Source organism: Sabethes cyaneus, chromosome 1 (assembly GCF_943734655.1).
Source record: "Sabethes cyaneus chromosome 1, idSabCyanKW18_F2, whole genome shotgun sequence".
Lineage (NCBI taxonomy): Eukaryota > Metazoa > Arthropoda > Insecta > Diptera > Culicidae > Sabethes > Sabethes cyaneus.
In genome coordinates, this window is record NC_071353.1 from 51673728 (window position 1) to 51817906 (window position 144179).

Below are 144179 nucleotides of genomic sequence, written 5' to 3' on the forward strand. Positions count from 1 at the left end.
CGCGAACAGCTATAGCAGATAATACACGAGTACGGTTTTTCGGACAAACTGATGCGGTTGATTGAAGCTACCTTGAAGTGAGTGATGTGTTACGTGCGTGTTCCGGGGGCACTCTCGAGTTCGTTCGAATCGCGCAGAGGATGGCATCGGAACGAGAGGTAGCCAACTCCTAGCCTTCGCAGATTACCATGGCATCATTACTACAAACCTAGCAATGGCCGAGGCAATCTACGGCTGACTAAAACCGGACCCGATCAGCCAAACATAGCAAAATTATAACAAATCCTGATATTCTGTTATGACGGTATTTCTAACATGATTTGCTATAATTTTGGTCTCGTTAGTAGTTAAAATATCAAAAATTCTATCAGAACTTCTTAGCAGCAGTAGCAAAAATGTAACAAAATTTGTTATGTTTTGAACAAAATTATATCAAACTTTGTTATGATATTTGTAACAGGTTTTGTTATAATTTTGTTAAAATATAACAAAAACTTCTTTGCCTTCATCTGCTATATCGACATTTTATTTCGGCTAAATTGCCAAAAATAGTACAACTATTATCAGGAACATTCACAAATAGCACAGAAAAAAACTTTCATACATTTACAAAAATCGTTGTTCCGGCCTCGACCGGGATTGAACTCACGACACATCGCACAGAATGCAACACTCTTGACCTCTGTGCCAGAACTACTCTTGAATGAAGGAAGATTAAATGCTTATATGATTTAGCCGATAGCTCATTCGGAGTTGTCAGTTTTTGTTTCGAGCTGTCTATAAATAGAAAATAAGCGTTCAATCCAAAGCCGATATCAAGAAGACGAAGAACTCGAATCCGTTTTATCAGTGTTGCGCCACTTTAAGAATGCTGCACGAATTGCCATCAAATATGGTCGGTATTAAATCAGACTGGACCAAATCGCAAATTCAAAAAAATGAGTTAATGACAGCTAGCGATCCACAATTTTCTAAGCTGCCTTTTACTTTAATCAGACTATCATAAATGTTGCAAACAGCCATAGTTATCAGATGATTTCAAACGATTGATAGGTATTAACTTAAATAGGTTTGACTTAAAAACGACCATATATGATAAATGTCTGACTCAACAGGCAGAACCAACTGACAAAACTCTGATTTCGAGAAAAACGCGTTCAAATTTTGCTGCTGCTATGTAGTTTAAAGCTATTAATCATTCGAAATCATTTAATATCTTTGGCTGTTTGCCACATTTATGTAATCTGATTAGAGTAAAATGTAGTTTAGGAAATTCTCAATTGTTTGCTGTCATTAACGTACTTTTTTAAATTTTGCGACTTGGTCCGGTCTGATTTAACACCGACCATATAAGAAAATAATGCCATTGAGATTTTTTGCAATGACTCCTATGTTGCAGTTTTCGAGTCTGTAGACTTTTCTGCTCATTTTAGCAGGATTCAACCACAGAAAAGATTAAAAAACAACCATGAACTTACTAATTTAAATGATGAGTACGGTTGAAAGCTCCGTTGAAAAGCAAATGAATAAATAAATAAATGATGTGTAGAAGAAACTATTTCTCAGTAATTAGACAATTTTTTTCTTTTGTTGGTAAAGGTTTGGAAAATTATTTAACTACTTTTGAACTTTGTAAACATACATAAACCGAGAATATAAAAGATAAGATTTTATTTTATCGTCCACCGTTTTCCTCAGTTATGTTCAGTTCCAAGCAGCTAGCAATAAAATATAAGTGTGAGAAAAAGAGACATTCTCCAACTACATGCCATTTACTTAAAAAACTGGTTCTTTCATATATATGAAATTCTACAATGACATTCAAAAATAACTCTTTAGATTTTTTAAACAAAGACTTCTGTCAATACGTTCTTTGATTTCTAGTAATAAACTGTATGAGGTTCCCCAAGCGTGACTTGACAGGAGCGGCGTGTTACTGCATCGAGTATGTTTCTTAAGGTGCATATAGATTAGACAATTTTTAGCAACATGTAGAATGCAACATGTAGAATGCGACATGTTGCTAGTTGTTGCTCGCATTAATCGTGGGGAGGACCAACCAGCACCAAATTTCAAATCCGTGAAGGTCGATTAGATTTCAGACACTGCGCGTAGAATTACCCTAATGCGTAATTTTTAGATTTTAAATTTGCAATTGAGAACGACCTAAGAAAAAAGTTTATATGACATAATTTGTTCAATATTATGCGTAGAATTTGATTTTATTTTAGTATTATAAAAAAAATTCAAATATTATGAAAAATCCGAGCTCTTTACCAGAGTTTAGAGCATTATTTGCGCTTAAAAATTTTTTTAAAAAAGACATGTTTTGAGATAATTTTCAATTGATGATTTTTATCACGTATTTGCAAAGCTTTTTCTTTCAGCGTAATTGTTTACTGAAAATACACTTAATTTACTACAATTTTTCTTTTGACGTCATTTTCATAAAATAAATACCTAGTTTTCGACACAGAATTTTTTGAAAAAAAATTTCATTTCTAAATACGCTCTTTTTAAAAGTTACTCTTGACGAAAACATATATTTCATGGAAAATGATTCGGTGCGTGATTGTAATGTGTTAGCAATCAAAAATAGTCGAGACAAACCGTTTGCAAGCTGGAGCAAGCCGAAATTGCTCTGTAACAAAATTATAACAAATTTTGATATAAGAACAAAACTTGTAATAATTCTGTTAGCCCCATTATTTTGTCTGATCAAAAATATAACAAATTCTGTTATTTCTATCTAATTGAGATACTTTTTTGTTACATGTTTGTTATAATCATTTACTCGGGGAGACTAGCAGGATTGGGTTACAAACCAATGAGTACGTATATTTGGGATCTCTGGTCACCGCCGACAATACGAGTAAGGAGATTCAACGACGCATTCAAGCTGGAAGTCGAGCCTACTTTTCCGTCCGCAAAACCCGTCGATCAAGGCACATGCCCCGCCGCACAAAGCTAATCGGACCGGTAATCCTTCACGGAGATATCCGTGCAGTTGCCATATTTGAACGACCGGTCACGTCGCAAGGGTGTCGGACGACTGAACAGTTAAACCCTTTCCATTCAAGCACCCCACCCACCGGCACCGTCACGCTCAACGAATTACTGGCGAGTAGGCCAGTCGTCGTATATTCGAATCTAGGCTGGGAGTATCTGTTGGAGTTAATACGATCGTAGCACTAGCGTGCTTCACAAGCAATTGCGGTCTACAAGTATAAAACGTGGACAATGCTCGAGGAGGACCTGCGAGTGTTCGGAGTTTTCGAAAGACGAGTGCTAAGAAAGACCTTCGGCGGCGTACAGGAAAACGGAGTATAAAGACGGAAGATTAACCATGAACTCGCACAGCTCTATGGCGAACCTTGTATCCAGCTGGACGGAACACATCCCTGTCACAAACATCATTCTCATACATTTTTCTTGAAGCCGTTTAAGCCAGGCTGGCTGGTTCAATTTTGCATCAAATTTGACAGAACCTGTAAGCATTACGCAATTATACGGTTGCATACTTGAGAAAATTTGTTGCATGTGGGATGTAAATAGTGAAAGAGGTTCGTTTTTCTGTTATCCGGAACGAAAGATAGGAAAAACTCTGACTATTGAAACTCCTATTTTTTTACGATAAACGAGAAAGGGAAAACAACTCGACGCATTCGTCGCATTGCGCAGCATCGAATTCATGCGGAGTCCCGTATAAACATTGCTTCAAAACTTGTTGTCAATCTCTATTACCACTACTACCGGAGGCGGCTTCAGCTGACAGCTGTCGTGGCAGGGATCAGGGACGGATACGATGGGCATGACTACAGAGACTGTAGATTACAGAGGCGCCGAGACACTCAAAATCCGCTAAATTTTGAACGAAAGCGGAGAGTTACCTTTATTTATTATGGTACTCTCCGTTTTGTTTCAAAATTTAGCGGATTTTGAGTGTCTCGGTGCCTCTATAATTTATAGTCTCAGTAGGCATGACAAGTTGCAAGAATGCCGGACAACTACCCTGCAAAGATGGTGTTTGCCTTAAATCCAGTAGTAACAAGATGACCAGGGGGCAGTGAGCAACATGGTCAGACCAGGTGGAGCGAGATCAGGCGGAGAGTACTCGATGTCCGAGGAATTGGAGCTACCGCACAACAGAGCATATTGGAGAAGCTTTGTTCAATAGGCTATGTATTAAAACGGCAAGCCATCTAAACAAGTAAATAAGCACTAACCTCGCAATTGTCCTGTACTCTAACAGTCGGCAACGAAGTCTGTCGTACAGAAGGTTAAGTTTCGATAGCGGAATGTAGCACTTAGATTTTGCTTTGCTTTTTTAGCCCAGGATCGAGTACAGTGGAGAGGTATTCTTGATACCACAAGAGCCACCCAGGCTCTCTGCTGGTAGAAGTAAGAAGTAAGTATCTTTGCCAGCCTAATTATTCGTGAACAGCTTGAATAAGGCTAATAAGGGGGACATCGCAGCGGAGCTTATCATGCTGGGTCCGACAAGATTTAATACCAGTCTGCACCCCGTAATATCTTTGATTTGAAAAACTGAACAGCTACCGAAAGAATGAAAGTTTGGTGTAATATGCACAATGTTCAAAAAGGACGACCAGTTGGAATGTGAGGACTACCAGGCGATCACTGAGGTCAACGCAATCTATAAAATGATCTCTCAGGTTCTCAACTACTATCTATCGCCGCTAGCAAGTAAGGTTTGAGCTAAACGAAAGTGTCGACAACGAAATAAATCTAGGTTTGTTTACACTTAGCTTTATGGCCCCTTTTCTAATGTTATATTGGTCGGAAATATTTTGTGTTACGGCAAATCCTTCAAAAGTGTCTCGAATGCCAAGTCCCTACGTGCCATTTAAATAATCGATCCTAAGCTATGAAACATAGTGTACAAGAACAGCTTTCCCGGCAGGCTGACATCTGTCAAGACTGATTCACGCCGTGATGGATCTTGTACAATGTGTTGTGTAAATCAAGCTGGTAAATCAATACACGCAAGAAATTTCGACAAGGCGATGGAAATCGCTGCACGCACAACCCGAGTGAAGGTTCGTTTTCCTATGCTAGTCCAGCAAGAAATAACTCTCACTCGATTCGTTTACATTTTGGACTAGGGCCCTTTTCAATTGTTGGTCTTCATTTAATTATTTTTTTATAGCGGCAGTTTTTTCAATCGACGGAGGGAACGGTAGAAGAAAGTAATGAAACAAAGGTGTTTATAATATCTCAAGGTGTTTAAAGGATCTTAAAGTATCGTTGAGAGATAAACTACAATTATCCACAAATACACAGCGAAGACTGCTTTGTAAAGCAATTAGTTTTTTTTACAATTCCGATGTAACTTTTAATGAAAATTTGTGCATTCCCACATAACTTGTCAGGGTCATCTGCTAGTATCAAAATATCATTATTTTAATACTCAGGATGATAAAAGCGTCAATTACATTCTTTTCTTTTGATTTGACCCGGAAATTATCAACATGATATAATTTGTTATTATTTTGTAATTGTTTTGTGTATTATAAAAATATTATACAATCAGAAAAAATTAAATAATTCATGGTTACATTCCGTTATCCTGAAGCTTTAACACATATCCTAAATCTAGAGTAATTTGTTACGATTTTTTCCAGTTTTAGTTCTGCCAATGTAAAATACATTGATTATTCATTGCAATACAAAATAGGGAAAATAACTCTTAGTATCAGTACCAGTTCAGCATTATAGTTCACATTAATAAGCTTCTGATTTTTACGCTTCAAACATAGCAACATATATCGCATTACGGCACGCTATCCGATTGCACCATTAAATAAACCTGCACTGCCTTTAATGGTTGAATCCATTGTGTAACACACTGCACAGGAGCTTTTCCGATTTTCACTTTCCACGGAAAACCTACACGCGACATACTTTTCAACATGCCCAACATGACATGACCCCTTTTCACACCACTAACTACTAACACACTTATTGCTTCCTTTTCGCTACAATGGCAATCGACGCTTAACTAGTCGCACTGTTTCTATGTTCTTTTTTTTCATTCTTTCATACGAATTATGCCAAACACAAAGCGTGTTGAGCTATCCCCCATATCGGGTAGCATAACAAAGTCGTGTGTGAACAACGCACTGCAAACAAAGTTTCTGCCTTTAAAAACATACTACCTGCCAGAGAAAGTGGGTGAAGAAGGCAGTGGAGCAGGACTTTCACATTGTGACTCTCACAGTACTCTCGGATCCTTAAACATCTCTCTCGCAGAATTTGATAAAACTCTCTTTCGTTCTCGCGATAGGTCCCAACATTTCTTCTGCTCTTTTCTAGGCTCTTCAAGGGTCCGATTACCACCTTCTCCTATCGTCGCGAGCTGGCAGGGCCATAGATGACACAACTTTTCATCCGTTAATCGAAGAAAAAGAATAAGAACACCAGTAGGGCAAAAAGAGTAAGAAGAAGTGAAAAATCCAATTTTCTGCGATTTTGACGAATTTGATGAAAATGTTCACACTTTCGATGCGAATAACTCTAACCTAGCCTAAATGGCATCAGGAAACGATGGAGTTATATCAAAAATCGAACTGCAAATAACCGAAAATGACCAGTGAAAATTTCACACACACACAATTTTCCCATTTGGAGTACCACCCGAGCAGCCGTGAAGGAGCTTACGGAAAATTGTACCTTTTCGGACGAGATCACACACTATTCTGAAGAGCTCGAGTCGATAGCGCTTTTCCTTCTTGGTTTGATGGGAAAATAGCAGCGAATGAGCGAATGCGTAACGATAGGACGACGCTATAGAACGTTGCTGCGCGCTAAGTAGGGTTGGGGGCAGGCTATTTTTGAATTTTCGTCATCCGTTGACATGCAGCGTTTCGTTTGCTGCCGAACAGTAACGTTAACTATGAACGTACCATGGGGCGCCAGATTATGGAAAGGTCACTCTAATGTATGGTTTACATTTCACTTCTTGGTTCTCTTTTGGAATAAACCAAATTCCATACATTATTTGTAATATAATAGTTCTTTTCGGTTTCTAGGTTCTAGGTTTTTTTTCGTGCCGGAAAAAAGCTCCGGTCGGACTCGATTATCCGCGTAAAAACGTTTTTTTAATGTTTAACACGTTTTGAACGTAAACGTTCTGGCTTTTCAAAGTGGCCTGGGGACAAATTGATATTAAGGTCAGACAAAGGGTTAATAAGCTTAGTCTTTATCTAAGAAACAAAAGTACCTACTCATCTTTCCCAGACAGATCGACTTTAAACGAGATTAAATGACTGTGTGGCGTACCACCGATCACCACAAATTTTTGAATTGAAATTTTCGGGTATAGTTAATTTTGTTCAAGCGCCAGCACTACAGCGGTGCAGTCTAGAGGTAGACGTGAAATTGCTTAGAGAATTGTACAAAATTTACATTTAATTGTTTTTGACCGCGTGAAATTTTTTTTTTAAATAGGCTTTTGAAATGAGCTTACGTTCAAAACGTGTTATAAAAAAACTTATTTTCACCCGGATTCGACCGGTCCGACCTGCATTCCTGTGCTCAGTTAAAAAAACAAAGCCTTGGTGCTACATTCCGTTACCGAAACTTCGCAGCTATCTGTTAGAGTACAGGACAATTGCAGGGCCAGTTGCTACGATTCTATTTACTCTAACAGCCTCTCTCAGTCGAGATTCGAGCATACGATGACAGGCTTATTATGCCAGCATCATTCCTCGAGGACAACTGTAGTCAGTTCAGTTATACCTAATTCGCGGGAATACCAAGAAAGTTCCAGAGTGATAGATGACGAACTACTGTGTCCTTATACAGAGCAGCCTCCACCATCACTAATACCTCCTATCGAATCGGTGTACACTACGAACGCCTGGACCTAGATACCAGGCTCGGCTCTCGAGAAAGTTGGTCTAATTTACTACCCGCCCATAGATGTTCGGATCGATCCGATCATCATTTTTGAACCAGTGCCTCATTAAGTAAATCATTACATTTCGCAATCAGTAAGAGATAGTTATTTACTATGTGCAGCAAAGTTGTTTATTTTACTATGTTCTACAACTTTTGTGCACACATTATATGTTTTTGTGCGCATTTAAAAAGACCAGAATTGTTACAATCCTAATAAGTGGATTAACAGTCACCCTAATAGTGAAAAAAGATGTACTGTATTTTATTAATAAACTTTCAAAGACACACCTGTTGAAAAATTACGCATATTTTTCGTTCTAGCAATTGACCGCCGTTTGCGGCTTGATCCCGCTGTGCTTTCTATTTAATTCGTATCAAATCAATCAAGTTTTCTCAAATAATTTCATCGATTTTTTTAAATAACTGTTGACCGGTAAGACCATTTCTTATCAAATAGCATATGGATACATGTTAAGGCCTCTCGTTTGATACTAAAATATTTAAAATCGGATGAAATGTGTGGTAAAAATCGCTATAAATATGTGTTATGTGTTGCCATATAATTGCTCATAACTTTCAAATTAAAAGTCAAGTCAAAAAACAAATCAATAGTGATCCATCTGGCTAAATTACCTTTCGAATAGGACTAGCAGCGCATTAATCGGTTTGGCCATCTCTGAGAAACAGGCAATAATTATTACCTTGTTAAAACAGGTTTGAACCTGAATCAGCCCAGAATGACCACGTAAAATCAGTCCAATTTTCAACTTTGAGATGCTATTGCATCAATATACGAAGCTCAAATACTTAATGTGATATTTTCCGTCAATCTGACAGTTCTAACGCATTTGCTTGTTAACATAACCATTCGTATTCAATGCCGTTTTAAAGAAAGGACGTTTTTACATATTCTTTAGTTAAGTTTAATCCATTATATCATTGTTTACCTTGTTTTTATACGATTGGAGAGTAATTTCACTCTCAGAGTACGAGTTGACATGAAATTATTTTTTGTCGTTTGGTTCCTGTGCACAATTAGTGCATCATATAAGCTAACAAATAGCAACTTTGAGCTTTGTTTATATTTTGAACTTGGAGAAGGAACGATGAATTCGTGTTGTTACTTCCAATATGGCGTGGCTTGCAGCACTTGTAAAATAGATTATTATCGTATTAGCCAGTATGTACAAAGGAAATTTGCATCTATACGATGTTATTTTGTCTACTGCCATCTCCAGAAAAACTAAAATTGTGAACAATTCCACGTGCCTTGAAACGGGAGTTTCGAGTTCGCCGGCATGATGCATTTTCACCGAATATCTTTAAAAAACGATAAACGAAATTGGGAAACAAAACATGCCTCTAGTATCTCTTGTTTTACTACAAATACACTCAAAATATCTAAAAATAGATATTCGCGGTTTGAAATCAAATTTAAAATCATTAGAAACGCAAAATCAGAAAAGTGTTGCAAGTAACCCCGTTTACTGGGCAACTTGCAACACCCCTATTTACGGTTCATTCTACAGATTCTTTTAGTTGATATTTTTTTTCATAATCATAAATCAAAAGTACTGACCACTATCCATGTTTTGGCTACTTACGCTTAGACCTAAACAATACACTTCGAAAGTTACACCAAGTCAAAGTTCAAAAGTGTTGCAAGTATCCCCGGATGACGGTACCTGTTGGTTTTCCATAGAACTTCCTGAAAATTTTTATGATAGCAAGAGCTTCCATTGGGACTAAGATCATTGAAATTGGTTGTGTGGTTCCGGAGAAAATCGTGTCATGTAGTTTACACATTTTTTCTTATAACTTTTAAACGAAACACGGGCCACGAAGCAATTCAATGGTGATATACTAGGCAATAATACCTTTCAAACAAAAGCAATAGCGGACGAATCGGTTAAGCCACCTCCGAGAAACAGGTGATAGAAAATAGCTGCACACATACACATACACACGCACACACAACCGCCATTTCTATCGCTCTATCGATTGGTTTATGTGACTTGGCCCTTCGGGATTCGGATCAACTTCGAGTTTTTCGACCAACAAAGGTCCAACAACAAAGGTCGAAATTATTGTCGAAATGTCTTACAATTAAATTTTAGACCCATTTTGATCTGGGAAAGTTTAGATGCCTCACAAATGCAATTATTATCACTATCAACGATTTTTTAACTTAACCTTGTATGACATAACAGCGCGAAAAACAATGCTAAAATCATCTTTTTAAAACCATTATCTTTTGTCCATGAACATAATAAATCCAAGAACATTATTGTAATTCAAAACATGTAGTTTAAGTACTGTTAATATTTTGTAGAATTTTCAGAACTGTTTGCGTTGCAGTGTTGCCAAAAACGAGTACTTATTCCTGCAAAAAGTGAAGTTAAAAGCTTATACTTATTCCTGTTTCAAAATCAAAAATCTTTACCAGTCGCTGGTTGGCCGAATTGTACTGCTTTGCATAAAAGTATCAAAAGATATGTGAAAAGAAAACGAGCAGCAGCGAGTAATGGCGATCGGGATGTTTCTGATCGGAACGGGCCCGATCGGAATTTAGAATCGGGGCGATAGTTTTTCGCAAAATGATTTTCTGCAAACAGGTAGCACAAAATCGGGAAACATTTGTTATACACTGAAGTCGCTTTTTACGCGGTTTTTTACGCGACTATTTTTACGCGGTTTTCGGAATTTACGCGTTTTTTTACGCGGTTTTCGGAATTTACGCGGTTTTTTATACGCGGTTTTGATTTACGCGGGACGTATCCTGCGCGTAAAAAGCGACTTGAGTGTATTACAAACTTAATGTCCTTGTTACATAACCTTCAGGTAACATTTTAAGGGGGCATAGTACTTTTTACACCATATTTTTTGCCTAATTTCAAATATTTTATTCTCGATAATGCGAAAAGCGAATCGATTCGGGTTTTTTGCATTCCAAACATTGCACTTTATACTAATATTTACAATTTTGTTTGCATATGTGAACCTCTTCCCCTCTCCCCTACGGCTCCTTGAACATGATTGTTCGAAAAAAACATGATTTGTGGTACCATGGATTGGCGCTGGGGGTCTTATCCGAATTGCAAAATTCCAAAACGACATGAAAGTATATTAAATTATCTCGTGTTTGACCCATCCTTTTTTTAAAATTCGAACGCATAACAAAATGGCGGACATTCAAACATAAAAGTAAGGTTTTTAGTCGAAAAAATTGACTTTAAACATTTCTAAAAAATACAAAAATAGTAATATCAAAAAAAGGATGGGTCAAACACTAGATAATTTTGTTGCCTTTAAAACAAAAAAAGAATCATGAGAATTGCTTGAGCCGTTCTTGAGATATTTATGGTACCGACTTTCAAAACCTGGTTTCGAGAAAAACGACGTTGAACTTTTTATTCGCCGTGTAATCGCTCCAGACATGCGCGGTACAAATAGCTGTAACTTTGTCAATTTTTGGAATTCATTGAAATGACTTGAAACACATATGGTCAAAATGTTAATCTTTCGAAATAATCATTAAAAAAAATTTCGATTTTTTTAAATTGAAAAAGTACTATGCCCCCTTAATGTAACAATGCTACCATTTTTTATATAAATGTTACGACAAATTTTGATAACTTTGTAACATTATAATATTACTTCTGTGTTACTTAACAGCAACATTGTGTTACTTTCAGTGTTGAACACCGTGTGTTCGCCACAGAGGCGCTGGACAAAATGAGACAGCAAACCCCCATTATTAAGCTAGCGACATGGGTTGGGTTATTTTTAGACGCAAATTATGCCTCTTCCTTCGTCTACTGTAGAACTACCGACCGAGAAGTTTAATCTAACTTTGTTTTTACTGGCGGGACGACGACACTATGCAGGCCCTTGCGACTTACAAGGCAGAAGGTACTGCGTGTAACGTTGATACATACCAAATGAAACTGGTACTGGTAGTTCGATACTTGTCAAACTGTATCAAAATCTGCAAAAATAACGAAATATTTAAAGTTTCCACCACTACAGGTACAGGTACTACCACAAGTACTGGAACATCTACCCTACATGAATTAAAAGGAATCGAATAATAAATGATTTGGAATCTAAATGTACTTTTTATTTGTCGATCACTTAAAGAACAAAGATTGGTGACGGAGGCCTGAATGTATGTAAAGTCTCGAAAATACTAGGCGAATTGACTATGTAGCTGCTAACAAATGCGCTTGCAAGCTGATCGTAAACTGCGTGAGTTTATGATCAGCTTTTAAGTGCACTTGCTAGCAGTTAGTCAATTCGCATAGTATTTTCGAGGCTGTACATACATTCTGGGGGCTTCAAATGGTGAGTTGACAACCTGGAAGGAGCGTCAAACACAGATCTGGTCCTCACAAGCAGAGCTGCCATAAATACAGATATTTGTGCATGCATAAATTTGGGACCCTACCATTTTCTCCGGATTATTTTGTTTTCTCGATCTAATCTTTTAAATAACATAAATAGTTTATGAAGTACTTTAAAATTCAGGAACATTAGTAGAGCCAGAAATCACAGCAAGTGAAATAATTGATGGGTCCCAAATTTATGCATGCACAAATATCTGTATTTGTGGCAGCTCTGCTCACAAGGTCCCGCCTCACGCCTCCACGAGTCACGGCGTAGCCTGGGCAATGTTGTCAATCTGACAATAGCGAAGTGAGGAGGTGCGATGCGAATACTGGAGCGGTAACCATAGCATGGCGGTAGAGGAAATGCTTCGTCATACACGAGCGTCTGTTCACCAAGGAGGTGCGGCTCAAACAGCGTTTGTCCTCCATGTTAGGGGCGGCTGATTATTATACTCGTCTTTATGCCAGCAGGGACTCTAAACAGTGCTGTGCACGATGGTCCTCCGGCGAGACAGGGGGTTAGGGGCAGGCCCAACAAGCCGCCCTGGAAAACTAAAAGTTACCAACAACGAAGAAGAAAATAGGGATCGGAACAATCGGCGTCGACTTACGCGACGAAATAAGGACTACGATTGGAAACTCGGGACATGGAATTGCAAATCGCTCGGCTTCCCGGGTTGCGATAGGATAATATATGATGAACTACATCCCCGAAACTTCGGAGTCGTAGCACTGCAGGAACTTTGCTGGACAGGACAGAAGGTATGGAAAAGCGGGCATCGAGCGGCTACTTTCTACCAAAGCTGTGGCACCACCAACGAGCTGGGAACCGGCTTTATAGTACTAGGAAATATGCGCCAGCGTATGATTGGTTGGCAACCGATCAACGCAAGGATGTGCAAGTGCATTGTGCATTGCCCACACGAAGAGAGACCCGATGACGAGAAGGAGGCGTTCTACGCGCAGCTGGAGCAGGTGTATGATGACTGTTCGCGACGGGACGTGAAAATCGTTATCGGTGACATGAACGCGCAGGTAGGACGGGAAGCTATATATAGACCGGTAATCGGGCCAAACAGCCTGCACGCCGCAACGAACGACAACGGCCAACGATGCGTAAATTTTGCAGCTTCCCGCGGTATGGTAGTCCGAAGTACCTTCTTCCCCCGCAAAGATATCCACAAAGCCACCTGGAGATCACCAGACCAACGAATAGAAAACCAAATTGACCATATTCTAATCGACGGTAAATTCTTCTCTGATGTTATAAACGTTCGCACCTACCGCAGTGCGAATATAGATTCGGATTATTTCCTAGTTGCAGTCTGCATGCGCTCAAAACTCTCGACGGTGCATAACACGCGTCGAAGTCGTACGCCGCGACCCAAAATCGAGCAGCTACGAGTCACCGGAGTTGCCCAGGAATACGCGCGGCAGCTGGAAGCAGCGCTACCAACGGAAGAGCAACTTGGCGCAGCAACTCTTGAAGATGGTTGGAAAGGCATTAAGACCGCCATCGGTAGCACGCTCTAGCGGCACTAGGTACAATAAATCCAAACCAAAGAAACGATTGGTTCGACGGCGAATGCGAGCAATTAGTGCAGGAGAAGAATGCAGCACGTGCGAGAATGCTGCAACACCGTACGAGGGCGAATGTGGATCGATATAAACAAGCACGGAACAGGCAAAACTCGGTCTTCCAGAGGAAAAAGCGCCAACAGGAAGATCGAGATCGCGAGGCGACGGAAGAACTGTACCGTGCTAAACGGTGATAAACGGAGGTTCTACGAGAAGTTAAACCGTTCGCGCAAAGGCTATGTGCCGCAGGCCGATATGTGTCGAGACTCAGACGGTAATCTTCTCACGAACGAACGTGAGGTGATCGAGAGGTGGAAGCAGTATTATGACGAGCACCTTAACAGCGATGTAGCTGAACATGGAGGTGACGATATAGCAATAGATCTTGGAGCACGTGCAGAAGACGACAGAATACCAGCCCCTGACCTCCAGGAGGTAGCAGAAGAGATCGGTCGGCTGAAGAACAATAAAGCGGCTGGGGCTGATCAGCTACCCGGCGAGCTGCTGAAATACGGTGGTGACGCACTGGCTAGAGCGCTGCACTGGGTCATTGTCAAGATTTGGGAGGATGAGCTACTACCGGAGGAGTGAACGGAAGGCATCGTGTGTCCGATCTACAAAAAGGGCGACAAGTTGGATTGTTGCAATTACCGCGCAATCACACTGTTGAACGCCGCCTACAAGGTACTCTCCCAACTTTTATGTCGTCGACTATCACCATTTGCAAAGGAGTTCGTGGGGCAATATCAAGCGGATTTCATGGGTGCCCGTGCCACCACGGATCAGTATTGCAGAAATGTCGCTAATACAACGTGCCCACGTATCATTTATTCATCGACTTCAAATCGGCGTATGACACGATCGATCGAGATCAGCTATGGCAGATTACGCACTACTACGGATTTCCGGATAAACTAACGCGATTGGTCAAGGCGACGATGGATCGAGTAATGTGTGTCCAGGGAGTATCAGGGGCAGTCTCGAATCCCTTTGAATCTCGAAGAGGGTTACGGCAAGGTGATGGGCTTTCATGTTTGCTGTTCAACATCGCTTTGGAGGGTGTGATAAGAAGAGCGGGGATAGACATGAGTGGCACGATATTCACGAAGTTCATCCAGTTTCTTGGTTTCGTTGACGACATTGACACCATTACACGTACCTTTGAGAGGATGGCGGAAACGTACATCGGACTGAAAGCTGAAGCCGGATTGGACTTGTCATTAATGTATCTGTAGAGCTGAGATGTGAAATAATAAATTCATTACATAAAAAAAAATATAACACTTTCCTTTTACTTGAATTAATCTATATGTACATGTTATTGGTTGGAGGGTAATTCCTGTGTTTGAAACTTCTATCATTTTTTATTCTTCGATTGACTAATCCTGCGAAAGATTATATTGCACATCCAACGAGTCATAGCGAGGATTTCTTTCTTAATTCGAATACATATAGATTAATTCAAGTAAAAGGAAAGTGTTATATTTTTTTTTTATGTAATGAATTTATTATTTCACATCTCAGCTCTACAGTATCGAAAACAAAATACATGAAAGGAAAAGGTTCTAGAGAAGTGTATGCTGACCTCCCTCACCGGATTCATTTAGACGGTGATGAAATCGAGGTGGTAGAAGAGTTCGTGTATCTGGGGACACTGGTTACCGCAGACAACGACACCTGCAGAGAAATACAAAGACGCATTATGGCAGGAAATCGTGTATACTTTGGACCCCGTAGGACGCTGCGATCGAACAAAATTCGCAACTGCACGAAGTTAACAATATACAAGACGCTGATTAGACCGGTAGTGCTTTACGGCCATGAGACATGGACTATTCTCGTGGAAGACCAACGCGCCCTTAGTGTTTTCGAACGGAAGGTGTTGCGCACCATCTACGGCGGAGTGCAGATGGAAGACGGAAAGTGGAGGAGGCGAACGAACCATGAATTGCATCAGCTGCTTAGGGAACCACCCATCGCTCACACCGCAAAACTCGGTCGCCTGCGATGGGCTGGGCATGTCGTGAGGATGTCGGACGACAGCCCGGTTAAAAAAGTTCTCAATAACGATCCAACTGGAACGAGACGGAGGGGCGCGCAGCGAGCAAGATGGATCGATCAAGTGGAAGGCGACCTGCGGACCCTACGTAGACTACGTGGCTGGCGAATTGCGGCCATGGACCGAGTGGAATGGAGACGACTTCTTCGCACAGCAGAGGAAACAACGGCCTGGAGCTGATTACGCAAGCAAGCAACGCATAAAATTTAATAAGCATATCGCTCACGCAATAGCGATTATAGCAAAAAGAAATGCAGTGCAGGTCATATAGCAAACACCCGGGAGATATCACAATATATCAACTATACTGGTCGCAGTGATGAGTCCGGACATGGAAAAAAAGATCAAGAAACGTTATATGCTATATACATTCATTGGAGAAATTTTAAAATCGGTAGGTTACGGAAAAGCGGCCACGAATACTGCATGATAGTACAGCGAAAACTGTTCTCTTTAATGACCCTACTGACACGAGGAATATAGGTATCCAATGTTGCGAATGTCGAGACGCTTAACGAACTGACGATGAGTATTCCAGAACCGAGTGTAGTGGAGACGAATTCTTGATACGGCACGAGCTGTAAAGCTAAAGAATAAAAGGAAAAATGCGTTTACCATCTATGCATCGAAAACATTTGAATCTGGGACATGATATTAAGAGAGGACCTAACTTGTATAAGGATAAAGGAAGGATTATGATTCTTCGGATACGAACCAATTTTCTGTAGCAACCGATTATTTTTCGGTAATGCTCAAACTGTAACGTATTTTTGCGTTAGATTAAATACAGAAAATGTATACATTCGACTTACAAGAAGTGGTTTCACTGTTTATCGTTTACACCTTCTTCCTATCCTACGCCGATCGCAGTATACCTATTAATATCTAATTTCGTTTATTTTATTTTGCCTTAATATTTACTACAACTTACGGTTTGGTAAGTGCGTTTCTGCTTAGGGTCAACTTGGGGCGCTACCCTACTTTACTTTCGCGGTTGTAAATACTATGAACGGATTGAATCTGGTAAGTATACAATATTACACATTTTGTTTTAGGCTACTTACAACGGATTTACGATTGGTTACGGTAATTATTCTGTACAGGTAAGTATCCCGAGCTACTGGTGGATTTCAACGGTTGCTGTATCTGGAGGTAAGTACAAACAGGTGTTGTTTAGATTTTGCTATTATATTATTTCACTGAATAACTGCTTTCTTACCACTTCAATCACTTTCTTCTACCACTTATCAGGCGCTATTTCGCTAACCCTGTACTATTTCGCACGTTAAAATGGTAACTGATTGAAATGATTTTCCTCGAAACACTTTCTATTTAGCTTTTCAGAACACTTTGCGATGGAGTTTTTATTTCTCTTCACTCTTCATTTCCCCTCTACTGTTTTATCTGACTCACTGCGAATATGCGTATTATTGAAATAAAACGTAACCATACGTTTTATTCGTTTATAACGCATATGCAGTTAATATCGATAACAAACTATTTTTTATAAGTTGTGCTTTTGTTATTGCATTTAATTTGTAAAAAGTTACATAAATAACAATTCAGTTTCACAATACAATTACAGCAAAGTTTCGTTAATTGGTGGTTCGTTAATTGGGCGGTTCGTTAATTGGGCGTTCGCTAATTGGGCTATGTGACAACTTGAATGTCAAAATTGTATGGAATTTTCGAGTTTAGAATTTTCTAACAACTGTCAGTCGGCCCAATTAGCGAATCAGCTGGAGTGCAGTCGTGGCCCAATTAACGAATTCAGGCTGTATTGCGTACTACTGGCACTTGAAATATAACGTTTAAGTACGTTAATTTTAGTGATCAAAATTAACGATATTTTCGATACAAGGGCGATATTTTTCGAAACCTTTCGAACCAACACGATCCCGCGAACACAACGCATATTCGCAGTGAGTCAGGTAACACTATAGTTACTATATATATAGTTCGGCGGATAGAAAACCAGGCGAATTGGCATCCCTGATTTATGAAATTAAATTTGAAATTATGGTGAAATGTGCAGGTTTTTACGAAAAATAATCACTGGCGGGTGTTGAAAATGACTAGTTCTATGAAAATAAAGTGTATTTTTTTAACATTACTCCTGCATTATGGATTTTGAAAAGCTTTTGGCTCCGCTTTTGACGTTTATTTGGCTCCCGATTTTCTATCCGCCGAACTATATATATAGTAACTATAGGTAACACAGTAGCCAACATAAACGTCATCTGCGATGTTGGGCAGTGTTGCCGTATATGCGGTATCGTAACAATGATCACAAACGAGCCTAGTTATTATAAAAATAGTTACGTCCCATCATCTGGTCTCCAAAAAGTAAAATGAGAATTCGGGTTGCTGAAGACCAACAGAACCGCTGGTAAGGATCACCTACCAGCAGACCTTTATAAACATAGCCGATAACACGCAACGGCAATGGCTCTATACTGGATTAGTCCAAGACTTGGGAGAAGGAGAAGCTACCGGAGAAACGGACGGGAGTAGTGGTTTGTTCCATCTACAAAAAGGGTGATCGGCTCAACTGCTACAACTATCGCGGCATAACGTTGTTTAACGCCACCTACACGATACTATCCCAGATCCTGTTACGCTGGTTGTAACCGATAGCAGTGTAGGGGCCTTAAGGGCCCCCTCGATACTACAACTCCCGTGGAGGGGGGGGGGGGAATAAATGAAAATAATAAAAATCGCTGTTTACCATTCCACCGACCTTACTGTTTTATCTGACTTACTGCGAATATGCGTATTATTGAGATAAAACGTAACCATACGTTTATAACGCATATGCAGTTAATATCGATAACAAACGATTTTTTTATAAGTTGTGTTTTTGTTATTGCATTTAATTTGTAAAAAGTTGCATAAATTACAATTCAGTTTCACAATGCAATTATTGCGTACTACTGGCACATGGAATATAACGTTTAGTACGTTATTTTTGGTGATCAAAATTAACGATATTTTCGATACAAGGGCGATATTTTTCGAAACTTTTCGAACCAACACGATCCCGCGAATACAACGCATATTCGCAGTGAGTCAGGTAACACAGTAGCCGGCCGGTGGTCAAGTCAAGGACGTGGCTGGTGGGGCGTTGCTTGCTAGGGGTGCCATCTTAGGAATTGAAAATTCATCAGACCGATGGTTTCCGATACTGTTAGGATACTTGCCATGGAGGGCAACTTGGAAAACCCCTTCGCCAGCACTAGACTCAGGGCCGGGACGACTTGGATTGGATGGCAGGAACGAGACAATTGCGATTGCGATTCGGAGACTACGGTGGGCTCGACTGAGCTAGGCGGATCAGGGGTTTCCATAATGCATTGTGATAGGCGTCCCGGACCGGATGACGATAAGCTTAACTGACTTGAAGTATGACGCAGAGGCGAGGTGCGGGAAACAGGTAAAGGTGCCGATGTAGGTGAAGAGCAGCCCTAAGATACAGCAAATGAATCAGCGCTGGAAGCGGGAGAGCGATGAGGAAGTGGAAGTTCGCGATAACGTGACTACTTGCCTGTCAGAGCAGATTGGAGGACCTCTACCTCTACTTGACAACAGGACCGCGACGACTGAGATGAGCGCTGGCAGCAAACGGCCGGACTGTGCCGATCTGAGAAAAGGCCTCCATAGGACTTTCTGCTGTGCGTCGCGGTGATCCTAGTCCGGCATTTCGACTTCTTCCGTTACCAAAGGGGCGCCGGACATCGGGTTTATTGCCGCCATGCCATTCCTTTCGGCCAGGTCGATGGAGACAGTGCCTGGGCTTTTAGATTAACATTTATTCCAATTTTGAAGGAGATAAAGGTCAGGGTGCTGATATCACGGCTTATCCCAACAAGTCTAACAACATCAACGTTATCAGTACGTAAACGACGGGAAACCAAGGAACGCATCTGCTCAACAGTAACATCACGGGAGATACGGGATAGATACAGCCAAAATTTTTCAGCTGGAGCCGTAGCGGCGAAGTTTCCGAATGACGGCGATAGTGAATCGGATGTGCCAAGCATGAGTGGATGTGATTGCGGCCTGTTATTACTAGGCTTTGATTTCTTTCAGAGTAATATAGAGCAACGTGATGCCACGCCAGTTACCGCATTCAGTTAGGTCTCCTTTCTTAGGGACTTTGACCAATATGCCCTGCATACAGTCTACCGGAAAAGTTGCGGTTCTGTACGGTCAGTTAGTAGCTGATCAGCTCTGTTCTTTAGCGGCATTCTTGTATTTATCCTGGCACCACTAAGGCGGCGAGAAATATCGTACAACAAACGGATATCACCATTGGCGGCGGCGGTTTCTTCTTATTCAGCTAGGGAGTTAGTTCAGGCTCTCTTGTCCCGCCTACAAACTCGTTCCAGTTCGGCGTATCGTTAATGGGCAGCTCAATCCCGGCTTTTACCTTTCTCCGCTCGTTGATCATTCTCTAAGTTACCTCCGATCATTTTGTGTACCCCCTGTAATTCAATTATAGAAGGAACGTGCACAAGTACGTGCAACATGTGATATCTGGACATTATTTTTTTATATGGTATGAAGCAGAACACTATTTTTGAAAACGACAACAAAAACTTGTTTATTTACAACGTTTCGATAAATCATCAACGCACACCCTAGCAGAAAGTATCACATCATTGACTCCGACGCCGTCGTAAGAAGCCCCACATATACCCAAAGGCAGTTTGTGTGCTTGAATGTAATGTTTGATCGCTTCGATTCTTTTTTGATGTCCTATAATGTATTGTGGAATGCACTTTCTCAAGTGGTTCACTTTGCATGAGTCAGGTTGCTCATGAATGTCCAGAATGTTCTCTACATATTTCAAAGCTGTAGTCAGAAGTTTTTCTTCGCTAGGATCAGAACCAAACCATTTGCAAAACCATGCCCCTCCCATCATCACCGTCAGAACAGTGTTATTTTCCATGTTGAAACAGCAACTATCAAAAATTACTCCAAGAATTGGTAAATTTTCTTTCGGTGGAACCAAGAAACCAAATGCATTGTGCTTTTGTAAGTTCGGGATTTTGTACCGAATATTAACCACAGCTACATCAACATAAGGTACTGCAGCAAGTAGATTTGATAGTGTTGGATGTTGTTTAGACACTAGCTTAGCGAGTTCGTAACTTGGTATGCTGCTGATCAATTGATCCACCGTATGTGACTGCCCATTCACCGTCAGCGTCGCTTTATTGTTGTCAAATATTATCTCTTCGCATTTGGCACCCGTACAAATATTGACTTGATTTTCTTTCAAAACTTCTCCGATTATATCTGGCAAAGTTTGTAAACCTCCACAAATAGAATAAATGCTCCAATTTTCTGATTTGGCTTTTTTGACCAATCCTGTAGCAGGTGTTTGTGGAGATTTTTCTTGATTTCGTTTACCAATTGCCTCCAACAATAAACCTTTAATAACACCTCCATGTTTTTGTTCCATTTCAAACAAACTCTTCATAAGAAAATTAACACTGATTTGCTTCGCATCTCCCGCGCAGATACCGCAAATCATCGCACTTACTGCATAATCTGCAATCTCCTGCCCGAAACGTCTTTCAACGAAGTTGTACATCGAATCATCATCCAGAAACTTTTTGGGACGTCCACTAAACAAATCTTTGAAGCCTGCCAAAAATAGCGGCTTTGTAAATGGGTCAACCGTTCGCAGTATTCCAGATAAATCGGACGGTAGCATGTTCAGCTTCCCTTTAGCATATATCATGCGATTTCTAGCCGCCGCGTGGTTAGAATAAATTGGGTACATGTGCTCGGCAAGACCCAATTCATCAATTAGTTCTAGTGTATTGCCGGTTGCAGTACCTTTAGGTCGAATTGTTCGGGGACCGAATTCAAACACGTAGCCATCAGCGTCAAACCGCTCGGTACGTATCCAGCCGCCAATGCGATTAGTGGTTTCGTAAATCACGACAGGTGATAAAAGACCTTTTTTCAACGCGTAATAACCGGCTGATAAGCCACTGATGCCTGCCCCTATGATTGCAGTCATTACTGGACTAAAATTTCTACCATAAGTCACACCATAAGATATCGTCAATCGAAAAGAGGCACAGCGCTGAAAAAGTGTAAATGGAAGGAAGATTATAATTTTTAATTCCAAATTATCAAATACCTTAAATTTAAATTTGAATTTTTTGTCGAAATGCTTCCAATTTACCGACGACGTTTGTGATTGTGACTTTTCTCAATGTTTAATCAGAATCTAGGAGGACCAAAATAAACAAACAAAATCAACACAACATACACGCTTATAAAGTTTAACACACGAATAAGTATGATTAACGTAAAAACGGGAGATTCTGATGGAGATTCTTAATGAGATTCAACGCCGGGATGACCACAGACCACTAAGGCTGATGGTTAGTTTTGACCAAGGTTTTGACAGTTCGATGGTTCGCTTCAGAGCCAATGAGATATGCACAGGTGAGGAAGAGAGCTTCGACGTGTTTCACTGATTTTTCGTTGGATTTTTTTTACATTGGTATATGGATGCTTATCGCATAATAAATTTGTTCAAACAATTTGGGTTGAAATGAGATGAATTGTAGCTATCAAATAAAAGCAAATGAACATCAAAAATTCATCCAATTCTAACTCGGACAGAATAAACAATATTTTCATCCTCACCTTATATGCTCTCATTGAGCAAAAATAACTATCAATGCGTCAAATATGAAATGGTTGGCATTCTGAACTGATTTTAACTATAGTTACTATATATATAGTTCGGCGGATAGAAAATCGGGAGCCAAATAAACGTCAAAAGCGGAGCCAAAAGCTTTTCAAAATCCATAATGCAGGAGTAATGTTAAAAAAATACACTTTATTTTCATAGAACTAGTCATTTTCAACACCCGCCAGTGATTATTTTTCGTAAAAACCTGCACATTTCACCATAATTTCAAATTTAATTTCATAAATCAGGGATGCCAATTCGCCTGGTTTTCTATCCGCCGAACTATATATATAGTAACTATAATTTTAACCACTCGAGGAGAAATAACCATCGAACTGTCAAATCCGGAGTGATTCGCGATAAGGGCGCAACTAACAAAGTGTGAACAATGAGAAATATCCCTGTGATAATTTGCCAGTACATTTTCAAATCTTAATTTAAATAAAAGTTACAAAAATCAAGTTTAAAGACATAAATTGGTGTAAAATAAATCAATCTTATAATTTCACAACAATACTGCATAAAATTTGTGCATTCAAGCTCAAAATCTAAGTTTTATAGTTGAACCCCTTGGAATGAGCCTCAAAGCATTTTGACAATGAGATTCGCCCAGCCCTGTTTCGCCTTGTTTTGATTTTTTTATTTAGTTTCGCCTGTTTACAATGCGCCTGTGTTTTGAAAACAACGCAGTTTAGCTCTTTACTATCGCCTGTTTACAAAACAATTTGCAAATAAGCCTGTCACTTCATAACAATGCGAGGGGCTAAACTGCAAACTGTCTTTTGTTTTGATTAAACACTTCTATCGCCCATTACTAAAAACTTGTTTTAAATCATTCTAACGATTAAAACAGAGGAAAGGATTCTTGCCAAGGATATTATCAGTCTTTTTAAGGCTGATGGTGTGATAAAACGATTTGTTTACAATTTGTAGTTGAGCCCCAATCGCGAATCACTCCGGAAATTTTAACCAAAAAGTTAAAAATTTCGCGAAATGGTTCACAGCCTAAGCACTAAAGCCCTATCCAGCTTTTTACGCGCTATTCGCTATGTGCGCGAAACGGTGCTGCCACCTTCCCAAGTTTGTTCTATTTGTGAAGTCTGTGCACAGGTTTGTTAAAGAGTGAAAAGGATAGACAAAACTTTGCACCAAATCTTCATAAACTTTCCATATGGCAGTTCCATGAGAGTACAAGAGATCGATTTGTGCTTACATAGCGAATAGCGCGTAAAAAGCAAGAGCATGGTGTGTTGCTATCTCTTTCTCATGTAGGAGTGAAGAGAGTAACTTTCAAATGGTTCTCGGTAAAGGGGAAATCCCATCAAATTTTTTGGTACCTGTCAAAATTAACTGCTTGGTATACCTATGCGTGAGACATCGAAAATGTATGAATTTGACAGCAACTTCACCCCGTAGGTAAAAAGCTGGATAAGTCACAAAATAATCCAAACGTCCTTTCCACATGAAAAAGACGTACATTTCTCTACAGAGAGTTACGTGACTTCCAGTTGAATATTATTAGAAAATACATTAACATCTACCTGATTTACACTACACGTAAATGCACGCATACTAATGCAAACTACGTTAAATTCACGTAAATAGTACGGAAAAAGTTTGATGAAAAATATTCACATAACTTTTCGCGTAATTTCGACGTGGAAATTATTTTGAGTGTATAGGTTTAAATAATTGGCCTTGCCAGCGTTGCTGATATTGTTCAGGGTTTTGCGTGAGAAAAAAAGAAAGGGAAGTATTTTTGCTTTTGTCAACACTCACGCGTTGACAGTTCGGCACGAGATTTCCTGTAAGTGCGAGCAGCCTACGAAATCTCTTTCAACGCTGGCAAGGCCAATATCTTCATGACAAGATTTAACAAATTCATGGTCCAAAATGCTTAAGAGTGTTTCTTCACTCTCTCCCAAACGTGTTATGTAATTTATGAGAAGCCCCTGTTTGTTCCGTTTCTTCTTGTGATGCTTGTTTTGTTGTGGTCACCAATGATGAGAGAATAAACAAATCGTGATAAAACATAAAAGTTGCAAAAGTGCTAACTGGAAAAAAGTTTTATTTTCTATAACATTTGAGCAAAAATGCATCACTTGTTGTTATTTCTTGATTAGTAGAAAGTTATGACGACCCATCGTGAGTTTTTACGATCAATGAGTCAGGAGTGCGGTGGCATGAACGATGAAGACGACGATGAGTCGGATACATTAACGGAGCTATCTTTCTCCAGGTCTACCAGCAGTTTAGGTAGGAGTAGTACGGGATCGATTCCGTGGGCTGAAGATGCTGTTAAACAAAATCAGTTGGAATGGGAACGTATCGAACGGATATTTTATGGGGAAGAAAAACTTCCAAACGATAGTAAAATTCGGGAGGAGTTTTTGGAATGGATGACGGCTTTTCCTCACTTAAGGGTGCTTGGCAAATCACTCACAGTGCTCGAAAATCTATCAGCAAAGAGTAGTGATCCCTTCTATGAAGAAATATTTGCTATTGATCCCCCATCCATCAATCGCATAAGATCGTCAAAAAGTGGCAAAATTGCTAAGCAAATGAGAGATTCTGAACTGCAGCTTGTTCCTAGTGATATCGAAAGATATCTCCATATAAGTTCTGGTAAAGTTATGTGTAACAATCATAGAAACGCCAAAGATTTAGTTAAAAATTCTAGCGATCCCATAATTTCGTTCATAGATACCGTTGAAAGACCGCCAAGGGCGAAAAATGCGAGCAACTTAATCATGCAGACGAGCAATCACCCTTTTGGAATTCTAGTCAGTAATAATTACAATTACTTGACCAGCATGGATGTATCTAACAGCAGAAATAGCAGTGCACAATCAATAAAACGCTTTAATAATAGTATTATGCATAAGAAACTAGCACCTCTGGGTCAAAGACCGCAGCCAAGACCTACACAACTGGAAAAGCCAATCCTATCTTCATCAGCATCAGCCACAAACAGTCGCATTCCTCCGCTAAACTCGAACGTAAAGTTTATTGTTCGTAATTCTAATGCTGTCTCGTCGCTAGCAACGGAGCTAGACCAGCGACATACAAAATTCAGTATGGTTAAATCTGCTACCTCCTCTCGATACCCGCTGTCTCCGACAAAGAATATTGTTACTCTCCCGTCACTTTCTGCGTTAGACACGCCGGAACATAGCGGAATTGTTACTCGCGGGTCGCGAAAACCATCTTTTAGTACGGAAATCGTTGGTCGATCTATCTCTGCTGCCGTTACACAGAAGAATTATTCTAAAAGCAACAATGCACCGAAATGGAATGTTCTTCACTACCCTTGAAGAAGCATGGGTATGCCTTTTGCTGTGCTTGTAGCATCCGTCCAGAGCTGCCTCTGCATCGAGGATAAGGTCGCGCGCTTTACATAATATGGTTTATTAACTGCAGCATATGATGTAAAATTCGTAGGATAGATATATGTTGAAAGTTCCACAATAAAGCAAAATTTGTTCAATCAAATAGTGTTTCGTTAATCATGTTCCCTATTTTACATAAATATGTAGCCTTTACAGACACAGTGAGTATGTTATATTATCGAAGGATGTATCGAATTGTAAGTTCTAGATTCTACACAGATGAACCCCTCGGAATTGTATAATTCATTTAAAATAAGGTTCTCGTCTCTCCGCCAGTATTTTGATCAATCGTGATATTATCCAAGAGCTTTTTTAAATGTATTTCGCTCTTCATAGTTTCTTTCATGCACGTAATGTACTTAACCAAAATGTACTACAAATGCATTTTATTAATGTATGCTTGATCAAATGCTAAAGGATCCATAATCACGGTGTGACATAAAAAATTTTTTTTGATATACTTTTCAAGTGACCTAGTGTACGTTATTAGTCGCACCTAGTACATCATTATACAGTTATTGCTTTCTGGATATATACACATTCACGATGGTTCTACAGAGGCCAAACGAGATTTTTTTAATTCAATAGGTATGAAATTCAACTAAAAAACGAAATTTTTCTCACTTTTTAGGGGTCCAAAGTGACCTTAACAATGACCCACATTCATTAGCTCAACATCACTTGTTTTATATTTATTTTTCAGCCAAATATTAAGATTGATTGATGTACGATTGAGCGGGCAATATTAGAAAGTATATACAGTATCCTGAAAATCCGCCTTTTGATCCGAGGGTCCTAGGGCCGAGTCTCATATACCATTCGACTTAGCTCGACAATCTGACAACGGTTCTAGGTCCATACGTCTGTAAACCCAAAACCACATGACATGACTCGTGACATGGGTAAATTCAACGTTTTTGTAGTAAAATGTATCCAACAATTTTGTCGACAACCGGAAAATCGTTCTAGTTGACAGTATAAAGTTAAACTCTATGGCAAAAAAAGAGACCTTGTCAAAATTCATAAATTAAAGTTGTGGATGGCCAATTGCATAATTGCCAATTACATATTGCATATGCATATTGCACCTTGTTCATTTCATTCTCTAAAAATGTGGGATTATTTTTGTGAATATTGACACAATTTTCTTTTTGCCATATTATTTGAAGCGCGACCGGGACCCTCGGCGTCCTCCAACAGCTGTTTATCTGCTACGAAGCGCAGCTTGGACTTATAAAGTCCTTTAACAGCCGGTTCTCGCACCACCGGTACTCTCGTCGTTCTTGAGCAATCTTTCCCAACAAACATTTTTGTTGAATAACAGCTTATCAAGCGCTTGTTACCCGGTAATTAGCTGTACAATGGTTGAATAAACTACTATTAAAAAATGTTTGTTGGGTTTCTACAGCTGGGGCGCCGCCGCGATCCTCAACGTTCTCGAGCGATCGCTGGTGAAGTAGAGGCCGCAGCTGGAACCCACAATGATCTCCAGCAGTCATTGTCGAAGTAGGGGCGCCACCGGTTTTCTCGATCTCCTACAGTGGTCGTTGTCGAAGTAGGGAAACCGCTGAGACTCTCGTTGTCATCCATCCAGTGGTCGTTCATATGCTGCGAAGCGCTACCGGGACTCTCAAAGTCTATTTGCGGTCGGTCGATGCTGTTGGGAGCACCAAAAAGACTCTCGCCGTTCTTAACCAGACGTCGTTGAAGTAGTGGTCGCCTCTGAGACCCTCGACCTCCTCCAGCGAACGTCCAGCGAAGCAGGTTGTTCCGCCGAGACTCTCAACGTCCTCCAGCAACTGTTGCTACGAAGGACTACTGGGACTCTCAAAGTCTCTTACTGTCGGTCGTTACAGTCAGGGTTGCCACATGCACAGATTATTCTGTGTTTAACAGATATTTGAAAGAAACCGCCTGTACAGAATCTGTATGCATAGAATTAGGGTTCTCAAGTCTGAAAATTACAAAAACCGGCCGCTCGGTCCTGCCTTCAAAAACTGCGGGGGGTTGATGGCAGCATATTAGAGAATTTGCCTGTAATGTGTAAAAAAAAGCGAGAGTCGATTAACTCTTAATTATTGAAAATAGCTAGTTTTTGAGTGACAACTATTTGCTTCTGGCGCTAGTGGACAATTTAATGTATATTACCGCCCGAAGCAACGTATTATCACTGCAAAACTAACTATCTAACTAACTAACTAACTAACAGAAAATTTAACAGACCAGGCAAAAAGTACAAATCCGGCTTCATGCGTCGGAAAACCGGCCTTTTTGCCGCATTGACCGGCCACCGGCTTTGCAAGTGAAAAACCGGTCGGGACGGCCAAAAACCGGCCACTTGGCAACCCTACATAGAATACAGATTTTCGCCAAATTACACAGATTAAACAGATTTTTGAGCTTTTACATGAGAGTGAAAGAGACGGAAATAGTCAGCAAAATGACTCTCTATCTCTTTCACTCTCATTGTTTTGCATTGGACAGATTTTTGCACAGATATTTTACCTCGCCGTACAGATTGTCAGATTTTTCCAACAAAAAACACAGAATTATATGTGGCATCCCTGGTTACAGTTGGGATGGGGACCATCACCGGTACTCTCGCGGGTCGTTGATAACGAAGGAATTGCCGCCGGGGCCCTTAGCGTCATACAGCGGTCGTTTTCGAATCAGCGGGTTTCGTTGAGACTGTTGTTGTCATCCAACGATCGTTGTCGAAGCAAGAGATGCCGTTGGGACCTACGTCGGCTTCCAGCGGTCGATGTCGAAGCATATGGTATATGAGACTCGGCCCTAGGACCCGAAAGGATCGAAAGGTGGATTTTCAGGATACTGTATATACTTTCTAATATCGCCCGCTAAATCTTACAACTAGGTATCTAGATAGAAATCGTGCTCAGTGTGGGAGATAAGGATAACATAATAAATAATTATAAATAAATATACATGAATTCCATTAACAAGCATAGGATAATAATAATCCTGTTCCATTGGTATGTTCTGACAATGCTGCCCATGCATGCCAATGCAAAATATAGTCCAGTACGGCAACTGCTCGTCAATTGAAAAATATGCTGCCGAGTGATACTGTATAAGCAGAAGCCCGCCGAACAGATGCTCATTCTTGTGACGGATTTCGGAGAGGAAGGATCTCACCCTCATGGACCAGCAGCAGAAGCAGCAGCAGGCAGCGAAACCAGTGGCCCCTTTGAGGGTAAGACCACTGCTCAACCGAAGGAGGCAGAACCACACCGGCGGGCCGGTACTCTGCTGTTCACCCCCGAACAGCTGAAGGAGTGCACTAGCACTAGCACGAGCACTAGCAAAAAAGGCTGGCTGAAGGACAGCAGCAAATCTGTCTCGGAGCACGAAACTCAGTTTAGAGATGGTCGGGTAGCGGAAAGTTTGCCCGAAACCCGCCGGGTTCGGGTCGGGTTCGGGTATTGAAAAAAAATAATTTGCGGGTTCGGGTCGGGTACGGGTTCTTAATGTTTGTTTTTGAAACCGGGTACGGGTCGGGTCGGGTATCTCTATTGACCACATTTAACACTAAAGATGGTCGGGTACCCGGGCCCGTCCCGTACCCGACGGGTTGCGGTCGGGTTCGGGTATCAAAAATAATAAACTTGCGGGTTCGGGTCGGGTACGGGTTTCTGATTTTTTTTCTTAATCGGGTACGGATCGGGTTCGGGTATTCAAATTTTCATACCCGACCATCTCTAGACTCAGTTGTAAGATTAGGCGGGGAATGGTCTCAAATTCGCAAATGTTAACCGATTTGGCTGAAATTTTGACCAAAGGCTTAGGATTGAACACAAAACAAGTGGTGTTGATCTGAGGAATGTGGGTCATTTTAAGGCCACTTTAAGGACCCCTAGAGCGAGAAAATTTTTATTTTTTTTAGTTAAATTTTATATTTAACTAGCTGACCCGACAAACTTCGTATTGCCAAAAATTAACCTGTGTTGTACATAAATCATGAATCTCGGATGATCTTTGTCACTATCTCGAGTTTTGCAAGCCCCCCAGTGGGCGGCGCTTCCGACGGCGGGTCACCGGCAACACTCGCGACCGGCTCGTCCTGAATGATCTAGTGTTACTATAGATAGTTTTTGTGGTCTTGTTATTGATTAATGTTTTATGGAAGAGTCTCGAATTTCTCGAGTTGGATTAGTTTTTGAGTTTCGCAAAAATTTCTGTTTTATTTGTATGAGAGTCCATATCCCCCTACCACAGGGGTGAGAGGTCTCTAACTATCATAAAATAAATTCAAGACTCAAAAATCTCCTACATGCTAAATTTGGTTTCATTTGCTTGATTAGTACTCAAATTATAAGGAAATTTGTATTTCATTTGTATGGGAGCCCACCCTCTTAAAGTGGGGAGGGGTCCTAATTCACCATAGAAAATTTTCTTGCTCTCGAAAACCTTCACATGCCAAATTTGGTTGCATTTGCTTGATTAGTTCTCGAGTTATGAGGAAATTTGTATGGAAGCCCCCCCTCTTAAAGGGGAGAGGAGTTATAATTCCTCTTATAAAGAGGGGAGGGGTCTCAATTCACCATAGAATAAATTCTTGTCACCAAAAAAAACACCCACATGCCAAATGTTGTTCTATTTGCTTGATTAGTTCTCGAGTTAGGAGGAAATTTGTATTTCATTTGTACAGGAGCCCCCCCTCTTAGAGTGGGGAGGGGTCCTAATTCACCGTAGAAAATTTTCTTGCCCTCGAAAACCTTCACATGCCAAATTTGGTTCCATTTGCTTGATTAGTTCTCGAGTTATGAGGAAATTTGTATGGAAATCCCCCCTCTTAAAGGGGAGAGGAGTTATAATTCCCCTTATAAAGAGGGGAGGGGTCTCAAATTACCCTAGAATAAATTCTTGTCACCGAAAACACCCACATGCCAAATTTGGTTCTATTTGCTTGATTAGTTCTCGAGTTATGCAGAAATTTGTGTTTCATTTGTATGGGAGCTCCCCCTCTTAGTTTGGGGAGGGGTCTCTAACCATCACTAAAACCTTTCCTGGCCCCAAAAACCTCTACATGCAAATTTTCACGCCGATTGGTTCAGTAGTTTTTGATTCTATAAGGAACACAGGACAGACAGACAGACAGACAGACAGACAGACAGACAGACAGACAGACAGACAGACAGACAGACAGACAGACAGACAGACAGACAGACAGACAGACAGACAGACAGACAGACAGACAGACAGACAGACAGACAGACAGACAGACAGACAGACAGACAGACAGACAGACAGACAGACAGACAGACAGACAGACAGACAGACAGACAGACAGACAGACAGACAGACAGACAGACAGACAGACAGACAGACAGACAGACAGACAGACAGACAGACAGACAGACAGACAGACAGACAGACAGACAGACAGACAGACAGACAGACAGACAGACAGACAGACAGACAGACAGACAGACAGACAGACAGACAGACAGACAGACAGACAGACAGACAGACAGACAGACAGACAGACAGACAGACAGACAGACAGACAGACAGACAGACAGACAGACAGACAGACAGACAGACAGACAGACAGACAGACAGACAGACAGACAGACAGACAGACAGACAGACAGACAGACAGACAGACAGACAGACAGACAGACAGACAGACAGACAGACAGACAGACAGACAGACAGACAGACAGACAGACAGACAGACAGACAGACAGACAGACAGACAGACAGACAGACAGACAGACAGACAGACAGACAGACAGACAGACAGACAGACAGACAGACAGACAGACAGACAGACAGACAGACAGACAGACAGACAGACAGACAGACAGACAGACAGACAGACAGACAGACAGACAGACAGACAGACAGACAGACAGACAGACAGACAGACAGACAGACAGACAGACAGACAGACAGACAGACAGACAGACAGACAGACAGACAGACAGACAGACAGACAGACAGACAGACAGACAGACAGACAGACAGACAGACAGACAGACAGACAGACAGACAGACAGACAGACAGACAGACAGACAGACAGACAGACAGACAGACAGACAGACAGACAGACAGACAGACAGACAGACAGACAGACAGACAGACAGACAGACAGACAGACAGACAGACAGACAGACAGACAGACAGACAGACAGACAGACAGACAGACAGACAGACAGACAGACAGACAGACAGACAGACAGACAGACAGACAGACAGACAGACAGACAGACAGACAGACAGACAGACAGACAGACAGACAGACAGACAGACAGACAGACAGACAGACAGACAGACAGACAGACAGACAGACAGACAGACAGACAGACAGACAGACAGACAGACAGACAGACAGACAGACAGACAGACAGACAGACAGACAGACAGACAGACAGACAGACAGACAGACAGACAGACAGACAGACAGACAGACAGACAGACAGACAGACAGACAGACAGACAGACAGACAGACAGACAGACAGACAGACAGACAGACAGACAGACAGACAGACAGACAGACAGACAGAAATCCTTCTTTATAGGTATAGATTAAAAAAGTCTCGTCTAACTTTTGTAGTGAAAGTCGTGAATATATCCTTGTCCTATAAGCTTTCCAAAAATATATAAAAAATCTTATAATTGCTTGAAAAATGATTGAGTTATTGTGGACACCTACTGTTTTACCTGACTCACTGCGAATACGCGTGTTATTGAAATAAAACGTCACTATGCGTTTTATTCGTTTATAACGCATATGCAGCTAATATCGATAACAAACGATCTTTTATAAGTTGTGCTTTTGTTATTGCATTTAACTTGTAAAAAGTTGCATAATAAACAATTCAGTTTCACAATACAATTATTGCGTACTACTAGCACTTGCAATATAACGTTTAAGTACGTTATTTTTAGTGATCAAAATCAACGATATTTTCGATACAAGGGCGATATTTTTCGAAACCTTTCGAACCAACACGATACCGCGAATACAACGCTATGCGCAGTGAGTCAGGTAACACAGTAGCCAAAAACCGTTTTTTTTTTGCAATAACTTGAAATTTTGGGGGTGTTAGGAAGATTTAAAATGTGTTTTTATTATGTATTGCGCTCTTCACACTCAATTGGACTGCACAGTTATTAAGTGCAACCTTCAAAACTGTGATGAAAAGTGTGCTACTGATAATATCGCTAGTAATCTTATATCGATAATACCATCAAACTTTATCGTCATGGAAGAATATCGAAAATTGGAGGGTTTAAAGTGAAATCTTCTTCTTGATTTGTTATTATTTTAACATTTTTGTTCTATTTCTTACGTATTTTTGCTTATATTGCCATATTATCGTTATTAATTATTAACGATAACAAAACTTTATCAATAATCGTTATAGATTTTGACCGACATTTCCCATCATCCCATCATTACAACTCTCCCATCTGAGCTGACATTTGATTTAGCAGTGGCGCCAGTACCAGTTGTAGGGAAAGCAAATAGTATTTAATTTTTCATTTATTTCATATATGCTGCATATTTATTCAAGTTATGAATTATGCGTGGAATTATGTATTTAGAAACTATTTTTATATTATTCTTTGCGTCGATAACAACTCTACGTAAGCATTAGAATTTAAATAGAAATCAACCAAGATTCATCGTTTTTTCCCACGAAATTTTGGCAACTTTTCTCACCTACAAAATGTGTGACTGGACAAGTGTGTTCAAAATCCAACTTTCAATGCAAAGAGCAATACTAGGTGTGACTAACAGCGTACACTTAGTCATTTGACAAGTATTTTTTCCGTGTAACACCGTTATAATACGTTATAACGTGTCTCAAAATGATCCCGACAAAATAATGTGGGCCATTACAGGCACTAGGATCTAAGTAGTGTGAAAGATAAATTTTATGCCTCTTTGTGACACAAAGAGGCATAAAATTTAAAAATAAGCGTTGTAGTACTTCATACTACCGGAACTCCATATTTGTAAGAGGCATTATATTATGGAATTCGTTTCCCAATGATTTACAAAATAAAATGTCAAATATAGGATTTAAGAGAGGGTGTGTAGAGTATTTTAACAATTTGGTGTAAATGATTGATCAATGTACTTTATTCTTTGTTTCCTGTTTTTGTAAATGCTTCTTCCTGCTAAGATTTAGTAACGAGAACACAAAAGACTAAAGTTTTAAGTTCAATTGTAATTATAATAAATAAATAAATAAATAAATAAATAAATAAATAAATAAATAAATAAATAAATAAATAAATAAATAAATAAATAAATAAATAAATAAATAAATAAATAAATAAAGATACTAGACAAACGATTGATTATGTAATTATAATTGCGTAAAGAACTAGAAATATATTAACTTTTACGAAAATGTTGTTTCTGTTTCACGCATAGATAAGTGGTTGGTCTTAAACAAAAACTAACTGATTAGGACTTCTGCTTCCGTTTTGTCAAGTTCTGGTAGGTTAGAGATTTGTGGTTTCTTCAACAATTAACAAATGATCACAATTATATTTAAAGAGCGAACTGTCTGATATTGTTGAATTGCTGTACATCGTAGTCTCATTCCGTTAGGTAAGACCTCGTTGCCGCATTGCTAGCAGTTTCAGCCTGTGAACGTGATTGAATAAGATGCAAGTAAATTGGGTGATTGATATTTAGTTTTTTTCCCAACGCTCGTAGATAGGTACAAACGAAAGGAACTGTCGATAGCGACAAGTTAATTGAGAATCTCAATTTGAAATAGATGCGAAATGTTTCTATGCGCGATAAAAATAAGACTTCAGATGTTGCTGAGAAAACCACTCGAAACTTTATATAAAAGATTTTTTGATAAAAAATTATGAATCACGAAATATATAAACCTTTGGTGTAGTTAATGAAATAGTTTCGTTCATAATTAACATATTTTGGTGCCTAATACAGCAAAAACATTAGATTTTCACCTAAAAATTGTGTGCCTCTTGGAAAAATAGAAAATAAAGACCAGGGGGTGGATATTTCATGTGTTAAAAAGTGCACCAAAAGTGCAGTCGAAAACGGAACCGTTGTGCGACGTCGCAATAATTGTAGAGCCGTATCGAGTTCCATCCGGTAACGGTAAGTGGGCAGCCGATAGAGTAATCCCACGAAACCAAACGGCAGTACTTAAACAAGCAGGTGTTGAATAATAGTTTTGTGGTAGCATTCGGTGCTGAATTAGCAAATTTGATGAATTGCCTGTTGCTCAAACGGCATATCCAATATTTTTTCTAGCTTCTAATCAACATCTATACGTTGTTTTGTAAGTGCGGAGTAAGAGTCGAATAAACGTTGTGCAAACGTATCAGCAGCACAACCAAGAGCAGGTATGGAATACCGGTCGCTTAAAGGCTGCCAGGAAAATGCATGTCGGATAGACGTTGTGCAAACGTGTCAGCAGCATTGCTGAGAGCAAGTGTAGGATAAGATTGGAATAATAGTGGAATAAATGTTGCGCAAACGTATCAGCAGCGTTGCTACGAGAAAGTGTGGAAGAAAAGTGGAATAAGTGTGGAATGAGCGTTGCGTAAACGTATCAGTAGCATTGCTGAGAGCAAGTGTGGTGAAAGAGTGGAATAAGAGTGGAATGAATGTTGCGCAAACGTTGCTAAGAGGAAATGTGGAATAAGAGTCGAATAATCGTCGTACGCACGTATCAGCAGCAACGATAAGAGCAGGTGTGGGATAAGAGCCGCTTAAAGGCAACCAATACTACCAATATCTCAAATAACACATGAAATTATTTTTAGATCCCTTTATTTCACATCATGACACAGAAATGCCTAAACAACATTATTTTTACGATTGGTTTTAAGTTTGCATCAAAACTGGATTATGAATTAGCAAGTTACAGTCCATTTAGAGCCACCTAAAATGTTTCTGCTAGTCAGCTAGTGCACTAGACAACTGAAATTGCACGATCGATAGCTCGGCGAATGGAACCTCTGTTGTTTCGAAACGATTCATATAATCAAGCTCCGAAAAACACAAATATGTACAAGGCGAAATACGTATAGTACATGGTCTTTGACCTCAAAGACCCGTGACTTGACAATAATCATGGCAAAATGAGCGGGCACCTCCACCTCATCACTATCGATCATAAACTATACATCGAACTGCACGCAGAACTGGCTATTTTGGAATAACTTTCTAAATTCATCTTGCAGCGTACATTTTGGATGTATAAAACACGTAAGCGTACAGGTACAAACATCAATCAAGATAAACCATTGTGTTACCATATCGGCTGCTCACTTTTCTTCCTCCTTTTCCATGGAAGCAGATCAGTTAGAAATTAAATTCAATAATATTATTAGAATTTAAATTCAGTCGAATTGTCCACATATCGTTCAGCCGAGCATTTCTATAGTGCCACACATAGCATAGTGCCACAATTTCGCTAACTAAAGACGACGTTCTGCTGACAAATTTCCACTCTGTCTACTGACTGTAGTGTAAGTCATACTCAAACAACATTTCTAAACAAATGTGGAATAAGAGGGAAATGAACGCTGCGCAAACGTATCAACAGCATTACTGAGTGCATGTGTGGATAAAGGCAACCAAGGAAACGCACGTCGAATAAATATTGTACAAACGTATCAATAGCATTGCTGTGGAATAAGAGTGGAATAAAAGCCGACTAAGCATTGTTCAAACATATTATCAGCACCACTAAGAGCAGATATGGAATTACATCTGCTTGAAGGTATCCAATTTATCAATCATGTAATAAATGATGTAAGAAGCACTTAAATGTGTTTTAGGCGAGTTTTGTTCCACACTAAGATAAACTTAAACTTGTAAAACTACATAGGCTAAAAACTCGGTGCCTGTCACATTTCAGATTATCTCAGATGCGTTCGACGACGGCTTCCGATCAGTCTGATGCCAGTTCGAATCCGAGTGAGTGAAAATAGTATGTGACGTCGAGTACCCCTCGGCAACCAGCATGCGATGATTCCGGGCTCATTTCACGAGAGGCGATTACGAAGAAAACAAAAAGAAAACGTCACTGATAGTGACAAAGCAAAATTAAATTTCATGCGGTGCAAGAAGAAATTTCCCGTTCTCGTTTTTATACTTAATCTAACTCAGTAAATTAGTTAAAAGTCTAGAGGTAAAAGGTGGATAATATTAAAATCTTTTTGGATCTACCGTAGGTAAATTTATTGTTAAAAATTACTAAAATCTATAAACTAAAAATAAATAAAATTATTACAGAACCTATCTAACCTAAAATTGTAAAATTGTATTGCCTAAAGAATTACGAAGGAAAAACTGTAAAATTGTAAGTTACTTATACCTAAAACAATTATTAATACTAAAAGATGATTAAAATTACAGCTAAAGCTGATCCTACTCACATACCGTGTTTAATTTGGGTCTGCTAAAAGAAAACAGTTTAACATAGTATAATGGTGGATTGGGTGAATTTTGAGCCAACCTATGATTTCCCGCTATCTTTCATCAAAGTCTGATATATTTATAAATACGACAACTGATGGTCAGAAATAATAAAACACGCAAATATTATTATTAAACTTTTTTGCTTTTTTTTTAATTTTGCTTGTCTAAACGTTGAACTGCTGTGGATTAAATGTAGCTTCAGTATCATCGGCAAAAGTTTAATAAGCGTACCAATACGTACTGAATAAACGTTTTACTGTACGTTGCATAACAGTCATACAAAAGCATCTTCCACGCACATAATCAGCATTGTGCTGTTTAAATTCTCCAACACCAACTGAACAAGCATTGAGCAGAGGCGTTCAGGCACACTTTAAAAGCAGTTTTGCAGCATGTGCTGAATTAAAGCTGCCGGTTAAACGTTTAATAAGCAAAAATTGTTCCTTGGGATGGCTGCGATACAGGTAATAGGGAAGTTCACCATTGAGGAAGTGTTTTTCGTTTCGTCATTGTCAACATCAACGGGAGCTTCGTTTGCAGCTGTCCCCCGAGATGGACAATGGAGTAGTTCCATTGCTGGACGCGCTGATCGAGAAACTCATCGGGCGAACACCGATCATCGTTGTGGGTGACTTCAACGCTTAGGTTGTGGAGTGGGGTAGCAGTCTGTTAGAAGCTCTGGCTAAGCTGGAAGTTGTATTGTTCAACGAAGATACCGTTATCACTTTGCGTAAAGACAGTCGCGAATCCATCATTGAGTTCACTATTGGCAGTCCATCGCTGATGCCCAACATAAATTGGAGGATCTGTGAAGGGGATACCCATAGTGATAATACAGAGAGCTACTGTTTTACCTGACTCACTGCGAATATGCGTGTTATTGAAATAAAACGTAACCATACGTTTTATTCGTTTATAACGCATATGCAGTTAATATCGATAACAAACGATCTTTTATAAGTTGTGCTTTTGTTATTGCATTTAACTTGTAAAAAGTTGCATAATTAACAATTCAGTTTCACAATACAATTATTGCGTACTACTAGCACTTGCAATATAACGTTTAAGTACGTTATTTTTAGTGATCAAAATCAACGATATTTTCGATACAAGGGCGATATTTTTCGAAACCTTTCGAACCAACACGATACCGCGAATACAACGCTATGCGCAGTGAGTCAGGTAACACAGTAGTGGCAGAAGTGGAAGACGACGGCCTTTGACAGGGATTTTTTCGTCGAGGCACTCCGAGTGGAAGATCGATCTTGAATGAGAACGAGTTGACAGATATATTGGTCAGGGCATGTGATGCTACCAGGCCCAGAAAACAGGAACCGAGAAAAGAGCGGCGGCCGGCTTATTGGTGGAATGCAACAATTAGCAACCATCGAGTTAGTTATCTCAGAGCCAGAAGACGCGTCCAAAGAGCCAGAACTGTAGCAGATCGGGAAGAGCGTAGCGCGGCGTTTAGAGTGGCCAGGGCTGCATTGAAACGGGAGATAAAACAAAGTAAACCCAACTGCTTCAAGGAGTTGTGCCGAGAAGCTGACGCCAACCTCTGGGGTGACGCGTACCGAATCATTATGGCGAAAGTAAAAGATCCTGTGACAATTAGGGAGTTGTGTCCAAATAAGCTGAAGGCTAACGTGGAGGGACTTTTTCCGACGCACGCCCTTACGACGTGGCCAGCCAGTCCGTACGGTCCAGAAGAGAGGGCTAGCGCTGACGGTCTGCAAGTCTCCATCGATGAAATAGTGGCACTGGCAAGACAGCTAAAAATGAAGAAGGCCTCTGATCCTGATGGGATTCCTAACGTGGCTCTTAAGGCAGTGTACCCGGATTTGTTCAGGACCTTGCTGCAGAAATGCTTAGAAGATGGTAGCTTCCCGGACCGATGGAAGATCCAGAAGCTAGCGCTGTTGCGAAGCCAGGAAAGCCTGCGGGGAATCTAGCGTCATACAGGCCGATATGTCTGCTAGTTACATGCGGAAAACTCCTGGAGAGGATAATCCTGAATAGGCTTACGAGGCATACAGAAGGTGAACACGGTCTGTCAAACATACAGTTTGGGTTCCGGAAAGGGAAGTCCATGGTGGATGCAATTCGGACTGTGATCGAGCGAACCGAGAAGTCATTTTTGCGCCGTTGTAACGATCGACGTAAAAAACGCCTTTAACAGTGCCAGCTGGGAGGCCATTGCCGAGTTACTGCATAGAATGCATGCCCCGGGATATCTATGTATGCAGAATACTGAGGAGTTACTTCAGAAATCGGACGCTTGTTTACGAGACCGCTGATGGGCGCAAGACGATGAACATTACGTCTAGAGTCCCACAAGGCCCCATCCTTGGCCCAACGCTCTGAAACGGGATGTACAACGGTGTACTGCCTACTGTCCGAGAACTGGATGCATGATGGAAAGCTACAAATCGCCCATCATAAAACGGAGGTTCTGCTGGTTAGCAACTGTAAAGCCATACAACATACAGTCGTCACCGTTGGAGAGCACATTATTACTTCGACGCGCGCGGTCAAGCATCTGGGAGTAATGATAGACGACCGGTTGAACTTCAACTGCCACGTCGACTACGCTTGCGAGAAGGCGGCGAAGGCTATCAACGCGATAGCCAGAATCATGCCGAATTGTTACGGTCCGAGTAGTAGCAAGCGAAGAGTACTGGCGAGTGTGCCATCGTCGATACTGCGGTATGGAGGTCCAGCCTGGATCGCAGCACTACGATCGAAGCGAAATCGCGTGACGCTGAATAGTACCTTCCGACCCATGGCTGTAAGAGTTGCCAGTGCGTATAGAACAATATCGTCGGAGGCAGTATGTGTTATCGTTGGAATGATGCCCATCAGCATCATGCTCGTAGAAGATAATGACTGCTACGGACAAAGAAACATCAGAGCAGCTTCCGGCGAGAGAAGAGTCGCTGAGTAAATGGCATCAAGAGTGGAATAGGAATAGGAATAGGAGAATGGTAGATGGACGTACCGACTCATACTGGTTCTGTCAACCTGGTTGAACAGGAAACATGGAGAAGTCGGGTTCTACTTGACGCAGTTTCTCTCGAGTCACTGTTGCTTCAGACAATACCTGCACCGGTTCGGGCACGCTGCGACACCAGTCTGCCCGGAGTGCAGAGAGACTGTAGAAATACCACAGCATGTGGCTTTTGAATGTCTTCGATTTGCCGCGATACGAAGGGAGATGCCGTTTTAGACGGTGGAGAACACAGTGGGCGAAATGTGTCGGGAGGAGAGCGTGTGGAATGCCGTCACCGACGCTGTAGCGCAGATTATGTTGCAACTGCAACGACAGTGGAGAAACGTCCAGTGAATTACCAATCCCGATTAGCAGACACATCGGTGGAGTGACGAGCGTGACGGAGCAAACCAAGCTTGGACACAAACACTACGAGGGCGGCCGTGAGAGAATGGATGTTATGTTGTTCGCTATCCCTGGATCGGTTGCGTCTCGACAGGTGAAGTGGAAGTGCAGTGGCGAACTCGACGGAGCAGTGTTGAGCCTAACAAGAAACCCTGCGAGGGAGGCCGTGAGGAGCTGAAAGTCATGACGGTCGCTATCTCTGGATCGGTACATGTCTCGACAGGTGCAAGAAAAGTGGACGGTGAAGGAGCATGTAGTAGCATCAAGAATGGCAGAACTCTGCGAGAGTGAATATGAAGGAGTGGACGTTATGACGGTCGTCATCTCCGGATCGGGGTGTACAGACACAGCCACCCTCCGAAGTAATACTTAACAGTAGTTCCCGTGAGGTTTTTAGTGGGTTACAGTCCCAGACTGCGCCACGTGATGTAGCAATACATCATTAGTGTGCCTGGCATTCAGCGTTTCCTCACGTAAAAAAAAACACACACACACTCAGGTCGTCGAACGTTATCGATTGGTATATGTGGCTCGGCCCTCCGGATCTATTGGATCAACTTCATGTTTTTCGACCAATTTCTAAACCTTTGTTATAGTCTAACTAAGGTAAAAACGCGGCCAAAATTTGTAACATTTTGCTGGCAAAATTTAACATTTTTTGTTGCCAAAAGCAACAAACATAAGTTTATTAAGACACTAAATACATAAAGTGCAGTAGTGCGAAGGACCAGAAAGGTTCCAGTACTTTGAATAAAAAACCATTTGATATAATATTGCACTAAGCAGAGTAAAAAAATTGAGCAGTTACATTGTTCGAATGGGATAAAAAGTAGTTTTATAGCTTTGTGTGAAGACTACTGAGACCATCGAGCAGCTTTTGACGACAAATAATAATGTGTACTTACTGTCTATAGTTTCGAACTTTAAAACGTTGAGGTTTTCTAAAACGTAACCATACTCAAACTCGCCTAATTGTTCGACTAAACCGGCGTAATTCTACTGGCGGACGTGTTTATTCGTACTTACACTTTCCCTAACAATATAAAAAATGCCAGCCGGACAATATCCGTTTAGCCAAATATCTACATAGCGCGATTCAATGGCGATGCGGACGTAGGTACTTGGGCATATGATCATGGCAACGCTTGCATCTATTGGCAATCTACCACATCAAAGCGATCGTAGTCGAAGCGTGAGTGAATTTAATCACACCAACTTGTCAACCTAGCGGTTCATTGTACGCGTTTTCACTAACTACCTGCCTTTGCTGGAGTTTGTGTTTTTCGTTTCTTTTGCGCTACTGCGAGGCACATAAAACTATTTTTATTACGAATGTCGTGTGGCCACTATGTTGGCTGCATCCGTCCGTAACCGTGAAGCGGTTGTGGTAAGATGCGGTCAAAATAATTTGCTGTGCAATTCTTTATTCTCAATGTGTTCGCAAAAGAAGTAAATCGTTAAGGACGGCTTTTTTATTAAAGATTAAAGAAGTTATGTGTAACTGAAATGAATTTATGTCTGAATCAGCATTCAATAGTTTAGTAAAAAAAAAACTGCAGAGCATTGAAACGTAAATATTATTATCAAAAAAATGTATGAACGGTAAATGTAAAATAAATTAAATAATCTGGAACACAAAAAAAAATCATAAAGGAATTACTATTTTTTTGCCGTTTGCATTTCCGTGCAAACGAGAAGTAATTTAGTAGTTAATGATGTGTTTATTAGTTTGAAATGAGAGCACTTCGTATGGCATATGTAAAAAAAAATTATTATGAGTTTTACCAGCTTTTTATTCTTCGCAGTCCATTGTGTGTTTGGTTGCGCTACGCCGATTGCAGTATTACATACTATCGAGTCGTTCAGCTGTTTTGAAATATTTTTTTATGTATCGTATCAATCGCGATACCAAAAGATGCCAACAACACGATAGTTATTGTTATCGTGTTCGATGTCTGATGCTAATTTTGCTGGGTTTTGTACCCATTGAATTGAAAGTAAGATTAAATGCTGTTCTAGTGGCAATTGCAATGGTTGCAATTCGTTAATTGAAAATTTACACATTTTCATTTTGAACAATATAAAATTATTGAAACTTTAATGTTGAAACCTGATCACAACATTGCTGGGTTTTAGGTAAGAGAACCTCTGTCAACTTTGCGAAAGTTTTACTAGAGCTCATGGAAAGTGATAGACTGCAATGTATTTTTAAAACAACCAAACATTATCATGTAGTCGTTAATCACAACTGTTCGTGAGGCTAGAAAAATTTCAAACTCTTGTGCGGAAAGTTTTAAGGTCAAACCGATAATGTTCATTGACCTTGATCGACGCTCGATAACGCAAACCTCCAACAGTTATATCAATCGGCTGAATGCTTGTATTACAACATAGTTACATCAGTAACAACTGAAACAACTAAATATCCGATTCGCGATTACAAACTGCCACTTCCAGTCTGGTTGTTCACGGTAGTGCCCATTGAAGAATGACGGCGAGGGCCTGCTTGACAGCTTTCCTTTTGCTCGGATTTTACTATTACTGCCATCAATTTATAAGTGCATGCTTACCACTTGGACACGCCATTAAATTGCAGCATATAAAGTGATCTTTTCCCGTCCGTACTTACTGCCTCCCACAAATCATGACGCTGAAGCGATATTTTCACTTTCCACTCGTTTAAACTGACGCAAATATTTAGAAAATGCTTAAAACTTGCTTATACACGTGAGCAGGCTACTGTGTGTGATTCAACGAGGATCACAGATCGTAACGAATGGTCGCTGGGTTCGTCTGGTACAGTTGATCCTATATAGCGTTGGACAACTATACTATTCCTAATCATCATACGGGAAAATAATAATAAATGATGCACATCAATTGCCGCAGTCAGCCTATACTCCACAGCAGGTACATTTACGAGACACCTGTTTTCTCGTTTCAGAAAGAGGATTGTGCGCGCCTACGGAGCATAAGCGTGTTTCCTAGTGCGAATAGCGTGCAGAATTGCTGCTAGAAAAAATCATGTGGAGCTGGCATCTATCGACTCCGTTGGAGCAGCTAGTAACTATACATATCACCGCGGATGGCGAAAAGTAGGGCGCTGCATTTAGCAAAACAAGGAATGTTTAGTGCATTCCACCTTCTCCAGTTGGTAGTTGCCACAGACCGCACCTTGCGCTTATGTGTAAGTTAAGATGACAGGGTTTGTACCTATAAGAAACCGTTGAAGATGAAAAACAAAAATAGAAAATATGAATAGTTATTTCCTTAAAACATTAAAACGATTAGTGGGTGTGCATTATTGTGATCAGAGATTGCACTATGCGAAAATCGTAAAACAACCCTGGTCTCTACTTTGAAAAGTATCTTGTAAACCATGTGTTTGTTGCAAATTGGTTTGAAAATAAACTAAAGTTTTTATGAGCGCCTTAATGGAATGACGATATCTAAATGAAAGAAAACTTTTTTCACGATTAAATTCCATTATTTTAATTGGTTGGGCTTCTCCGAAAATTAACCAAGCGTCAATTTTTCAAGTATTGAGTTATTCACACTATTGAATGCAAAAAATAATAATCTATCCACCAAAAAATGACAGTGTCATGTTTGAATGATAGGTAGTTAGTTACAGTTCCAGAACATAAATCTAGATTTTGCAGGCGGCAGGAAAAAACAAATTTGCATTTAATCAAAACGAGCTGTAGATCAACTACTAGGCATCGGACGACAGGAATAGTTTTATCCTGAAACCTAAAAGTTATTATTATTATTCGTTTATTAAATTTTGTAACGTAAGGCTACTGCCTTTAAATTTGCTGCAATTGGAGACTGATAAGTTGGAATACTTCTTATAATTACATATTACTTACAATCTACGAAAATACTTTTTCTCGATTAATGCGTAATCAATTCGTGCGGTTGAGCACTATTTTTATTATTTAAGATATTAGGCCATATGAAAAAATGTTTACGCGGGAAAAGCAAAGCAAACTGTTTTATTCATACGACTTATTCACCCCTATTCTGTATTTCGAACGAATCTTTATTTCGTTCGATTTGTTTCGAACGAGATGTTTTGCCCATAATGATTTTGCTGGCGGAAATTTCGTTCGAGAAAACTTTCGTTCGAAGCACCAATCCGTTGGAAATATAGAATAGCGGTGATTTTCCACCATTTTCCGGAGAACACCAAAAATGGATCATGTGTGATGTATGAAATTATTCAATAGCCGTTATGAAATACCAATGCATGGTATTGCTGTTGCAGTTGAAAACCGTATTAATCGACTTGCGACACTCGGTTTTATCCTTGTTCTTTGTGTCGCCGTAACTACGTCGCACGTGGTGCACTGTGACCGCAAATTGATGCGCTATACAGCGCGCTCCGTGCGACGTAGTTGCGGCACACAGAATAAGAATAAAACCCTATATCGCACGTCGATTATTACGGTTTTCAATTGCAACAGCAATACAATGCACAGTGGTCAAATTTAAGAAAAAAACGGACATTAGCAATTGGGTAAAAATGGGTAATTTTTCAAGGTGGTGTCGGAGAAGTTACTGCTTTCGAGTGTTCTACAAAGTTATTCAGTATACTGAAATACACATTTTCACTAAAGATTATTTGTCGCTAGGACGCATATTTAATAAGTTATAAAATAAATGAAAAAAATTTGCAATATTCAAAAACAATTTTTTTTCAATTTCGGGCCACTTCGCACAAACCAAACAACCATTAGGTGAAAGTACTATATTTTATTTAAAAAAAAAATATTTCCATCAGGAGATCTCCAAAAGAATCTCAGAAAAATCAATTGAAAAATGTGTTATTTATTGATAAAATTTTTTATAACTCATTAAATATGCATCTTAGTGAAAAACAGTCTTCAGAGAAAATGTGTATTTTGGCATACTGAATAACTTTGTAGAGCATTTAAAAGCAATGAAAAAATTGTGTGCAAAGTTGTTGAGCATAATTGATTTTTAAGCGCTCCTTTTTAACACATCGTTATATTTCGCAACCGGTAAGGGATAGATAGTTAATATATTCAGCAGAGTTGCTTATTTTAGTATGTTCTGCAACTTTCTCAAGAAATTTTTTTTTGAAATTATTTAATCCATATGTTCCTTCTAGAATCGAAAACTACTGAACCGATCAAAAGTCACAATCACTTTCGACGTGATCGTGCCATCTTGCACATTGAGCCCCTGTTCCTGATGCCAGTAAGGTTGTTGAAGACAACTGTTTCCGTCGCACTATCGTCCGACATTCTCACGACGCATCTGGCCCACCGTAGTCTACTGACTTTCGCCAAATGTACGATGGGATTCTCTCCAAACAATGCCTGTAGCTCGTGATTAATACGTCTCCACCACTCTTCGCTTTCAGTTTGAACTCCGCCAAGTATCCGCAGTACCCTTTCGTTCGGACACGGCAAGGGCGCGTATATCCTCTGCTGTGAGCGACCTTACGAGTCCATAAAGAACTACTGGCCTAATAAAAGATTTGTGCATTATCAGCTTCGTACGGTAGCATATGCTTCTTGATCGTAGCGTATAGCGAAGGGCAAAGTAAGCTCGATTTCCCGCTTGACTGCGCCGCTGGGTTGCCTTACTAATGTTGTCCACGGTCACCAGCAATCCAAAATAAACGAGTTCATCTACCACTTCTAGTTCGTCGCCGTCGAGGGTTACCATCCGTGAGAGGCACGCGTTTGGTTCCTTAGAGCCTCTTTCTTTCATGTATGTGATCTTTGACGTATTTATTATTAATCTGATCTTCCTAGACTACTGCCTTCAACCTGGCGTAGGTTGCCTCCACCATCGCAAGGTTCATAGCTATGATATCAGTCATCTTGTCACCTTGTCTCAATCCTCGCCGTGTCTCGACGGGTGTGTCCTTGAGATGTGCACAAAACACACCACTCGATCCAATAGCTCTGATCAGTAGCGTCAGTTTATCTTGGAAACCGTGTTCATCCAGTAAATGCAACTGCTGGTCTTGATCGACTGATTCATGTCATGCGCAGGTATGATGTGCTCCCAACATATTTGCTGGGTGGTAAAAATCTGGTTCGTAGTTGTGCGAGCCTCCATAAAACCAGCTTGGTAAATTACAAAGTAAACTTACAATGAAGAACGCAGTTATAATATTACAATTTTCCATTTTTTACTTCAATGCCCTGATGAGTAAAATTACTGATATTTACTGATAGTTATCAGTAACGTACTGAAATTACTGATAGTTATCAGTAGCGATTTTTGCCTCCAAAAACACCCTCATGCCAAATATGGTTCCATTTGATTAATTAGTTTTCGAGTTATGAGGAAATTTGTATTTCATTTGTATGGAAACCCCCCCCCCCCTCTTAAAAGGAAGTGGGGTCATAATTCCCCTTCTAAAGAGGGGAGGGGTCTCAATTCACAATAGAAAAAAATTTGCCTGCAAAAACACCCACTTGCTAAATTTGGTTCCATTTGCTTGATTAGTTCTGGAGTTATGAGGAAATTTGTATTTCATTTGTATGGGAGCCTCCCCCCTCCGAAAGTGGAGAGGGGTCTCAATTCACCATAGAAAAAATTCTTGTCTCCAAAAACACCCACGTGTAAAATTTTATTCCATTTGTTTTATTAGTTCTCGAATTATGCAGAAATTTGTGTTTCATTTGTACGGGAGCCCCCCTCTTAGTGGGGGGAGGGGTTTCTAACCATCATAAGAACATTCCTTGGTCCCAAGAACCCCTATATGCAAATTTTCACACCGATGTTGAGACGACTGGAAAATTGGCGACGAGTGGTCAAAGTTCGAGTTAAATGGAGGCGACTGCTTGAATCAGCGCGAGCTACCCCTAGTTTAATCCAATTAATTTTTCTAACGGGACAACGTGTAACTATATCAGTAAATATCAATAATAGTGAAACCTTACTGATACTTAGTGATATTATTGCATACTGATAACTATCAGTAGTTAATGATAGTTTTCTCATCCCTACTTTCTATGAAAAAATTTTCCGTGAAATGGTACATCCCGCGTAAGGTTTTTCGCGAAATGGTATTCTGCGAACCTCTATATTCCGCGTTATGGTCAACCGAAAATTGGTGTTCCGCAAAATGGTATTCGGCGAAATGGTTTGTAATGATGGCGAATATTTAAATGCTATCCGTTTTATTTGATCAGGCTAAGCAATGGGAGGAGTTGTTTTCTACTTTACTGTGAGGAAAATTTGTATATTAAAACACCCATCAACTCCCCAGAAACTTGCAAAACTCAAGATTGTTACAAAGGTCATCCTAGATTCACGATTTATGTACAGCACAGTTTAATTTGTGGCAATACGAAGTTTGTCGGGTCGGCTAGTTGACTATATAAATGCCCCATACATAACATTTTCGAATTTTGCTTGGTGCAGGTGTTACAGTTAAATAAGTAAAATAGGTGCACTGAGTGCAGGACAGCCCTGCTTGAGAATCATGAAATGAAAAAAGTTTGAAAGTTGAAAAAAGGAAGGACAAGGAGGGAAGGTCAAAATAAATAAAAATGCTTGTTGACCAATTGCAGTAGTGCAAGTGATTGGGAGAAAAGGTGGGGGTTCCACCGAGGAGGGATAAATGAAATAAAACCTTAGTTTCGATTTTCATACAGCACACCGATGCATAATTAGCTATGTGATTGCAGGGGGGACTAGGCATGCGAGTAAGAATGTATGTTCCGCCATAACTCCGGAACGTGTGGACGGTTTTTTACAAAACGTAAAAGAAGCAGCGCAGGAGGGTTAGAAAAAGAGGGAGACGGTGGGTGCGTTTCTCTTCCATTTGAAACGATTTCTGAAAGACGGAATAGGGTGATCATTAACAACGGGGAAATTCAAAAACGTAAAAAAGGCTTTGTAGTCTCGCTTTATAGAAATTACCGAAAAGAAGACAGATTTACAAGCTGAGGGACAACGTAAGGGGAACTGACAAAGGGAGCAGACACATTCAAATGAAGAAAAAGGATTTAGTCTTTTGCATTATCAGAATTTTCGTTACAATAACAGAAGTACAAGTGGTTGAGAGACAAAGGACCTCCGAGTATGATCAGGAAATCAGCTAGTAAATAAATAAAATACCACCTGGGTTGGTGAATGGCTGGATATGGCGCAATATAGACCTCATAGTGATCCTTAGCCTCTTAATCAGCAACCCTCTTACTCTACCACCTGGTGGTACCAGCCGAAATACTAGCAACCTTAGCGAGGATCGGGTAACCAAACCCGGTGGAAACTAAGGTCGTATACTGACAGGAAAGGTCGCACTGTTTTTTGTCTCGACATTATAAGATGGCAGTTCCATCACGAGACTCGGTAGCGTGGCCCTAGTAAGCCAACCTACCTAAATCTGAAACATTACGAACAATCAAGGAAATTCGACTCAAAACATTCGGCATGGACACTGGCGGCGAAATAAGGACATGGAATGGATACTTAGTACCTGTAACTGCAGGTCTCTTAATTGCGTAAGTTTCCCGAGGCCAGGGGCACGAGGGAGAATTTGACCAAGTATCGTTAAGCGGGGAATGAGTTGACCACGATTCTGAAGAAGAAAAAGAAGAATGAGAAGATGAATCAATCTCATAAGGGATACACACCGAAGCCCGATATGAGTATGGATGAGAAGAGAAAGCTGGTCACAAACGATCGCGAGGTGGTCGACAGGTGGAAGCAGTTCTTCGATGAGCATCTCAACGGTACATAAAGGTGCGTTTAGACTGGACAAATTTTTAGCAATATGTGGGATAGGACAGGTTGCTAGTTGTCGCTCAATGTTGCTTCTGTCGCCTGCTGAACATTTCTCGGGTACTTTTTCAAATCGAGGTATGTGATAATGAGAGACTCTCTTCGTGTATCGTGTCTCCTCTTTTCCGTTGGAAAGATTTACATCGTACACCGGCCGCGAAAGTCGGAAGGTTGCGGTGGACAGGCCACGCCGTGAGGATGCCGCTCGACAGTACGGCGAAATCTGCTCTCTTCAAGCCTATGAATGCAACTAAGGAAACAAGTGACTTCTATTCATTGCGACATTTCATGTAAAAATAATTCCGATTGGTAAAACCAAAATAAATAAATAAAATTTAGACGTATTTACTCGAAAAATTATAAAATTTGTGTCCGGGACGATTATAAACTGGGCGTTAAAAATTCGTTACCTTAGTACAATGTGTAACTAGCCACTCTCATCTGTTGAATACTTCCATAATTGCAGCACCTGTTCCAGTCTAATGATCTATTCGTGTGCTTTGCATGAAAAGTACCGCCAGCTATGACAGTGTTTTAGTTGACCACCATTAAATCAGTTCAAGTTCATGTACAGCCAGGATGTGTGCTAACTAACTGTAGTTCTTTACATAGTTCCTGTCTTACCAGTCTTGTTTGCCTTTCTGTCAGTCTCCGCACACCACATCTTTCGCATGATTATTCCCAACATGATCAATGCAATAACATGGTCTTCGTGCCTTCACGTGGCAGCTCGATAATTTGCCCGGAGCAGCAGCGCAAAGAGTCAAACCTTTTGCGTTTAATAGCCGACCCCTGCTGCAGTGTTGGGCGCTGTGCGGTGATCAATCTTCCGCTATAGATTTTCCCTTCTTGAGAGTGATTCGCTACACTGCGTACCTTTGAGAAGAAATGCATTTCTACACCGAAAGGCGGTCTCGCGTTGAACGGATTTTAAATTCCACTTATTTCATTCTCGGAGATCGATTATTTGCCCAAGAGGAAAATTACCCAACAATCTTACCGCTGTTATGACACAATGAGATTACTCTCGATCAAAAATTGAGTTTGCCGATGCATAACTTCCTGATTGCAAGTTCGTTCGGCTTGGTTCAGGGAATCGTTGCCATCGAAAGTTAACTTGTATACTCACTGCAACCGGCTCAAGTGCCTAGCTGGATGCGTTCGCTTGAGATTTTCTCGCTCAGTTTACAATTTCCAGTGGATACTTTTCTTTGCAAATAGCGTCGCACGGCGTCGGTGGATTGCAGTGAGTGTTATTGTGAGCAAATCGCAGTCTCATACCACGGAACGGGAGAAAGATTTCAAGTTCAGCCATGCTGGCCAGCTGGTGGCGGTGCCACTATGCGCCAGTCGTCTAGGCTGGCCATTTAGTCAGTATTCGAGCGCGTCGTTATACGGTTGATAATAAAAAATCGTCCGAATCGAGTGAAGAGTCGGTTGGAAGTACTACGGTGCAAGTGCCAATAGTTGAAAATGGTTGGAACAGATACGTGACAGGAATATATTAGTTGATAAAGGAAAACGTTGTTGATTGGCACAGTTTGGACTGCTTCCGGGTTACAATTAGTGATGTGATTAGTGAAATTGTTGGCGGAGAATAGTGAAAACGAAAGAGAATAACCGAATTTGGATACAAGCAGTTTCCTTGAAAATTTGTGAAAAATTTAATTAAATGAAGAATAATATCTGACACAGTAGGAAATATCAGAAAACTGAAAATTTAAAACTAGATAAGCAAAATGAAGGTAATAAATCTAGTTTCCGTTAAAAGTCAATTTTTTCGAACGCCTATTGTTATAATTTATGGAATCGGCTTAATACACTCAAAAAAAATGGCGCTTATTACATACATGAATGTTTGCTATGTGATCATAAATGATATCTGCGTCCCGAACACTTATTTTATATAAAAAAAAAACTTATGTGTGACTGTCCATTTGTTCCTAAATGTCAATTCAATTTTGTAGCTGTGATGATTTTTTTTCATATTTTGCTGGGATTACAATAAATAATAGTAATTACATACTTACTATTATTCTTGATTAATTTGGCTAGTGTAAAATTCCACTATCAGTTAAATATCGACAAAAATCGTGAAAATACGACACTGCAGGAGAAAGTACTACGCTTATGCGCTATCAAGGTTCACATGTTTTCCAAACTGGGAAAGGAAAACCAGATTATATTCAAACCGAACATCAATGATTCATTGGCTTTTAAATGCTAGGTGCGCGTGTGTGTTTGCATGTAGGGAGAATTTGCGGGCCTGGAAGTGTGAATGGATATCTTGTCCACTGAACTTAACCCTCTAACGGGTAATACAGTCGCTTGACGGTCTTCGTATCTGAATGAAAATTTGTTTTAAATGAAAAATATGAAAAATGTGTTCAGGACAGAGTTCTTGACACTTTGATATTAATATCACAACATTCTGACCATGCGTTCAAAAGTTAACATCTTTCAAAATCTAGAATTCAGGAAAATTCCGAAATGAAATTATTGCGCGAATATTCCTTTTTTTCCTTTGAAGAAAAAGGACATTTAGAACAAAATGATTGACCCCAATTTTTTCTGTCAGTAACTTACAGGCTTTACTTCAATTCTGTAATACAGTAATACCTCGATAACTTCGGTACAAGACAACTTTTACCTCGACATAAAGTAATTTTTCAAAATTAATAAAAACAACTGTATTAACTTTCATTGTAGTGTGACCTCACATTTCTGCTGTGCGAAAATTATTTCTGTTTCTTAGATGTTGTAAGTTATGATACAGTTTCGTTATTTAGATTTTCAAATTTCATTTACCAAAATCTTTACATACTTTTCACTTTTTTGAATTTCTCAATGAATCTTTCAAACTACAACCCAAGCAGCACTTGCAACATCTTCCATGTTGCTATTAAATCTTATTGCAAAGAACTTCGCCGGTTACAGTATTGAAATACATAACAAATGAGCAACCTTATGTTATTAATACGTTGTATTCAGGTTATCCAATACTTATACTGGCTGCCACTAATATATCAGTGTATATCTAGTAACAGGAAACTTCATCGCAACATCGTGTTATTATAACGTCATGGGTAAACAATAATGTCACATGATGTTGCATCATGTTGATTCAGGCATATTTTTAAATTAAATGTAACCAAATAAAAACAATAAATGTAACATCCCATTCCGCCATATTTTATATGAAAAACCCGAATTAATCCACCTAGTGGTGTAACCTAGCCTTTCTACTGCAACAATAATTAGTTTTTATATTTTCTGGAGCATTTATAATTATGACTATATTTTTAAACTTTTTTTTCATATTTCTGTATGTAACTTTCAAACCACAAGCCTGGGGAGCCTTTTAAAACCTTAACTTCCAATCTTCATGACGAATGGGCTTGTGGATTGAAAGTTAAATTAAGAAATATGAAAAAAATATTTCAAACATATTTTTGTTGCATATAAGCATTAATCCAATAAGAAACATCCTACAGTTTATTATTATTTGAAAATTACTGTTGAGATCTATCAAACGAAGCCGAGTTGTTGAAAATCGGACGATTTGTTCAAAAGTTATTCAAACTTAATCATTTAAGTATCTTATATTAAACCGTTCAAAACGTGTAAAATCAAAATATATTAATCAAGGATCGATTGTATTCAATGTATGTATGATGTACGTGTGTATGTATATATTTATGCATGTGTCATGTATGTATGTATGTATTTGTGTATGTATGTATATATGTATGTTAGCGTGTATGTGTCTATGATATTTGCATTTACATGAACGTGAAAGCGCTTTCCCAAGAAACCGTGATCGAGTGGAGGGACCTGGACGAGATCACGACAGAACAGGAGTTAAGAAATGCGTTGAAGGTACAGTGCGAATTGGGCGACGTACCGATGACGTAATCCGGCTAAGAAAGGTATATTGCGGGACGCAGACGGCAACGATTCGTCTCTCAGCGGTAGCAGCGCCCAAGCTACTGATGAAGGGTAAAATTAAAATTGGATGGTTAGTGTGTGTTCTGAAAGCCAACCCTTGTGTGACCAAGGAAATGGAACGTTGTTTCAGGTGCTGGGGCTTCGGCCATCGGCCATCAGGCGTGTATGCTCTGCAATAATTCAGAGAGAAATGACCACACGATGGGAGGCTTCCAATGCCCAGCGTATAAAAAGGCGAAGGCGGGTCAGCAGTGATGGAGGTGACCCAGATTAATCTCAATCATTGCGACATAGCGCAACAACTGTTGTGGCAGTCGACAACGGAGGCGTTGTGCGACGTCGCGATAATTGCAGAACCGTACCGAATTCCTTCCGGGTAACGGTAACTGGGCAGCTGATAAAGCAGCAATGGCTGCAATACACGTAATGGGCAAGTTCCCCATTGAGGAGGTGGTTTCCAGTTCGTATAAAGGCTTCGTGATGGAGCAGTTCCACCAGATGCTGGACGCGCTGACCGAAAAACTCATCGGGCGAAGGCCGATCATCGTTGCGGGAGACTTTAGCGCTTGGGCTGCGGAGTGGGGAGCAGATGCACCAACGCCAGAGGATACAGTCTGTTAGAAGCTTTGGCTAAGCTGGAAATTGCATGTTCAACGAAAGTACCGTTAGCACCTTTCGTAAAGACGGTCGCGGATCCATCATTGATGTCACTTTTGGCAGTCCATCGCTGATGCCGAACATAAATTGGAGGGTTGCGAAGGGTATACCCATAGCGATCACCAGGCGATTAAGTTTATTATCGGCCGGCGAAATCTGGCGATAAGACAGAGAGCCAGAACCTACGAGCGGAAAAGGAAGACGATGGCCTTTGACAGGGATCTTTTCGTCGAGGCACTTCGGGTGGACGGTGGAAGATCGATCTTGAATGAGAACGAGTTGACAGATATATTGGTCAGGGCTACCATGCCCAGAAAACAGGAACCGAGAAAAGAGCGGCGACCGGCTTATTGGTCGAATGCAACAATTAGCAACCATCGTGCTAGTTGTCTCAGAGCCAGAAGATGCGTCCAAAGAGCCAGAACTGAAGCAGATCGGCAAGAACGTAGCTCGGCGTTTAGAGTGGCCAGGGCTGCATTGAAACGGGAGATAAAACAAAGTAAACGCAACTGCTTCAAGGAGCTGTGCCGAGAAGCAGACGCCAACCCGCGTACCGTATGTTATGGCGAATGTAAAAAGTCCTGTGACAATTAGGGAGTTGCCGAATAAGCTGAAGGTTATCGTGGAGGGACTTTTTCCGACACACGCCCCTGCAATGTGGCCAACAATACCGTACGGTCCAGAAGAGAGGGCTAGCGCTAATGGTCTGCAAGTCTCAATCGATGAAATAGTGGTAGTGGCAAGACAGCTAAAAATGAAGAAGGCCCCTGGTGCTGATGGGATTCCTAACGTGGCTCTTAAGGCAGCAATACAAGCGTTCCCGGTTTTGTTCAGGACCGTGCTGCAGAAATGCTTAGAAGATGGCAGCTTCCCGGACCGATGGAAGATCCAGAAGCTAGTGCTGTTGCCGAAGGCAGGAAAGCCTGCGGGGGATCCAGCGTCATACAGACCAATATGTCTACTGGATACATGCGGAAAACTCATGGAGAGGATAATCCTGAATAGGCTTACGAGGTATACAGAAGATGAACACGGTCTGTCAAACATGCAGTTTGGGTTCCGGAAAGGGAAGTCCACGGTGGATGCAATTCGGGCAGTGATCGAGCGAGCCGAGAAGTCGTCCAAACAGAGGCGAAAAGATCGTTTTTGCGCCGTTGTAACGATCGACGTAGAAAACGCCTTTAACAGCGCCAGCTGGGAGGCCATTGCCGAATCGCTACATAGAATGCATGCCCCGGGATATCTATGCAGAATACTGAGGAGTTACTCCAGGAATTGGACGCTTGTTTACGAGACCGCCGAGGGGCGCAAGACGATGAACATTATGTCTGGAGTCCCACAGGGCTCCATCCTTGGCCCTTGGGGATGTACAACGGTGTACTGTCTCTGAAGCTGCCTAGAGGCGCGGTGATCGTCGGCTTTGCAGATGACATCGTGCTATCGGTGACAGGCGAGTCACTGGAGGAGGTAGAAATGCTGGTGACAGAGGCGATCGGAACTATCGAGAACTGGATGCATGGACCAAAGCTACAAATCGCCCACCATAACGGAGGTTCTGCTGGTTAGCAACTGTAATGCCGTACAACATGCAGTCGTCACCGTCGGAGAGCACATTATTACTTCAACGCGCGCGGTTAAGCATCTGGGAGAAATGATAGACGACCGGTTGAACTTCAACTGCCACGTCGACTACACTTGCGAGAATAGCCAGAATCATGCCGAATTGTTGTGGGCCGAGTAGTAGCAAGCGGAGACATCCGGCTAGTGTGCCATCATCGATACTGCGGTATGGAGGTCCAGCCTGGATCGCAGCACTACGATCGAAGCAGAATCGCGTGAAGCTGAATAGTACCTTCTGACTCATGGCTGTAAGAGTTGCCAGTGCGTATAGAACAATATCGTCGGAGGCAGTAGGTGTTATCGCTGGAATGATCCCCATCAGCATCATGGTTAACGACTGCTACGGACGAAGAAACACCAGAGGAGCACGGAAGCTGGTGAGAGAAGACTCGCTGAGCAAATGGCATCAAGAGTGGGATAGGGCCGAGAATGGTAGATGGACGCACCGACTCATACCGGTTCTGTCATCCTGGTTGAACAGGAATCATGGAGAAGTCGGGTTCCACTTGACGCAGTTTCTGTCGGGTCACGGTTGCTTCAGGCAATATCTGCACCGGTTCGGGCACGCTGCGACACCGTTCTGCCCGGAATGCAGGTCAAACGCCCGTGAGGTTTTTAGTGGGTTAGAGTCCCACACTGTGCCACGTGATGTAGCAATACATCATTAGTGTGCCTGGCATTGAGCGTTTCCTCTCGTAAAAAAACACACACACATACACACTCACACACATATACATACATACACACACAGACATACACACACAGAAAATGCTCAGTTTAAAAACTGTGTCAAATGGTATATGACATTCGGTTTGCCGGGCCTTCTTTCCATTTTCGGTTTTCCGAATAATTTCTATTTCTTTATACTAAAATGTTAAAAAAATGTTAATGTTAAAATACTAAAAGCAAAAATGTTACTCAACGAAGAAACATTTTCATTTTAACAATAATTACAAGAAAATTATACAATACAAATAATTACAGTATCTATTACTTGTCCTGCATTACAAATAGGCTAGAAAAAGTCGGCATCCCTTAGGTGGAAGAGGGCACGAATAGTGGCCATAGAATAGCAAAATAAGAAGTCAAGTACAAGCCGCTTATCAATACTTACGGTTCGTTTGAATGCAATTGACTAAATGCATTATATTGTTACGTTATGTTCGAATATATTGCTTTCTGTTGGGAGGCGGTTCGCGGGTTGAAATCAGATTTACGATTGGCTTACCCAGACAATTTTTGTATCGCATACTCAATCGATAACTATCACACAACTACTGTGTTACCTGACTCATAACGAATATACGTTATATACGGGGGAGGGTCTCGTAACTCACTAACTTGGTGGTTTTTTGTTTAATTGATCATAAATTCGAATAGAGCACAAATACCAACTAGGGTACGGGAGGGTATTCCCAGCACGCTGCTAAATTCGGCATACATTACGTTTTGTTGCTGCGCTTTCCCAAATAAAAGCTTTGCTACTATATAACAATAGTGAAACGAATGTAGCACTACTATAACTATGTTCATAAAAATGTAAGTAATTTGCTAAATTTTGTTCAATAAACATCAAAACCACTGTTTTTCCACTGGCACGTAATCAGGCTGAAAAAACCAGCAGCAATCGCTTACGCGAAACCGCTCTTGATGATGGTTTGGAAAACACATAATTATGATCACGTTTACTTATTCTAGAAACTTAACAGCTGTGATTATGATATCACAGAACAATTCTTCTTCTTTTTATCACGGAAGAACACAAAAGTTCCCTTCTGATATGAAAATATAAATCAATTTTCATTCACTAGCACTTGCAGCATTTTGTTTTTAATTTCAGCATATGGTGCTCTATTTTCACTACTACCAATGTGTGAGGCAGTTACTCCTGAAATTATTCTATCGTGTTGACATAGCTAGTATTTGAGTGACAACCACTTGCTTTTGGTGCTAATGTATATGCATGATTCAATGATACACTAGCGCCAGCAGCAAGCTGTTGTCTCTGCAAAACTAGTTATCTTCAAAGAGCCGGTATATAAGTAATACCGAAACGTTATCTATCGGTCTCTCTTTTGATCTGTTTTTGAAAAGCATTTAACGAACCAGCCGCAGGCTGAACACCTCTCTAATATAGAATAAAAAAAAAGCATTTAATAGGGCTATTTCGGCCGGTCGGATTAAAAAAACACAGACACTACTATTATAGAAAATGGGCTAAATTTAGCCACAGCGACTTCATCATTTCTCGCGACTATAACTGAAATTCAGTAGCGTTTTGTTAAGACCAAAATACACGCCGATATTCAGTAAATATTATTCTATCAACTGGTATAAAAATCTTGTCTCGAATAAATAGAGTCAACGTGATTCCTGAATATTGTTCAGGCTACCGCTTAATGGGCTGGAAATACCCTCCCGTACCCTACATAACATAAGAAATTACCTATTTACCGTCATCCGGGGATACTTGCAACACTTTTGAACTTTGACTTAGTATAACTTTCGAAGTATACCGTTTAGGTGCAAGTATAAGTAGCCAAAACTTGTATCCACCTTTTCGCGCGCTTAATGGCGGCTAATGGGTACAGTTTTCGAAATGTTTATTTGCTTTTGGGAACTCTGCTCACGTATGCTTGAAAGTTCTACAACAACAATTAAGGCTGGAAATATCAACTGGACGTGAATAAAGTTGTCAAAGGCATGCTAACGTTCTCCGAAAGTTGTACCCACTAGCCGCCATTACGCACGCAAAAAGGTCGATAGTGGTTAGTACTTTTGATTTATGTTTATGAGAAAAAATATAAACTAAATGAATCTGTAGAATGAACCGAAAATAGGGATGTTGCAAGTTACCCCGTAAACGGGGTTACTTACAACACTTTTCTGATTTTGCGTTTCTTATGATTTTATATTCGATTTTAAACCGAGAATGACTATTTTTAGATATTTTGAATGTATTTTTGGTAAAACAAGAGATTCTGGAGGCGTTTTTTGTTACCTAATTTCGTCTATCGCTTTTTTAAAGATATTCGGTGAAAATGCAGCATGTCGGCGAACTCCAAATTGCCGTTTGAAGGCACATGGAATTTTTCACAATTTTAATTTTTCTGGAGATGGTGGTAGATAAAATAACATCGTATCTGTCTAACATCTGTCTATTACGATAATTTTCCTTTTTATAAGAGCTGCAAGCCGCGCCATATTGGAAGTAACAACACGAATTCATCGTTTCTTCTCCAAGTTCAAAATATAAACAAAGCTCAAAGTTGCTATTTTGTTAGCTTATAGATGCACTAATTGTGTATAGGAACCAAAAGATAAAAAATAATTCCATGTCAACGAACTGACGCAACTTTGCACATCTATTTTTCCTACTCTGAAAGTGAAATTACTTTCCAATCGTAAAAAAAACAAGCAAAACAATGATATAATGGATTAAACTGAACTATACAATAGATAAACGTCCCTTCTTTAAAATGGCATTGGGTACGAATGGTTATGTTAACAAACAAATGCGTTAGATTTGTCAAAAGCGCGATGCACTGAAGTGTTGCAAGTAACGCCGGTGTTGCAAGTATCCCCGGATGACGGTACTCTAAAAATAAAAGCATGAGAGATTTTAGAATTTCGGAAATAGGGGTTCGTTATGAGTCAGGTAACACAGTAGCAGCTTCTCTCCTCTAGTCTATCTTTCAATCTCTAACTAGAAATCCGCTATTCCTTTAACGTTGACCAATATCCAATCCTTCCCCGCTGTCCAATATCCAATCTTCTCCGAAATCATTTCTCTACAATTCGGCGTAGTAAATATATGACAGCACTTTTAGTGAACTCTCATATATTTGTTCTATGAAAAAATAACTACGTTTATTTCAGAATATAAAATTGAACACGAGCTTGGGTTTATTCGTTCACTATCGGATGGCTACTGATCAAGTGATCGTTATCTGCTATCGGATTGATTCGTGTATGCAATTAGACCGATCATGAGCTCTTTCTATATTAGTGATAAAAATAGTGGTGTCTCTTTTTTACAAAATTCGATATCGTATACAAATTAGATGTTGGATTAACGTATAAACAGATCAGTTACTTTGAAGCTTATGTAACATCGAACACTTTCTTTAATGCTGATTTACGTTAATGCTTCTATGCATCAACAATGTTAATATACGTTTTATAAGCATTAAGATTGCTAATATACAAAAGTTTGGCACCAGGGATGCAGAATTATTTCTAAAATACGGTTTTGGATTAATGCTTGGGGTATGGGCACCTTATCACGTGTCGCACGCCCTCAAATTAGAACGAGTCCAAAACATTTTATAGGGTAGATGCTCCAGTAGTTGTGGTAGTACCTATAGTGGTGAAAACTCGAAATATATCGTAATTTTGGCGGATTTCGAGATAATTTAAATGTCCTATTGTTAAATATATATTTGTTAACAATTTTATCAAAGATATACAGTTAAAATCTAAGATGTTGGTGCAAAAATTATACATTCCTTTTGAGCAGACCAATAAAGTGCAATTGCTTAAGAAATTCGAAACAATCCATAGCATTTTAACAAGCCTACGCTGTTCTCCACCTGCTGCCATGCTCACTGCAAGCGTTACTAAGGGCGGTAAAAAAATTCCATTATTATAGGCAAATTTTCCACTATTAGAGGAACAATACCACTACTTTAGGAGCACAGACTAATGTCAGGAAAAGCAATATTTTAAATATATCAACCAGCAGAATGGTATAATTTTGGTATGTATTTAAAGCCAACATTATGGTGCACCATATTATCATGTAGTTCAATTGGAAACTGAATTTGTGCGTTCAAATTGTCTTTAAACACTATCCACCGACATAATCCCTCCATTACTGGAGCATCTACCCTACGGTTTGCCCTTCGTCAACTCCCCTGGACTAATCCTACAGAGTAGCTTCCATATACCTCACGCTGTTTACTGGTTGGCTTGGAAACGCTCTCCGCTAGACGCCTAAAATTGCAACTCACAAACCGCAGCGACTGTCCATCATTACTTGCAAGCATAAATATAAATGCTCCAGCTCGCATTCTCCGAACTCATGATGTACTTCTGTTGCCACTCAATAGAACAAACTATGGGTACAGTAACCCATTTAGTGCTTGCATTTGTGCTTTTAACGTTGTCTACGGTCATTTTGACTTAGTAAGAACGATTTTGTAAATAGAATTAAGAATTTAACTTAAGCAACAGTCTGTACGAGAATTTTCGAAGAAGAAAAAAAATATTCGCAGCCAAAGAGTGATCCGCAGTGTTTCGGCACGAATGCACTAGCAGGTGTATAGTGTCGCTAATAAACAACAACAACAAATATTCGCAGCACCAAACGCAAATGATTTTCTCCGGTGAAAGACAAATGTAAGCTACAGCCCAACAAACATTTTTGTGAATAGTAGCTTATTCAACCGTTGTATAACTAATTATCGAGTAGCAAACAAATAGAATGTTTGTTAGGAGTTTAATATCAACCATAATTACAATAAATTTAAGTTTTCCAGTTTTAAGCAGCCGCTATAGTAAACCGCGCTGCTCTAAAGATTATTATCTTTGGAATTCCTAACCCAACAACACCGAAGGAACATTTTTGTTGTATTCAAGCGCTTGTTCCATTAGTTTTAGCTATACAATAGTTCAATAGGTTACTCTTAAACAAAAATATTTATTGGGCAACCTGTTAACATTCCATGACTAGGGTACGGGAGGGTATTTTCTGCCTACTTCTAAATTCAGCTTATTTTCCTTTCTTTTCTTTTCTTTTTCTTTTCTTTTGCCAAATAACTTTACCAATATCGCTTACAAATACCAATTGCTCAATAGGCTGAAAATACCCTCCCATATCCTATTAGTTATTTCCCTTTTTTGTAACATTTGAAAAATTCAATCTGCAATAGCTTTATCGAAGTTACGTTTTGTCATAAAATTTTTCATTGAAGTGTGAGATGCATTCCAAGGTAACCTATAAACATTAACATACGAAATAAATCAGCCACTTATTAGCTTATATGGCATTTCATACTACACGTTGCTGTTTATTAGCTTTTTGACTGCCGCCTAACTGCATTAAATTGGCATCCACAATTCTTTTCAAATCCTTCGTGTCGGTAATCAGCTGCTAATAAGCATTGTCAGTACGATAAGAGAATTAGCAGTAAAGTAGTCATATATGTTGCCAAAGTAGTTTTTAAGTAGCATTTAAGATTATTTAAATGCTTATTGGCTGGCATTCGTAATGCGTGTTGGTTATCAGGGTTATCAAATGCTCCTTCAATGTCTAACAAAGCAGCCAACAATATTTGCCTGGCTTCTAACGTTTTTTTTTTTTTCAATTTTTGTTACGAGTATATAAAGTGCTGCTATTGTTGAATTTTCATGTTGGTGTGCAAATTGGTTTTTGTTTAAATTGACGAGAGGCTAACTGGCCTGAAAGACTTTGGATCTTTTTTCATCTTTTATGTTCACTTTTGGGATAAGAACAACTCGAATTGTTAACAAAGAAGAAAAATTATTGTTATCCTTGAATTCTACTACCATGGTGCAAATCGAATTGGCCGCCAATTTTTAAGAAGATTCTGTGTAATTTTAGCTAAATTTTAGCCATATCCAACCTATTTACAGGTAAACTTATTTAAGAGCGTAGATTTAAAGTAACGCAAATAGGCCATATATGGTTAGAACTATTTTAGAATTGTCGTTTTCAATCGAATTTCCTTAGAATTCTATAAAAACTTCATGGCATTGGGCCACAACGTCCATCTTTGCGAATTGAACTTTAGTAGGGGATTGTTCCCTGTTGTGAAATAGTTTCGGTTGTAAAACACCCATCGTTTTTGACGTGATTATTAAACTAGCACTACCAAATTACTACCAACGTCCCGTATATTGTACTCTACCTTTTGAGCAAACAACAATCAAAATACAGCTTTTAGAATGTTTTGTAGGAAACGTGTTCGAAAAACATGCTAGAAAAAGTTTTTTAGAATGTTTTGGGATTGATTTTTTTTGCCTACCAACCAACCAATAGAAAAAACAATAAAAAAATATATATATAACCTTAGTTTTGGACCTCTGTTTCATCACACAAACAAATTTTAAGTGAAATAATTTACTCAAAAACCTTCCAGTTGGTGTCGAGGTATGATGCTGGCCTAATAAGCCTGCCGTCGTATGTTCGAATCTCGACTGGAAGAGGCTGTTAGAGTCAATAGGATCGTAGCAATTGGCCCTGCAATTGTCCTATACACTAACAGATGGCTCGAAGTCCGTCGTATAAAAACAGAAGGTCAAGCTTCGATAACGGAATGTAGCACCTAGGCTTTGCTTTTTTTTAAATTTACTCAAAAAATATTATATAAATTTTTACAAACTCGTGTTCGCCCCGGTTGTGAAATAGTGAAGTTCTCCGGTTATGAAAAATTCAGAAAAACGATTATTCAATACTTTAATGATCACAAACATTTTCAAAATACTCTTCAAACACATGAGCATTATGCTAATCCGCATATTTGAGATCTCGAACTTCCATGCATTGATTACAATTTAGATTATAATTAAGAAACGGAAAAATTACTTTGAATTTAAGGTGTTTTCCATTAATAAACGAATGTAATATTTTATTTTCATTTTATATTTTTTATTTTGTTCTTTATTTTCATTTTCTACGTCTCCCAATTTCGTTATAACTTTTTTGTTTCAAGCAAAAAATATATGCTCTCTTTTAAATGCTTTAAAAAGATTCGGAATTAAATAATCCGTGACCAAAAAACAAAACCTATTTATTCTAAACTAGCTGACCCGACAAACTTCGTATTGCCACAAATTAACCTGTGTTGTACATAAATCATGAATCTCGGATGATCTTTGTCACTATCTCGAGTTTTGCAAGCCCCCCAGTGGGCGGCGCTTCCGACGGCGGGTCACCGGCAACACTCGCGACCGGCTCGTCCTGAATGATCTACTGTTTTACCTGACTCACTGCGAATATGCGTATTATTGAAATAAAACGTAACCATGCGCTTTATTCGTTTAAAACGCATATGCAGTTAATATCGATAACAAACGATTTTTTGTAAGTTGTGCTTTTGTTATTGCATTTAATTTGTAAAAAGTTGAATAAATAACAATTCAGTTTCACAATACAATTATTGCGTACTACTGGCACATGAAATATAACGTTTAAGTACGTTATTTTTAGTGATCAAAATTAACGATATTTTCGATACAAGGGCGATATTTTTCGAAACCTTTCGAACCAACACGATACCGCGAATACAACGCATTTCGCAGTGAGTCAGGTAACACAGTAGTGTTACTATAGATAGTTTTTGTGGTCTTGTTATTGATTAATGTTTTATGGAAGAGTCACGAATTTCTCGAGTTGGATTAGTTTTTGAGTTTCGCAAAAATTTCTGTTTTATTTGTATGAGAGTCCATATCCCCCTACCACAGGGGTGAGAGGTCTCTAACTATCATAAAATAAGTTCAAGACTCAAAAATCTCCTACATGCTAAATTTGGTTCCATTTGCTTGATTAGTACTCAAATTATAAGGAAATTTGTATTTCATTTGTATGGGAGCCCACCCTCTTGAAGTGTGGAAGGATCCTAATTCACCGTAGAAAATATTTTTGCCTCCAAAAACCTCCACATGCCGAATTTGGTGCTATTTGCTTGATTAGTTCTCGAATTATGGGGAAATTTGTATTTCATTTGTATTGGAGCCCCCCCTCCTAATGTGGGAAGAGGTCCTAATTCATCACAGAAAAAATTCTTGCCTCCAAAAACACCTACACGCCAAATTTGGTTCCATTTGCTTGATTAGTTCTCGAGTTATGAGGAAAATTGTATTTCGTTTGTATAGGACCCCCCCTCCTAAAGTGGGGAGGGGTCCCAATTCATCATTGAAAAAAAAATTGTCTCCAAAAACACACATATGCCAAATTTGGTTCAATTCGCTTGATTAGTTCTCGAGTTATGAGGAAATTTGTATTTCTCCTCTTAAAGTGGGGAGTGGTCCTAATTCACCATAGAAAATTTTCTTGCTCTCGAAAACCTTCACATGCCAAATTTGGTTGCATTTGCTTGATTAGTTCTCGAGTTATGAGGAAATTTGTATGGAAGCCCCCCCTCTTAAAGGGGAGAGGAGTTATAATTCCTCTTATAAAGAGGGGAGGGGTCTCAATTCACCATAGAATAAATTCTTGTCACCAAAAAAAACACCCACATGCCAAATGTTGTTCTATTTGCTTGATTAGTTCTCGAGTTAGGAGGAAATTTGTATTTCATTTGTACAGGAGCCCCCCCTCTTAGAGTGGGGAGGGGTCCTAATTCACCGTAGAAAATTTTCTTGCCCTCGAAAACCTTCACATGCCAAATTTGGTTCCATTTGCTTGATTAGTTCTCGAGTTATGAGGAAATTTGTATGGAAGCCCCCCCTCTTAAAGGGGAGAGGAGTTACAATTCCCCTTATAAAGAGGGAGGGGTCTCAATTTACCATAGAATAAATTCTTGTCACCGAAAACACCCACATGCCAAATATGGTTCTATTTGCTTGATTAGTTCTCGAGTTATGAGGAAATTTGTATTTCATTTGTATAGGAGCCCCCCTCCTAAAGTGGGGAAAGGTTCTTATTCATCATAGAAAAAATTCTTGCCTCCAAAAACACCTACATGCCAAATTTGGTTCCATTTGCTGGATTAGCTCTCGAGTTATAAGGAAATTTGTATTTCGTTTGTATAGGAGCCCCCCCCCACTTAAAGTGGAGTTATAATTCCCCTTATAAAGAGGGGAGGGGTCTCAAATTACCCTAGAATAAATTCTTGTCACCGAAAACACCCACATGCCAAATTTGGTTCTATTTGCTTGATTAGTTCTCGAGTTATGCAGAAATTTGTGTTACATTTGTATGGGAGCTCCCCCTCTTAGTGGGGGGAGGGGTCTCTAACCATCACTAAAACCTTTCCTGGCCCCAAAAACCTCTACATGCAAATTTTCACGCCGATTGGTTCAGTAGTTTTTGATTCTATAAGGAACACAGGACAGACAGACAGACAGACAGACAGACAGACAGACAGACAGACAGACAGACAGACAGACAGACAGACAGACAGACAGACAGACAGACAGACAGACAGACAGACAGACAGACAGACAGACAGACAGACAGACAGACAGACAGACAGACAGACAGACAGACAGACAGACAGACAGACAGACAGACAGACAGACAGACAGACAGACAGACAGACAGACAGACAGACAGACAGACAGACAGACAGACAGACAGACAGACAGACAGACAGACAGACAGACAGACAGACAGACAGACAGACAGACAGACAGACAGACAGACAGACAGACAGACAGACAGACAGACAGACAGACAGACAGACAGACAGACAGACAGACAGACAGACAGACAGACAGACAGACAGACAGACAGACAGACAGACAGACAGACAGACAGACAGACAGACAGACAGACAGACAGACAGACAGACAGACAGACAGACAGACAGACAGACAGACAGACAGACAGACAGACAGACAGACAGACAGACAGACAGACAGACAGACAGACAGACAGACAGACAGACAGACAGACAGACAGACAGACAGACAGACAGACAGACAGACAGACAGACAGACAGACAGACAGACAGACAGACAGACAGACAGACAGACAGACAGACAGACAGACAGACAGACAGACAGACAGACAGACAGACAGACAGACAGACAGACAGACAGACAGACAGACAGACAGACAGACAGACAGACAGACAGACAGACAGACAGACAGACAGACAGACAGACAGACAGACAGACAGACAGACAGACAGACAGACAGACAGACAGACAGACAGACAGACAGACAGACAGACAGACAGACAGACAGACAGACAGACAGACAGACAGACAGACAGACAGACAGACAGACAGACAGACAGACAGACAGACAGACAGACAGACAGACAGACAGACAGACAGACAGACAGACAGACAGACAGACAGACAGACAGACAGACAGACAGACAGACAGACAGACAGACAGACAGACAGACAGACAGACAGACAGACAGACAGACAGACAGACAGACAGACAGACAGACAGACAGACAGACAGACAGACAGACAGACAGACAGACAGACAGACAGACAGACAGACAGACAGACAGACAGACAGACAGACAGACAGACAGACAGACAGACAGACAGACAGACAGACAGACAGACAGACAGACAGACAGACAGACAGACAGACAGACAGACAGACAGACAGACAGACAGACAGACAGACAGACAGACAGACAGACAGACAGACAGACAGACAGACAGACAGACAGACAGACAGACAGACAGACAGACAGACAGACAGACAGACAGACAGACAGACAGACAGACAGACAGACAGACAGACAGACAGACAGACAGACAGACAGACAGACAGACAGACAGACAGACAGACAGACAGACAGACAGACAGACAGACAGACAGACAGACAGACAGACAGACAGACAGACAGACAGACAGACAGACAGACAGACAGACAGACAGACAGACAGACAGACAGACAGACAGACAGACAGACAGACAGACAGACAGACAGACAGACAGACAGACAGACAGACAGACAGACAGACAGACAGACAGACAGACAGACAGACAGACAGACAGACAGACAGACAGACAGACAGACAGACAGACAGACAGACAGACAGACAGACAGACAGACAGACAGACAGACAGACAGACAGACAGACAGACAGACAGACAGACAGACAGACAGACAGACAGACAGACAGACAGACAGACAGACAGACAGACAGACAGACAGACAGACAGACAGACAGACAGACAGACAGACAGACAGACAGACAGACAGACAGACAGACAGACAGACAGACAGACAGACAGACAGACAGACAGACAGACAGACAGACAGACAGACAGACAGACAGACAGACAGACAGACAGACAGACAGACAGACAGACAGACAGACAGACAGACAGACAGACAGACAGACAGACAGACAGACAGACAGACAGACAGACAGACAGACAGACAGACAGACAGACAGACAGACAGACAGACAGACAGACAGACAGACAGACAGACAGACAGACAGACAGACAGACAGACAGACAGACAGACAGACAGACAGACAGACAGACAGACAGACAGACAGACAGACAGACAGACAGACAGACAGACAGACAGACAGACAGACAGACAGACAGACAGACAGACAGACAGACAGACAGACAGACAGACAGACAGACAGACAGACAGACAGACAGACAGACAGACAGACAGACAGACAGACAGACAGACAGACAGACAGACAGACAGACAGACAGACAGACAGACAGACAGACAGACAGACAGACAGACAGACAGACAGACAGACAGACAGACAGACAGACAGACAGACAGACAGACAGACAGACAGACAGACAGACAGACAGACAGACAGACAGACAGACAGACAGACAGACAGACAGACAGACAGACAGACAGACAGACAGACAGACAGACAGACAGACAGACAGACAGACAGACAGACAGACAGACAGACAGACAGACAGACAGACAGACAGACAGACAGACAGACAGACAGACAGACAGACAGACAGACAGACAGACAGACAGACAGACAGACAGACAGACAGACAGACAGACAGACAGACAGACAGACAGACAGACAGACAGACAGACAGACAGACAGACAGACAGACAGACAGACAGACAGACAGACAGACAGACAGACAGACAGACAGACAGACAGACAGACAGACAGACAGACAGACAGACAGACAGACAGACAGACAGACAGACAGACAGACAGACAGACAGACAGACAGACAGACAGACAGACAGACAGACAGACAGACAGACAGACAGACAGACAGACAGACAGACAGACAGACAGACAGACAGACAGACAGACAGACAGACAGACAGACAGACAGACAGACAGACAGACAGACAGACAGACAGACAGACAGACAGACAGACAGACAGACAGACAGACAGACAGACAGACAGACAGACAGACAGACAGACAGACAGACAGACAGACAGACAGACAGACAGACAGACAGACAGACAGACAGACAGACAGACAGACAGACAGACAGACAGACAGACAGACAGACAGACAGACAGACAGACAGACAGACAGACAGACAGACAGACAGACAGACAGACAGACAGACAGACAGACAGACAGACAGACAGACAGACAGACAGACAGACAGACAGACAGACAGACAGACAGACAGACAGACAGACAGACAGACAGACAGACAGACAGACAGACAGACAGACAGACAGACAGACAGACAGACAGACAGACAGACAGACAGACAGACAGACAGACAGACAGACAGACAGACAGACAGACAGACAGACAGACAGACAGACAGACAGACAGACAGACAGACAGACAGACAGACAGACAGACAGACAGACAGACAGACAGACAGACAGACAGACAGACAGACAGACAGACAGACAACCCCAGCAACTTTATTTTATTACAACTTATATCAATTCGTCTTTTTCCAGCCTTCGCTATACGTCTTGATTTTGGCGGTGAGTGTAGTGCATGGAGATTACACTTCACATATGAAGCCAATAATCGGCAGCAGTTATAGCAAAAGTCCATTGTTGCATACTAGTTGGCCATTGAAACACAACCTTGCCTCAACGGTATTGAAACCGTACATGGTTCAATTGCGAAGTGGAAGTCGGCTGACTCCGGTTGCAGTCCGACCGGCGCCGGGTATGATGATGAGGTATTCAATTCTTCAATTTAATGTTTAGCTGATGATCGACTGAAGCATCAACTTTCCTTTTAGTTTAAAGCGCCCAGTTAAATCGGTTCTTAGCCCGACGTACCCGTTACTGAAGACACCGCATATGAAACGACCTATCATAGCTTCCCCCCATACCTCATACGTGTTGAACCTGAATTTGAAACACAAACTCCACAGTTCTCCACCTGCACCCAAAACGGGAGGAATAGTTTTTGAAAAACTAAAACCGGTAAGATACGCAATGAAGTAAACCGGATGTACTGCATTATGTGAAATGTGTGCTTCGTAAATTCAGCTAGTACCACAGTCAAGCGGACTCTTGACCTCCCCTAAGGATGGCGCAATCCATACGATTCCCGCCCCGAACCTGGCAGGCAGTCAAGGAAATGCAGTTCATCAACTACAAATCACCTCATTTGAGGACAATAATCATTTGGAAATCGATATACATAAAGCGACGAAGCCGGTTTTGCCAACCAAGAGCACGTTTGCCCCTAAACCTACTTATGCTGCCCTATCGACGGTAAGTTTTTGATTTCACGGTTTTATGGTGAGCTTCACCCAAGCAATATTGTGATGGAAAGGATCATTACTCTGTTCAGCGTAGCGTGAAATCACACTCAGATTTAAGCACCCGCAGATTGTTTGATGTGCCTTTTACAGCGTTAATGAAAGTGAAAAAATATGCTGCGGTGAATGATTTGAAATATCGAGCATCTCTCTTTGTATTGTTTCTATTTCTTTCGTATACTTTTAGCCATCGATTACGACATTCCGTCACCAAACGCCATATCTCCCAGTAACGGCGCACCAGTATCAAGTCAAGGAGGAACACAACAATGACTTAACACTAAAAGATCCGCTATCCGGAAAGAAAACATATTTTGCCCCCGACCCTGATCCATCTCTCCCTAACAGAACATTAAAACCTACTCAAGATCCTTTAAGCGAACCAAGTAACGGGAAATATCCGCCTGGAGACCTTTTGATACAGGCTCAAAATCAAGCCCAGTATTTATCTCAGTTCAACACGACACCTTTTAAACAGAAACCGTTTTATGGAATTGCTACAGCTGCCCCACAACCAGGTTACGGCATTCCATTGGCCTCACAACCACAACTTCAGCAACACATTCTTCAACAAACATCAATGCTACAGGGAATGCCATTGTCTGTTAGTATTTCTACGGCTACTGAAGGACATCCCACTTGTACAGTTAACATCTCTTCATTATTTTTCAGCTGTACAACCCAACGTATCTCGTAACACAGTCTAATAACCTGTTCAACAACCATCAGCAACAGTTACAAACGAATTTGTTCAAACCGGAGACTAACTTCCTCGGAACAGTTCCAGCACCGCAACCCGCGCCCGGCAATATTTTACTTAATTCATATTCCTACAAACACCCAGAGCCGGCAGCCAGCGCAGGTCAAATCCTTGCCGCAACGCAAGACCAACTGCACGAGCTCCAGTCTGCTGTAAGTCAGATACAGTTAAATGATTTGCAACAACAACAATCACATGATGTTCCAACGTACGCCCAGCTTGTTGGACACGAACAGCTAGCACTGCACCAACAACAAATTCCTCAGCAAAACCAACTTGAGCAGCAATTACAGCAGCAGCTTATTCAGCAACAGGAGAAGGCCTCTCACAATCAGCTTACCGAAAGTGAAATTGCGAATTTACTGAACTACGGTACCATTAACCTACACAATAATTTATCACCAAATGACTACTACCACTACCAGGTAGATCAGGAGCAGCAGAACGCTTTTCACCCACAACCCCAGCAAAAGCAGCAATTATCATTCTACGAGCTCTCCGAACGCCAACGGGAAAACGAGCAAATCCTTGCCCAAGCCCAACAAGATCTGTTTCAACAGCAGCAGCAGCAGCAGCAGCAGGTCCAGCATCAGAATCCTTATCAGCAGCAACAAACTGAGCCATCGCAGTCGCCTCAAACGACAGATTACCTGCTCGCATTTCAGGAACACCAGCAAGCCGTCGCGAACGCATTGGGACTAGGTGGTGATGCGCAAAATAGTAAGAGGGCGACTGCCGAGTCCGAAACTGCCACAACCCCTCTTCGGATATTCGTTCCGGACAACGAGAGTGACTATCCCAATAGTGTAAGTAAACTTTGTGAACAATCTGATACCTGATACGCCAGAAGAAGGGAACGTTATGAAGTTAACGTGTAACATATTAGGACCCAATTTGCGATCCAGTCGCTCAATGGCACGAATTTTCAAATGATTATTATTTTATCAAAATCCCAGGAATATTGAGAAAGAAGATACAAAAACATATGGGTAGGTGGATCCGAAAACTACATATACAATGTTTTTGTTTCATACGAGACAAAATTTCGTCATAAGCGGATAATCCAGTACCTACCGGAAGAATCCCTGTCGTGTAATTTTTATCCTTAAATGATTTGGAATTTACAGAAAGCTCTACCAACTTTTTTGTGGAGTTTTGGATTTTATGTTATTATTCCTAAACAGGGATGGCAAAAAATCGCTTCTAGCGATCAGGATCATGGAAGCGATCAGATTCGGATTCATTGACGTCACTACTTGTAGGCGACAGACGCTTTGTCGCGCTCCGTACAGATTGTGACAGGCCTCATGTCGGATCATGTTCATGGCATGATTGCGTTGAGAAGTATAATAGATACAGACGATTGGTTGTGTGCATCGTATGAATCGCAATACAAACAACATGTGTGACCTTTTTTCTCACAGCTGGGCGGGATGTAACACTATGGTCGACTGTTGAGACTGTTTAGAGAGCAGAATCTTGTGATCGACACTAAAGATTCACTGTTTGTCATGATCTGTACGGATCGTGAATTGTGCGTGTGGCGATGGCTCACTGATTTTATCGGAATCACTGATTTCCATCCCTGTTCCTAAATGAATGTGAACTACATTGGAAAGAAAATTGGGTTTATAGTGCATGACATGGTTATTTAAAAGTAATTAAATACTTCCATCCCTGTTCCTAAATGAATGTGAACTACATTGGAAAGAAAATTGGGTTTATAGTGCATGACATGGTTATTTAAAAGTAATTAAATACAAATTTTGTATTTTTGAGCTGAACTTGATTTGATTTAATAATTCTTCTTCAGTAGAGTTCACTATCCGGAACACTTTATTATAGAGAAGGTAAGGCAGGGCGTATACTTATCAGTGAACTGCACATTAAACTTCAAATTGGACATAAAACTGGCGAAGTCCATTTATATTATTATATTATATTATACTAGTCTTACGAATCTTACGATCCGGAAAATATAAATGTCTGTTCAGAATTCAGAAAACTGCGGATACATTCCATTGGCCAGTGTTTGCAAAGATGTTTAATATAATATAAAAGATTAAAATTGGGCCTGGATATGAGTTTGCATTCTTACTAAAACTTGAAGTTTTATTTGAAATTTGACCTTAAATGGAATACAATAAGACTTGAAATGATTTGAATGAGATATGGAAATGGGCTTGAAATAGAACTAATTGAATTGAAATTGGAGTTAAAATTGAACTTAAAATTAAAGTTAAAAATGGACTTTAAATTCAAAAGGCGAAAGTCGGACACACACAAGTTAAAATTTTAGTTGTAAGTCGAAACTCAAAAGTAAAGAGTTGAAGGTCACAAGTAAAAAGTAAGAATAGAAAAAGAGTTTAAGTTCAAAAGTCAAATATCCGAAGCTAAAACTTAAAATTCAGGAGTCCGAATTATAAACCGCACGTCAAAAACAAAAAGTCAAATATCAAAAAATATTCAAATGATTAAAATAAAAAAAATCAAAAGATAAAAATTAAAAGTATAAAAACAAAAGTCAAATAACCGAATTTAAGGAGGAACCATGGGGGGCTCCGTAGCCGCAAGGTTACCGAATCTGCTTTGATAATCGAGTGGTCGTGGTTTCGAATCTTAGTAGGATCAGGCAATTCGATGTCATGTGACTTTAGCATGGGTGTATTCTCAGGCTCCTCATTACCCTTCCTTCATGCTTAATTCCATATGACCCCTATAAAAGCATAATTAGGAGGAAATCGAAATGAAAATGCTTTGTTTACCATACCATTTACCAGCCGAAAGCCGGGGTGGCTCTCGCCGTATCAAGATTTCCTCTCCATTACAGTCGGTCCTAGGATACTCGTCGTCAATTTGTAGCGCGTTTCGACACACGCAAGTCAGCGTCAACCTGGTCGAGCCATCTAGCACGTTGGGCCCATCTATGCCTGATGCTGGTGGCACAGAACAGAAGTGGAAGTAGAAATCCAAACACGTACATGCTACACTCAAGTCGCTTTTTACGCGAAGGATACGTCCCGCGTAAAAAAACCGCCTAAATTCCGAAAACCGCGTGAAAAAAACCGTGTAAATTCCGAAAACCGCGTTAGAAAAACCGCGTAAATTCCGTAAACCGCGTAAAAAAGCCGTGTAAATTCCAAAATTCAGCTCTGAATTGTAAATACTGCGTCAGAGAAACTGCAACGTCACGATGGGTTGTTTTTTTTATTTAAAAGTCAATGTTCGTTTACCTGTTTGTATGTACCGCCATAACTCTAGAACGACTGGACGATTTTCCATCAAATTTAGTATACACATAGATACATAGAGGGAGGGGGATGTCTAAAAAAAGGGCTTTGTATTTTTTACATCTTTCTTGTCATTTATTGAGATTTTAATTACGTTACTTGATTCTATGCCCACAGGTCAAGGCCCAAAAGCGTATGGATGAACTGAATTACGAATATCCGGAAGATGACGAGGCAGTCAATCCTTACAATACGGAACCCAGTGCCAGGAAAAACGGCATAAGCAGACTTGATGCCGATCAATTGGAAGAAGCACCTATCGGAGATGACAATACTAGTACCGTAAGGGCGGAGGAAAGTGATGATGACAGTGAAATCTATAGGCAATATAGCAATCATCGATTAGACTAAAATATTTCAATTTCCGGAAAATCGGTCCAGTTTAGGTATCTCAATTCATTTTAGTTTATAGAACTATGTCTAGAAAATTTTAAATAGTTTCGCATGAACACTTATAGAGCTGAGCGTCATCTAACAACTGCTTTTATTTACGGTCTTAAAAACTTTTAACTAAATGTCAATAACTCAATTGCTGCTTACAAAACTTTAATTGCGCTGGTATCGCCGTAAAAGTAAATTTTCAACTTTGGAGTAAAATTATTTCTATTTGAGTGACTATATATAGAGTGGCGACACTGTCAAAATTGGAATGATAATTATCTGTCAGTGTCATTCCAATCGAGCAGACTGCCTATCCAACTCGTGTACAGGAAAGAGAAAGAAAATACCCATTGCATACATTTTGGATGACATATGTTGCCACTCTGTATATAGTCACTCCAATATCTATGAGTGTTCCATAAATAACCAATTTTATAATTTATTTTGCTGAAATGATACAGCTAGATGAGCAGAAAAAAAGCAAGTCAAGGCTGGTTTCCGGGATTGTTGTAGGTTATGCAATAGAAAACATCATTCTTCCTGCGGTGCTAAAAAGAATGCATTCAAAAGTGCAAGATAAAATTTAGTTACTGATTTTGGGTGTTGAATCAATTCATAGCGTCACAGGCAGGATAGGTTTACAGCACTGATGAAATCATTGTCCTTGCGTTGTAATGTCGTAAATATTATGTTTCCGTGATATCCAAGAGTAGTACCTACACTACCGAATACTTGAGACGATGAAATTTCAATGTAACAAGCGTGAAGTATGTTTGTCTGCGATCTCTTGTTTCCAACTTCCTTTCTGTAGCTGTAGCTTGTGGCCAATGAAATTATTTATTTTATTTATTGCTTAATATTATGCTACTATGAGAGTTTATAAAGTAATTTATTTACAATAAATAATAAAAACAAAGCTTGTTGTGTAAATTATTAGAAAGCCAGCCGAGTAAGGAAGATAATAACCTCAAATCATTCTCACAGAACTTTATTCCTTTAAGGGGACATAAACGACTAAAATTTTTGAAAAAATCATTTTTTATTTTAGTTTTTGATTCTTGAAGTTCAGGAAAAAAAAAGAAAATAAAGAAAAAACATGACTCTAAAAATAAAATTTTGTCTTCTTTTTTTTCTCTGGTTATGTTATGTTTACAAAGCTCTAAAGTTAAAAAAGTGCATATACCAAAAAAACCAAAAAAGTTTGTTCCAATCCAATACGTTATGTAATTTCTGAGAAAAAGGTACCTAAAGTTTGAAAATTGTGTTTTACAGGAGCGGTGTTTGTACCACGCCGCATTGTAATGCTTATGTGTATGATCGTATGGCCACTTGCCGTAGTCGGATCATTACAAAATTAGTATCAAAATAAGTGGAAAAGATTGTAGAATCAAAATATGAAATCAAAAAATAATGTTTTCTTCAAAAATTTTAGTCGTTTATGACACCTTAAAGAAGACTCGTTCGAAATTTTCCGAAAAATCGTTATTATGAAACAACTACTTCTATACTAGACGTTAGTTACATCACATGAACACTTTTAGGGGCTGGTACCAAATGGCCTAAACACAAATGGCCGAATTCCAATAACAGTCACAGAAGGCCGAGTCGCGAAAGGCTGAACCATGAAAGGTCGAATTTTCCCGGAATACCCAAATCAACAAAATTTTTATTGCTCATTTTGTTAGACTTGACACATTTTAAATAAATTTTTTCATCTATTTCTCTCCGCGAAATTGAAACATCCCCTCGAAAGACCTTTAAAATTTTCCCCTCTTTTGTTGCACTTGCTTTTTGTTCCACTCGCAGCTCTGTGACGATCAGCGTCAATGATAGGTGAAGGAAAAAAGCTTTTCGTACCTTAGTACAAGACATACTCTAAGGCATACGTCTTTTTTTATTTTGGTAGTTATAGTTTAGATGATTGGTAGTTGTTTCTTCCCCTAAGCGCGAATGATTTACGTTTATTATACGGTGCGAGGCCTATTGATCGTGTTAGTAGCAACTATTTTCTAGATTATTCAGGGCGAGACGGCCGCAGGCCGCGAGTGTGCGCCGGTGACCCGCCGTCGGAAGCGCCGGCCACTGCGGGGGGCAGCCCCCCGCAGAAACCACTACTATTTAGGTGCATGCATTTTCCTAGGTTTACTGACTAGTAGGGATTATCCCTTAGTGAAGTCCGAACGACCGGCAGCGAGTAAGGACAGCATATACCCAGCATTTGTGCAGGCTGAAGGCCGTGATTATTTTCGGCCGAATATGATGTTCGGCCATTCGTGTTTCAGCCTTTTATGTTTCGGCCATTCGTGATTCGGCCATTTGTGTTTTGGCCATTCGTAGGTAATCCGATTTTAGACAGAATTTTTAGCAACAGCTTTCATCCCACTAATTTGAATATATTTTTATCTGCCTTAGTTTTCTATGATTCTACTTCTAGAAGCATGAGCGCCACCTTCCCTGTCTGTATACGGCCTTAACGACAAGGTCGTCAGAGTACATATATGACAGTTAGTATGGCACCGAATATCACCCTTCTCTTCCCTTCTTCATGCTCCCATAGATTCGGGAAACCATCGCCAAAAAATAAAACCAGTTCAACTAACCTGCTAGCCGTAATGAAATCTTGCAACTCAAAGCACTATACATTGCATTCTATAGGTTCTATTATTTTTTGAGGCATAAATTACACTAAATATGGAGATTTCTGTCCAATTAAAATTCATCACTATATTTTCACTTTTTCGCCGTCGATTTTTCCGTTCCATTCGTTACATCACTCGCGAAACTTAACTTGAGGCACAGAAAACTTTAATTTACGACCCGAACAGTTATTTAGTAGGATATTATAATGATTCTGAAACTGGAACTGTTTCCTAGAATTGATAGGAAAAACCTTACTTCGTTTCGATTGCAATTCCGAATCTGCAACTTCGTTGTTGTACGTTGCCAAGGGAACGGACGTTTCTATGGAGTGATGCCAACGTAAACATGTGAGCATAAAATTGACCAATTATTTTCGCTATTAAATTAAAGGTCGTAGAGTGTCGATAATATACTTATAAAATTCACTGATTATAAAATTCACCGTAAACAACATTTTATGTGATAGAATTACTGTCGGATCTAGTTCAACAGCAAAAATAGATACGCGATTCTACGTTTCATAATTGTTCATAACAAATTATTACCTACTACTAGCAACTCTAATCTCAACAAAACGATAGTGGCAACAAGTATTGAAATCAGTAAAAAAGCAGGACTCTGACGACCTTCACCTTAATCTTCCATCGGGATTGGTTTTGTTTATTGTGTACTACCCAACAAACATTTCTTTTGATTAGTAGCTTATTCAACCGTTGTATTGCTAATTACCGGATAACAAGCACTTAATAAGCCGTTATTCAACAAAAATGTTTGTTGGGTAGCTGACCCGACAAACTTCGTATTGCCACAAATTAAACTGTGTCATACATAAACCGTGAATATCGGATGACCTTTGTTACAATCTCGAGTTTTGCAAGTTTCTGAGGAGTTCATGGGTGTTTTAATATACAAATTTTCCTCACAGTAAAGTAGAAAACAACTCCCCCCATTGTTTAGCCTAATAAAATAAAGCGGATAGCATTTAAATATTCGCCATCATTACAAACCATTTAGCCGAATACCATTTTGCGGAACACCAATTCTCGGTTGACCATAACGCGGAATATCAAGCCGTCTTAGTAGAATAGGAAACCTGGAATTAAATAAAATGAAAACTAATCCAATTTACACTCAACCCCCGCTAATGTGAAAAACAGCTCGTTAATTTGAATATTTGGTAACTCTATTCATTTTCACACACGCGCAAGACGCGCACCCTATGAACTTGTTGTTTTGATTTGACGAAAACAAACGTTTCGAAAACATCTCAAACATGCGCGAATTCTAAAGGTTCGGTTTGTATAATACGAAATTGGCTCGGCAGTTTCGACTAAAATGGTCTATTTTGAGTACTGGAGAGAGATAAGTTGCATATGAGCTATATTGCCAAAGCTCCTGAGCAAGAGGAAACGCATTATGAATTTTTGCTTTTTTTTAATTTACCGGTCCAATTTAACGTCAATTGTGTGTGACGCTTGATCGGTTTTTAATCTGAACGCATTCATACCACCGGGGTACAGATTAAAAATGTTCAGATCAAAGAAGGTCATACCAACGGGGGTACACGGTACTATGTATATTTATTGTTGACAGATACGTATTCTGCCTACAACTTGCAGGCTTCCTCAGTATCTGTTTTCGAACTCGAAAGCACGAAACGGCAGACACTGAGGTGCGCGAAGATATGAAAAATGGCAGTCGTTTGCGAAAACATTCTGCACTTGTACATCGAAAATAAGAATCTGTAGATAGACAGATAGAATCTATGATATATCACATTCGAGATTACATTGATACTATCGGTAAAAAGTGGAGAATCTCGAATTCCACGGTTATTCTCGTATCATAAAACGGTTCATAGAACGCCTGACTGTCGATGGTAAGCACAGAATGCGTAGTTAGGGCGTTCGAAGGGAAACCAAACTCCCCCGTTCGAGATGTAGCAAAAAAAAGCTGAATCTGAGCAAAAGTTTCGTGCAGAAGGCCATAACTCGAGCGGAATTACGTACCTTTTAGGGGGGGACCCTACTCTGGAAGACCGAAAAATAATAGGTTTTCGTAAATTTTTTTCAGATACTAGAATTATAGTTAAGAGTTGGGGTATTTTGGTTGTTGATTAAGGTATATTTGAAGATATATTTTGTGTTTTTGGGATACCAGAATAGTAATTATTATGCCGATGGCAGGAGGCGAATGAATGCCCTCTAGAAAATAGTTCCTTGCTGGCGGTACGTGCCGGGAATCAACGGAGTATCGTAGAACGGATTTCAAAGATGATTTTGAAGCTTTAGGTCAATACCTAAATTGTTACGTAGCGGTTTTTGAAAATTCGAAAAAATACCAAAATGGCGGCTTTTTTTTTTCAAAAAAAAAAGCGGTTTTTTTAACAAAAATCGCCAATTAGGCGCTCATAAAAGATTGAAAAATTGAGATTAAAAAAACGGCTACGTAACAATTTAGATAATTTATTTTTACATGCTGAAAAAAAAATTTCAGTCAAATCGGTCCACTAGATTCTGAGATACACGTACCGCCAGCTAAAGAAACATGGTTTCGGGGAAAACGCGTTCAAAGTTTCGTACAGCAATGGACTTCCCTTACGATGACTTCACAATATTTGCCGTAAGTTTTCAACGAGATCAGATATTAAAAAAATCCTTTTGACATGACATTTCTGAAGGTACAAACGTCTCAAAAATGCAACAAAATAAAATTCGATTTTTCCGACTTTCCAGAATAGGGTCCTCCCTTAAGTTTCAGATGGCCTCAATAGAATACGATCGCGACAAACCGTACCCGAAAATTATACGATCAAAAGCGGACAAAACCTCGCTGCTGTGTTATGGACGACGAGATCTACATAGAGTACGGGAGGGTATTTCCAGCCCATTAAGCGGTAGCCTGAACAATATTCAGGAATTACGTTGAAACTATATTTATTCGAGACAAGATTTTTATACCAGTTGATAGAATATTATTTTATTGTTGTTCTACAGTCTTCGGCACAAGGCAGTACAGACTAATTGTATCTTAAAACTAATTTACATTTACAATCAAACTTTTAAATCTAGTTTTGCTAACATTAAAATCGAACACATGATTTACCTCGTTAAATAATGTACAGCAATAATGTAGATAAGGGTTACCCCCATAAGGGTTACTGCTGGCGTGAGACAGGGCTGCATTTTATCACCGCTTCTGTTTCTCACCGTTATGGATGAGATATTAGTTGGAGCAATTGACAGTAGACCAAATCGAGGATTGCCTTGGAATCCTCTAACGATGGAGCAGCTAAATGACCTCGACCTAGCCGACGACATTGTCTTGCTCGCACAACGCCGAAACGATATGCAGAGCAAGTTAGACGACCTCTCCGAGAGCTCCCAGGCAGCAGGTCTCACAGTCAATGTAGCGAAAACTAAGTCTATGGTAGTGAACACTGACAATTCCACCAACTTTACAGTAGCGGGACAACAAGTTGAGCAGGTAGCCGTCTTTCAATATCTTGGTAGCCAAACAACGCCCGATGGTGGTACCAAGACTGATATAGCCACACGGATCAGGAAGGCCAGGGGTGCCTTTGCAGGTCTGCGAAACATTTGGCGCTCAAACCAGATCACTCTACGTACGAAAACCCGAATCTTTAATTCAAACGTTAAATCCGTACTGCTGTATGCCTGCGAAACGTGGTGCGTCTCAGCGGAGACAACGCAAAAACTGCAGGTATTCATTAACCGGTGCCTGCGATATATTATTCGTGCCTGGTGGCCTGATAATTGGATATCCAATGAGGAACTCCATCGTCGGTGTCATCAACGGCCGATAGCCACAGAAATTCGTGAGCGTAGGTGGAAGTGGATCGGACACACCTTGAGGAAAGGAGCGAACGAGGTTTGCAGAGCAGCACTCGACTGGAATCCACAAGGACAGCGTAGAAGAGGCAGACCCAGAGGCTCATGGAGACGGAGCTTAGCCAACGACATCCGGGCTGTAGACGAGAACCTGTCCTGGCGACAGGTAAAAGCCATGGCGGGTAACCGTCAGCAGTGGAGATCTCTAATTTCATCCCTTTGTTCTGCCGGACCGGCGGACATGGACACATAAGTAAGTAAATAATGTAGAGGATTTTTCTGGCCATATTGGGTTCGATGAGCTGGAGTCCAGAGAAATGTTCGATTTCGCAGAATTCGACGAGGCACGTGCAGATTTATTTCTTCTAAGAGATAACTGTTATCGATAATTCCCATTAGCAGATCGTAAACAAGCAATCTCTGTGACGTTCGTCTTCTTTGGGCAAGCGTATTAAGTTTTATCAACTGACAACGATTTTCGTGAGCCTGAAGGCGTATAGGGTCCTGCAAAGGCAAACGACGCAAGGCAAAACGTATGAAACAACGTTGTACTCTTTCAATTTTATTAATTTTCCCTGTGTGATACGGTGCCCACACCGGTGCTGCGTATTCCAAAATACTTCGAACTAAGGTGCAATATAGCGTTTTTAAAGCGTAGCTATCATTAAAATCCGAAGCAGTTCGTCGAATGAAGCCGAGTACAGCATACGCTTTTGACGATATTATGCTAATGTGCTCGTCGAGCTTTAGCTTGCAGTCAAGCATCATGACTCCCAGATCTTTGACAGAGCTACAACGTTTCATTTCGCGTGTGTTCATTAGATATTCGAAATGTTCAGGGTTACGAAGGCGGGAGAAAGTTATGACGGAATATTTTGATGCATTTACCTCCATCCCGTTTATGAGGCACCAGTGCAAAAGGCTATTCACATCATGTTGTAAAGCGTCGCGATCGAGAGCAGTTGTGACAGTACGGAAAATGTTAAGATCATCGGCATATAGTAACGTTTCGGACTCTAGGCTATCACAGATATCTTTTATGAAAAGTATAAAAATCAATGGGCCCAGAATACTGCCTTGTGGTACTCCAGAGGGTATATCAAAACAGTACGATTTAGTTCCATTCATGTTCACGAAAGCAGTGCGACCGATTAAATAAGATAACAGCCAGTTGGTTATCCATTCCGGTAAGCCTGAATATACTGAATATCGGCGTGTATTTTGGTTTTAATGAAACTTTTAACTTTTACTGTTACTTGCAACAATTGATTCTGAATTCGATTGAAATTTTTGATTTAAGATGACGAATCTCCAATAGCGTTTTTGTTTTTGCTTATATCTAATCTAGGTTCACCCTAGTTCCAATCGAACGGCTGTCAAAACGTTTGTTGTTTCACTCAGATTGAACTTAGTTTCACTTTTGTCGAATTTGTTTATTCAATCCGGATTGGACCTGGATGAACTTTTTGTGTTCATTTGCTCCTATCTGACAGATAAAATTTGACGCGAATACTAGACACAACACTTATGGTTCTTTCAAAAAACATAAATACCTTATCCGCTAACCGGTTTCGGGTATGATGCTACCCATCATCAGAGCGGTTGTCGACTGGATACTGTAGGATAAGAATGTTAAATGTTGAAATGAATCAAATATTAAATGAATAAAATGTTAAATAAAATTCTAAGTTAAATAATATTATACGTAAAAAAAAAGAAAATGATACATATTTCTCAAGTTGATGTCCGAAGTCCGCCAATTTGCATTAGACAGAGTACATATTCGCCCCGCCCCTACTAGTACGTGAGAGTCATTTGCTATGAATAAGCGTGCGCGCCGCAAGAGAGCTCATTCGAATGTCGGACGCTGAGAAGTAAACATCGGGAGCGGTAAGCAGAACATCAGTAGCAGCAGCAGCAACTCTTGGGCCTTCAAGTAGCCCAATCGAGACGAAGGACGTCACCCGATCGACGAGTAAGCGAGCCATTCTTGGTGAGCCCTCTGTCCTACACCGGCAACGATTAGCAGCATCCGATTGACGAGTAAGCGAGCCATTCTTGGTGAGCACTCTGTCTTATATCGGCAACGATACTAGTTAGTAACACGCGCAGAGATGCTGCCCGGTTACGGAAATTACGACAGATACAAAGTAGTAATTTGCTGTTTACTACAGTTTCAACTTCGTCAGTTGAAAGAGCGGTGAGGTGATGAGAGCGTCATCCTCATTCATCAGGGGACGGTCCTCCGTACAGATGTACATCGACTCCCACGCAGTCAAATGAGAAGACTTTCTCACGTATTTCTTCATTTCTTCGACTAGCCAAGCTGCCATTTTTTCTGTTGGTGTACAAATATTCGAAGAAATTGGTCGCATAGCTAGTGGGTTTTTGTGTAATTTAGGTAAACAGTACAGTGAAGCTACTCTCGGGTTTGGCACTAGGAATTTGCGATTTAGATTATCTTCTCCCATCATGCAAATTTACGGTGGAACAGGAAGTAGAGGGAAAACTATCGTTATTGGACCTGCTGATTACCAGGAAAGAAGACAATACCCTGAAGTTCAGCATTTTTCGAAAACCAACGTCTACCGATCGTTACATTACTACGGACTCGAATCACTTCGGGGCCCAAAAACAAGCAGCTTTTCATTCTATGGCGCATCGTCTAGTCAACATCCCCATGGAGCAGGAAAATTTTGCAGCGGAAAGGGAAAGGATCCAGAAAGCTGCTGAATTAAACGGGTACGACAAAAAGTTTGTGGATAAAATAATCCGCAAACATCTCCGCAAAAAACAGCGCCATGATACCACTACACTACAGCCTGAAAGAGAAGAAGTACAAAGAATCAGCCTGCCGTTCTACCCGAAAGTAACAAACCACATTAGAAAGGTACTTAAGCGGCATGGTTTCCATGTGGTCCACAAAAGCGGCAATGCCTTACAGGAACTTTTGAATAATCAAAAGGACAAGGTTCCGCCTGACGAACGCTCAGGAATTTATGAAATTCCGTGCCAGGATTGCCCAGCGGTGTACATCGGGCAAACGCGGAGAAAATTCAAAATTCGCCTAAAGGAACACAGAAAGGCAGTGGAGAACGAACGGCCCAACGACTCCAGTGTAGCCTTGCACTCAATCTGCTCCAAACACAATATCAATTGGGGAAACGCAAAGCTGCTCAAAAACGTGAGAGTCTTCTCATTTGACTGCGTGGGAGTCGATGTACATCTGTACGGAGGACCGTCCCCTGATGAATGAGGATGACGCTCTCATCACCTCACCGCTCTTTCAACTGACGAAGTTGAAACTGTAGTAAACAGCAAATTACTACTTTGTATCCAGTCGACCACCGCTCTAGAGCTGATCAGCTGATGATGGGTTGCATGATGCAACTTGCATCATACCCGAAACCGGTTAGCGGATAAGGTATCTATGTTTTTTTGTAAGAACCATAAGTGTTGTGTCTAATATTCGCGTTATTTAGTGTTCTTACGTTGCACATAAAATCAATATATATATATATACATCGACGTTTGAGTTGAACTTTTTAGACGTCGGGTTCGCTCTGGGTTTTTTTTTTCACAGTTTCAACCCCGCTGTAAGCAATACACGGACAACCCAAAAATGTTTGTTTATCCTCCCGAAAATGTTTGTTTATTCAGTGGTCAAGTTGGAACTAACCCAGGTTAAAAAACTAAAACACAAAAAACGGTATTAATTTCTCTATCCAAAACATTTGCGTAAATTTATTGCTCTTTGCATTGAAAGTTGGATTTTGAACACACTTGTCCAGTCACACATTTTGTAGGTGAGAAAAGTTGCCAAAATTGCGTGGGAAAAAACCATGAATCTTGGTTGATTTCTATTTAAATTCTAATGCTTACGTAGAGTTGTTATCGACGCAAAGAATAATATAAAAATAGTTTCTAAATACATAATTCCACGCATAATTCATAACTTGAATAAATATGCAGCATATATGAAATAAATGAAAAATTAAATACTATTTGCTTTCCCTACAACTGGTACTGGCGCCACTGCTAAATCAAATGTCAGCTCAGATGGGAGAGTTGTAATGATGGGAAATGTCGGTCAAAATCTATAACGATTATTGATAAAGTTTTGTTATCGTTAATAATTAATAACGATAATACGGCAATATAAGCAAAAATACGTAGGAAATAGAACAAAAATGTTAAAATAATAACAAATCAAGGAGAAGATTTCAATTTAAACCCTCCAATTTTCGATATTCTTCCATGATGATAAAGTTTGATGGTATTATCGATATAAGATTACTAGCGATATTATCAGTAGCACACTTTTCATCACAGTTTTGAAGGTTGCACTTAATAACTGTGCAGTCCAATTGAGTGTGAAGAGCGCAATAAGAGAAATTCAACGTATTCCCACCCCTATACTGCTCTACGTAAAACGTAATATAGGAGCGCGACCTTAAAAAATACATACGAATTTCGAGAAGCTTTGTTTCGTTATCGAATGTTTCGAACAAGGTTTCGAATATAGTGACTGTGCTGTGGGCTGTGGCAGAAAAATATTTTTTAAAAAATAATCTGGCATCTCTGATCCGAAAATAGTTGTCCAAATTTGACAATGGCTATTCAATCGTGGTCGTGCTCGTAAGGTTTTGCGTTTTGGTAAGGTTCTTCTGGGAATCCTGCAGGATCTTTTGGCAGTGCGTAGCTCATCCGGCTTAGGATCCGATCGGTCTCTGCGGTCAAATTCATTCTATGCAGTCATTTTATGCGTGTGCGAAATAATTTGGCATTCTACTCCTGATATAGGTATAACAACTGGACGTCTCGGTGTGTAAGGTTATAAACGGCAGAAAAAGAATGGCCGATACAAAAGTGAAACACGGCTGTGAGACGGAAAATTGCAAAAATGAAGCGACTCTTCAGTGCCCGATGTGCTTGAAAATGGGCATTCAAGGATCATACTTCTGCAGCCAAGAATGTTTCAAAGGATCTTGGAAGGCACACAAGGTTATTCATCTTCTAGCGAGTGAGATAAAAATTTTCTATTAATTTGGACAGGAGCCAATTTTTACCGGTCGATCACCATGACATAATCTAATTTACATTTTTGTGTTTTTTTTTTTCAGAAGGAAAAAGCGATAAAAATGCATATAATCCGTGGCCTTATTTTACATTTACGGGAAAGCTGCGTCCATTTCCTCGGTCTGACTTGAGAACAGTACCGCTCACGATACCGCGACCTGATTATGCGGATCACAAAGAAGGCCGCTCCATGTCCGAAGAAGCATTACGCGGAAATACAACCATTAAAATCTTAGACGACGAAGAGATAGAAGGAATGAGAGTTGCATGTCGTTTGGGGCGAGAAGTTCTAGACGAAGCAGCCCGCGTGTGTGACGTTGGTGTCACTACGGATGAAATCGACCGAATTGTACACGAAGCTTGCATTGAGCGTGATTGTTACCCAAGCCCTTTGAATTATTATAATTTTCCTAAGTCATGCTGTACCTCGGTAAATGAGGTGATATGTCACGGAATTCCAGATATGCGTCCGCTTGAAGATGGTGATATCTGTAACGTGGATGTGACCGTATACTTTCAAGGATTTCATGGTGATTTAAATGAAACTTTTTTTGTGGGCAACGTGAAAGATGAGCATAAAAAGTTGGTGCAGGTGACCCACGAAGCTCTGTCAAAAGCGATTGGAATCGTGAAGTAAGAATGAGCAAAAGATTATGGTAATATACTAGTAAAATAATATTTAAAACTTCCGCAGACCTGGCGAACGTTATCGCGAAATTGGTAATGTTATCCAAAAGCATGTTCATGCTCATGGTTACAGTGTGGTAAAAAGTTACTGCGGACACGGAATTCATCGATTGTTTCATACTACTCCCAACGTGCCACATTATGCTAGTAAGTAGTGTTGTATTGTTACTAGCGTTACACTCCAATAATGGAATATATTTACAGAAAACAATGCTGTAGGAGTCATGAAACCAGGACATTGCTTCACTATTGAGCCAATGATTTCTGAGAAAACATGGAGGGACGTTTCTTGGCCTGACGATTGGACAGCTGTTACTGCCGACGGTTTCTTCTCTGCTCAGTTTGAACAAACGTTGCTGGTGACCGAGAATGGATGCGATATTCTTACTCAGCGGAGAAATGCAAATGGACAACCGCACTTCATGGAAAAACTTTAGCTGATTTAAATACGACATATAATGATTGTTTAAGATGGGATTGTTTCGTACTGTTTCGCTTAGTGGTATACAATTAGAAATTCATCCAAAAATAACATAACTAATCAATCGAAATCGAGCAGAGCTTAGCAGTGTAAATGAAATACGTTTCCTTCCATTGTGTTTGCAATTGTTTTGTAATATACAGAACTTTAAAATAATTTAAACAGCTATATTTTTATGACGACGAAGACATCAAGCCTTCCATAATATTTTTAAATTGACCATCATATTTGGGTGCTTTCGATAAGTTTTGCTTGGGCGCTTTTTCTACTTCGATCAATTCCTCCAGTTTGACCCGTTTACCGCAGGCTTGTTCCTGTTTTGATGGTTGTGTTTCAATTTTGCGCTTCTTAGGCTGAACGAAACTTCCTTGACCTGCAGCTCGCAATGAATCCTCCAATGTGTACGGTTCTGCTTCCAAAGCCTTTAGACGCCGCTTGTGAACTTTGGTCCGGAAATGATCTTGTAGAGCTCGATCATTAATGTAGTAAGTGGCACAATGAATACAATAAAACTGTGCAAAGCCTGGCTTGTCAAGATCCACTTCCTGATTCAATAGCTGCTCTGAGTTCTTTTTTAGATCGGCATCAATTTCGTCTAAATCCTTTTTGCGGTTCCGAAGTCTCCATCGACGGCGCAAATGTGTATCACCATCGTGCATTTTCTTACGTGCGTACGGCATTATTAATTACTTGAAAGTTATAACTTTTTTAAACGTTTGAATATGAATTTAAAGCAAATAAAACTGTACTGAATTTCTATGATTCACTCAAAGGATTGTTTTCAAAAATTTATTGTCGAGCATGTGGCTTTAACGTCAAATTACTTCCAAGGGGCTTGCAAAACATCTGATTACCTAAAAAAAATACTAAAATCTATACACACTTAAATAAGTTTATCACAAATTAAGCTCTATTGCAATGATTGAAATTCGCAATGACGGCACCAGTATAATCAATATATATCCAGCTTTTTACGAGCCATAATGGCGGACGTGTTCGTAATATTTTAATAGCATTTTTGACATTTTCCTAATACATCGCACGTTTTCTTTCCGCGCGTTCACCGTAAAACTAAAGGAATGTACGGAAAGAAAACGTGCGATGTATTGGGGAAATGTCAAAAATGCTGTTCAAATATTACGAACGCGTCCGCCATTATGGCTCGTAAAAAGCTGGATAGAATGCCAGTGTCGCTGCAGTGCACGTGGTAAACATCATACATATTCAGATAATGTATTTACATTATATATGCATATGTGTGTGTGCCTGAGATTCATCAAAAGGGGAATCTCATTGTTAAACTTTGACAACCAGTTTAAAATTTCGAATATGGCTGCCAAGTAATGTGATTGTAAACTTCGCTTGCTTCAAATTTCTGAAAAAATCGGTGCAAACAGGTGCAGTTTTGGGATTCAATCATCCGGACGAAAAGAAAATTAGCGTTCAAAAACATTTCACTGGCATGAAAACACAGCGATGAGAGCACTGATGACAGCACCAACCAGCGCACAGATAAATAACAATGAGCAACTTTGACAATGAAGCTCTCAATTCACAGACTTGATACAGATTGTTAGCATCATGTTTACCACAATGAGCCCTGTAGAAAAACAGCGACACTGGCATTCTATATATATTGATTCTACTACGGCACTGCACGACCTCTTATTGAATTTGTTTATTCAATACGGGTTGAAATTAAATGAATCTTTTGTGTTCATTTGCTCCTATCTGACAGATAAATTTCATTCAGTTCCAACCCGGATTGAATAGCTTTCTGACAGCTCAAGCACCCACACTTGCAAACAAGAAATACGCGTGTATATACATGCTGTCCACCTCATTTTGGGGAACAGCTGATGCTGGAGGAACAAACCGAAAAATAGCGATTACTAGTTGTGTTTCTTCGTTTGCCACACTGCCGAGCACATATTTCGGCCAAATTTTCCATCCTGTTCCAAATTCAAGCTCATATTTTGAAAATTTGCTGATATTTAAGCCAGCGGAAGACGAAATTCATTCTATACCTTGGTGACAAAGGGATATGTAGAGCAGACGTATAGCAGAACAAAAATTGATTCAATAGAGGTTTTCCGTCAGATCATACCCAGGTAACCAGTAAGCATTAAAATAAGTAGTAAATCAGTCGTTTATTAGCATTCCTGGCGTTTTATACTGCAGGTTGTTGTTTATCAGCTTTTTGACTGCATAACTGTTGTAAATTGGCATCCACAATTCTATTTAAATTCTTCTTGTTGGTAACTAGCTGCAAACAAGCATTGTCAGCACTATAAGAAGGCTAGCAGTAAAGTAGCCGCATATTTTGCCAAAATAGCATATAAGTAGCATTTAAGGCAACTTAAATGCTTATTGGCTTGCTTTTAAATTGCATTGGAAATGCTTATTGGTTATCTGGGTACCCCTCCTTTTCTTATTTTTTCTCGAAAGTACTCCCAATACGAGTGACAATGGTGCAAAAATATATTTTTTTCGTTGACTATAGAATTTACTACGATTTTTTAAACAATGCAAATTGCGAGAATGTTGAATTTCTTTTCACCAAATCACGAATGTCGAGTTTTGAAAAATTCGTTTCGGAAGCACTGTTTATCAAAATTTTTAGTTTTTCTGGCAGCATTGCACAACAGATTTTGACATATGTGTATCAGCGGTTGAGCGAAAAGGACAACACGAATGAAAAGCTAATGATTACCTTCTTTTTCGTTTCGTGTGTTGCTTGCCACAAGAGTAAAGAGTGGCACAAATGGTTTCGAAGTGGTGAAAAAAAAGGACACTGGTACAAAAAGGCATGTAATACATCCGAGAAGTGACGGGTTGAAATATAAGTATTTTATTTTTTCATTTTTACAGTAGTTAGAGGCTTTGTTAAAGAAAGTTTCATGTGGGTATCATTTCTAAGAGTCAAAACCTAACATTTACCGAAAAAAAAATTTTTGACGGAAAACCTCTATTGATCAAGATATATATAAAAAACAATCTTCCGTATTCCCATGGCTGCATTGAAAATAATCTCGCTTTTACATTCTCTCATTCTCTATTCTACGATATACCACAGAGAACAGATTAACAGGCTCGAAGAAACTAATCGAATTTTGTGTGTAAAATCTGTCGGTGGCGCCCTCCAGAAATAGTTTGCCAAACGCATAAAAAAATATCCATGTACCTTTATCAATATTACTTTGTGCTGGAGTTACATATGCAGCGATGGCAGCGACATCAAGTTTTAGTTTGCCACTTACTGCTCGAGGGGTGCTCTATTGAAAGATTACTCGTAGATTACATAAAAACCTTTTACACACTTTTTGTCGATTACCTGGTAGTCTGTTCTCTGTGGATATACACGATTGCTGCGAAAGATTATTTTCAATGCAGCCATGGGAATACGGAAGATTGTTTTTTTTTATAGATATGTTGATCAATTGAATCAATTTTTGTTCTGCTACACGTCTGCTCTACAGGATGCAACTCTTTTGTTTACTGTTGTTGTTTGCCTCATTTTCAAGGACCAATACACACATAACTGGAAAGCTCTATCCAGCTTTTTACGAGCCATAATGGCGGACGTGTTCGTAATATTTAAACAGCATTTTTGACATTTCCCTAATACATCGCACGTTTTCTTTCCGCGCGTTCACGGTAAAACTAAAGGAATGTACGGAAAGAAAACGTGGACGTACGTGGAGTACGGGAAATCCGTACTACTACTTCATCGAAGTCCACCGTAGGAGAAGCGTTGGGCTGTGATTCATTGATCTCAGGGGTGGCGACCACTAAAATCGTGGAATACTCTCGACCTATATGCCAATGACTCGTAATACCGAATTCATAATCAAAATCACCCTTATCGCCATGAAGTTCGTTTTAATTTCAATTGGCGAAAGTTATCTGCAAACAATTCCGTTACCCCATCTGGTACGTTCGCAATCCGGTACAGATACACAGTTTCTTCGAAGAATTAAAAAACGAATTATTCAATAATTACTACCCAGGTAACCAATAAGCATTAAAATAAGCAGTAAATCAGTTGTTTATTAGCATCCCTGGCGTTTTATACTGCAGGCTGTTGTTTATCAGCTTTTTGACTGCATAACTGTTGTAAATTGGCATCCAAAATTCTATTTAAATTCTTCTTGTTGGTAACTAGTTGCAAATAAGCATTGTCAGCACTATAAGAGGGCTAGCCGTAAAGTAGCCGCATATTTTGCCAAAATAGCATTTAAGTAGCATTTAAGGCAACTTAAATGCTTATTGGCTTGCTTTTAAATTGCATTGGAAATGCTTATTGGTTACCTGGGTATTTTTGATGAAAGATGTTTTACCTTTATTTTGAGTTCGGTAGATTGGGTAAATAATACGTTAGTTGCTGTAGCAACTGTTAAAAGCTTTGGTGAAAATATGACGAAAGCTCAAATCAAATCGTTGACAGACATTAACAACCAAAGCCTATTATGTTAGTGATGTGAGCGCCACGTAACGAGAGCATTACCACTTACTTTCAAAATGGTGGCTAACCTTTACACACGTTACGAGCTTAAGATGAATGTCTGTTCTCTGTGGCTCAAGCACCCACACTATTGGTTTACCTGACTCACTGCGAATATGCGTATTATTGAAATAAAACGTAACCATACGTTTTATTCGTTTATAAACGCATATGCAGTTAATATCGATAACAAACGATTTTTTATAAGTTGTGTTTTTGTTATTACATTTAATTTGTAAAAAGTTGCATAAATAACAATTCAGTTTCACAATACAATTATTGCGTACTACTGACACATGAAATATAACGTTTAAGTACGTTATTTTTAGTGATCAAAATTAACGATATTTTCGATACAAGGGCAATATTTTTCGAAACCTTTCGAACCAACACGATCCCGCGAATACAACGCATATTCGCAGTGAGTCAGGTAACACAGTAGCGAACACGAAATACGCGTGTATATACATGATATTTGCCTCATTTTGGGGTACAGCTGATGCCTGTTTGCCTCATTTTCAAGCACCAACACACACATAAATGGAAAGGTCTATTTATCGAAGAAATTTTGACAACTCCAATACAAGCAACCATCTGTCATTTTTTCTTGTGGTAATAATTGCGCCAGATATTGTTCCGTTCGGAAAAGTGACGTTTTAATTGACTTACGTGTAAAACTGCGCCATCTGGACATGAAATAATATTGTCGAATTTGCTTATTCAATCTGGGTTGGCACTGGATGAATTTTATCTGTCAGCTAGGAGCAAATGAACACAAAAAGTTCATCCAGTTCCAATCCGGATTGAATAAACAAATTCGACATTACTTATAAGGTACGTACTGCTTAAGAAATCGTAAAAGAAATCGATTTCTTGAGCATTTCTTGTCCTATCTTTTTATCCATTACTTTTCAGCAGCGTACCCCGCTTAACCCTTTATAAGGCAGTGGCAACTATATTGCCACCAACAAAAATTTTTTATTTTGCTTCTATAATTATATTGATGTCATTATAGACGCAAAACAAATATTTTTCGTTGGTGGCAATTTTATGGCCACGGCCTTATAAAGGGTTAAGATCTTTTGGTAAATGCCGTGTCTATTTTTATCGGTGTATGATTCCAGCTTATTTCAGTGAAAGGGGCACGCAGAGGGAATTTCGAAGCTCGACCCAAGGGGTTTCCAACAGCAATGATTACTACGCACCTTCGAAAAAAGTTACTTTTGATTACCCTACTGATTACCTCTGATTACCAGTAATCAATCTCTAGTGATTACTATATATTAATCATGATTACCAATGATTACTTAAGATTATCATTGATTACTCTACTGATTACCATTGATTACCTAATTAATTCGTAAATGATTACAAAAGTAATCTCTGATTACTACGCACTTTTACGCCTTTCTGGAAACCCCTTGCCTCGACCCTAATAGAGTTCTGAATTGAGAGACTGGCCATAAGGTTTTGCAAGGTGACGTCACGAATGAACCGGAATGAACTCAATTCACCCATTTGACATCCACTCGTGGTTTGTTTACTATTTGTTAGGCGAACGCGATATGCATAAATTGGAGTTAAACGTTTTAAAAGCGAATTATTCAGCAGTGTCGCCCTCCAAACTACTCGGAATGGCAGTTTTTGTGCTTTTCTGACTTGCCGTTAAGACCTTAAGCAATATTCAGTTTTAACTTGTTAACCCATGTTCCAAGTCCATGTAAACAAACCACTGATAGACGTCAAAGAAGTGAGGTTATGCTCGCCCGTGCAAAACCTTATTGGGCGTGATAAGTGCATGTCTTGCAATGACATTTTTTGGTGCTAGTTCATGGGCGTAGCGACGGGGGTGGGTTTTGGGGGTTCAAACCCCCCCCCCCCCCCGGAGAAAAATTGTTCTACACTTTCAAGCTTGAAATTTCACAGCCATCAGCTTAGAGCAGAGGCCGACATCACTTTCAATTGCAAATTGTCACTCGACAATGAAACAATGAAGCTTCGGTTTCAACTGAAGCAACACCGCTTCATTTCAAAGCTGGCTTCAATCTGCGTTAGTAAAACAGGTTTCACGTCAGCATGACGATCGGTTTTGATGTTTCATTTTCACTTTCCTACCAAACATTCAGTAGAAGGTCAGTAACTTTTAACGCGAATGAATTGAATTTGTGTAACATTTCCTGCAATATAAGGCATGTAATATTTAACCTAGTCACCATCGACAAATCGTGTTCGTTCCTGAATTTCAGTTGTCACTTGAAACAGTCACCAACTTCAGCTGGCGCTTGCTGGAAACATTCTGTTCGGCAAATAATGCCGGTCTCTTCATGTATGATGCGAAGGTAAGAGAAAGTTAGCGTCTTTTATTTGTTTCGACTATGCCGGGTCCTGGTTTAAAACACAAAAAAGTTTGCGGGGCTGGTTGTACGATCTTCGTCGTCGTCGTTAGCAGCTTAGAGCTGGGGCGTTTCGTGCTGTTGCGTCATTCAACTCGATCTTGGGTTATTCGTCGCCCATTTCCCAGGTGTTTCTGAAATTGTAGTCCACCGTCCACGAGGGTGCGTATGTCCTCAGTGCGCATTGTCAAATCCCTAAAAACTATCGGTCCAGAAAGGGGTTCATACCACAGAGAACAGATTAACAGGCTAGAATGAAGTAATCGATTTTTTGTGTGTAAAATCTGTCGGTAGCGCCCCCCAGAAATAGTTTGCTAAACGCGTCAAAAAATATCCATGTACCTTTATCAATATTTCTTTGTGCTGGAGTTGCATAGTTGCGACGGCAGCGACATCAAGATTTAGTTTGCCACTTATTGCTCGAGGGGTGCTCTACTGAAGGATTACTCGTAGATTACATAAAAACCTTTTACACACTAATATTTGAAAGAAATCGCCTGTACAGATTTTCGTCAAAATACACAGATTAAACAGATTTTTGAGCTTTTGCATGAGAGTGAAAGAGACGGAAATAGTCAGCAAAATGACTCTCTATCTCTCTCACTCACATTGTTTTGCATTGGAAAGATTTTGGCGCAGATATTTTTCCTCGCCGTACAGATTATCAGATTTTTCCAACAAAAAATACAGAACAAGAGCAACATTTCAAATAGGCCGAAGTCAAAACTGACAGTTTCGAGAAAATCGATGTTGAAACTTGAGCATCATTTTTTAACTCCTTATTTAATATAAACAGTGTTGCTTAGAATTGAATGTCACATTATGATGCAAAAACATAATAGTTTAATGTGTAATGCAACAACTAGCAGAAAAAAACATTGATTTACTTTGTAATTTGCAAAAATATGCGTTTGGCCGTTTTCGGAGATCATTCGGTAATACGACTTTTTCATAAGGCTGATTTGATTATCAATTGTTGATGGGGCCTTTGACTTGAGGCTTTTATTTACTGTCAGTGGTGATATGATTTTGGTGTTGGGCCGGTTTTTAGACAGCGTTTCGCGTTTGGCCTTTTTTTATCACGTTGTTTTGAAGCGCAATGGCTAGAAAAGGTTAAAAATTCGTAACTGGGATACCGATCAGCTTTATTATTTCTACTAGAAAAGTTGGGGTTTAATTTCATCGGCAAATCTGCCACCGTTGAACAGGTTTGTGAAGTGGGACGTGTTACCCGTGAGGTGCGGCAGTGCGGCAGTCGCTATTGGTAGTGTGAAGCAGCAGCAGTTCATTCATTTAGCATTTCTAACTCACCACAGCGTGCAAGTGCATCACGCCTTGGCAGTTCAGCGATAGTAAATGTCTCGGGCGCGCAACTTACGAACTCTGTCCGGTTCCTCCACAGGTGATATATATATATATATATATATATATATATATATATATATATATATATATATATATATATATACAGCGAAATAGCTTTTTTCGTGTGAGCCGAAAAGTAACTTAAATTTTTGTTGCCGCGCAGGCTTAAGTACTAAACATGTCGTGTCTGTGAATGCCCGTGTTATTTATGCAGGTAGCATCGTATTGTTTTTTTAGGTCGTCCGTCGAGTCTCTCGCGCAATTGTACGGCGGGGATCATCTTCGCAGCAGCAACTGCAGAACTGGCTGTTTCTAAAATATTTAATTTGCCCTGTTAACAATTGATTACCAATGGAAATTCAAAAATTGTGTATTTATTACTTACTAAACGTACTTAACCGGAGATGGCCAGTGATTATTCGCCACTATGCGTAGAAATCCCACAACAAAAATAGGGCCGAATGCAAAACAAAACACTAACTGCGTATCCAGCTTTTTACGCGCTATAATGGTGGACGCTATAAATTGTGTTCGTAATATGCGAACAATCTTTTTGACAACTCTGCATACATCAAATCTGACACTCTTCTCTTGCAACACTACCGTGCTCTTTCTTTCGTTTACGCCAAAGAAGGAAAGCAAAAATGTGCGTGATGTAAACAAAACTATTGCTCTCCTTCTTTTGTGTAAACGAAAGAAAGAGCAACACTGCCGTACAGGAGAAGAGTGCCCAGTTTTGATGGATGCAGAGTTGTCAAAAAGATTGTTCGCATATTACGAACACAATTTACAGCGTCCGCCATTATAGCGCGTAAAAAGCTGGATAGGCTTTTTCATACAGAAGGGCCAAAGCACAAAATGAAAACTTTGTTGCCAGTTTTCACATAAGGCTTTTTCAAATTGGCTTTTTAAGACTCATAAAGTTTTCAAATCGCTATGATGTTTGGTATTATTATAGATACTTAAAAAAGCTTTAAATATAACCAAAAAGCCAGTTTTTTTATATTTTGCACTTGGGCCCTATTGAAATGTCCCAGATAACACAAAATCGTAATAGAAAGTTCACATTAAATCGTTTTCATGTCAATTTCATATTGGAGTTGTCTAATGATTAGAGTATGTCAAATCGAAGTGAACAATAAGTTGTTTTGCAGTCGTGCGTGTCTTCATATACAATTCATGACTGTGAATTATAAAGCAGGATAGACAATTGCAATATTTGATTATATCTATGTCATATATTCAGGAGTATTTAGTCGCGTGTTATAAAAACTGCGCAAAATAGAATTACAAATACTTGTCAAAATTTTCGCACGTATATCGCCTCCACTTTGGTACATATATGCTCTTATATGGCGTGAAATATAACTTTTTCGTTCAGATATGATTTTGTATATCTCAGTTGCAATCGAGATATATAAACCAAATGGTTTACTGGGGTTGCTCTTGAAGTGTCTCGCAGTCTCGCTGGTTTAATTCGCTATGTAAGCACAAATCGATCTCTTGTACTCTCATGGAACTGCCATATGGAAAGTTTGTGAAGATTTGGTGCAAAGTTTTGTCTATCCTTTTCACTCTTTAACAAACCTGTGCACAGACTTCACAAATAGAACAAACTTGGGAAGGTGGCAGCACCGTTTCGCGCACATAGCGAATGATGACAAGTTCTCGCGAGCTACTGAGTTGCCATGGCCAGTCTCTCAATTCAGAACTCTACTCACAATCGCTGTTCGCTCTTCGCTGTCATCGCACAGTAGCTAATCGACATCTTGAGATATTAGTCATTTCTTTTTGTGGGCCATTAGTTTCGTGTTTGTTCAAAAAAGAAATTTTCACTCAAGTGAATAAATAATTTGTTTAATAGGTCAGCCATTAGTCTAAGTCATGCAATAGTAACGGTTAAACTCAATAGACATCGAATGGAGAATAGTGATGGAAAGTGCTCAGATATGCAGTGGAAGAATATTGAAAAATCGATTTTTTTGGTGAACCTTGCGAGCAAAAGGTCAAAATCAAGATTACGTTATTCTACAACAGTGAATAACGTGAAAAAATATGATCGAAACGAATAGTCTATCAAGAGAAAATTGTGCATTAGGCTTTATTTAATGGGATGGAAATATGACTAATTAGGGGCGTAGCACTAATTGAAGTATGCTTTAGTAGCTCCCGTAATACCCTGCTGGTATCTGGCTGACCACTAGCAGTGTTGCCTGATAACAATTTTCAATGATTTAATTTCTTGTCTAATAGTTTTGATAATCTTGCTTGTTTTACCAAGTTGGATTGCTGTTTAGGGGATAGTCATAAGAAAAAATATAATCAGTTTTCTAGTAGGTTCATTGCAGACAATATAGAAAAGCTGCTGACAGTCAGTTGTGATTGATGAGGTAACAAAAATGAGGTGACGAAGCACACCTGCGCGAATCTGCTTCCACATAACTATTGCAGGGTCCCTGTTGAATGGCCATGACAGATACACATTACTGCAGAAGTGCACTGCATTTTAATTATACTGATGATATACTGCTCGTACTATGTCGGTAATGTATTTGCATAATTCACACAACAAACGTTGATCGATACCTTTTTATCATAATACATACGTATTTATATGTTAGACTGAGGATTACCTGATAATCAATGTTCAATACTTTTTTGTAAAGCTTGTGGCTTGTTATCGCGAGGAGTTGCGCTAAACGTAAATTAAACACTGCTTAGTAAATCACGGCAGGAGAAGTCGTGATTAAGTAGATTACAAATGAGAATCCCTTAAGACCGGTTTCCTCTATCAGGTGATGGGTATGTTACGCTCGTGTCTGAGTAAAGATATTCCTGATTTATGTAGTTATTTGAAGGTGATTTGCAGTGTTACAGTGTATTTATAATACTGGTCAAGTAAAGAGGGGTTAGATAATGGAAATGTTCTTATGTCATTATATACTAGCTGCATTTGCCTAGTTAGATCCAAGTACGCCGAAGAGCAGTTGTGTAAAATTAACCGGAAAAGCTACATACCGTCTTTCTGTTTCCGAGCACAGATCGTTGGCTTATTGTTGTTAGGTTACTACTTATTGTTGTTAGGTTATTAGGTAATGAGAATCGCTCAAATAATTGACGGTTGATTTTGTTTTTCAAGTTCAGTCAATCTCTCCCAGCAATTTTGTCATCAAAATCGTTAAAGTGTTGAGTTTGTCATTTTTTGTGAATATTCGAGCTTACCTTATAACTAAAATGCTTATAAGATTTTTTTAATTACCTTCTAGCGCTCCTGCACGAACAGTCTATAGGCGCCCATCCCGGTTACCACCATGGGTTCGCTATTCCGCAGTGAAGAGATGACCTTGTGTCAGCTCTTCCTCCAAAGTGAAGCTGCCTACGCTTGTGTGTCGGAGTTGGGAGAACTGGGACTGGTTCAATTCCGTGATGTATGTACTTGCTGAGTGCGGCTGAATTAAGTTTTGTTAATGGATTTATTTTGCCGTTTCCTATTGACAGCTCAACCCGGATGTGAACGCCTTCCAGCGCAAGTTCGTGAATGAAGTTCGCCGGTGCGATGAGATGGAACGCAAGCTGCGCTATCTGGAGAAGGAAATTAAAAAGGATGGCATTCCCATGTTGGATACCGGCGAGAGTCCGGAAGCTCCCCAGCCGAGGGAGATGATCGATCTGGAAGCCACTTTTGAGAAGTTGGAAAATGAGTTGCGTGAGGTCAACCAGAACGCTGAAGCTTTGAAACGCAACTTCCTGGAGTTGACTGAGCTAAAGCATATCTTACGCAAGACCCAAGTTTTCTTCGACGAGGTAAGTCACTTGGTTCCTGTGTATTGAGTTTTCAATGATTGCATTTTTTTCTTGTATATAAAACATATCGATCGAGTGATTTTTGTGAGTCATCATACATTATTTTGTTTTCTTCCGTTTGTAAACATTCTTTTCCGTTCCGCATTCGGAAGGTACAACCATTATTTAAAGAATCGCGTGTCGCCCAACTACTATTTGGGATTAAATGAGACGTTAGATTGCATGCCATTCTTATAATATTAACACTAAATATAAGCGGAGATGATTATTTTTTGCTTGATTTGTGTATTGATTGTAAGACTACAGGTAAAAAAAGAGCAGAAAATGGTCATTGATTAGAGTAATGATTTGCGCTACCAACTAATTCAACTCTTCATATTTGAATAACCTTATAAACACTTTTGCTTGACTTCAAAAGAGTATTGCTCATATTATAACCAATTTCATTACATCAATTATTGCTGCTGCCTGATCTGAGTCTGCGAATGTTTGCACGTGGTTGAAGTACAATTCCAAACAACACCAACCGACCGAATAACAATGACTGGAGTTAAACTAATCCTTTCCTTGCGAAAATAACTAGAAAACACTTTCACTAACCATATTTCTCTGTAATGTTGGTGCTTAACATCTCTACCATGGGTAAGATAAGTAGTAAGGTAGTGTATTACGCAATATCCCACTCCCTCGAATATCCGCCGCCGTCGGTTAGGCAGGTAACAAATCTATGTTTGTATGTTTAGAGCAATAGAGCATACGATACTTTCAAATCGTATAGTGAGTGCTAATAAGGATGGGTCATGTATCATTTTTTAACCCCGCTTTTTTGCTATTTTTTATGTGTATGTAATTCACCGTTATTCTTTTCGCTGGCGGAACTCACAGCTGTGCATTCCGACTTGTCAGTTTTCCGGTTTTTTCCTCTATTTGATAACTGATTAACACCCGGTTGCGAATTTATTGGGTGCTAATTTTACCGCGTGATTATCTTTTCTTATCGCTTATGCGATAAATGTCAGTGACTTGATTTTTTTAACAGAGTTTTTTCATGGAGTTTGAAATGGCGCCAATCCAGCGCATTTGTTGAACTTATCGAGGCCACATGTATCGTTATTTCTTTTGCGACCATATCATATTTGTTATTCTTGTTAATATAAAATTTGTCTCGATGAATCCAAGCTAATCATGATATATGAAGGGTAATTTAGGTTCTCGGAGTTAAGAGTAGCACAGCTTTCTTGGTAGCTACCCATTTTTATTACCCTTTGCTTTAGAAATTAATTCAGAATTAGGCAGTGAACAGCCCACTAAGTCCGACGAAACGCTTAAGGTTGAGTTTTATAGTGGACTGACACTGTCAGTCCTGTTTTGTAAAATTAATAATGCAAGCAACATTCTGAATTAATATTGGTATATTTACTGTATTGCATAAACACATAATTATTGAAGTATGCTGAAATTATATTAAAATTAATTTAAACATTGTGTTCAGCTCATATAAATGACAAGCGCGTTTCTTCGCTACTATAGTAAAAAATTTTGTTTAAAAATTTTGCATTCAAGCCTGCGGACATTAATATCCTAATAAACGCGAGCTAGGTTTACTGAACACTTGAACAAACTGCTTCCGGTTTTGGCAATGTTGCGGAAATTTAACATATAACCAATGGAAAAACTTTCCAATATCCGCAAGTATTCAAAAACGTATGCATTGTGTCTGGAGCTGTACGCTTTGTGTTCAGCAGAGCTTCAACTTTTCTAGATGGAAGGTTTTGCATCCAACGTTACATAGCTTCCAGGCAAATCTCATCTGACCAAGTGAGATTCGTTAATTCAAAACTAAAATCATCCAAATCTTAATCCAAATCAAAATAAAACGGCCTCAGGATTGATAGGAGATGCGAAAACTTCAAAAATCAAAACAATCATGTATAGAGATTATTACATTTGGAGTTAGGGTTTCATAAAATAGGTAAAATAACAGGTAGAAAAGCTTGATATCATCTACATCAATGTCTAACAAAAAACAACGCTTCACAGCAAGATAATGTGTTCTCCAAACCATACGATATATCATCTAAATATTGAACAATCCTATCGCAATGCACCAATGTACGTACTAATCATTTCGAATTCGTCCCCATTTCCCAAACGAACCAAACGTTTCTACGATCCGCATTATCATCCAATTTCACTTTCGGTTGTTGTGTTGTGTGATAAAATAAACCATCAAAATTTCGAAATTTTCCAAAAATCAAACGAAAATGAACAACTTCCACACGCAAACACTCAAGCAACAGGCAGCGCCCGCAATCGGTGTACGTAATAAGTCACGAAACCGCTATCAACAGATGGCGGATTCGCACAGGGAAGAGGAACAGGTTAATCTACTCGGTGAGGAGGGCATTCGAGCTGGTGGTGCCGGGGCACAGGGACAAAACCTAAAACTAGGGTAAATATTAAACCTTGATATTTTTGTTTTGTTTTAAATTTAACACTACTTTTCAATCTGGCTATGTATCATTTGTCGTATCCTAGTTTTACACACAAGCGCATTTCATGATAACATAGATTGTTTAGCAGTTGTTCGATATCTAATGGAGCAGGTTCTGATTTATGTAATTCTAATAATGACATGTTTTTATGATGTTTTTTTATTTTGATATATTTTTTTATATAACGCTTCCTCTATTAAAAAAAGTTATAATTTTTTAAGTCTCTTTATTTCGCTCTACTATCTTCTGTTGCTTCGAAGAAACACTACGAACGTTTTCCGGAGTTCAACCCAAACTACAGCAGACAGTTAAGGCAAGCTTATGTAACGTGTTTGGATTTGCTTCTGTTCTGGCGTAATACTTGTTAAATTGGTTGCAGTTTCTGTGCAATTGTCTAAAAGAAGAATTAGCTAATGTATGGTCTAGCACAAACACTAGAGGCAATAATTAAATGAATTTAAACTTTTAAAAATGCACCTTTATGACGCTATGTGTTCTGTGTTTATGTACATAATTATCTGTATCTCATTAGTTTCTTTTGTCAAAAAATGAAACCAGTACGAAAGAATTCTAAATGAATTGATTAAAAACGTATATACATATATATTCCTTCGTGAGTTCAATACTAAACAAGTGGTAAGTTCTATTGTTTTGTGTCTATTGAATGTTTAATAAAACGGAAATCTTCATCAAGTAGGTTTAGTAAAATGGGTTTTCATATGACATGTATGCAGAGAGATTTTGGTCGTGCGAACTGCAATAAAAATTGATTCACTAGGAGTGAAAAGATATTTCCAACTATGTTTCCAGGTTCAGGTTATTCACTTGGCATTCTTGTTACAAGTCCACCCCGCCACAACTTCAGTGTTTCATTTGCTTGTCTATATCTGTAAATTTGTACGTCTGATACATTACTTGGTAAATATGCCAGGGCCATAGGGGAGAGTAGTCAACAGTGAGACAACAGGAACAGTGAGTCAACGGGAACAGCTACCTCATAAAACACCTAAGATCCACCATATTTTGGTGCAAAGTGAAGTTTGTGAACCTACATCGCATAATGTAGTTTGAGAAAAATTTGTTGATTTTTTAATATATTTTTCAATAAAAATCAGTTTCTTCAAAGTAAATTCTTTTGCAATCATTTTCAAGTGATTTTCAACAACAAAATACATACTAAATTAAAATTAAAATTACTGCATGGCATCACCTAGCAATAAGAGGTAATATTTGAAAAAATATGACAATCGAATTGTTTGCTAACTGCGCTAGTTCACCACTTTTCATAAAACATTCCTATTGGCAACGGTGAGACACAGAGACGTGGGTGACACTGAGACATTGCTTTCGCCATGCAAATTTTTTTGTGTTCAATTGCAAATTAATTCATAGGAGTTGACTGTAAATGAATTCTGAAGTATAAGTTAAAAGTCAGATGTCCAAGATTTTTGTTTTATATGAGTATAAATGTTTATCTGAAAATAATCGGAATTTTCAATCATATCCAACATGTATGCTTTATAGACACAATAAACAGCACGACCTCTAAACTATTCTTTATTACCCAAAAATATGGTCTACGTTTAATTCAAATAGGTGTCTCAGTAGGCAATACCCGTTGTCTCACTCTTCCCATCTACTGAGGAACAGTGAGCGAAAAATATACCTTCACTTTTGTGGTTAAAACTAATTTAGCTTATTAGCAAAACGACTGAAACTTTTTTTCAGACAACTAGAAGGATATATCTTTCAAATGGACTGAAGAGTTCATTGATAGCTATCACCAAAAAATTTTAATTTTTTTTGGAAAAAAGTGTCTCACTGTAGACGTTCCTCCTCTATTCAATCTTCGAGCGGGATTGATCGCTGGATTTTACGTTCGAAAATGCTAAAAGTTCAGTGATCGGTCGTTTTGAACGACCAGCTTCATGGTCGTAGGGCGTTATCAGGAGAATTAGTGTCTTATAGACTGATAGATAGAGATTTCTGCGGAATTGCATTACGGAACCTTAGCAGGTTACGCAATCTGTCTCTTTGTCTGACGAATTTCTCGTCGCACGTCATTTAATGTATTCAGAAAAATTATTTTCGGCGACTCCTTCAAAAGTATTCCCATCTATCGTCATCACAGCAATAACATCCGAAGGGCTGGCGCACTCTCTTCCGGTACTTCGTTTTGGCAGAGATTATGATGAGCCCGACTCTCGCAATTTCTATCTTGAGTGATCTAATACCCTCTTTCATCACACTCCGGTTAACGCCAATGATGTCGGTACCATCCGAAAATGGAAATTTTACACAATTTGTGGACCATCCCGAAGGTAGTTTTTCATCAGCTTAGGTTGATCCGATGGATTACATCATTTAGTTGTCCACTCGAATCGTGACTTCCAAAAATTGGGTAAGTATGCCGCCCTTTCGAACTCTTTTGTCGAGCTCCTTCAGCTCTTTATTACCTCATCTGATTTTCATTCATCAGTGCAGCAGAATGTTTCCACACCCGATCTGTCGGTAATCTGTTTCCCTCTGACGACGTTAATCGCTTTATCATGTTCTTCACGTCGTGCTTGTAAAAGCAATCCACCGTTTTTGCGCCAACACGTTTGCAAAACTGGCGTTTTTGTCGGCTATGGATTCTCTTTTCGGCAGCTTTAACATCTTGATATTTGCCCCTACTGCAACGCGTCACCGCTGTTTGAGTTCTGGAACAGGTCGTCTTATTCGTTACTCGCCTGAACTTTATGTCGAACGACTCGTTCGATACAGCTGCTCTTGTCGCGTCCGCACTTCTTGCACTGTGTTGCTGATTGTACCGTGAATACGTTGTACGTGAAACCTCCAGTGTTCGATAAATCCACTCCATACTAATAACCGGTGGATACATCTCGATTAATATTTTGAAAATAGAGATCCAAAGCGAAGTTTGATCCCCTGAAAGAACGCACTCTAATGTCTGAAATCTCTAAATTTTTACAACGTGCAAAGTAAGTGCTACAGATAGACACAGCCCATTCTGATGTGATAGGCTTTGAAGCCATTGATATCATGCCCTGGAAACTCTCCTTATGTCTGCTCGAGGAGGTCGAAAAATTCCTTCTTCACGTCGGTGCGCACACATTGATTAGACTGCAGGTAAAACCCTTAATTCTCAACAGGCATACAGGGTAACTAATAGGTTTCCATCTAATGTCACGTTCCATCTGTTTTCCAAGTATATAGTACAAAATGGATGAGTTTTTGCTCTATCATCGCCACTGTAGTATGTGCATTTGATTGAAATGTTCGGAGGATCTCCACTTTCGGTCAGCACAACTCTTGGATGGCTGCCGCCTCCGAATGTTAGGACTCAATTTGAACCATAGTGGCTAAGCCTGTTCGAGGCGAATTCTAACATTTCAAGAACAGAGTTTCCAATTTCGGTCGTCTAGATCTGTGTCGATTATTCCTTTTCGTATTCTCAAAAAGGCTGCTATCATCGGAAACACCGAAATCGGTTGCCTGATCCGGGTCAGACGCTCTTGTAAAGCGCCCCTAATATTGGTAGACAGTCGCAGTCGCACGGTCCCTGTTCGCAGTTCGCATACGACCAAAGCTCTCGCCGCAACACACTCGATTGTCCGAGGTGAGCTACTGAATAAAGATGAAAGTTTCGCAACAGAAGTTTAAAGTGGGCGACAAGTTCTAGAATTTTCTTTTCTTTCGTAAGCGTGTTAGAAACCCATAGAAATTGACCGACGGAAGCTAAACTTTTGGTGTACGAAACAAATTTTTGAAAATTTCTCGGAAGTTCCGTTACATATATTTTTATATAGAGTTTTATGTTGTGGACAAATAAAAAGATTCTTTATCGGGTAAAATTTGAATTAAACCGCATTTAAAATAAAAAAGCACTGTTTTGCTAATATGATCCCCCGCACGCACTTTTTTATGGTATCGATCTTTATGTGTTTGCATGCGAGTACTTTATATGTGTCTCATACTTTATAATTAATGGTTAAGCTATTTGTGATGAATTAGTGTTTAAACTAACAAGACTAATTACGAGCGGAGAACAAAGTTCGGGCCTTTAGTCTTGCCGTTATACTCAGCAAACAATACTAAAACTAATAGTAAGAACGCTAGTTTTAAATAATGGTATGTATTTAACGTCGCATACTCGCTCCAAATTTCACTTTTCATTTTTGTTTGTTTGGAACAATTACATTACTATCTCTATCTCTTTCTATAACGATACATCCTGATTAAGCGTGAACCATTCTGGAAGTATACTGTTTACAGCAATCGCTCTTCCATCTAAGATTTTGTTAGCTATCGTAAAACTTCATTACTACGTGTGTATTGTTGGTTTATGACTATGTGTCCTAATTTTTCTGTTCTATATACATTCCGCTCATCGTTCGAACTATATTCAATGAATTCATTACAAAAAAATCGACAACAAACACGAGCAGCAAGAGGGTGGCATGCATACCACTGAATCGATGACCCGAGCGTTGATCACCGACGAATCACGCACCGGAAAAGCGATGGGTCCTGTTCAACTGGGGTAGGTTTGTTAATTCGGTCGTTTCAGTTTCAAGATAAAACTGTTTTTTTTCCTTAGTTTTCTCACAATCTTTTCCCTTATTTTCTTTTCCAAATCATCCGTTTTGGCATTGGTTTTCTAATAAAATATTATCAACAAGTGCTCTCAACTGGGATTGTTACTGTTAAGGAACTTTGTTGATAAAATTCAAATTTCATACCTCCACTGCCTCCATCTATAACTATCTACATCTTAAACTATCTATTCTATGCTATTAAGGAATTGCCTTTTCATTAACAAACTACTAATTCTCAACCGCAGTTTTCTGGAAAAGTCACAAGAACCAGAAGAGTACCTGCCATGGTCAGTAGCTAAATGAACACTAAACAACTACTAATCATTCTAGAACTATGCTCACGCACACTGAACGAAACATGAAAAATTGACACTACCATCAATTGGATCATTTGTGTGTTTTATATCGAATGTTAAAAAAACTGTTCCCAAATTTTCTCATAATGTTTCGTTTCTGTTTTTTTACAACTTCGTAGCTTTATAGTAGTCAAGTAACTAGTAGTAGTCATTTGTCCTGTCCTAGTGGCACACGTTTTCATAATATTGCTTTTCTTCACCGGTTGTATGTTTTGGATTGTCTGCACAATCACTTATTGAACATAGTAGGTAGAATTCCTAACTTTGCTTCATTTCCTTTGTAATGCATTTAATAAAAAAGTGTAAGTTATTTTTGTGTTTCAACCTTTCTCTGTCTGTGCCACTTTTCTCAGCAAAAGCAACGTAGGGTATTTAAAAAAGTGCATTTTTAAGAGAGAAAAAAGCGATTGTTCAACTACATTTTAAGAGCACCGTTATTTTGAATAAGCAAGAATTTCAGCAAGGCTCTGGCCTATTCAAGTAACAGTTTTATAAAGTTCACATTACTGTTTGCTGATTTTATCCATTATTATATTTACATAAATCATCTAACAGTTCCATTTAGTCAATCGAAAGACCTAGTTTCAGTTTGCTGTCCGCTTAGCGAGCCTTAGATGAATTTTAGATCTGAAACTTGGTCGCTGCTAATACTTGATAATATGTTGTAACATTTCTTCTGTTTGTCGGTTTATTCTGTTATGAAACCATTCCTCTTTATATGATTTTAATCGGTTACACTCTTTGTGATTCAAATTGCAACATCAATCGGAAACAAACAGCTTCGTTGCTGGAGTAATCCTGCGTGAGCGTTTACCAGCCTTCGAGCGGATGTTATGGCGCGCATGCCGTGGTAACGTGTTTCTTCGCCAGGCTATGATAGAGTCACCGCTAGAGGATCCATCAAACGTAAATAACTACTGCGATGTATCTAAAAAGTACCAATTACAATGTATATTTACTTGATTTTCAGGGTGATAAGGTCTACAAATCGGTGTTCATAATTTTTTTCCAAGGTGACCAGCTAAAGACACGCGTTAAGAAGATTTGCGAAGGGTTCCGCGCCACGCTGTACCCCTGCCCAGAGGCTCCCACCGATCGGCGTGAAATGGCAATGGGCGTTATGACGCGTATCGAGGATTTAAACACTGTTTTGGGGCAAACCCAGGATCATCGCCATCGTGTGCTGGTTGCGGCCGCCAAAAATCTTAAAAACTGGTTCGTAAAGGTTCGCAAAATTAAAGCCATCTATCATACATTGAATTTGTTCAATTTGGACGTCACGCAGAAGTGTTTGATTGCGGAGTGCTGGGTTCCGTTGTTGGACATGGAAACAATACAGATTGCTTTGCGTCGCGGAACGGAACGTTCTGGTTCGTCAGTTCCACCGATTTTGAATCGTATGGAAACTTTTGAAGATCCACCGACTTATAATCGAACAAATAAATTCACGAACGCCTTCCAGGCGTTAATTAACGCCTATGGTGTCGCCAGCTATCGTGAAATGAATCCGGCTCCGTACACTATCATAACGTTCCCTTTTCTATTTGCGGTGATGTTTGGTGATTTGGGACACGGTGCAATTATGGCTCTCTTCGGCTTATGGATGGTCCTGAAGGAAAAACCATTGGCCGCTAAGAAAACCGACAATGAAATTTGGAATATTTTCTTCGGAGGACGTTACATAATATTTCTGATGGGTGTATTTTCAATGTACACTGGCTTTGTGTATAATGACATCTTTTCGAAATCATTGAACGTTTTTGGATCTTCCTGGAGCATTAATTATAACACTTCTACTGTGATGACTAACAAAGCGCTACAGTTGAATCCGGGTAAGGACTACTCTGGAACACCTTACCCAATCGGTGTGGATCCTGTTTGGCAAGTTTCGGATAACAAAATTATTTTCTTGAATGCTTACAAGATGAAAATTTCCATCATCTTTGGCGTTATCCATATGTTGTTTGGTGTATTCGTCGGTCTGTTCAATCATCGTTATTTCAAAAACAAGCTGGCCATCTACTGTGAATTCATTCCACAAGTTATCTTTCTGGTGTTCCTGTTCTTCTATATGACGCTGTTGATGTTCATCAAGTGGACAAAATATTCTGCTGATAGTGCAACGGATGATTTATCTCCCGGGTGCGCACCGTCTATTCTGATTACATTCATCAACATGGTTCTCTTTAAACCTCCGCAAAAGGGTTATTGTAACCCGTATATGTTTGGCGGCCAAGCAGGATTGCAAAAGTTTTTGGTCGTTATTGCATTACTGTGTGTGCCATGGATGCTTTTGGCGAAACCGATCATGATTATGCGCAGTCGCAAGCAAGCAGCGGTGAGTATAGCTTGGTAGATTGAAAATTAAATTTTTGATCATATAACAAACGCTTGTTTTCAGCATCAACCAATTGCGCCATACAGTAATGAGAATGGTGACGCCGAAGGTGGATTGAATCAGCACAATGCGGTCCAGGGAGATGGAACACAGCAAGCAGCAGGAGCTGCAGCAGGCGGTGGTGGTGGTGCTGGTCATGGTCACGAAAATGAAGAAATGTCCGAAATCTTCATCCATCAAGGTATTCACACCATCGAGTATGTCCTGGGTTCAGTCTCTCACACCGCCTCGTACCTACGTTTGTGGGCCCTTTCGCTTGCCCATGCTCGTAAGTCATGATGTAGATAGTAAATGGAGTGTGCAATGTTCTATTATTGTTTTTTTTCAACTCTCTAGAGCTGGCTGAAGTCTTATGGAACATGGTCTTAAAGAATGGTCTGCAACAGGGCGGATGGATCGGTGGAATTGCTCTCTGGATGATCTTTGCTGTTTGGGCTGTACTTACCGTTGGCATTTTGGTACTTATGGAAGGACTGTCTGCTTTCCTTCATACTCTTCGTTTGCACTGGTACGAAACGGCGACTCATTTTGCAGTCCAAAATGTGTTATTCATTTCTTTTCTATTTTTAGGGTTGAATTCCAAAGTAAATTTTATGCTGGTCTTGGATATGCATTCCAACCATTTTCATTTGAGATGATTTTGGAATCCAGTTCGAATTCAACTGAAGATTAAGATGCTTTACCCATTCTGATTGTAATTGATGCATGGATTTATCCATCAACTTTAACTCGAAATATATATTGTAATTGAATAATAGTAATTAACACCTGAGTATTCTGGTATGATGCATACATTTTGTCTAACAACAATATTACATGTAAACTAACATCGCGAAATATATTCAGATTATAAATAATACAAGTTATAAAACCACAAATCATACTAACCCGTCTAAATGTAATAGAACAAAGTTTGCATAACTGGAAGTTGAATAATAGTAAATATTCATGTGTACTCCGAAATTTCAATACAGAATTGACAATTACATTTGAATATTTGAATAAAAATTACATAGTTGTGTAGTATAACTTAGAGGCAACCGCATCTGGCTGTAATTATTTTATCCGAAAATACCGGCATAGATTGGAATAGGTATATGAGTATTGGCAGGGACACCTCTGTTAAGTGAGAGTTTTTACAAAAAATCTGATATAGCCTAACATTAAGCCTAATTGCATTTGTATATGCATGAAGAAGCTATCTTGTATGTTCGCCATGTCATCTTTCAACATCTACGCCAGAATAATTATCCGACAGCATTGATCAACAGACTGCTAAACCGTATTCAAAATCGCATCGAAACTCCTCAGCCAGAACCACCACCGCTCCAATCCGATGAAGCTGCCGGTACAGAAATCGAACAGCATATCCCATCACAGCTAACCACTGCACCGTCCAGCCAAAAACAATACACGTATCGCGCAATTCCGTATATCCCTCAACTCAGCACAGGAATAAACAAAACCTTCCAAGCCAGCTATCCTAACGTAAAACTTGCCAGCAAACCGATAAAAACGACAAAACACCTGCTACCACCTGTAAAAGATCCAGTACCACCGTTGCAGCAGTCCCAAGTAATTTACAGCATCCCGTGTGCCGACTGCGAGAAGTGCTACATTGGAATGACGAGAAATCAGCTGAAAACCCGTCTCAGTGGACACAAATCTAATATAAGCAAACATGCTAGACTAGTAGAAACGAACACAGAAGCAGCTAAACTAGGTGACAGAACAGCTTTAATTGACCATATGATACAACACCAACACAATTTCGATGTAAGCAAAACTAAAATAATTGACCGCAGTTATCGAACCACAGCTCTTCCAATACTTGAGATGTGTCACATTACTAACACTCCCAACACTGTTAATTATCGTAGCGATGTAGACAATTTGAGCAGTACGTACGCTGGCATCTTACATACCATCAAAAACAATAAGCAATCGAAAAGAGCACAGCAAAGTCTACCGTCTCCTATACAACTCTCATGAGTGTCTATCATAGTCCACAACCCTAATAGCCCTGTTTCAGCTCACCGCAGTTGATCGATTTTTGCGCACCATTTTTTAAAAACTATTCAGTTGTGCACTATGGTCAAAAGGTTTAGGTGTGTACATTATTTTGTCACCAAACCAATGCAATTGGAGCTGTATAAATTCGAACTTCCTTCCGTTGGCAATCAACGATTAGACAAGAAAACGTAACCGTAGTGAGTAGAAGTCAAAAAATATGTTTTTATGTTCAATGTGTTAAAGTTATATCCTGTTATTATAATAAATAAACTATTGCAGTTACCTTTGAAAAAGGCCTAAACCAAAGGCCGAAACGTCAGGCAGTATAAAAAAGCCGTTTTCAATATAAAACTGACTGGAAAGCCGAAAATCCGCAATACAATTAAGCCTAATATTCAGCGAATTGAGCTTAAATTGAGTTAATTTGACAAACACTAATCGAATTGAATAAAAGAAAATAGGTGTTAAAATTGGTTTCGTGTTACGTTGTATGTTGGAATTTTGGCTGGGATTGACTGTTACAGCCAATAGGATCGAGTCTCTTTGAAACGCGACGAGGGTTGAGACAAGCGGTTGGCTTATCTTGCATGATTTTTAACATCGTTTTTGAGGGGGTGATCCAACGAGTGAGCAACTAGGAGGATTGGACTAAAAATAAATGCGTCGAGGACCAAATGCATGAATTACCCGGACGGTAATCGTTGACGGCAACGAACTAGAAGTGGTACATGTGTTCCTATATTTGGTATTGTTGGTGGCCGCGGACAACAATACAAGTTAGGAGATCCAGCGGCACATTCAAGCAGGAAATCGAGTTTACTTTGCTCTTCGCTACAATCAAGAAGCTTTCATTAGCACATGATGCTGACAATGTATAAAACCCTTATTAGACCGGTAGATATTCACGGAGGGCATAAGCGTCCTTGTCTTGTTTGAGCGGAAAGTACTGCGGAGAATATTTGGTGGAGTGCAAACTGAAATTCGAGAGTGGCGGACACGTATGAGCCAACAGGCACTTCTTGGAGAGATTACCATCGAGCACTTGGTGAAAGTTGGTGGACGGCGATGGGTCGGACACGTTGCAAGGAGAACAGTTCTATTCAACAACTCCACCGGCACCCACAACAGAGGGCTTAACGTCTGAGATGGCTCGAACAAGGCGAAAACGATTTGCAACTTCTGAGACGCTTGTTGACGCTAGACGCTATTTGGTTCAACAAGAGCCTTCTCTAATTAAACGAATGCGATTAGGCGTACTGTGCTTAGTTATTATTACTTACGCTCGTTAGATTGTATTGCCCAATGGTGCCAAATTTGTGAAAGACTTGTATGAAACATTTATAATATAAGGTCCCTAGTATGTAAGTAACATCGAGTGTCACGTTGCTCAACTGTTGCATACTTTTGGCAATGTATAAGTCACGTGCGACACGATTTTGTCGAGTCACTCAAATGATTCCAGCGCTTAAAAATTAGTGACTCAACCATCAGCAAATCACAAGTGAATTTGCCTTAGTTTGGTAATGCATTGAGTAACTTCCGTTCATCCCGTACTCGACAGTGACTGAGTCGAGTCGAGTTGTTTGACATGATTTACGTAATAGGGCGCGTAATCTAGAGAGAGACAGAGAGGAGAGAGAGAGAGAGAGGAGAGAGAGAGACAGAGAGGAGAGAGAGAGACAGAGAGGAGAGAGAGAGACAGAGAGGAGAGAGAGAGACAGAGAGGAGAGACAGAGACAGAGAGAGAGAGAGAGAGAGAGAGAGAGAGAGAGAGAGAGTCTCCAAGACCTTAATCCAGGACCTCGAAAAAGATATGGGTTAACATCCTGCGCTTATGTATCCGCAAAGTATTGACGGAAAGTTGATGAGCGAGGAGTGAACGAATTGCTTGATTAGGATTAGGATTCTATTAGGATCTGCACAGACAATGAAGGTATATCCACAGTACAATTAACGTCACAGCACCGACGAATGAGAAGAACTGTCGACCAATATTTGAAAATAAGCCGATAAGCGGAGCAACTGTGAAACAGAACGAGTGAGAGTTCATTTTTCTATGCTGCTCCAGCAGAAATTTACTCTCGCTCGGTCTGTTTGACGTCCGCTTATCCGCTTTTTTCAAATGTTGGTCGACAACTAGTCACATGTTGGCTACAGCTGAGACGCGCCAGAGCAGAGTCCCATCTCTCGAAGAAACGTGTTCTTACGGTGGTGGATGGCTGCTTCTCCAGGCACGATGCGACATGCTTCTATAAAGCAAACGATGGTAAAGCAGATCATGCAAACAAGGTGCCTTCGCCTCTATTCTACATACCGATCGGAGCCGGATCCGATCAGAAATTACGCTTCGATCGGAATACATCGTATGCTATAACACACGTCAATCGGGACTTTTCTGCTCGGAAAAAGCCCGATCGGAATGCAGAATCGAGGCGATTTATTATGTGTAACGATAGGGGAGGGAACTTGATGAACTCGAAGATGGCAAGGCGTTGGAAACATTTCGATGTTCTACTGAACGGTGGAGATAATGGAATCACTGAAAGTAACAAAATATAGATTGAGGCTTATTCTGTGAGGCGAGTGACGTGACTTGACAAATTTTAATTGCACGATTGAGTCATGTCGTCATATGATACGGGTTATGGCAGATTATGCTTAAGCATACTTTCCCAACAAAACTTAAGTTGACACTTTTGACGGCTCTACTTCAAGCGTCAGGATAACGCACTTAAGAATTTAAGTTTTATAGTATTCGACATAATCATTTACCTGGATACGTCAGTGATATGTGACAACAAAGTGAGTCTTAAAATAAAGAGTCGAATAGCGGCTGTGAATAGAGCCTTCTGCGGATAATGTAATTAGTTTTATGGTCCTGTAGTTGGCCAATTTGTATAAAACTCGCGCTCCACAAGACGCCAATTCTCCCATTAGCGCACTACAGCCTTGAGGCATGTTGAACGTCGGATTCTGCGATCATGTCGACGATTATTCCGAAACGAAAACAGAAGTGCAACTGGCTGAAAGTCCTGTGTTTGTATGTACTGCCCATGGAAGAAGAATTTTATTACTTTTGTCTGTCTGTAGAGTCGACTCGTCTTCTGTAACAAGGCCCATATATAAAGCAAAGCCTTCGGTTTAAACACGTCTTTTTAAGACTTGACCTTTCTTTATCGACAGACTTCGCAGCCGCCGCTCTCCAATTTCTCGGAATTTCTGAGCCACCGCTTTTCAATTTCTCGGGCGCCGAGTACTCTCCGCCAGATCTCGCTCCACCTTGTCTAACTATCTTGCTCGCTGCGCTTTTGGTCGTCTTGTTCCTACTTGATTTATCCGTCCAGCTTTAGCCACTTTTTGGATACTGGGTTCGCCATAGAGCTGTGCGAGTTCATGGTTCATCCTCCGTTCGTTTGCACGCCGCCGATCGTTCTTAGTGTTGGATCTTCGCTTTAGATTAATAAGCCCAAGTAACCACGAAGCTTTATATCAATTCAATTGTAATGCTTTATAGTGCGCTACAAAACATAGCATATAATGTATTATTTTCTTACATGTACAATAAATGCAGTAATAAAATGGAAAAATCCCATATAGCCCTAGCTGTGCTGGCGGCCGGCCAAATGGAAATAAAATGGAAAAGGGCCCCACTATTGTCAAATTAAAGCTGCATTATAATAGCAATTGCTAAAGCACCATTAAGGCATATATTATACATCGCTTCGCCTGCATTATCGACATATCGTTATTTTTAGCTAGTTTGCGAAAAAAATATAAAAACATCAATTCGGCCGGCGCGTCAAAAGACAAAAATAAATATATTTTCAAATTTATTTTTTAAAGCCGCAGATTCTAGCTGCTTCTCAGGCTATGCGTTACTCGATTGAATTGTTTTGTTTTACATTTCAAATGTTACCCTTCATGAGACTCGAACCTGGGTGCGTGTATCCCTGCATCGTTCATTTGCTGGCGCCTTTGATATCTCAACCACAGCTGTTATAGATGAGTGGGGTTGTAATTAGTCGTACTTAAACCATCGTTCGTAGTTCGTTTTAGAATTCAATTGGATGAAAAGAGATAGCGGCTGTTAGGTGAAACAGAGCATGAGTAGTGGCCGTAAATAAGCAAAAACGAAGTCAGGTATAAGCATTTTATTAACACTTACGGTACGTTTTAAAGATTTGTTCAAAAGCTTGTAAGCCACATATTGTAACATTATATACGCAAATAGTGCTTTTAATAATGCTAATTTACGGTAATGCTTAAACGCATTAGCGATGTTTACATAAGTGTTATAACCATGCGAAATGCTGATATGCCGCTGTCTGGTATAAGCGATGCCGAGCTACAGCCAATATGGGGTTATGCGTTAATGCTTGCGGTTACTTGGGAGACCACTTTAGCCTGAGTAATTGTTAAATTTTACGTATGGTAAGTCATGTTTCTAGGTAAGATTCTATTAGCGATGCATAAGAAAACAATACTTAAACCTAAACACATATGATTCTGCGTCACAGTGTTGACGGTCGTTCTGACAGCTGACGTTATGTTGACACCTGGATGTTCTGCTGGAACCATATACCAGTTTCCCGTTACACTGAACGACAAATTGATGCGGCAATTTTTTTCAGCTCTCCTCTTTCGAAAACTCCGAGCTTTGGTCATGTAACGACATTATCGGATGAGCGATTTAGCAAAGCATCTTTTAGAACCCCGTAAATTCGTTGCAGTCCAGCACTCAGTACTCGTTAGATGGATTATGATTCGGCGCTGAATCGAAAGAAATATGTAATCAGGTAATCTGAGATTTTCGATTTCGGTAGGTTACGCAGAATTTCCTTGGGAGCGATAGTAATGGATTTCATTACAAATAGAATTAAAAAAATAGTGTATGGGGCAAATGAAGAGTTGGTTATTATCTACAATATTGTTGAAGAAAGTATAGTTTAAATTTTTGTAAGGCGCTATAGAATCGTAATGCCGTTGATAGCAAATAGAGTGCTATTATTGCTACCAATGCAGTGCAGTGTAGTGCCGTTTCGAAAAGAAAAACGCGATTTTAGTACCTTTACGAAAAAAACGCGTAATTTAAGAAAGTTAGTGTCTTTGAAGAAGTCCAGTAATAAAACATAGCGCATCTTTTTGCACTATCCACCTATTGGGGTGATGCAAACTTTTGTTTTATTTAGGCTTATACAAATTTGAAAAAAAAAAGTTTATGTCGCCCCCCTCCTTCAAAAATTTGAAGGGGCACAAAAATAAAGTGCAATATTATTGTGTTGCATTCTTTAGTGATAAGCAGATTTTTTACAGACAGTTCAACGAGTTTACATCTCTAAATTACCCAATATGTGCAAAGTTAAAGCAATTATCCCGTTAGTCTTGATCAACTTTCTTTCGCCAACTAAAGGTTTCTAGTTCTTGTAGCAAGTCACAGGCAACTATTTTGCTTAACTTTTAAGTTCCCGACGTCGAAAATTGGGGTGCTTGAAATCAGACCTTAGCCTCCATTTACTTTTATTCCATTTCCATTTAATTTTATTCCATTTTAATTCAACTTGTTTTAAAAGAACCGAACCAATCTAAATTGAGGCATCAATAAACTAAACAATATATTAGTGAATTTTGATATCGCTTTTGACGGAGATATTCCGAATTGCAGGGGAGTTATTTTTTGCTGTCATAGGTAGTAGATAGATTAAAATAGAAATACAACAAATTAGACACTCCGGAATATCAGCTTTCAGTGCTTTCGGAGCTCCAATTGGTCGTTTTATTCTGTAGTGTCCAAGAACTTACCCTAATTTTGGATGTTAGGGACGTAAAACGTACAATTTTACCTTACAAATAGAATATTTTACCACGCAATGAATGCATGCAGATGTCACTGAATTGATCGAAACTTTTCTGACTATTGTTATGTTGTGATTACCATTGGGATCAGTGGTGGCCCCGACCATAACATCAAATTAAGTTATATTGCTTTTTTACTGAGCTTTATCTTCTTCTGGTTTAAAAATGGAGTTTTGGTATGAATTATGGAAATGTGCGAAACTGGAATTAAATTGGAATAACATTTTCATTGCTAGGCAGTCGTAACAGTTTATCTCTCCAAATAATTTAATTCGCAAAATCCTGGAGCATTCGAAGAAAGAACTAATCATTTATACTGGTCTTATAAGAGGACATTTCCCCAAACCGCTATCACAGGACATTATCCAAGCTTAAAAAAGACTCGGGACACCTGTTATGCCGATGCATGGCAATTTTTAATTAAAATTCAAGGTTCTTCGACAGAGGGCTGTTAGAATCCCTGATATTTGGAGAACAACTTCCACCGTAGTAGTGAACTTCATCAGAAGTGCATCACCGGCCTGCACAAATGTTATAAGTCAAATAATGATAATCGCTTCTGAGAGGGTTGCGTTTGCATCTTTAATATACAAAGATAAACACGTTATTGTTGAGAACCAGCAGGAATGTCCTGACATTCATATGACTAAGAGCTTGCTCAAGAAACAAGCGGTTTCAAAAGAGAATAGTGTCAGAGATATTTTCCTTAAAACATGTCGATAGCATAGCACATGCAAAAAAAGCAAGGCTATGGCAGCGCATTCGTTCCAAGTAAAAAAGTTGTAGGGAACTAAATTGCCATTTTTACAAGATAATTAGATTCCGATACTATTTCGTGGTTACCGAGTTCTGAACCAGTAAGTGCCACGGATTTGTATTATTCTAAAATACAAAGTTCAAAGTAAAATTCAAATGGATGGTAAATGGTTGAAAAATGCGCTCCAGAACCACCATGAGGTTCCACAGCCTCTTATTCAGCAACTCCTATCTCGACCTCCTCGTGGCCCTCCATCCGGGATATGTTCTTTAGTGGAAATCGGATAACCGGTGGAATGCGGACAGAGAAGGGGGTACTCATGCGAAGGCTGATGTGTAATCTCTCCGCCTGCAGGACGGTTCTCTTGACTCCCAGGAACCAAAGCAGAGAGTCCAAAGCCCCTAAAGGAGATGGTTGTAGTAGCTGCTATCCATGGCTATTATGTAAAAACTTGAATGGATAAACCCCTAATCCAAGGTGTGATGCAACCCGTGCCGAGGGGGATGAATGGTGGAGGGGGTTCTATAAATTCTCTCGCTGCAACGGAGCCTGTGGAGTACCAGGGCGCCCTCCACAGCAATTTGCCCTTGCTGCATCAAGTCGGTGACTGACGACCTTCGTAAAACTAATTTTGATAACCTCATAGGATTGCTATCCCAAATAGATTGGTTTGATGTATACGTCGATATGAATGCTGATGATGCTGTTACTGCTTTTAATGATAAACTACGTTGTTGTTTTTCTGAGGCGGTACCTCCGTTCAGACCTCCCAAAAAACCACCTTAATCTAATGCGCGGTTGAGGTATTTGAAACGACAACGTTCGAAAATGCTCAAGAAATACTGTCAACATAAAAACCAGTTCTCCAAACGCCTATTTGAGGAAGCGAGTCGAGTATACCGTTGTTACAACCGATTGCTGTATAGACGACATATTATTCAGACAGAAGGCAACTTACTTAGGAATCTGAAACAGTTCTGGTCGTTTGTGAACTCTAAGCGAAAGAATCATGGTCTACCTACTTGTATGAGATTGGGTGAACTAACCGCTTCTACTGTCGATGGAAAGTGTGAACTCTTCGCATCACATTTCAGGACTATATTCAACTCTACCGCAACGCTCCATGACCCAGATACTAGCAACGCCATTCGCCTTGCTCCCGTCGACGTTGTCGACATGGATGTTTTCGATATCAGTGCTGAGATGGGTATTACGGCACACGCGAAGTTGAAGTTATCATCTATTGCTGGGCCAGATGGCATCCCATCGTGCGTGCTGAAAAAATGCTCCGGTGTTCTGGTAGAACCTCTGCGAGCGATTTTCAACGTTTCACTGCAAACTAGAACGTTTCCCACAGCCTGGAAAAGCTCGTGTATGACACCAGTATACAAAAAAGGAGACAAAACGGACATTGCCAACTATCGTGGAATAACATCGCTGTCCGCTGGATCAAAATGCTTTGAGATCATATTGAATAAAGTGGTTTTTGAAGCGTGCAAGCACTATATTACAACTTCCCAACATGGGTTTTTCCACAAGCGTTCCGTAGAATCGAACCTCTTTGAGTTCACTTCCTTCTGTATAAGCAACATGGACAGTGGTGTGCAAATTGATGCGGTATATACAGATATCAAAGCCGAAAGCTACACGAAATACTGTACGCAAAATTTCGCCGTCCCGGCTTCTCGGATAGACTGTGTGATTGGCTGAAATCTTATTTGACAAACCGACAGCTATATGTAAAGATAGGATCGGCTGAATCGACAATATTCACTCCGCAGTGCGGCGTTTCTCAAGGAAGTAATTTGGGACCCCTTCTATTCGCTCTCTTCTTCAATGATGTCTCTTTGATCCTACCAAACGGAAGTGTGCTGTTATACACGGATGGTTCGAAGATATACCTTGCCATCCGCAAGTTAGATGATTGTTTCCGTCTACAGGATGTGCTGGACAGGTTTATCAGATGGTGCCGACTAAATCGTTTTGTGGTTAGTATAGCGAAGTGCTGTGTGATTTCTAAACAGCGTCTGAAGAATCCTGTTCTGTTCAACTACACCATCGACGGGACTATTTTGAATCGAGTCGACCAAATTAAGGATCCAGGCGTTCTGTTAGATTATCAACTAACTTTTAAAATCCACTACTCATCTATTGTAGTGAAGGTCAACCGCCAACTAGGTTTCATTTCGAAAATTGCTGCTGACTTCACCGATCCACTTTGTCTTCGCGCATTGTACTGCTCATTGGTAAGATCCATTCTTGGATTCGTGTCAGTTGTATGGTCGCCTTATGAAGAAGTATGGATTTCCCGAATCGAATCAGTGCAGCATAAGTTTGTTCGATACGCTCTACGGAATCTTCCATGGACGCACCCGCAAGACTTACCTTCTTATGAAGACCGGTGTGCGCTTGAAGATCGTCGGAACACCAACCAAGCTGTTTTCGGTGCAAAAATTTTACGTTCCGAGATTGACAGTTCCGCACTACTTGGTCAACTACATATCTACGCACCACAACGTATTCTAAGACCGAGACGATGGTTACAACAACCTCCTAGAAACACTGTTTACGGTAACAATGGCCATATGATTAGTGTGAGCGGACGATTCCAAGAGACATATCACTTGTTCGATTTCAACGTGTCCACAAAAACCTTTCGGCAACGGATTTCTAGTAGCTTGTGATATTTTATGTATGTAACTTTAGTTCATTAAGACCACATGTAGTCAGATGATTTTTTATGCAATAAACAATAAACTAACGTTTTTTGCGTAAATAGCGCCATGAATACAAAAAGATGAAACTATACTTTCCTTGCCAATAACTAACTCTACAATTGTCCAATACACTACTTTTTAGAATTCTATTTGCCTGAGGCGCTGTAATCAAAAAAGCAAAAAGTGCATGCCATGCCTGCCTGTCACTCATGTGATCCTCCTAGAGACCCAATGAGAATCTGTCGCATGACGTCGGCGGGACACAAGCGAATCTTTTGCTTGCGTCTGTGGATTGCCCGACGTCGTGCGAAAGATTTTTACTGGGGAGTGGCAATGTAAAACTCGAGATCTAGTCTGGTTGGATCCAAGAGGAAGAGGGTCCCGCGTTGGGCTTTAAGTCAGCTTTCTTTCAATCGATAAAAATGTTGGGAAATGCTGTTTCTAACTCAACTTTATTTCATTCTTTTCATTTTTCGTTTCTTTTTCTTACAGCTCATATTCACAAATGTTGCTTAGTGGTGTGTATACATTTATTTAAAATGTGGTAATGCTTTGATGTCACATGGGTTAACAACTGTTTAAAATATTACTGTGAAACAATTTACATATGAACAGCAAGCAAGTTTTTTTGTCAACCGTGCTTACGGTTTTTACTTTGTAGCATTCATTTAGAGGAATGTCAATCTCCAACCGGCACCTTATCATAAATAGTATAACAGTTCGATATGGGTCGTAAACAGTTATACCGGAAGCTTTCGTAATATTTCATTGATGATCGACTAAACATTGTGCTGCAATTGCTGATGTCCTGTATTTACAGCTGGGCTCTCCTACCAAATCCAACCTATCTATTCTGTACTGAAATCAAGCTTAATTACGTTGAGAAAGAAAACTCGAAAGAATTTTAAAAAAGTGGGGTTGGACTGCAGGTTTTCATTTCTTAACTCTTATGTCATAATAGTAATTTGTATATTGATATATTTGGCACATTAGCACACGTCTCCGAATTAAAGTTTGCTCTTGGTTAGTGATAGTTTAGGACAATGAATAGCAAGTATGCATTTTTGTTACACTGTAATGTATGTTTCGAAAAAGTCATTCAAAGAGATCAATACAAAAAATTTGCAAATGCAATAGATTATCGTTTTGGGGGACATAATCTCGCAGGGTTCTTGGCTTTGGTCTGTCGCTGGTGTGGTGGTATTATTATGGTTTCAAGTCGTTCGCTTTTGTTGATGTTCGACGTCATTGCTGGGTGCACAATAGAGGTCAATTTTCAGGTTTAGTGGATTTCGATATGCGATTTTAGGCGCTGTTTGATGGCTCTCGATTAACGACGTCCGAGTCCAAAGTTGTAACGGTTTGGTAGCCGTTTCTCTTCACCGCCCTGGTATGAACGTTTGCCAAGTCCAAAATCGTATGTTCGTCTTTTACCCAATCCAAAATGATACCGATACCCACCTAAAATGAATCATTAATGAAATTAAAGAAATGGTTTCATCGGTTTTAGAGAATGCCGAACTTACCACCTGATCGTTTTTCCGCCTCTTTGTCCTGATCAGCTTCATAGTCAGGAATGTCTTTCGATATTAAACCTGGGTATTCATCACTCCAACTCGGTAGGCTGTCTTCTTCATAGTCAAATAAATCCAACCTGGAAGTTATGAAGAGTGGATTCCAGGTTGTACATGACAAACAATAGCTCATTATATTTACCGGCCACGTTTCCCCAGGCCAAAATTGTAGTGTGACAGCCGCTTGGCACCGGGAGTGTTCTCGACGTATCTTCGCTTTCCGAGCCCAAAGTTATATTTGGGCGAGCGAACCGCGAGCAAATGCTGAAATGTGGCTGACGATAGCTCACGCTGGCCTCGGTCGTCCGAGTCCGCCGTCGCCGAACTTTGGCCGTCATTGCTGAACTGATCCGACGCGGTGGAACCATCTGCTGCACATGCCAGATAGAGAATGACAGTGATGGAGCTCATCATCAGCATCAGCGGTGTTGTGCTGTTCGGGCGCATATTTGCCGACTTGATTTTTTTTCCTCTGGCTGTGATGCAAGCGACTGCAATGAGAGATGAAATGCAAGATTACGGTTAATATTTGTGAAGCTCTCCAATTCGATACTTGTGTATTGAACAATCGTTCGTAATGGAAACAAATCAATAGTTTTTTTTATTCTAATATTCAGTGGAAATATATATTTTTTTTTATCATCGGTGAAGCATAACAAGAGAATGCTCGACCACAAGCAACATCGAAAAAAGTGCACTTCCATTGTGGGGTAGGCGGTAAGCTATCGAGATGATAATCCGCTTCGTAAATACATACATTTTTACGTGTCAGTTTTCAGGATGGTACTTAGTGGGTGGCATGCATGCTTCCGTAACTATGGAAGAGGACTGTGGGGGTTGTGGGAGAAAAAAAATGTAATAAAAATGCAAAACTTTTGCTCGTTGCTTCCTTCGCATTGAGCTGCAATCTATTCGATACAATGCGACTCAGCATTCAGCAAACCACTTGGAGGCATTCGGTCGGGCAGTAACAGTTTGGAGCGGATTAAAGTATTAATGAAGAAAAAATGCATCCACGTTTCGTGCTACAATGTCCTATTCTTATCATGCTACATAATGACATTGGTAATCGAATATGATACGATCATCAAGTTAACTTTTTAATTTATTCCTAATATAAATTCCTTTATACGGACAATGCATAAGATGTAATTCGCATCGCAAAAAGTTGTGATGAAAGGGCAATAAGCTCAAAGTTATTATAGAGTAATCCAACAAACATTGAATTGTGATCGTTTTCTGTTCCATTTTGTTGAATAACGCCTCCCTTAAAGCGCAACGATTTAGATGGTTTCGTCTATTGTTGCTGCGGGAAATTAATTACCTGTAGGAACGTGGGCGACAATTAAGCGATCCATTGTGTAATGGTGAACCGCTTTGAGCGTATGTTAAACTACACCAAAACAAATCATTAATTATGCCTGCACTTGTTTGGTTACATGTTGAAGCGTTCGAGTGGTATGTAGGTACTTGGGTAGGTGCTGCCCCAGCTTCCGGATGGCAGCTCCTACAAAAGTATTAAGTATTGGATGTCTCATCCCTGCTGTAACATGTAGGTATGTGCTCTGCTCTGGTTTCTAGTTATAATGTGGAACAGTACTCACCGGCGAAACAGTTGAAATACTATCTTTCTGAAAGATAATAAATTTTGAAAATGCTTGTCTCTATTTAGAGCAATGATATGTCAGTGCGGACAATATCCTCTGAAAATGATAGCTTCATAAAGCAGCAAACCGTTGATGTGAGGTACCTCTTTACATTGTTGAACGTGACAGCATTTATGCGAATCCGTGGTTGATTTTTTTTATGTTGGAGCAAACTGTTGGTAACTAAGATATTTGTTGCTAAAATATTTTTATTCAGTAAGTTTTGATTGATTTGCATTGCTTTACACACGTTGATACGAATAGGTATTGGTTTTATTCCATGCCGCAAACAGATTGTACTTTCTCTCTCTTTTAGACTATTCTGTCAATAGCGTAAATCTCTTATTCGATTCGTAAACAGGTCTTGGTCAAGCTTCCCAAGTAACATTCTAAAGTTTATGAATGCCTACAAAAGCACTATAAAGCAATTTACATAAAACCATGGTCAAAGCATTATCGTCTTCATTGTTTTCACAGAAACGTCATTAAGGGGACATAAACGACTAAAACTTTTGAAAATACCGTTATTTTTTTATTTTGGATTTTGTTGCTGCAATTTTTTCCACTCATTTTGATACCGTCGTCTGGGGATACTTGCAACACCGGGGTTACTTGCAACACTTTTGCGCATCGCGCTTTTGACAGTTCTAACGCATTTGTTTGTTAACATAACCATAACATAACCAACTTAGGCTGGCAAATGAGTGAACATGTGCAAATATATCACCTCTGTTTTCTAACTCCTATCTCTACCTCCACGAGGTGCCGGCTGGGGTACGGTAGCCAAAGTTGCGCACCTGGTGGTACGCAACTTTGGTTGTCGTATGCAGACAGAGAAGGTGGAACACTCGCCGTGTGGTTTCCGGCTACCTAATCGTGCAGTTCGGCGCAGGATTTTCGGAGGGCGCGGCTGCGGGGTGTGAGCACACCGGGAGAGAGTTATTTTCTCAGCTGGCTTAGCACAGAGAGAGAGAGAGAGAGACTCTTAATCGGTCTGTTTTACACAATCTGCACTTACGCCCTTTGGCGGTTGGTGCCGAATTGTACGTTTGGGCAAAAATTGAGCCACGGGACCTGATCCTGCCGGGAGTCGGCAAATCAGGTGCCCCTAAGTCAAGGTCTATCTCCGTGCCGATGACTGAATGGCTGGAGGGGTGAAAACATGCCAGTCGCGAACGGAGTGCTTTGGGCATCTTGCCCCTACTGTGCCATGCGGGGCTCTGGTACGGTCGATCTTTGTTGTCCCTTGCGTTTCGTGGGAACAGCATAGTAGTCCTGCCCAATTTCCCTTATGGGTTTTACGCCAAGTGCGTTCTGGCCAACTTAATTGGCTTCGCTTACAATTTGCTGTCTGATCTGTGTTGGAGATTGTTTGTGCATATACTCCGCTAGTCAAATAGTTAGAGTCGCACAAATAAATCTTCAACACAAACGGGCAGCAAATTTGTATTTATGCGAAAAACTTTTTAATGGCTCTGTCACCATCGCATTGGTCCAGGAGCCATATTTTCGCAAGGGGTACTTTCATTCGACAGATATTGGAAACCAGAACTTTGCTGTTTTCAGCAAAACTGGTATGACAAATCCTCGTTTGATACCCAGGGCATGCATATTGTTGCATAGGTCAATTAGTGCATGCCTTATCTCTGAGTTGACTACTCGAGATATTTGTGCAGTCACAGTAGAACTCGTCGTGGATGATGTCCATAGGCGCTATGTCTACTGTTCTGCATACTTACCACACGATGAACCGTCTCCCAGCGACGATTTCAGAAATGTGGTGAGATACTGCCAATCTAGTGGGCTTCCGCTCATTGTAGGCAGTGATGCCAATGCCCATCACATCATTTGGGGCAGCTCGGATATCAATCTGAGAGGCTCTGATTTGATGGAATATTTGAGTGGTACCAACCTTGGAATACTCAACATTGGCAATTGTCCAACTTTCATACGAGCTGGTAGAGAGGAAGTGTTAGATATAACACTCTGCTCTAACAGGATCAGTCATGAGTTGGCACAATGGCATGTTTCAAATGAGACACCAATATCTGATCATTGCTTTATATATTTTGATCATTTGGGTGTCTCCTTGAACGCTGCAACATTTCGCAATCCGAGATTTTCTGACTGGGAACTCTTTGAGGAGGAACTGGCGACGAAATTTCAAGGATTCGAACCAACGATTGAGTCATCGATCGACTTGGATGTGGCTGTAGATGTCACAACATCTTTTATTGCGGAAGCTTTTGAAGTAGCTTGCCCACTAAAAACTATTAAAACGACTAGAGGAACACCATGGTGGAACTCTCATCTCGCGGAACTAAAGAAACGATGCAGGAGAGCCTGGAATAGACGTCGGAGGGATGGCGTGGAGCCTTTCAAGCAGGCCCGGAAAGCCTATGCAAAGGCTTTACGATCTTCAGCACGCACGAGCTGGCACAGGTTCTGTAGCAACGTTTCCAGTTTCGGCGAGGCAAGTCGACTTAATAAAATACTGTCAAAATCGAAAGATTATCAGGTTAATAACATTCGAAGTTCGAACGGTGAATACTGTTCGAATGACAATGAAATCCTGGAATGTCTCTTTTATAGTCACTTTCCGGGCTGTGTGGAACCTGAAGTTCGAAACGATCCAGAAATCGTTTTAGGTGGCTTAGACTCATGGGCTTTTGCTCGGAGACTTGTCACAACTGAAGCGATTGAGTGGGCCGTGAACAGCTTCTCTCCATACAAATCTCCTGGAACAGATGGAATATACCCTATTCTACTGCAAAAAGGATTCAAGTACTTCAAACACATTCTGAGAAGGATGTTTGTGTGTAGTATTGCTATTGGGTACATCCCAACTCAATGGCGTGAAATAACCATTAAGTTTATTCCTAAAGGTGGACGCGCGACATACGAGCAAGCCAAAAGTTTTAGACCAATCAGTCTAACGTCTTTCTTGCTTAAATCACTTGAGCGGATTGTTGATCACCACATCCGCGAAACAAGCTTAGTAGAAGTTCCTCTTCATTCAGCACAACATGCTTATCAAAGTGGCAAATCTACAACCACTTTATTACATGATGTGGTGGATAAAATTGAGGTTGCTTTTTCACAAAAGGAATCTTGCTTAGGAACTTTTTTGGATATTGAAGGCGCGTTTGATAACGTATCTTTCGCTTCCATTTTGGAGGCTGCTCGTTATCATAATGTGCCTTCAATAATCATAAAGTGGATAGAACAAATGCTTAGTAACCGATTGCTTTTTTCGTCCTTACGGCAAGCAAGCATTTGGAAGCAAAGTGTTTGTGGATGTCCACAAGGTGGCGTTCTCTCGCCTCTTTTATGGAACCTTGTGGCGGACGGCCTATTGAGGAAACTCAATGGTCTAGGCTATCCGTCATATGGTTTTGCGGATGACTATCTCATCCTAGTAGTTGGAAAGTGCATAAGCACATTATTTGACTTAATGCAGCAGGCACTACGTGTCGTAGAAACGTGGTGCCGAGAAACTGCACTTTCGGTAAATCCGAGCAAAACATCTATCGTCTTATTTTCAAGACGTAGAAATACCAATGGAGCTCGCGCTCTGCGCTTTTACGATTCGGATGTTGATGTTGTGAACGAAGTGAAGTACGTGGGGTTGATTCTCAACTCCAAGCTTGACTGGTCTACAAATATTGACTTCCGAATTAAAAAAGCGTGCATGGCCTTTGGGCAATGTAGACGAGCAATTGGCAACTCTTGGGGGCTTAAACCCAAATACATACACTGGTTATACACGGTCGTTGTCAGACCAATACTGGCGTATGGTTGTCTTGTATGGTGGCAGAGAGGGGAAGTTGTGACTGTCCAGACAAAGCTAAACCATCTTCAAAGGATGTGTTTAATGGCAATGTCTGGTGCATTTACTACAACTCCTACTGCCGCCCTAGAAGCTATTTTCAATATTAAACCTCTACACTTCCACCTGAAGCAAGAGGCACTAATATGTGCTTATCGACTACACGCGATTGGCCTTTGGCAGTCTGTGGACGGTTCCACTGGTCATACTCGACTGTGGTCGCAAATTGTTGCTGAGGACAAGTTTGCCCTTGCTCCTAGCGATGTAACGCTCATGCGTACTTTCCCGTATAGGACTTTCTCAAGTGACTTTCCTCCTAGAGAGGATTGGATGTCAGGCTACATGGAAAGGAAAATTTCCGACTATGTGGTCTGTTATACCGATGGTTCCTTGTACGAAGGTCGCGCGGGTGCTGGTGTTTACTGCCGTGAGCTGGAATTGGAGGAATCCTATTCGTTGGGTAGTTACTGCACCGTTTTTCAAGCTGAAATCTTTGCAATTATGTGCGGAGCTCAGTTTGCACTTCAGAAAGAACTGATAGGCAAGATTATCTACTTCTGTTCTGACAGTCAAGCCGCTATAAAAGCCCTTTGTGCGGCTAATTCTAAATCTAAAACAGTCATCGCCTGCCACACCCAATTAGAAGAACTAAGCATTCTAAATGCCGTTCATCTGGTTTGGGTTCCTGGCCATTCTGGTATAACCGGAAATGAATGGGCTGATGAACTAGCAAGATCTGGAGCAGAAAAGTCGGTTTTCGGACCGGAACCTGCTTTACCAATTGCGGCATGTTGGATAAAACAAAAGATTCGATCTTGGTTTTCATCTGAACATGTACGTTATTGGGAAAATCTTGAAACTTGTCGTCAAACGAAAAGTTTCATTGTTAAGCCTTGTGAGAAGGTTGCGAAATTTCTTTTGCAACACTCAAAGGTAAATTGCAGTATTCTTGTCAGATCACTGACTGGTCACTGCAGACTAAATTATCATATGGCTACGATTCAGCGAGCTGAATCGTTTCATTGTAATTTATGTGAATCCGACTACGGTACACCATATCACGTAATTTGCAACTGTCCTGCAGTAGCACAATTGCGTCATAGGATCTTTGGATCCTACGTCTTAAATGAATCGGATTTTAGGAAACTAAAATTACGAGACATTTTGATGTTCCTTACCGAAAGCGGTATTGAGCTATAAGCTCTTATTTATCATGAGTATACCCCCCAGGGGGTGTACTTTTGATAAGTTAACTACCAAGGATTGCAGTATCCCCTCGGGGGTACAAAAATCTCTCGGTATATATATGTTTGTGTTTGTCCAAATTCCTCATCCACCCCTTCCTATTCCTCCTGTTTTCCTTCCCGTCCTCATCAGGTAAATGATGACACGGGCAAGATGGGCAAGGCACAAATCTTCCACATGATTGTGAGGAACGTGCTGCTCGAGCCAAAGATGCTGATACCTGAAGGGGACATAAACGACTAAAACTTTTGAAAATACCGTTATTTTTTTATTTTGGATTTTGTTGCTGCAATTTTTTCCACTCATTTTGATACCGTCGTCTGGGGATACTTGCAATACCGGGGTTACTTGCAACACTTTTGCGCATCGCGCTTTTGACAGTTCTAACGCATTTGTTTGTTAACATAACCATTTGTAATCAATGGGGTTTTAAAGAAGGGACGTTTACCTATTGTTTAGTTAAGTTTAATCCATTATATCATTGATTTGCTTGTTTTTATACGATTGGAAAGTAATTTCACTTTCAGAGTAAGAAAAATGGATGCGCAAAGTTGCGTCAGTGCATTGACATGAAATTATCTTTTATCGTTTGGTTCCTGTACACAATAAGTGCATCATATAAGCTAGCAAATAGCAACTTTTAGCTTTATTTATATTTTGAACTTGTGGAAGTAACGATGAATTCGTGTTGCTACTTCCAATATGGAGCGGCTTGCAGCACTTGTAAAATAGATAATTATAGTACTAGACAGTATGTTAATAGTATGTTTGCATCTGTACGATGTTATTTTGTCTACTGCCATCTCCAGAAAAATTAAAATTGTGAAAAATTCCACGTGCCTTGAAACGGCAATTTGAAGTTCACCGACATGCTGCATTTTCACCGAATATCTTTAAAAAAAGCGATAGTCAAAATTGGAAAACGAAACATCCCTTCAGTATCACTTGTTTTACTAGAAATATACTCAGAATATCTAAAAATTCTCATTCGCGGTTTGAAATCAAATTTAAAATCATAAGAAACGCAAAATCAGAAAAGTGTTGCAAGTAACCCCGTTTACTGGGTAACTTGCAACACCCCTATTTTTGGTTCATTCTACAGGCTCGTTTAGTTGATAATTTTTCTCATAATCATAAATCAAAAGTACTGACCACTATACAAGTTTTGGCTACTTACACTTGAACCTAAACAGTACACTTCGAAAGTTATACTAAGTCAAAGTTCAAAAGTGTTGCAAGTATCCCCGGATGACGGTACTAATTTTGTAATGATCCGACCACGGAAAGTGGCCGAAAAATGATCATACATATAAGCGTTCCAGTCCGGCGTGGAAGAACATCGACGGAATAAAACGCCGCTCCTGAAAACTTAGGATTTTCATACTTTATGTACCTTTTTCTCAGAAACTACACAACGTATTGGAACAAACTTTTGTTTTGTTTTGTTGGTAGTAGCATGACAAAGACTTTTATAACTTTTGAGCTTTGTAAATAAAACACAGCCAGAGAAAAAAGAAAAACTGCAAGGTATAAAGCCCAAAGGGTTGTACGAAAGGGTGACGTAGCAGGCTTGGCATACACTTTTCGCTTTGATTTTGCTCTTTTGATTACTGCTCCTCAACCAAGCAGAATTTGAAAAAGTGGTGTAGGCGGCATTTGTAGAGCTAGAAATTATCTATAATATTGCTGAAGAAAGTGAAGTTTTATCTTTAGTATTTACAGCGCTGTAGCGCAGCAATACCGTTGGTAGCAAAAAAAAGCACTCTTTTTGCTACCAAGAGGGCCTTATAGCGCCATAAATACAAAATGCACAGTAATGCTTACTTCAGCAATATTGTAGATATTAACAAATCCTGTAAACGCTCCATACATCACTTTTCCAAATTTTGCTTGGCTAAAATGCCAAGCATGTAATCAAAAGAGCAAAATCGAAACGAAAAGTGTATGCCAAGCCTGGGTGACGTAGGACTATATCAGATCATTAGATCAAAGACTAATGTTAACTGCATTTCTGGCATAAGCATGTTTATAAGAATCTGTGAGTGCCATTGTTTAAGTGAATGTTTAAAAGAGAAGGGCGAAATATTCAGATTCAATTTTTATTGAATGCAATGGTGGCTGTGAAAATACGTGAACGGGGTTCATAAGTACAACGTCTGCAACCATTGAGACATAGAGATTTCTTTTAAAAATCACTTGTGTGCATCATAAAGGTTGAAATATTAATGAATTACCAGTTCACAGATTATTGTATTAAATATGATTATGCGTAGCTTGACATGTTTCAATAATCTTACTTTTACTCGTTTGTGGCCTTTGAAAGGGCCATTGGTTACAAATGACATTAAAGCCAAAGCACGTTCATCGCAAATATGAGCTTCTTTTTTGACATGAATGGCAACATGCGCGTAAGTTTGCGGCGTCGTTTCACTGTCTTTTGCTACGAGAAGGTTTTACTAGTTTACTTCACAGCTTACCGCTAGTTACATAGCAGAAAATATGGCACATACGCAAAAATTTCTGTTTTATTTGTACTAGAGTCCTTATTTTCTTACCATAGGGGTAAGGGGTTTCAAACCATCATTAAATTAATTGATGCCTCCAAAAACCCTCACATGCCAAATCTGGTTTCATTTGCTTAATTAGTTCTCGAGTTTTGGGGAAATTTGTGTTTCATTTGTACGGAAGCCCCCCTCTTAGAAGGGGAAGGGGTCCCGGTACTCCATAGAAAAATTCTTACCTCCAAAAACCCCCACATGGCGAATTTGGTTCCTTTTGCTTGATTAGTTTTCGAGTCATGAAATTTGTATATTATTTGTATGGGAGCCCCCCTTCCTAAAGAGGGGAGGGGTCTCAATTCACCAAATTTTGGCTTCTAAAACCCCCATATGCCAAATTTGGTTCCATTTGCTTGATTAGTTCGAGATTAATGAGGAAATTAGTATTTCAGTTGTATGGAAGCCCCCCCCTCTTAGAAGGGGAATTGGTCTCAGTACACAATAGAAAAAAGTGTTACCTCCAAAATCTCCCACATGCCAAATTTGGTTTCTTTTGGTTGATTAGTTTTCGAATTATGAGGAAATTTGTATATTATTTGTATGAGAGCCTCCCTTCCTAAAGAGGAAAAGCGTTTCAGTTCACCATAGGAAAATTTTTTGCCTTCTGGAACCCCCATATGCCAATTTTGGTTCCAGTTGCTTAACTAGTTCGAGATTTATGAGGAAATTTGTATTTCATTTGTATAAAAGTACCCCCTCTTATAAGTGGAAGGGGTCTCAGTACACCATAGAAAAAAATCCTACCTTCAAAAAACCCCCAAAGTCAAATTTGGTTCCATTTGCTTGATTTGTTTTCGAGTGTTGAGGAAATTTGTGTTTCATTTTTATAGGAGCTCCCCCTCTTACGCCTTCCATAAAATTGTTCTCTTACCCCCTCCATAAAATTGCTGATCATTTTATTTATCCAACGAAATATAAATTGTACAGTTTCGTTCAGTAGTTTAGTAGTTATTAGCATTTGAAATCTTTCATTCAAACGTTACACTTCTATTTTCGTTTTCACAAAGTGCTACCCAGTCCCAGTATAGTAAACAAAGACGTAGTCCTACGTCAAAAGAAGACAAAATTTGATTTTTTCAGTCATCTTTTCTTCTTCTTTTTCGTTTTTCTCAAGCTGTATTTGGATTACAAAGCTCAAAAGTTATAAAAGTCTTTGTCAAGCTACTACCAACAAAAAAAAAGTTTGTTTCAATACGTTGTGTGGTTTCTGAGAAAAAGGTACATAAAGTTTGAAAATCATGGTTTTTTAGGAGCGGCGTTTTATTCCGTCGATGTTCTTCTACGCCGGACTGGAACGCTTATGTGTATGATCGTTTTTCGGCCATTTCCCGTGGTCGGATCATTATAAAATTAGTATCAAAATAAGCGAAAAAGACTGCAGAATCAAAATCTGAAATAAAAAATAATGAATTTTTCAAAAATTTTAGTCGTTTATGTCGCCTTAAGAGCAAATTCTGCCTAGTAGGTAGACCCACCCTTGCAAAGGTTCTGGAGAGCAAATTTTCGAGGTACTTCAAGAATAAATAAAAACGTAAAGGTAGTACCGTGGACCCCCGTTCGTTCGACCGTTTTTAATCTGAACACTTTTTAATTTGCACCTTGTTGGTTTGCACGACGTGCAAATTAAAAATGTTTCAAATGTCACTCTCAACATGACATCATTTGCTTATGCAGACAAAATTTATTTGACAATGCGCATAAACGCGATTTGTTTGTATTGATCTAGCGTGTTTAATCTGTTTCACATTGCGTTTTTCCAACGATTATGATAGAAATCTGATCGGAGAATGAAATATTCGCTGCTTCCAACTTCCAACTAAATCAAACCACCAAAACAATAACAAAGAGTAGGGTGACCAGTTCACACAATTTCCAGCATATTTAGGGTTGCCAGTTGTTCTCCGTTAGTTTGCATGAGGAATCGTTCAAATGAACGGGGGTCCACTGTATCACAGTGATTTAAAAACGATACGCACACTATAATAAAAGCAACATGGTATTTATTAAAGTATGAAAGAGACTTTCAGTTTCAATTTCCTTAGGCGCTTGCTAAATTTACTAGAAAAGCCTTTATCGAGATTAAAAATAGACAATTTTTAAATTTCGTTCAGCCTCAATAAACTTTTTTAGCAGAATCAACTAAAACAATTTGACAAACAAATTCAATTGATAAGTTTGTCGTCTTATGAATACATAATAATAAATGGAAATGGAATGCAGATTAAAAACTTGAGATTAGTCTATCAAGATAATGAAAATAACATGCGATGGCACGAAACATGACTTTTCTTGAGCTCTTTTTGTTTTGGGTTTGGATTAAGCATTTGTGAAGATAATTTGAAGAGAACATGGTCAATTTTTAAGCCGATTTGCCATCTGCAAAACCGTTTTTCACAGTATGAATCGTTGCCAAGTAGACGTCAAAGAATCTTGTACAGTTGTATCTGAAAAGAACCTTAAGTTCTGATTGTCATGCAAAAATAATTATCTGGAGGAGCGCCAGGTTAGAAAAAGTCCAATTTCTCTTTTTCGTTTTTCATGTCTAACGCTCTACCCAGATCTTTTTCAATTCATATACATTACAAAATTGATATAAAGCATGAAATTTACTCATAGAAAATTTTTAAGGTCAATCAGTTTGTACTAGATGTGCGTTTTCATCAAAAGTAAAAAAGGAAATATTCGCGCATTAATTATTTTCGAAATTTTTCGGAATTTTTGTTTTTGAAAAATGATAACTTTTGAATACATAGTCAGAATATTGTGATATTAATATCAAAATGTCAAGAAATCTGTTCTGAAGACGTTTTGCATATTGTTAACTCAAAACAAATTTCGTATGCGGCTCTGGTGCTCCAATAGCGAAGGCCGTCTACAGACGGCCTTACCCGTTAGAGGGTTAAGTTCATGTTAGTTTCCTAAATTTTCACAAAATGGTTCATTCGCAGATTCATTATGATTAGTAACCGTGTTATTCCGTTATGATTCTTCGTTAGTTTTCAAGTCAAGTAATTCTGCAGTTTCAAGTGATTCAACCGGCGTTGAAATGATACGGAGATTGTCGGCTGCTCCATGTTCGAGATTATTGAATGATTTCAATTGATGGGGGGTCACTATTGTTCCAGAAGTTCTGCTTTATTTTACGTTTGAAAGTATCACTGGTTTTAGCTTTTCTTATTTTCTTTTCTTGGACATCCATCTTTATTTCAGTGATAACAAAAAATGTTTTGTTTTAAAATACACTTCGTTTTGTCCAAAAAGCAACAGCATATGCATATGTATGAAGCCGGAATAGCCTGATAACTTCCCATAAATCAATTGGCTATTGGCGATATTCGATGGAAGACGATTTGGCACAGCACTTTGTAGGTGGCATTCAGGATAGTGATCGCTTGGTAGTTCTCACAATACAGATTATCGCCTTTCTTGTAGATAGGGCAGATAACCCCGGCTTTCCACTCCTCCGGTAGTCGTACCGTATCCCAAATCTTGACAATCAGTTGATGCAGATAGCCGGAAAACTTGTCCGGGCTACTTTTAATAAGTTCCGCTTCAATACCATCCTTCTTTAGGTGCTGGATCCTGGATGGCTTCTTTAACTTACCTCATCGATGGGGGTACACCAATGTGGTCACTTCCGAGGGTTTTCCGCCTGCACGCCATTCAGGTGTTTATCGTAGTGCTGCTTCCACCTTTCGAGCACCGCCCGGTCGTCAGTCAAGATATCATCTTCTTTATCTTTATATCCATCTTTATCTCTGCACATTTCGGCCCGCTGCACAAAGCCTTTGCGAGATTCGCTAACTGTCTGATAGAATTTCCGTGTGTCGTGAAAGCGGCACTGGCGCTTCTTCTCCTGGAAGAGTCGGGTTTGCTGTCTCCGCTTCTATTTGTAACGCTCCACATTCTGACGGGTGGCTCTACGCAGCCTTTGTACCCGCGCTGCATTCTTTTCATCTAATATCTGCTGACACTCCTCGTCAAACCATTCGTTACATCGATTCGGTGCCACACGGCCTGGGACGTTCTCCGCTACGCTGTTAATGGCTGTTTTCAAGGCATTCCAACAGTCCTCAGTCTTATTTCTGACATTTGTTGATTATTTTCGGTGAAATGATGACTACGTTAAAATACTTTTTAACCTTCAGTCTACTAGACTAGTTCAGCTTATGACCTGATTCTTATAGAGGTTATGAAAACCTTCTGGTCGGATGGCAGTTTTATAGCGGTCATCATAAAGTCCTGGTGGAGCATGATTGCTGTTCGTATTAATAGCATTTTGGAAGCAGTTGAAGACTTCGGCATACAAGGCTCGCGGTACAACTGGTTGCAATCATATCTCAAACATATAGCCCAGGTTGTACAACTTCGTATCAATTAATGTTTATCGCTAATTTCAAGGGTGTCCCACATCAAATTGCACCACGGAAGAAACGCTGAAGAAAATTACCTAATTGACCGATCCTTTTCAAACTTTCGGACAACAAAATATAACCCATTAAACCTTTGGCATATATGTTTCAATCCACTTCAATACCATAACCGTATGTTTGCATGTTACGCTTAACTCCACTCAAAAAGTTTTGTACAAACTAGCTGCAGCTTTTTTGTATGGATATTATCACTATGACGAGCATTTTGATCTATTATGATATCATCCTGGTATTGTTCCGCACTTCGTTATTTTTGCAGTATTGCTATGGAGTGAGCGAACTGCTTATTATCCGTGCTTAAGGGGAAACCGAAAGTGGCTCAAAGATGGCTGGATAAATGGCTACCATTCGAAGCATGTATTGTTTTGCGCCTTAAAAATGCATCTGTATTGTCAGAGCACGCTTTCGCCACGTAATCAGTGCTTCCAGCGCTGTTATAATGTCCTAAAACTTGTAATTCAATTTATCGATCTGCTGTGTATCAATAAACGCTCAGCAGAACATAATTGCTAATGGAAAATAAATTTAACTGAACATATCGATCATTACGTGTTCATAAAAGCGACCAATGTATAATTTGGAATTAGTTAATAGATATTTGGTTACGCACATATTTCGTTGAACTAGCGATTTCCGAAAAAGCAGCAACACAGTATCAAACTTTCGTCACATCAATGAGCTTTTAAAGAGCTTTCAACTTTCGCCGCATCGATGAGCTTAGAGTGAAATAAACAAACAAAACGCAAACGCAGGAATCAAAAACGCAATCCGATGCAAGCGGATTAATTAAACATCCTAGTGATCCTACGCATTATTCAGTTGCTGCTGTTAATTTTGATTGAATTGGAATGCCTTGATAAAGAAAACAAACCCTTTTTCGGGATGTTTGTAGTCAGTGCGGTTGGCTGCGGATCAGCTGTTTATGTTTGCAAGCTCCGCTATTTGACATATATTACCAATACTAATGCAATATTCAAATAAACGTTTAGGTTTTTAACGAACACATGAGATGTACAGTACAGTGTTTGTCGCACTAACACAATAACGTTAGCCACTTTCGGTTCCGCCTTAAAGTGTCGGCGTTTTTTACCCTTTTTCCTTCTATGCTTCGTCCTACTTTTCAACCAATCTAGCTCTAGAGCCAGGAAGTGCGGAGAATAGCTATAATTTGTCCCTGGACAAGAGGCTACATTCGCACCTCGATCAGGTATCATTCTTATAACCAGCCCCGGCTAGAGGCTTTATGATCGGTAAAGCAGAATTCAGCACAAAGTGAGGGTGCATATGTGTGTATGTGTTTCTTACTACTTTCTGGATTACCATACTCGTTCCTAGAACCAGGTAGCGAAAAAAGTTATAATTTGCCCTTGAACAAGAGGCTTCAACGCACCTCAAGCAAGTACCACTCTTATAACATGCCCTGGCAAGAAGCTTCATTAGTGAATGCAGAATGCAGTAGGAAGGATATGGTGGGGCCTGAGCATAGACCCATGCTAAAGTTACTTAACATCAAATGGCTTGATTCTACTAAGATTCGAACCCTCGACCATTCGCTTGTCAAGGCAGATTCGGTAACCTTACGGCTACAGGGCCCCCCAGCTGCAGCTTCATCTGTACGGAAATCAACTTTTTCTTCATGTCTTTCTCAGACATGACCTCCTTGGGATGCTTCCATAGTGCCTGCTTCATAAGTCATTAGTATTTTTCGATGGGCCTTAGTTCCGGTGCGTTGGAGGCGTTCATGTCCTTGGGTACGAAAGTGACTCCGCTGGCTTAGTACCACTCCAATACATCCTGTGAATATTAGCGAATTGGCCCTCGTATTGCTTCGACAGAGGAAGCAGATGCTTCTGTAGATACTCCTTGAGGTAGATCTGCCTGTTTACAGTCCGGTAGTGACGAACGGCGCACTCCATTTGCCACATGATGTATTTCTTGACCAAATCATGTATTTCCGGGCAAACCAAGAAAGTTTCTGCATCCTTACTTTCTCCGGAACATCAAACTTGTACTAGGCGATGCTAGTACACACGCTTAAAAAATTGAACCCGCGAATGAATAAGATTAACTCAGAAATGAGTGACTTTCAACTCAGAAATGAGTAAAAACCGACTCACTTTGACAAAAAGTGGAACAGCTCAAAAATATGAGTAATGGCAATTTCTCAATTCTGAGTAGTTTAGGTCGACATCATAACTGAGTTAAATTTACTCGTAATTTGTGTAAGTACTACTCAGTTTTGGGTGAAATGGCACTCATTTTTGAGTAAATATTGCTCATTAATGAGCTTCTACGGTGGAACTCATAAAAGGAGTAAGAGTTACTCAAAATAGTGTGTAAAATATACGCATGTTTTGAGCAGTTCCACTTTTCGTGAAAGTGGGTCAAATTTTTTAAGCGTGCAGTATCCCCGGAAGCTGCCGAAAGTTTGTGTTAATGTAAGTGTCATCATTCGTGATGAGAGAGTTGAGGATTTTCCAGGTGCTTGCGCAAAATAAATTCACGACGTTGCTTTTCGGGTGACGCCATTTTTTCCAATTTTCGAAAAACTGATCGCGATAAAAATAGAGTGTAAACAATACATTCTAAACTACTTCTACTCAAATTTTCAAGAGAAAATACCCAATGCGTAATTTTCTACAGCGTTTCTTCCGTGGTGCAATTTGATGTGGGACAGCCTTTACTGTATACTCAGGAGGTACCACAAAGTAGCTACTTGGGATTACTGTTTGTGGTTTTAAGGAACAAACTGGTTGAAACTATCTCCCATGCAACCGTGTTATCTTATGCCGTCGACTTGAAAACCTTTCTCCCATTAAGACCACAGATGAATGTCTGAAGTTCCAGCACGATTTCGATCATTTTGGAAAGTTTTGCCCTGTGATCTTTGAATACGTTCACCGATACGCGATAGTATTGTACCGTGTTTAGAATAGGTGCGTGACCTAGAAGTAACATTCGTTAGATCACTTTCCTTTGTTGGACATAGAACGTGATTCACGACAGCCTTGAACTTTTTGCGCTTGGCAAGAGATTTGGCTGTGACCGATAAAAATAACAGTAAAATACAAAGTTTAGCATAATGTCTCAAAGAGCGGCTTTCAAATTTCTTGTTATTGGGATAACAGATTTATAGGTTCGGTTTCTAACTTCCAGGGTCAATCCATAGACGTAACAAAAAAAAAAGAAAGAAACAATTAGCTCAAAATGTGGTTGGTGTTTAACTCATATGCGGTAAACCAACGACGCTGAATTACCTTTACTATTCTGCTATTAACCACTGAACCATATGAATTAACATTTCATTTTCATGCATCGTTAATCCGTGGTTTTTCAAAATTAGATACCCTATAATTGAGTATGTACAACTCGCTTGCTAGTGAAAACGTCAATCTGCTTTTTGTAGATTCATACGGTGTGTTTAACAGTTAGGTATAGTTTATTCTGTGTTATTTCTTAGTAGATGCGTGCAGTAAGTCTTGTTCTCAAAAAGTCTGTGAAAAATGCGATAATAAACTGAAATGGAATGTACAACAGGATAGTGAATATTTAAACAATGTATACGATATTACTCGTAAGCAAAAAAACAAATAATAAAAAACGGGAATTTGTATTTGGGAATGATTAACTCTTTAACTCTCAGATCTAACCATCAAAAACCATTAAAAAACGTAAAGTCTGATTAATATATGGAACAGAACAGCTGGGTGTTATTGTCTTTGATATCAGAACTGTACAAGTTAGATAGAGGGAAAGAAAGTTAACTCAGCCGTATGAAATCACGCGTCACGTGCAGCAAGTAAAGGGTAGCGTCCCACTAGTCTACAGGATTGAGATACGCCTGATATAAAGAACAAGGCAAAGCCTGGAAAACAATTAGAGAACTAAATTAAAAGTCTAATTGGTAATTACGATTTTTTGTTCCCCCGTCAGAAAGTCGTTCAATAAGTGAACCAGCCTAAGTGAAGATAGCCGTCGTCTACAATGGCGAAAGCAGTTATATGAATTGCAGCTCCTAACTTAAGTGGAAACCTTGACGGATGCTTTTAATATTAGTTGGGGCTGAGATTGTCACATCTAAGCGTAGGTTGTGATGGAGATTGTCGTAATAGTCGGGTTATTTGTCCTAACTTTAACGCGAAATTAGTCGTTATTAAGTTTTCGAAGCACTTGCTTGATTGGCAACACAATTCTCATAAATTGAATTTTTAAGTTCAGCACACCACTGCTTGAAACCTTCAAAAAGTGGATGACGATGATGCTCACTTTGTAAATATTGTAAACTATTGCCATCCCTGTGTGACAAAGATTGCAGTTATTAATAACCGCATCTTTACAGTATCGGTGTCTCTAAGATTTTACAGTTTTCTCATTCTTATCTCTAAAATTCGTAGTTAAATTAATTGTTATTTTTTGCACATTGTTGTGCTGTTGTTTCACACATGTCACAGTATCTTCGTAATATTTGCAGAGAAATTAGATGAACATTGATTTTTGTTCAGTGTTAACATAGATTTTGAATAAAAAAAAAACATTTTTTTGGATGCCACATAATAAAATTGAAAATTGTTAGAAAGAGCTTCCGTCGTACGATTTCTCAGCAAACGTAAACAAAAGTCAAGCCTTATCATATTCAAATTCATTGTCTATCATGTAACCAAGCAAGATGGGTAGAATTTATCTCTATTGGTGAATCCCCTTTATATTGTCACAATGACTCAAACATACGTAATTTGATGAAATAGCGAAGAAATAATCGTTATCACTGTGTTGAGAACTGAGAAGAACATGTGATACTAATGTGTTCATATATCCTATCTCGTAAAATATTTTGACCGTGGAAATGTAGTATCGGTAAAACAAAAGAATTACAATGTTTACAATAACCCATTTCTTCAAGTACATAGTGTGATCATACATGTTTTTAAAAGGGCTGTTTCCGCGGTAAACAACTTGAGCCGCTACTTTGTTCGGAATACGTTTGGCATAACTTTCCAGCAAATAAATAATTATTCAAGTAGGTATCTGTTTCCTCGGCGGTACATCGCCAAAGCGATAAGATAAGACCGGACTTCCAGAAAAGTACATGAGCAATATATTGCTCACCGTTGCGTTGGCATAGATGCTATAAAACGAACCAACCGTTCTGCTTCCGATATCAGTTTACGGTGGGAAAGACAAACGTGCAAAATTTATAACTTTCGGAAATAACATTCTCTCGTTTTATCGTCACAATGAGGTATCTAGTGTTGGCCGCTATTTTGATTGCGTTCGGTTGTCTAGTTTGCAGCCAGAGTAACAATTACTTCTATGGTACCAAAACTCCGTACGATGTCTTGTTAAACCGCACCATCGCCACCAAGTCGTCGTCGATGTTGCAGGTCAAGACCATGGATCTGGTCTACCCGGTGAAGGTGCGTAACTGAGTTGAGATGGTTGATTTCTTTACAATTATTGACTGAACTGTTCTGTATCCTTGTAGGGTCAACTGGGTCGCAATATATCGGCCATCAACATAACTGATCAGTTCATCAACGGCAAGGGTGGCTACGCGTTTCTGTCGGCCGGCGGTCCTGGATATAACCACACAACCATCCATTTGAAATCGCAGAGAGGAAATGGATTTAGTTTTATTGTGGAAATTTACGGACGCTAAAAGCCCTAACAAGGGATGAGGAGAAAATAATGTATTTATTTGTTCTGATCTTAATGTGATAAAGGTGGGAGCTATTTCTATGAAAGATAAGGAATATATTAGGTAAAAATGCTTGAATACATTGGGTGACCAAGTTTAAGATCTGTAAAAACGTAAAAATAAAATTTACCTATAAAATATGCTTTCAAACGCTTCTATCTTGGGAATACACTTGATTGAATTGTAACAATTATTATTTACTGCGCAAATGCACATTTTTTATGTGCTAACATGTGCTAAATTGTTGTAAATGATTTGAAAACTATTTCTTGGAATCTTGGGGATAGGAATACCCAGGGAAGCAATGTATAGACCGGTGATCGGGTCCCATAGCCTGCACACCGACACGAACGATAATGGCCAGCGATGCATCAATTTTGCAGCTTTCCGAGGCTTGGTGATCATAAGCGTTTTCTTTCCCTACAAAGATATCCACAAAGTCACCAGAAGATCATCTGACCAACGAACCTCGAACCAAATCGACCGTATTCTCATGGAGGGCCGGTTTTTCTCGAACATCACCAACGCACGCTCCCTACGGGGTGCGGGTATCAACTCGGACCATTACTTAGTAGCAGTACATGTGCGCTCAAAACTGTCAACGGTTTATACCACGCGAGACGCGACAAAGCCGCCCTCCTCGGTCAAACATTCGACACTTACACAACTCGCCAGTTGCCGAAAACTACGCGCGCCTACTGGATGAAGCTCTGCCTTCTTCTGTAGATGCTTTGACCCTCGAAAACGGATGGGGCATGATACGCTCGGCCGTCAACAATGCCGCAACCGCGTTGCTAGGTGCGGAAATCTCGAGTGCACGAAATGATTGATTTGACGGAGAATGCCAACAAGCGACAGAGAGGAAAACAAGAGCTTGAAAAAACTATCTAAGCATATCCACAAGAGAGAATTTGACCAAGTACCGTCGAGTGCGGAATGAGTTGACCACGATCCTGAGGAGGAAAAAACTCTAGAACGAGGACAGAGATCGTGAGGAGCTGGAACAACCATTCCGGGGAAATGACACGCGCAAGTTTTACGAGAAGGTGAACCAAACTCGTAAGGGCTACACACGTAAACGTGACATGTGTAGGAACGTCCAATCGTAAACGAGCGCAAGGTGGTTGACAGGTGGAAGCAGTACTTCGATGAGCATCTCAATGGCGATATAGGAGTGCCTACAAACGAGTGCCAATCTCGAAGAGATCCGTCGAGAAATTCGTCAGTTGAAGAATAATAGAACCGCCGTAAAGGACCGACTCACGGTAGAACGCTACAAAAATGGTCAAGAACCGCTAGCAACGGCATTTCACTGGATAATTTCAAGGGTTTGGTAGGAGGAGAAATTACCGGAGGAGTGGATGAAAGGTGTAGTCTGTCCCATGTATAAAAAGGGCGAACTGCTAGATTGCGGCATTACGTATCAGGTGGGCTCTATGGAGGCCCGTCCTACTACGGATCAAATTTTTACTCTGCGACAAATCCTCCAGAAATGTCGAGAGTACAACGTGTCCACGCATCATATTTTCGTAGATTTTAGAGCAGTATACGATACAGTTGAACGCGAACAGCTATGGCAGATAATGCAGGAGCCAGGAGTACGGTTTCCGGACAAACTGGTGTGGTTGATTGAAGCTATCCTGGAGCGAGTGATGTGCTACGTGTGCGTTTCGGGGACACCTCTAGTCCTTTCGAATCGCGCAGAAGGTTGCAGCAAGGGGATGGACTGTCCTGTATGTGATTCAATATCGTTATTGAAAGTGCAATCCGGTGAGCGGGCATCGAAACGAGAGGAACAAACTTCAGCAAGCGTAGCCTCCGCAGACGACCTCGACATTATTACTAGAAAGCTTGGGACAGCGAACGGAATCTACGCCGGACTAAAAACGGAGGCTAGGAGGATAGGGTTACAAATCAATGCGTCTTAAACCAAATATATGGTAAAAATAGGCTGCAGAGAAAGCAACGTTTGCCTCCCAAGTACAGTGACTATTAACAGCGATGAAGTGGAAGTGGTTGATGAGTTCGTATATTTGGGATCTCTGGTCACCGCCGACAATATTATGAGTAAGGAGATCCAACGACGCATTCAAGCTGTCAAATCGAGCCCACTTTTCACTCCGCAAGACGCTTCGATCAAGGAGCATTCGTCGCCGCACAAAGCTGACGATGTACAAAACGCTAATCAGATCGGTGGTCCTCTACGGACTTGAGACAGTAACTTTACTAATGGACGACATACGTGCACTTGACGTATTTGCACGAAAGGTTTTGCGGACTATTTTTGGTGGAGTACAAACGGAAAGCGGAGAGTGGCGGTGAAGTATGAATCATGAGCTACAGGCACTGCTTGGAGAGATTCCCATTGTATACCTGGCGAAAGTTGGGAGACTACGGTTCGCCGGCCACGTCGCAAGGATGCTGGACGACTGGG

The 144179-nt window shown here is 39.9% G+C and overlaps 8 protein-coding genes across 11 annotated transcripts; 5 read left to right on the forward strand and 3 right to left on the reverse strand.

The window, feature by feature from the left end:
- Positions 1–20551: 20551 nt before the first annotated feature.
- LOC128745686 (protoporphyrinogen oxidase) lies at positions 20552–22202 on the reverse strand. The gene is made up of 2 exons (XM_053842764.1): positions 22106–22202; positions 20552–22048 (listed from the first exon to the last, which is right to left on the reverse strand). Exon 2 carries the CDS (start codon positions 21980–21982, stop codon positions 20552–20554), a length of 1431 nt encoding a protein of 476 aa, XP_053698739.1. The 5' UTR covers positions 21983–22048; positions 22106–22202.
- A 2358-nt stretch (positions 22203–24560) lies between these two features.
- LOC128745237 (uncharacterized) lies at positions 24561–26130 on the forward strand. The gene has a single exon (XM_053842268.1). It carries the CDS (start codon positions 24802–24804, stop codon positions 25981–25983), a length of 1182 nt encoding a protein of 393 aa, XP_053698243.1. The 5' UTR covers positions 24561–24801; the 3' UTR covers positions 25984–26130.
- Positions 26131–54040: 27910 nt separating this feature from the next.
- LOC128745687 (uncharacterized) lies at positions 54041–84518 on the forward strand. Its single transcript, XM_053842765.1, has 9 exons — positions 54041–54244; positions 69520–69749; positions 69813–69999; positions 70066–70293; positions 70528–70944; positions 71013–71681; positions 71721–71906; positions 74508–74672; positions 83664–84518. The coding sequence occupies exons 1-9, from the start codon at positions 54041–54043 to the stop codon at positions 84516–84518; spliced, it is 3141 nt and encodes a 1046-aa protein (XP_053698740.1).
- Positions 84519–85837: 1319 nt separating this feature from the next.
- Positions 85838–87664, forward strand: LOC128735182 (methionine aminopeptidase 1). 2 transcript variants are annotated; one of them, XM_053829680.1, is made up of 5 exons: positions 85838–85918; positions 86066–86285; positions 86386–86974; positions 87036–87175; positions 87233–87664. In XM_053829680.1, exons 2-5 carry the CDS (start codon positions 86117–86119, stop codon positions 87463–87465), a joined length of 1131 nt encoding a protein of 376 aa, XP_053685655.1. In that variant the 5' UTR covers positions 85838–85918; positions 86066–86116; the 3' UTR covers positions 87466–87664. The 2 variants fall into 2 exon arrangements, with proteins under 2 accessions (XP_053685655.1, XP_053685662.1); XM_053829687.1 differs by having other exon boundaries at positions 85903–85956.
- LOC128735200 (zinc finger protein 593 homolog) lies at positions 87452–88281 on the reverse strand. Its single transcript, XM_053829697.1, has one exon. It carries the CDS (start codon positions 88187–88189, stop codon positions 87683–87685), a length of 507 nt encoding a protein of 168 aa, XP_053685672.1. The 5' UTR covers positions 88190–88281; the 3' UTR covers positions 87452–87682.
- A 9240-nt stretch (positions 88282–97521) lies between these two features.
- On the forward strand, positions 97522–110462 carry LOC128732914 (V-type proton ATPase 116 kDa subunit a 1). Of its 3 annotated transcripts, none has more exons than XM_053826361.1 (9): positions 97522–97635; positions 99038–99199; positions 99270–99575; positions 101870–102027; positions 107807–107933; positions 107998–109365; positions 109429–109693; positions 109762–109933; positions 109996–110462. In XM_053826361.1, exons 2-9 carry the CDS (start codon positions 99083–99085, stop codon positions 110096–110098), a joined length of 2616 nt encoding a protein of 871 aa, XP_053682336.1. In that variant the 5' UTR covers positions 97522–97635; positions 99038–99082; the 3' UTR covers positions 110099–110462. The 3 variants fall into 3 exon arrangements, with proteins under 3 accessions (XP_053682336.1, XP_053682337.1, XP_053682338.1); XM_053826362.1 differs by having other exon boundaries at positions 101876–102027; XM_053826363.1 differs by lacking the exon at positions 101870–102027 and adding an exon at positions 106522–106616.
- A 10898-nt stretch (positions 110463–121360) lies between these two features.
- On the reverse strand, positions 121361–122786 carry LOC128732323 (helicostatins). Its single transcript, XM_053825567.1, has 3 exons — positions 122482–122786; positions 122295–122419; positions 121361–122226 (listed from the first exon to the last, which is right to left on the reverse strand). Exons 1-3 carry the CDS (start codon positions 122784–122786, stop codon positions 122096–122098), a joined length of 561 nt encoding a protein of 186 aa, XP_053681542.1. The 3' UTR covers positions 121361–122095.
- Positions 122787–141284: 18498 nt separating this feature from the next.
- Positions 141285–141706, forward strand: LOC128745360 (probable salivary secreted peptide). Its single transcript, XM_053842413.1, has 2 exons — positions 141285–141464; positions 141533–141706. The coding sequence occupies exons 1-2, from the start codon at positions 141285–141287 to the stop codon at positions 141704–141706; spliced, it is 354 nt and encodes a 117-aa protein (XP_053698388.1).
- The last annotated feature ends 2473 nt before the right edge of the window (positions 141707–144179 follow it).

Excerpts from the sequence above, each read along its gene's own strand:
- LOC128745686 (XM_053842764.1), bottom strand. The coding sequence starts at position 21,982 with ATGACTGCAATCATAGGGGCAGGCATCAGTGGCTTATCAGCCGGTTAT.
- LOC128745237 (XM_053842268.1), top strand. The coding sequence starts at position 24,802 with ATGACGACCCATCGTGAGTTTTTACGATCAATGAGTCAGGAGTGCGGT.
- LOC128745687 (XM_053842765.1), top strand. The coding sequence starts at position 54,041 with ATGGCTGCAATACACGTAATGGGCAAGTTCCCCATTGAGGAGGTGGTT. Across the intron at positions 70,000-70,065 it reads TTTTTGAAAAACTAAAACCG|CTAGTACCACAGTCAAGCGG; the intron begins GTAAGATACGCA and ends TCGTAAATTCAG. Across the intron at positions 70,294-70,527 it reads CTTATGCTGCCCTATCGACG|CCATCGATTACGACATTCCG; the intron begins GTAAGTTTTTGA and ends GTATACTTTTAG.
- LOC128735182 (XM_053829680.1), top strand. The coding sequence starts at position 86,117 with ATGGCCGATACAAAAGTGAAACACGGCTGTGAGACGGAAAATTGCAAA. Across the intron at positions 86,975-87,035 it reads AAAGCGATTGGAATCGTGAA|ACCTGGCGAACGTTATCGCG; the intron begins GTAAGAATGAGC and ends AAACTTCCGCAG. Across the intron at positions 87,176-87,232 it reads CAACGTGCCACATTATGCTA|AAAACAATGCTGTAGGAGTC; the intron begins GTAAGTAGTGTT and ends ATATATTTACAG.
- LOC128735200 (XM_053829697.1), bottom strand. The coding sequence starts at position 88,189 with ATGCCGTACGCACGTAAGAAAATGCACGATGGTGATACACATTTGCGC.
- LOC128732914 (XM_053826361.1), top strand. The coding sequence starts at position 99,083 with ATGGGTTCGCTATTCCGCAGTGAAGAGATGACCTTGTGTCAGCTCTTC. Across the intron at positions 99,576-101,869 it reads CCCAAGTTTTCTTCGACGAG|CAACAGGCAGCGCCCGCAAT; the intron begins GTAAGTCACTTG and ends CAAACACTCAAG. Across the intron at positions 107,934-107,997 it reads CGCTAGAGGATCCATCAAAC|GGTGATAAGGTCTACAAATC; the intron begins GTAAATAACTAC and ends CTTGATTTTCAG.
- LOC128732323 (XM_053825567.1), bottom strand. The coding sequence starts at position 122,786 with ATGCGCCCGAACAGCACAACACCGCTGATGCTGATGATGAGCTCCATC. Across the intron at positions 122,420-122,481 it reads GGCCTGGGGAAACGTGGCCG|GTTGGATTTATTTGACTATG; the intron begins GTAAATATAATG and ends CATAACTTCCAG. Across the intron at positions 122,227-122,294 it reads AGAGGCGGAAAAACGATCAG|GTGGGTATCGGTATCATTTT; the intron begins GTGGTAAGTTCG and ends GATTCATTTTAG.
- LOC128745360 (XM_053842413.1), top strand. The coding sequence starts at position 141,285 with ATGAGGTATCTAGTGTTGGCCGCTATTTTGATTGCGTTCGGTTGTCTA. Across the intron at positions 141,465-141,532 it reads ATCTGGTCTACCCGGTGAAG|GGTCAACTGGGTCGCAATAT; the intron begins GTGCGTAACTGA and ends GTATCCTTGTAG.